This window comes from Phoenix dactylifera, chromosome 2 (assembly GCF_009389715.1).
Source record: "Phoenix dactylifera cultivar Barhee BC4 chromosome 2, palm_55x_up_171113_PBpolish2nd_filt_p, whole genome shotgun sequence".
Classification (NCBI taxonomy): Eukaryota; Viridiplantae; Streptophyta; class Magnoliopsida; order Arecales; family Arecaceae; genus Phoenix; species Phoenix dactylifera.
Window position 1 is genome coordinate 14,343,802 of NC_052393.1, and position 119,462 is coordinate 14,463,263.

At 37.8% G+C, this 119,462-nt stretch overlaps 2 protein-coding genes across 3 annotated transcripts; both read right to left on the bottom strand.

The window, feature by feature from the left end:
- Nucleotides 1-15,492: 15,492 nt before the first annotated feature.
- On the bottom strand, nucleotides 15,493-21,838 carry LOC103721290 (probable leucine-rich repeat receptor-like protein kinase At5g63930). 2 transcript variants are annotated; one of them, XM_039122939.1, is made up of 3 exons: nucleotides 20,830-21,838; nucleotides 17,563-20,671; nucleotides 15,493-16,061 (listed from the first exon to the last, which is right to left on the bottom strand). In XM_039122939.1, exons 2-3 carry the CDS (start codon nucleotides 20,513-20,515, stop codon nucleotides 15,682-15,684), a joined length of 3,333 nt encoding a protein of 1,110 aa, XP_038978867.1. In that variant the 5' UTR covers nucleotides 20,516-20,671; nucleotides 20,830-21,838; the 3' UTR covers nucleotides 15,493-15,681. The 2 variants fall into 2 exon arrangements, with proteins under 2 accessions (XP_038978867.1, XP_008809657.1); XM_008811435.4 differs by having other exon boundaries at nucleotides 17,563-20,593; nucleotides 20,830-21,836.
- Nucleotides 21,839-30,886: 9,048 nt separating this feature from the next.
- Nucleotides 30,887-116,537, bottom strand: LOC103721292 (protein PIR). The gene is made up of 30 exons (XM_008811437.4): nucleotides 116,351-116,537; nucleotides 113,070-113,142; nucleotides 100,221-100,285; nucleotides 97,551-97,628; nucleotides 89,667-89,786; nucleotides 88,859-88,929; nucleotides 87,604-87,696; nucleotides 81,384-81,453; nucleotides 81,113-81,177; nucleotides 79,807-80,002; nucleotides 79,495-79,646; nucleotides 72,297-72,390; nucleotides 71,684-71,899; nucleotides 67,951-68,162; nucleotides 66,041-66,188; nucleotides 65,319-65,487; nucleotides 58,204-58,280; nucleotides 55,669-55,839; nucleotides 52,464-52,540; nucleotides 52,267-52,369; nucleotides 46,780-46,899; nucleotides 46,564-46,707; nucleotides 40,685-40,834; nucleotides 40,445-40,588; nucleotides 38,963-39,050; nucleotides 36,258-36,385; nucleotides 35,741-35,945; nucleotides 33,991-34,163; nucleotides 31,679-31,900; nucleotides 30,887-31,284 (listed from the first exon to the last, which is right to left on the bottom strand). Exons 1-30 carry the CDS (start codon nucleotides 116,402-116,404, stop codon nucleotides 31,090-31,092), a joined length of 3,873 nt encoding a protein of 1,290 aa, XP_008809659.1. The 5' UTR covers nucleotides 116,405-116,537; the 3' UTR covers nucleotides 30,887-31,089.
- Between the last annotated feature and the right edge of the window lie 2,925 nt (nucleotides 116,538-119,462).

The window sequence follows — 119,462 nt, forward strand, 5'->3', positions numbered from 1 at the left end:
GTATGAGATATGACATGATAAGAAGCCAAGTCTTAGTTATCTCAAGATTTGGGGATGTCCGGCCCACATCAAGCGACAACAGGCGGACAAGTTAGAGGATAAGACAATTAATACTCGTTTTATTGGATATCCTAAAGAGTCATTAGGATACGATTTTTCCGTCCCAATGGATCACAAAGTGTTTGTGAGCCGACATGCAATCTACATTGAAAAATAGTTTATCCTTGATAGAGGCAGTGGGAGAAAAGTTGAGCTCGAAGAGAAAGTCTCTGAAGAGCAACGAGTCATTGTGCCTATAGAACCTATTCGTAGTGAGCCAGTACATGTTGTATCTCCTCCACCTCGTAAGTTTAGTAGGATCTTCCATCCTCCTGAAAGGTACTTAGGTATGCTTACAGAGGATGAAGAGGAAGTGTTCCATAGGAGATAGGGATCAAGGTAAGGATCCCAATACCTACAACGAGGCGATGTTAGACATCGATTCTGAGCAATGGTTGGAAGCAATGAAGTCAGAGATGGACTCCATACATTCCAACCAAGTCTGAACCTTAGTAGATCCACCAGAAGGTATAGTACCTATTGGTTGTAATTAGATTTACAAAAGGACAAAAAGGTTTGAATGGCTAGGTAGAAATCTATAAGGCAAGGCTAGTAGCAAAAGGTTATAATCGATACGAAGGCATTGATTATCAGGATACCTTTTCACCTGTAGCCATGCTGAAGTCTATTCAAATATTGCTCGCTGTTGCAGCATATCATGATATTGTGATGGTGATCACAAGGTCTGTAAACTGCAAATATCCATCTATGGACTAAAGCAAGCATCTCGGAGTTGGAAAACTCATTTCAACGATGTAATCAAATCGTTTGATTTCATCAAGAACGAAGAGGAACCATGTGTTTATAAGAAGGTTAGTGGGAGGGCTATTGTATTTCTCGTATTGTACGCGGATGATATCCTTCTTGTTGGGAATGATATTCCCATGCTAACTAAAGTCAAGGTATGGTTGTCTAAGAAATTATCTATGAAAGACCTTGGGAAAGTATCATATATTTTGGAAATTAAGGTCTATAAAGATATATCTAAGAGGATGCTTGTCCTATCACAGAATATGTACATAGAGGGAGTGCTGAAGAGGTTCGGCATGGAAACCTCTAAAAGGAGATTATTACTCCTTAGGCATGGGATAAATCACTCTAAGAAGATGTGCCCCAACACATCTGAAGAGATTTAGCGGATGAGCAAGATCCCTTATGCTTTGGCTATAGGGAGCCTCATGTATGCCATGCTATGTACATGACCTGATATAGCACATGCTGTGAGTGTCACGAGCATATATCAGTCAAATCCAGGCAACGAGCACTGGATAGCTGTGAAGAACAGTCGTAGGTACTTGAGAAGAACTAAGGACATGTTCTTGGTCTTTAGGAGAAGATCAGAGTTAAAGGTAGAAGGATACACACATTTGATGATAGAAAGTCTACATTAGAATATGTGCAATGGTGTTCGGTAATTTGGAAGAGTTCCAAACAATCGATCATTACAGATTCTACCTTAAAAACTGAATGTATCGCCACCTCTAAGGGTGCAGTGGAAACCTTCTGGATTAAGAAGTTTATTGCAGAATTAGGTGTAATGTCATCCGATGCTATAACACTATACTGCGATAACAATGGCACCATAGCACTAGCTAAGGAGCCAAGGTCTCACCAGAAGTCTAAGCACATAGAGCGGTAGTTTAACCTGATATGCGACTATCTCGAAAAGAAATAAGTAGAGGCATAGAGAGTAGACTCCACAGTCAACGTGGTAGACCCATTCACTAAGAAGCTAAGTCAGCAGAAAATTGAAGCACATCTTGAGAAGATGGGGCTTAGATTTATGGCTGATTGGCTTTAGTGCAAGTGGGAGATTGTTAGAAATATGCCCTAGAAGCCAATTTGGCTTACGCATTATTTTGTTTTGGGACATAAATTTGTACTTGACCTAATCATGAATTTATTAGGATGGGCATTCTTTTCATTCATGTTCTTATGCGTCCATGAATCGTCCAAGGAATTAATAAGATGATGACGCATGTTCTCAAGAGTTGAGAATTTGAGGCATGTGTCATTGGTGATTAATTTCCGAATTGCTCCTGATCGATGGATCCATCACGAGGGACGGTGATCGATCCGCTGAGATTAGTGCACAGATCACTTAGTCAGATGGATGAGTCTTGAGTCCACAGTGTAGGGACACTGGAGTGATTGTGTAAGTACTTGTTAGAGAACAAGGGTACTGAGCGTGACCAAAGCAAGTAGTCACTTGGATGTCTATCCACTCGTCAGTGACTTACTTGATGCTGCAGTTGTATGACTGGTCCTTTGACCTGCAATGCCTCGGCTATTCACAGTGAGGTTGCTGTAGTTTGACGAGCACATAAACATGGGCCCTATCCATTTGGGTCCTTGTGGTACAGATTGGCTGCAGTAGGTTCATTGCAGGAGTAGGGGTGCATCTAGATGGAATCTATCGACCTTGATAGATTAGGAGAGATCCTATGTGATTTATGAGACTGAGTTCGTAAATCCTTGGCCAAGGTAGTTTTTGGAAAAAGAGTTTTCCAATCTCGAACTGGAGTCGAATAAATTTTACATATGACAGATGATGGGGTTTGACGAGTTATCCATGACCTCCATCCTGTTCGGATCCACGATAGAGGGACTGTATCATACGCTAACTGCACCTAGAGGTTCATCTATTCTACTCTGCTGGGTTGCCACTACATGCTGCTAGGTGTCACTGGTGGATTGTGAGACTCAGAGGCATTCACTTGATGATCAGTGAACCCGAATGAGAAGAGTTGGAATTGTTCCAACCCATTGAAAGGAGTTTCAATGATATTGTGATAGGGATCACAACATATCTCACTACCAGACAGAATAGAATCTATGGGGTCACACACAATAGAGGATCTGATCGATCTAATGGTTGGATTGTGATTTGGAATCACAATAGTTTGTAATTGTCAATTTGATTGATAATTAGTTTAACCCACTAAGAGTTAGTGAGTTGAAGAAGGAATTAATTGTAATTGGATTGCAATTTGATTGAATCAATTGGACTTAATTAATTGGGCTCGATCTTATATGATAAGGTTCAAGAGTCCTACTTGGAGTAGGACACCTAGAGTTCTAATTAGATTAGGACTTCAAATTATTAGAGTCCTACTTGGAGTAGGATTGCTAAAGTTCTAATTGGATTAGGACTAAAATTATAAAAGTCCTAATTAGATTAGGACTAAAATTATATGAGTCCTAATTGGATTAGGATTCCTAGAGTCCTAATTAATTTTGGTCCAATAGATAAAGATGACTCCTAATTAGATTAGGATTCATGTGAATCAAATAGGGAGACTAATTGGATTCTACTTAGATTAAGATTCAATGAACCAAGGGCCACTTAATTCCTAATTTGATTAGGATTAGAAGGGAGGGGCAAGAGCCCCTCCTTTCCTCGGATGCTCCCGGGATCCGCATCCCGGATGACCGGGATGCGCGACCCGGATGGACGGGACTCGCGTCCCGGATGCCCGGGACGCGAGACCCGTTTTGGCCAAACATTGGTGCGGCTCCTCCTAACTTCTAGGAGGAGTCCACACCTAGGGCTTCAAAGAAAAAGAATAAAAAGGGGGGGCAGCCTCCTTTGGGATAATTTTTGGTGGTTCTTTTTAGGCGAGCGGCCTCCATCTCTCCCTCTCTTCCTTCTTCCATCCGCAAGGTAAAAGAGGAGCAGCAAGGATGTTTGATTCTTCCTCCTCTTCATCAGATGCATGGAAGAAAACAAAGAGAGAAAGGTGTTTCTCTCTTCCTCCTTCTTCTTCCATGGTAAAGAAAAGAAAAGAAAGCGTTTCTTCCTTCTCCTTCTTTCTCCTCTTGGAAACAATCAAGAGTTGATTGCTTAGAGAAGTTCCAACCATCAAAAGGGATCTCTGCAAGGGAGCTAGCACCCCGGTGAGATCGCAACCTCGATCAATCCAGATCTTCGTGTGGATACCCGTAGAGGCCGGACACTTGTGCGGCTTCAAGCGAATCTGATTTCCACAATCATCAAATAGCGGTGAAGATCTACCCGCTCAAAGGTAAAGATTTGATCTTTATAATTTTAATTGTAGATCTGAAAATTAATCAAGTAATTAATTTTAATCCTTTCCTTCAGATTTCATGATCTTCTGAGTTAGAGAACTCAGAATTTTTTTGAAATCTACGTTCCTCTGGACGTTCATGAGATAAACGACCCCGCACGCGTCTTTCCGCTGCGATCGTCGCAACGCGTGTGAGGGTAAACCGACAATCATGTGTACAGATATGTTCATAGGCAGTTATATTTTATTATATAGATTGTAGTATTTTTTTTAAAAAAAAAAGAAAAAAAAGAAGAGAGGAGGAGCCAACCGTTGTTTCCGTTTACTCTTCCAAAGAGACTGCTTTTTACGGTGTTATCACCAAATAGACTTCAATTTAAAATTGAAGGCTCTTTGACTTTGGAAAGGTGCAAAAGGTTCTTCGTTGAACCATTTGTTATAAAAATTCAGATTTGAACTAAAAAATCTTGTATCTATGAAAAGGTGCCTTTGCAACAATTTGGATTCTATAAATATATAGCCTTAGGATAAAAAAAGAGCAGTTCTTCCTTCTCAAAATTTTTGTTCTGTCTTTTAGCTTCTAAACAGTATTTTTGGAGAGCTCTTGAGAAATTTTTCCAAATTGCTATCTGTTGTGGGATGGGGTTCCCAGTTTAGTCCCACATCGGCTAATCAGTGGAAAGGTCTGTGCCTTATAATGAGGAGGTGCAAACCTTTCCTCCAGAGAGCCCTTTTGTGAGGCAAAACCGTGAAGGGGGGCGGCAGCCGCTGGGCCGGTTCACCCGATCCCTGGAGCGGCCCTGATGGGGACAAAACCGTGCGGGGGGCGGCAGCCGCTGGGCCGGTTCACCCGATCCCCAAAGCGGACAATACCTCTGGAAGGGACGCGGATGCTTTCCCTGCTCGGCCGATGCGCGGACAATACCTCTGATGCGGGATTTGCACCCCGACACCAGCCCGCACACCGGCCGAGCAGGGAAAGCATCTGCGTCCCTTCCAAAGGTATTGTCCGCTTTGGGGATCGGGTGAACCGGCCTAGCGGCTGCCGCCCTCCTTCACGGTTTTGCCCCACAAAAGGGCTCCGGCCACGCACAGACCTTCCCGCTGGGGGGGCTGTGTTGTGGGATGGGGTTCCCAGTTTAGTCCCACATCGGCTAATCAGTGGAAAGGTCTGTGCCTTATAATGAGGAGGTGCAAACCTTTCCTCCAAAGGGCCCTTTTGTGGGGCAAAACCATGAAGGGGGGGCGGCAGCCGCTGGGCCGGTTCACCCGATCCTTGGAGCGGGCCCTGATGGGGACAAAACCGTGCGGGAGGGCGGCAGCCGCTGGGCCGGTTCACCCGATCCCCAAAGCGGACAATACCTCTAGAAGGGACGCGGATGCTTTTCCTGCTCGGTCGGTGCGCGGGCTGGTATTGGGGTGCAAATCCCGCATGACTATCTATAGAATTCTACAGTATTTTGTGGTATCTTAAAGGTGATTTATCAAGAACATGTTAGCAAACTTATTATTAGAGAGGGGGCAAATATTACCTTAACAGATAATGATTTCTGTGCCTCAGAGTCTCGACTTATTTTATTATTTTGTCCATTCAAATCATTTTTTTTTGTTACAATAGTGGCTCACGCAATATGTGCACGGGTGCACCCATAGCGGTCATGACAAAAAAAGAAAGCGTAAGAAAAAAGATGGAGCCTCAAAACTCTGCTGAGTGCTGTGCCGCGAATGACACAACCCAGTCCGTTACACTATTTACCTTCCGAAATACATGAATGGCCTGGAAGGCCGTAGGCTCCGGCACCAGCTCATGTACACATCTTTCCACGACATATTTACCATCAATGACAGGCCAAACCACTTCCTAGATGGTGGGACTCAAATTTCGTAATCTAATTCACTATTTTGTAAGGCTGCTAAAAAGAAATAATTGTACCAGTATGAGGATCTACCGCCAGGCACACACTGGCTCGTCTATAATATGAATTTTTCCATCACACTGTGGTTTTGACACCGGACGTACCTGTCAAATTACACATTAAACTATTCAGACCTAATAGTATCTATGAATTACAAAACTCATTTTCAGCTCATGGTGGTATATACATAGAAGACATTGTACCCATAGCACAAGCATGCTCCCCAACTAATGGAAGGAATAGCCATGCTGTGCTACGGAAAAACAAAGATGAAACAAAAAATATCATAGTTTCTTGTTGAAATACTCTTATGTTATAATGACATCTTTTTATCAACTATAACAACTAACTCATACATAGTTGTTATGCACAGACCCACTTACACATATAATAAGTTCTTGTAATGTCAAAAATATCGCTTAAATTACGTGCGTATTGTAGCCATTATTTCAGTGCATGAGATTTAGATATGGATGACGTGCGTTAAGAGCTTCCCTAACCAACCTATTGCTAACGTAATTTAGATATGGATGACGTGCGTTAAGAGCTTCCCTAACCAACCTATTGCTAGATTAATTTGCTTTGCTTGTAATATTACTACTATATTAATCAAATAATGGCGATGGACCAAAACCCACCTTACCTGCACTCTGAAGATGCTAAGCATGGCAAGCAGAAACATTTATTAGAGTCTTTTTCCTAAATTAAAAAAAAAATATTGATAAAAATATTTTTTTTTTTTTAAAACAACGGCGACTCACACCAGATGTGCATCAGTACACCCAGAAAGATCAGAAAGAAGAAGTTGACGGAGAGGAAAAGGAACAGACTCGAGACTTTTCCAAAGAAACTCTTCTGAATGGTGCGCAACATAGGAAGCAACCCAATCAGCAGTACTGTTCGTCTTTCGATAGACATGAGTGACCCAGAAGGAAACAAACCCTTCCACAAGCCTACAAATGAGTATATTTGCATAACCATGCCCCTACAAGACAACTCTATTATTAAAAAGATAAATATATGATAATATTAAGCAACAATAGGACATTAGAATAGATGGATTATGTCAAATGATTGTAAAATAAGAAATTTGATCTGTTATCCCCCATTTCGCTATACAATGCTAACATACTTTTGTTCTCATGCAACAAAGTATGCAAAATGTTATTTATGAATGGAGCAAATGGACATCAATTAATGACTGGTTTTTTTCTCGAGAAAAATGTTCTGAACCTCTAAAATTAAATGGTGGTGATTGTAGTATTAATCTTGACTTAATAAAGGAGTTTGGTATCATTAAAAAATCAAAATTATATGTCGTTTAATGTTACAATGTTAAGAAAGTTGGTCATTAATTAGAAAACAAGGATTACTTTGCATTATAAATGAAAACTTATATTCTATCTGTTTTTCATACACTTCTTTCAAGTCCATGCGATTACCTTATCTCAATTGCTAATTTTTCATCTGACCTTGTTATTTACTTGCTCCCCACTGAATATCTAGCATGGCCCACTAATACATGCACGAAATAAATATTGCAAGCAAAGTGGATGGCCGAAAAAAGGTGCACCTAGGATGAAAATACTTGATACATTCACTTCTAGGAGAACCTAAACTTCTCTCCTAATAACCGAAGTGCAATTTATTGTTGCCCCCATATGAAAGCAAAGGTTTTTAAAAACCTAGATATTGGTCACCCTTTTGGATGGCCAAACTCAAGATAGACCGTCCAGTGTTTAACCCAATATTAGTTGCATTAGAAAAATATTAGATACTTATAAAAGATCAAGGACTTAAATAATAACTTCTAACTAGTCTTTGTAGATAATATTCTGAATTGTTAAAGACGGTCTCAAAGTTAATTAGGTATACGACTCGTATGGACTAGAAGGCACTATATCTTAGAACCTTCTAAAAGCTAACCATGGGCCAATCATTCTGTTTGTGGTTGGGTTTGATTTGATTTGATCGATAGAGATATATATAGGAGCTTGCAAGGAAATAAGAACTCAAGCCGAAGGTTCTCCATGAATTGGCGGTGGAAAATTTTGGTAGAACACTGGAGGCTAACACTTTCCCAACTCCATTTACCTCCAACCTTGTGAATGGAGAATTTAATCAACTGTCTCTAGCAAAATGATCAAGCTACTTAACTCACAATTGTTTTCTATTGTCTTAATGAAGAATTAGTCCCCTCAAATAAAAGGATTACTTGAAATTGTTAAAACATTTCCCAGCCCCTCTGTTGCCATTGGCCTGGCTCTGTCTCTACTCCCTCTCCTATTCTAGATTGATTCAAGATGAGATGGGTAATATTAAAAATAAAAGCTTGGGCCAAAGTTAAGAGATGATGGAGATAAAAGCACATCGGTCCATTCTCTTGAGGAGACTAAAAAAAATAAACAAAAGATTCAGAAAGAATCTGAATAATTCAAACTTAAGGGATGAAATAAAACAAAAACTGCAAAATTTAAGATAGTCGATGTAATCATACATTTACTGAACAAGTATGGAGTCAAGAATAATAAACAAGAATATAGCACCACCAGCACCAACAACAAATAGTATCATTAGTCTGTAACTCAGAAGTGATTAGTCATGAATAAACCACAATTTTTGTGAATAAATAATTTTTGATTTATTCTATTTCCCAGTAACATATCAAAGATCATTAATATGGGAAGGCTAACGGTGTCATGGACTGGGTTGTCTCCTTCGCAACTTATCACTCTAATAATTTTGTTTAGACCAATCATGGATCTGCACTGGAGCCACTACGTGATCTTTTTTTTATTTTATTTTGTCGGCTGCGCTTATTTTCGTTATCTGTAAGCCGCTGCTGTAAAAAAAAATAATAATAATAAAGGTCATTCGGCTGCAAGAAAAAAATTAAGAATAATTCAAAATTTTCAGTAATTTGGAACCACCTAAGGCCCTGTTTGGGGAGCTGTTGGCAGTAGAGCTGTTGGAAGTAGAGCTGTTGGAAGTAGAGCTGTCTGAAGTAGAGCTGTTATAAAAAGTTATTTGCTGTTTGGTAACTACATTCGTAAAGTGCTGTGGTACTTTGTTTTGTGTTTGGTAAACAAACTGAGAAAGTACTTTTATATGACAAAATTACCATAAAGGACATTGCATAGTATTATACAACATAACATAATAAAACATAACATAAATTAATACATAAATATACGATATAGTATAATATTATTGTAATATAAAATAATATTATGTTAATATAGCATAATAGTAATATAATTATTAGAGTAAATTAATATTTGGTAATATAATATAATATTAAATTATTTAACATAACATATTAATGTATTATGATATAATATAATATATATTATATTTATAGTATAATACAATAATAAAAGTATAAAATATTATAATTATTAGTATAAATTACTCATAATATAACATAATATTAAATTATTTAAAATAACATATTAATGTAATATAATGTAATGTAATATAATACAATATTTATAGTATAATACAATAATAAAGGTATAAAATATATAATTATTATTATAAATTAATTTTCCATAATATAACATAATATTAAATTATTTAAAATAACATATTAATGTATTATAATGTAATGTAATATAATATAATATTTATAGTATAATACAATAATAAAGGTATAAAATATTATAATTATTAGTATAAATTAATTTTTCATAATATAACATAATATTAAATTATTTAACATAACATATTAATGTATTATGATATAATATAATATGATATTATATTTATAGTATAATACAAAAATAAAGGTATAAAATATTATAATTATTAGTATAAAATAATTTTCCGCGGTCCAGGGGCTCTTCTTCGTGGTCCACGCTTGAGGAGGACCTCCGCGTGGGCTGCGAGGTTGATGATAAAAAAAAAAAACAATAGATTGATTTTGGAAAGTATGGAAAAGGATTAAAATTTTTTTCTTCTAAAATGTGGTTCAAGAGATGCATACAAAAATTGAAAAGAAACATACTTTTTCTTACAGAAGAGAGTCTGACGGCTTGGGTTCTTGGCTCCAGCAGATTTTTAGATTTATAAAGAGATAAGCTATGTAATTATGTTATTTTAATATGGGCATTTTTGTCAAAAATACAGCTTTCCGAAAAAGCTGAAACAGCTTCCTCCCAAAAGCTCCAAATTGGAGCTTCCTCCCAAAAGCTGTTTTCAGCTTCCCGCAAAAGCTAAAACAGCTTTTTGAAAAATTTATCAAACACAGTTTTTATCTAAAAGTACTTTTGGAGGGCCAAAAAGTGCTTTCTGGCCCTCCAAAAGCTCCCCCAAATAGGGCCTTAGGCTTTTGTAGCTAGCATTCCATCACATCATTGTGGTTAATTTGTTCGAGGTGCCAAAGCCATCTCCACTCTCAAGAAAGCCTGCCGAACTAATCGGAAATCCAGATTCGGAGGGCCTCACTGTGGTTCTTTCAGATTGACGGTTCATGACATAGCTCTTTATACCCAAACTGTGGGTTTACCGCTCCTCCGCTGCATCACAAGTCTATATTGGAGTTTTAATTTAAAAAAAAATTAATTTTAAAAAATAAATATACTAGCATTATCTTCTAATTTTTAGATTTTTAGAAATTTTAATTTTTTTTTTTTGAACGCTTCTTTCAGAAAAGTTACGACTCTTTTGAAAATAATGTTGGCTTCTGTAAGAATACGTGTATCTTCGAAAATGCCACATCTTATCGGTCACCGAAGAAAGTCTATAAATAGGCCCTGGAACTAGTATTTTGGACAACTCAATCTAAATTATTACTTCTCTATTTTCTGAAACGAAACAGAGAATTCTTTTCTTCTTTTTTTTTTTTCTCTTTTTTCAAACCTCTTTCGAGTTTTTCTTTTTCATCTAGGTATTTAAAGGAATCGGTCGGGATCGTGCTCGTTAGAAGATGATTGAGTTGAGTTGGATTGTTATATATTGGGGACGAGATCGCCGCAAACCTACATGTAGAGGACGAAACACATTCTTAGAGCAGTGTATATCACACGCCTCGATTCAGACAAACTTTTTTTTTTAATTTTTCTAATAAATTATTTTTTTATAATATCTTTATAAATAAAGATACGGTAGTTTTTAGGCAAAATATTTTCAATGCTGCATCAGACCCTTCCGAGCATGAGGCAATCAGAGTTCTGCTTTAAAGATTAATGGGACAAGTCAGAGTGACTAACAGATCAAACTTTACAAAGTTTCCGGTTGATAAAGTTCGTCGAAGAGCAACAGAAATATTCAGATCATGTACAATGAAAAGCGCTCAAGAATCCTAAAGAAACACAAAATGGAAAAGAGTGCCAAGCCATCAAGAACTGTGAACAAACATCAAGTAGGTCAAAAAGTCCCAGTGCTACAGTTGGAAATCTAAAATGACAATTGACATGTTTCTAAGTAATAAAAATTAAGAATGGACCTATGAAAGAAAGAATTGGATCAGAATAAGCAAAAGATACCTGAAAGAGGGTGAGTATTGAAAAATTTGCAGCTAGGAAAGAGGAAAATGTGCATTAGGTTTTCTGAACAAATAAATTTCACAGCTGTGAGAGACAAGATGAGACCTAAATATGTTTTTAAACACTAATCAAAATTCAAATATATTAAAAAAAACAATAATAAGAAAATTGGGGTGAGCAAAGTGCCAAAGAACAAACTCTAAGGATTCATATGGAAGAATTGAGAAGCTTAAAATCTCAAATCAACTACTGAGTGTAAGACACAAGCAAGTATGACCGGGTCCAAGAAGCTTTAAGATCAAAAAAGAAAAGGATCAAAGAGGCTGCAAAGGCTTAGCAGAAGCCAAAGATACTATATACTATCATGTGCAAATAAAAGTTTTAAAGTGGCTAGGTATTACTCAACAATGGCAAAGGAGATAACTGAAACAGCAGAGCATAAAAAAAAATGAAAGCAGTTTGTCAGAATGACAGTGATCAGAAATCTCTCATTGCATGGACATTAGCCAATTGATCATGGACTCCTACAAAAGAGATACATCTTATCATTTTCTAGAATCCTTGGACCACCAAAATCTCATGAAGCCAGTAAAAACTTTTCAGTGGCTTTAAGTGATTACTGAAGTTCTAAAGTGCACAATTGAGCAATACATGAACTGCACTATTTCAAAAGGCATGCAATATGTATAGGTTGGCACTCAGGGAAAAAAAAAATCAAATCTATAAATATGTGTAGGTAAGAAGACAATGTAGCCTTTTCTGCAACATCCTTATTCTACTTTAATAGGAACAGGTTTCAATCATTCTACTGGGGTTACCCAATAAAGTTCTGGATGGCTTGAAGCAATAACTGTTTATGCTCCTGGCCATAAGTAGGTCATTCTTGTCATCTATTCAGAGCTCCAAAACATGCCTTGTTGGCAACAGATAAAATCAGGAATGGTTTAGCTCCTCTCACTTAGCAAAGGAATGGCCCACACAACTTTCTAACTCAAATCATTTCTTCAACTTAAATGAAAATCATATTTCTACATGCATACCTAAAAGAAGTTCTACATGAAGTCATCTGGATTCTATTAAGTGATGTTTACAAAATAAACGTACACTTTATGGATTGGAAGAAGCTCTATGTGCATTTTTCCTAGACATTCACATGGCTCACTAGTCCTTTGGTGGATAATCCCCTTCTTGTCCCTTGCTTAGAAGTCTCTGTATTTTGTTTCCAGACATCTTGAAAGATATGATGAAATACTTTGGTTTGGTGGAAAGGTAGCTTGTATAAAGGCTTCTCCCACTCCATTAATCCAAGTGTGACCATGAAACTCTTAGCAACTTCATTATGGAAACACCAATCCATTAATGAGCTAGTCATATATAGAGATACAAAATCTATATGGCAAGCTCTCTGATTGCTCAAACATTCTTCCCTTACCCTTACCTTGTAAACCCTGATCATGTTGGCACCACATTGCAAACAATAGATTTCTACTCGATCAAGTGCGAATGTTGGATATCACACTCTAGCTACTACTAGAAAAAGACATGCAAATGTAGGATACATACATTTATTTGCCAAGCTTCACATCTTCACCTTCAGTAGCACTCCAATATGGCACAATCAAAATACACCCAAATGCTCAAATAAACTACTCGTGCCTATACAAAACAGCCTGAGTAACACTTTTTCATTATGAAGTAAAAAGAATTTATCATTTTTGATATGCATTATTTTGAATAAGTTGGTTGACATCTTCATCAAAATTCTCCCATGAACGGCCTATTTTGCTCCAAGTTTTTTTGTGGTTCTAAAGAACTCCTTAGGCTGAGCAAATGAAAAGTCACGTAGTCTTCTACATTGATTTAACTTAATGAATAGCCTAGGTAAGTTATTTCAGTAATATGAATCAAATATGTAAAGAGCAAAACTTAAATCTCTCTCTCTCTCTCTCTCTCTCTCTCCATATTTTCTTTTTCAATTATTTTTAGGCACAAAAGGCTTTGTTCCTGAAGGAATGTAAATGAAACCTACTTTTCAGAAGTTATCCTTAGTAGAATCGGATGCATGTATTCCCTCTAGGAGAATCATGTTCCAAAGCAGTTTCTTATGTTAAAATAACAGTTAGATATTATATAGAAACATTACCAAAGGAGTTATTCATGGAAGAACTATTTGAACTTATAACCACAGACCATCTGCAAGCCCTTAATTAACATGGAAGAACCACTTGAGGGTTATGGAGATACATTATAGTCCAGCTCAGAAAACATCAGAAAGGAGTTCAGAATGTCTTGATGCACGAGATACTCTTGACATGGTCACACTTTCAACCAGATTAATTAGTTTGGTAAATTTATGGTCCAGCTATCAAGCTAATGTAGATAGAGAGTAAACATGATCAATGATATATACCCCAACGAAAAAATACTGGAACATTTTTACAAAACTACTACTCAGAAAAAAGAAGAATTAAAATGAAATTTAATTTAATTGTTCTGAAAATGGATTGGCCTAAAAATTTCAAATTAGCCTGCGGGCGCGCTCGAGAGAGAGATTTCCCTGATCATGTTTGAGATAAAATTTTAGCATCACAAACAATGTTATGAAAGGCTCACAAAATAGAATTTCTGACTGCGCATCTTCTCTTCACCACAAAACTATAGTACTCATTGTATCCATAACATGTTCCACTCTTTTTTACCTTTTCCTGATAGGGAGGTAGGCCCAGGTGGGATTTGGCGCATAGCAGTTTCTTAGCATCTTGTCCTCCACTTATTTCCAGAATAATCAAAGTTCTTTCTTAGAGCTCTCGATATCATTTTCCTAAACTTTTATTCTTCTACCAAATTTTAAGCAGATATCCCAAAAACAATTGGTGAAATTCATGTTCCCATGAGAAGCAATTAGATAAGCTGCTGAAGCTTTTAGATGCTTGGATGCCAAGGTTAAAAAAAAAAAGTAAATTGGTTTCTCCTGCATAGAAGATACATGCAGTGGCCCAAAGTCCGTGCCCTTGTGCTCTTAAAAGCAAGATAAATCCAATTACATACACACCTCCTAACCAGGAATAGGCTGGCCATCGACCCAAAAAATGCTAAACAATTACAATAGAAAAATCCAAAGCTGAAAAACTTATATTATCCATTGGTAGGTAGCAATTCAATAAGAACTCATTGATATAAAGTACTAGATGAAAACCCAAGACCTCTCACAAAAAGGCTTGATAGAAGGTTTACTATTTAAGGTCTTTAGACCTGCCTATGGGGGTGAAAAAAAGAGACCAGATAATATATAGCTGGATCCTTTTCTGTATCCAAACAAGTATGGATACTATTTTCTATATTCAACTAATATTCATATCCATATCCATTAAAGAAAAGTGGACATAGATATGGATAGCTAGCTATCTGATTTCCATTAGAATATCTAGTTTTGTTTGCAATCCTATTTAGTCTTGTATAGCTCTCATTAACTTTAAAGGACAATAAGTGACAGTAAGAACAAGTTTTTAGCTCAATTTACCTCCTACACAGTGATATCTTTGATCCGATCATCAAAAAAGTTAACACACGCACACACACACACACATATGCATACTGTCAATATCTAATTTATATCCATATCCTTTTAAAATAAATAGAACATAAATTTTAGCATCCAAATAACATCTATATGTATATATGTACCTCTATCCATCAACAAAAAATGGATACAGTAATATTGATATCTGATATTGCAATTTTCCAAACAAAACAAGGACCGGACTTAAATCAAAATAAAGCTCGGAGGCCCTAATTCATCTAAAATTCAAATCAGTAGGTCATAGGCAGAAGATAATCACACTTCATCTAGCACAAGTGTATTATCTGATTGAAATGTGACGGCACAGGTAAAAGTGCTGTTCATTACATCTAAGTTTCATTCATGTACATAACTCAAAATCATGGGGATTAGCAAGATGGACAGCCAGTCAAAATCTCTGAAGGCATATCTTTTATTCAAATAATACCAATTATAATGTTCAGGAAACTTATCTACAGAAGATGCTAAGATTTAATGGAACATCAATTTTGTATAAAAAATGGACATTATCAAAGACCTCCCACGTAATACATGGAAAAATCAGTAAAAAATTTATCACTTCAATTAATGCATTATAAATGATTGTCCTTCGATGACAGATTGGAAACTGGTGATGATGCAAAGCTCCCAGCTCTCTCCTTAGACTCAATCAGCATCAGTACAACTTGCCGCATCGGTGGTCTATCAAATGGTGACATACTTGTACACATCAAAGCAATTTTCAGAACTGTGATCATGTGATCAACAGCGTTCTTGCCTTCTAGATCCAATTTATCATCAAGTATTCCAGGAGTCAATGAATTGTTCTTAATGTAATTCCTTGCCCATGTAACAAGGTCACCACCTTGATCTAATGGCTGAACAGGTGTCCTTCCAGTCAGCAATTCCAAAAGGACAACTCCATAACTATAAATATCACATTTTTCTGTGACCTTCATTGTATAAGCATACTCTGAAAGAAAAAATTGACTAAATTAGGGATAGATAAACATGCTAATCATAAGGTGCAAATCTAATTTATCAATGAAGATATCACACCCAACATGTCTACTGCTGATATTAGCTAATATAGAAGTAATACAATACTCATTATCATCGTCATCATTATCATTACTGCTGCTGCTGCTGCTACTAAGACGGATGCTGTTTATGGAACCACAAGCAAAAATTTCAGTAGCTTCAACTTCTTCAGGTGCTGATAATGCATCTGCTGCCAACCCAGGGGGCGAAAGAGGCTGACATGCCTTATTCGAAAAATGGGAAACATGTCTTTCTGGTGATGGCATTTAATCCTTAACTTTCTTATACTGCACAGGGTACCATCTCTTTGATCTTACTTTTCATTCCCTTTGACTTTCTTTTTTGTTTTATTCATAACTGGGAATCCTCTTATTCATTTCTTTCTCTTGTGACAGTCAAGAAAAGCAGTCTTAAGTTTGGACTGAGAAAAAGAAAAGGTAAGGAAAGGGCTGATGTCCTTAAAGAAGAATTTCTTCTTGTTGTACCACTTAAGGTAGAGCATATGGGACGACGGAAGAACGTTGCAAGCACAAGAGAGTATAATAGTATCAGCATATGCTATCATATAGAAAGAAATACAACAGTCAGTCCTGGTTATTAATGTTGAGCAAGATTTGTTGAATTCCATTTTGAAGAACAGAAAGCACAAATAAAATCCACATATGTAGCAGGATGTTGATTTTTTAAAAAGAAAAATTAAAAAAATATAACTGAACATTCACTTGGAAGTTGAACTAATCAATAATATCAGAAATAATTATGTTGCTCTCTTTTCATAATTGTTTCTTGTCCAAATCCCTAAGTCCAACTCTTTGAAGAATTAGTTTATCATGAGACCAATATTTGCATTTTCCTAGAGTAAATTTAAAAAGGAATATCTTTACAGTTTTTTCTAAAGGATAACAAGGCAAATTTGAATAAATCCCTACCAAAGTAAGAAATTCCAATTCTGCTAATTTGAGGACTTCCAGATATCATGCTAAAGTACTGTCGCATAAGAATTTTGAAACTGGATTAGAAAAAATATTGCTTTGAAACACAAAGTCAGTTGGGATGCAAAGGCATAAGGATATTGGATAAACAACTTGATGGTGACTGATGCACTTTCAGAAAATATAGCTCTATAATCTTAAATGAAGTAAAAATCATGCAAGTTAATGAACTAGGATTTCTGCATGGCACGAACTCACATCTAGCATTAAGAAGACTTGCTTTCAGTTTAGACAATCTAGCATTAGCAGTTCTGCCAACAGATATGCTGTCTTCGTTACAGTAGCATATCCAGGAGAAATTCGAGAAAGACCAATGGATCCTTCATTATAGGCAGTATGGCAGCCATTTCCTCGAAAAACAACAAGGGATCATGAAAAAAAAAACAAAACAGGAGAGAGAATGACTCCTATATCATGAGAAGTACCAAAAGGAGGACTCACCAGGTGCTATGTACCCATAAGATCCAGCAACTGCAGACATTGATTTTGAGTATGGCATATCAATTACCTTTGCTAATCCAAAATCGCCAACATGTGCTTGAAAATTTTCATCAAGTAGAATATTGTTAGACTTGATATCTCGGTGAATGATGTGGGGCTTACAATCATGGTGCAAGTATGAAAGCCCCTCAGCAGCTCCAAGGGCAATCATATAACGTGTATCCCAGTCAAGGCTGGAAGAAGATCCCCCATGAAGCAGCTCACCTAGGCTGCCTCTTGACATGTACTCATACACAAGAAAATTGGAGCCCTGGTGATAGCAGAAACCATATAGCTTCACAATGTTTCGATGCCTTATCTTTCCGAGAGTCACAATCTCTGCATGAAAGCTGTTGTCCGTATTGTTCCCCTCTCTATTCGATGCTAACTTCTTTACTGCAACTGTCTGCCCAGACTGCATAACTGCTCTGTATACTGTCCCACACGCACCTCTTCCAATTACAAAACACTCATCAAAATTATTTGTGGCAGCAGCCAGATCTTGGAATGTGACTCCTCCCTTTGGGGAAAGATACATGCTTGATGTTGTAGAACATAGCTGCTTGTCTTGCAAAGGAGTGACAGTCTCAAGTGGTCTTCTCATAAAATATAAAATCACAGCAATAAGAACAAGTGAAATACCTCCAATGGCAGCAGCAATTATAGCAATTATCTTTCCCCATGTGTTACTTATTGTTCTAATTGATGATGAAGTAGATAAAGATGGAGATCCAACACATTCACCAAGAGGTCCACCACAAAGCCCTTTATTTCCTACAAAGCTGCTCAAGGCCATGTTTCGAAACAAAGAAATAGGGGGAAGAGGACCAGTGAGATCATTGTACGAGACATTAAGCCCAAGTAAACTGGATAAGTTTGCAAATGTGGATGGGATTTCACCAGTTAAGTGATTATTATTGAGTAGAAGAAATTCCAATAAAGCAAGATTTCCAAGCTCTTGTGGTATGTATCCAGAAAGATTGTTATAGCTGAGATTCATTGCAATTTGTAAGCTTGACAGACCACCTAATTCCTCTGGTATTACACCACTAAACTGATTACCACCCATCTGCAACTCTGTCAAATGAGAAAGCTGTCCTAAAATCGGGGGTATTTTTCCAGATAGCCTATTATCAGAAAGAATCAGCAATTCCAACTGCAGGAGATTTCCAACTTCACCTGGTAATGTGCCCACAAAGAGGTTCTGGCTGATATCAAGTCTTTGGAGCTTTGTACAGCTGAAAATCTCCAAAGGTATTCTTCCCCCAAGTCTGTTAAACGAAATGTTAAAGAAAACTAGCCGTGATAGATTACCAATCTCTCCTGGCAACTCAGATGTAAAAAAGTTGTTGGGAAAGCTAAGCCTTTGCAAAGCTTTACAGTTCCCTATATCTGGAGGAATAAGACCACTGAACTTGTTCTGACCTAACTCAATGGTACTGAGGTTTACCAGTTTGCAGAGGTCAGAGGGGAAGCTGCCTGTGAGGCTGTTCCCACCCAAACGAAGCTGCACTAGAGATTTGCAATTTGTGATCCCAGTGGGGATGTTTCCTGTCAGCTTGTTTGAGCCCAGATTCAACAAAATAAGATTAGAATGTCTGCAAAGATGGCTTGGAATTTGCCCAGCGAGGTTGTTGTCTGAAAAATCAACCACCCAAAGTGGACTATACACCCCAAGCCTCTGAGGAATGCTACCAGACAGCATATTATCAAAGAGTTGTAACTGGATCAGCTCAGTCAGATACTGCAATCCATTAGGGATGGGTCCAGTGAGGTAGTTGATTGAGAGATCAAGCTTAGTCAAATTCTTTAGTCCACACAGCTCAGTTGGGATAAAACCTGTAAGCTGGTTCTGGAAGAGGTAGAGCAGGCGCAAGCCCTTTATGTTACCCAACTCTGTAGGTATTTGTCCAGTCAACAAGTTCTCTGAGAAGTCTACTTCCGTTGCGAGAGTAAGATTCCCAATCTCCTTCGGGATCGTCCCATTCAATTCATTCCTATACAGATATAACTTCTCTAAAGTCTTCAGGTTTCCAATATCTGCAGGAATATGGCCCACTAGATTATTCTGGTACAACGCAAGGGTCTGAAGGCTCGAACAGTTTCCAAGCTCCTTGGGGATAACTCCAGACAGTTGATTGGCCCAAAGAACCAGTTCAGTCAAGTACCTCAGCTTCCCGAGCTCCTCAGGGATCTCACCTCCTAGCTGGTTTTGGGCAAGACCAAGCAGTTTCAAGTTCTGGCATTCACCTATCTCGACAGGAAGGCTTCCAGAGATCATATTCTGCCCTGCTCGAAAGGTGGTCAAGTTCTTGAGTTTGCCGATGGAAGGAGGCAACGGACCTGTGAGGTTGTTGGTATACAATACTAATGCCAAAAGTGAGGACAGGTTTCCAATCTCCTCAGGAAGAGAACCAGAAAGCTTGTTATTACACAAATTGCAGTTTTTCAAGGACGAGAGCTTGCCCAATTCTGGAGGGATTTCGCCTTCTAAGGTATTATTGTTCAGGTTTAGAGTCTCCAGTTTTGAGCAATTTCCGATCTCTGCAGGGATTCTCCCTGAGAAGCAATTGAAGGAAAGGTCAAGATATGTTAGGTGTACTAAGCCACCAATGCTTGGAGAGATGGTTCCAGAAAGATTCATGGACTTCAGATCGAGAGAGAAAACCAGTGGATCATAGTCGAATGTGCAATTGACACCCTTCCATCCACAAGGTGTCTGATCTTCGGGGTTCCAACTATCAAGGTGGTGGAGGTCATCCCTCAGTTGACTCTTGAGTTCCAAGAGGTACTGTCCTTCCATGCTAAGACCTTGGGAACCACATAGTAATAGAAAGAATAGCAGCAGTACAAATTCGAGAACCGCAGGAGATAAAACCCTTACAGATTTTGAAAACTCTGGCATTCTAATCATCAGATATACCAACACCAAGAACTAATTTAACTCATCTTCTACTTAAATTTCCATTTAAGAGAAGCCTCAGATGCCTAACTGCAATCATCAAAGAAAGAACCCATCATTGCCCTTGTCACCGTCTGCACTACAGTGATTCTTGTGCATACTCAAATCCTAAATTGAGTTCAACAAAATATACAAGAAAGGAAAGAGAAAACAAAGTTTGCTTGACATACGAAGTGAAGAAGAAGAAGAAGAACATGAACAATGACTCAAGAATTAAAAGAAATGGAAATTTCAGAAACTTCAAGGAATTCAGAGCATTCACATACCTCCACGGCTATGAAACCTCGAGAAGTCCAATGCTGAAGGATCCAATACCTTAGCAACAAAAGAGTCAAGTCCACTCTTGTTTCTTCTGTAAAAAGGCAACTTTTGGATTCCAAGAAAACTCACGAGCACAATCTTTTTCCTTAGACAAGTAGGAAAACTAGAATTCGACCACTGCCACTTGCTCCAGCTGTTGAATCCAAAATTCTCATACCTAACACTGAAAGCGCCTTCCACTCTGCATCCAGCCCACCCAAGTTGTTGATATTTTTCTAGCAGGCAAACCAAAACCTAGAGAAATCCAGAGTTGGTCCAAGGAATTAAGAAAACCAACTTCAAGCCCACCCCCTATATTCCAAAAATCAATCAAAAATACACCGACTTCTTCATTTCTCATCCCAAACTTATCACCTCCCAACATCCACTCCGCCAGGTATGAATCGAAATGGACACAAAGGAAGACATTATTCGACTTTTCACCACACTCTGAGCATCAAAATCTGTCCTTTTTCACCCTGGAATCCACCATTCCCACAGAACCCATCACCCCCTGGACCTACACGGATAGACCCCAAAATTCCCCACGAAAGATACCCCGCCGGAGCTCAAAAACCCTTGAGACCACCACTCCAGCCCGCCTTTTCCGATAGAGGTCCCCAAAAAAGCGAGCTTTCCGGATTTTTCCCCGCTCAAAAAGCCACCTTTTTTCCTCTCCACCCCTTCTCCGTCTCGCTCATGCACCGAATCCACCTCGGCTTTCCTCCTTTTGTTTTATTTTTTCCTAGATTTTCCGCCGACTCCTCCACCGGATCTGCCCTCCTTTTGGCCTCATCCAACACTCTCCATCGATCCCAAAAATAAAAAATAAAAAATTGTCCCAAAATAGGAGAAAAAAAGAACTCAGCGAGAGAGAGAGAGAGAGAGAGAGAGAGAGAGAGAGAGAGAGCGGGCACAATGGCCGGCAAGCACGCTTTCAAGTCTCAACTTTCCATCTCTTTCCCTCTCTGTCCTAATCGAAAGGCCCCCCACTCCCACCTTTTCCTCCTCCCCTGTCTCCATTTTATTTTGTTTTGCCAAGGTTTTCAGTATATGATACTATCTCCAGTTGAATAGCTAATAAGATTAAGCCTTTGGTGTGGCTTTTTGGGCTTTGAACACGAATCGAGGTGATTTGGGTCAGGATGAAAAAGAGTGTATTGATGTGTGTGCAAGTCTGAGGATGAATTGTCTCAAAGTCTTACTTTGGGCACTTAAATCATTGCTTAGGTTGATACTTTATCTTTTGTTATTTTAGTGTTGTTCATTCCTAGGTGGATTCTTTTGTATTCCAAAGTTTTGGTGAGTATATATGGACAGAGTCAACAAGCTTCTTTTTCAAATCTCACCCAGGAATAGAAGTTGTTTCATATTTCTCTTGATAAAGATTCCTCCATAATTTTCCAAAAAGAGTGGGTATAAAATAATTATTGTTTCGTAGGTATTGATTTATACTTATAATGCCACCACGAGAGCTTGTGTTCATAGGCATCTAGATGACTTTAGTGCCAAATCTATTTGCTAACTTTCACGATGCACTCTAATTGTTTCGGTTTCTCTATAAAAGAGAAAATACGCAACTATGACACAAATATGATCAAAAGAAAGAGTAGCTACCTACTTCCAAGTAATATTGTTATCAAAGAAAACTTCTACAGGCCGTGTATCTGATCTTGCTTATTCATACACTAAGTCCAGTACCATTTGCGTCCAAGTTTCTTCCTTGCAAGTCATAGTGGCTTGTTTTTAGCAAGAATTACTTGAAATTGTTTGGTTATATTGATACAATAAATCTAACAACACCTTCCACACCATGTACAAATAGAATATTAAAGAGTGCTAGCCCATGAATATGTGTGTGTGTGTGTGTGTGTGTGTGTGTGTGTGTGTGTGTTTGTAGGAGTATATTAAGATAGGTCTAAAGGGAAGTAAAAAAAAAAAAAAACTTTTGATCGAAGAATATGTTGGAGATTTCTCCAAAAAGAAAAATACATATTGAAGGCAAATATAATCAAGGGAGATCTTATTGAGTAAATCTTCAATCTCTTGGATTTTCAATGAATCCTCTTGCTTGGTGCATCTAGATAATTAATCTATCATGAGAGCTTGTTGAATTCATTAAATCCTCAGACAAGAACAGAGAATTCATCTCTTATATAAACAAAGAGCTCCTTGAACCTCTTCTTCTTACTTGTTTCTAGGCTACGAAAACTCAAGCTACTTCATCAATGCTTCAAGTGGTAATCTTAATCGTCTCACAACTAGACGCACATGTTGTTTGTGATTATTGTTTTTATACCATCTAGGTCCAAATCCGAGCGACATCACTATGGTATATTCAATGGTCAATTTTCCAAATGCAATGTCTCAAAATTCCATATATTATCCCCTTTCCACAAGGATAAGATCCATGGCTAATCTGCCATAGAAAAATAGATGGGGTCCCTGTTCCCATAATCCTTTAGTCAAAAAGGAAATCAAATCCCACATCCATAGCATCAAGTTCAATCTTTCTTTTTGGCAGGCCTACTAGACATGAGAGTGACTTGTAAGTATCTTCTCCTTTTCAACTAGAGCCTAGGCATCCTCTATTCTACCTTCTGCCAAACCTCCATCAATCCCACTTTCTTCATAAGTTCTTCGCATATAGGTATCCCAAAAGAAAATTAAAAACACCTTGTGTCACTCATGGAGAGAAGTGATCAAACTCTTATTTGTATGTCACTTTGTGTGCTGTGAGCTCATTGGCTGAGTCATAGGCTTTTTCCAACCCGGTTGGTAAAGCTCAGCTACTCTGTCTTGAACCACATTCAAAGTTCCTCATCCACAGAAGGACAATGTTCAAAGTTGTCCAATTACACCTCCAATGTCTGTACTCGCACAACTTTCAACTTTGTAAGCTAGTGAGGGAGGAACTTCTCTCGGTAGAAACTGTGGTGCCTATAATCTACATCAAGCCATGCTGAATGAGTTATGTTGTGATAAGAAATGAAAGCACATCCCCACACGCAAACATGCTTATTTCTTAGTTATGTAAACCGGACTGTGGTTTTGCAAATTAAGAGAGTAGCCACGCCTATAAGCTCATCGTATTTAGCCGTTCAACAAAATTAAGATGAAATCAAGGTTTCAATAGCATAGGCTATGATATCCAATGGATTTTGCTAAAAAATCTTTATTTACCATATACTAGAATTAAACCTTCTATTTTATTAGTTCAGAAGAAGACAAAATAACTCTATGTCTTCATCCAGGGCCTATAATCTTCCATCAATCCATGCTGAATAAGTTATATTAGCAAAAAAAAATATATATTAATGATAATTATGATGAGAAATAATAAATTTATTTGTTATAAAAAAATGATAGTAAGGATAACAATTTTTTTTTTGGTACAACGATTGCTCATGTCAATCTAGCATGAGTGTAACCAACAAAGTCAAGAAAAACAAAGTAGCATAAAGGTGGGGGCGATATCAGACTATGTCCACAAGACCTTTCTTGAATGATAAGCAACAAAGGAGGCGACCCAATATGCCACCCTATTCGCCTCTCTGTACATATGAGCTGGCTGAAAAGAGTAGTAGTCTCTCACCAACCTCTGGATATCCTAAGCAGTAGGTAGTCGTTGCCTTATCTCTCTACATCCCGAATCCACTCGATCATCATAGCAGAGTCTCCTTCCAGGAATATGTTATCAACCCCTAGAATACTCCTCGCATAGGTGATACCTTCTCATGCTGCCCTAAGCTCTGCTCCTATAGAAGTCATGTCACAAGTGCGCCGCCCACCTACAGCAATCAACATGGAGTTGTGATCCTGGACCACAAAATCCATCCCTTCTCTGTCGCCTCCTACCGAGATACTACCATCGAAGTTCACATTGAGGTGACCAAGGGTAGGAGCTCCCAAATGACAAGAGCAACTCTGGGCGCTGTGATAGTAGTGTGGAAACCCCAGATGTCTCTAACCCTCCCAGGTGAGTCGACCTAATAGTGGTGATGATCTCGACCACTTGATGATGGCTCTGTCCACCACAGCCCTCAAGGATGCCCTCCTACCTTTAAAGGTACGAGCATTCCTGTACAACAATATGTGATACACCAAGTAGGCACAGGTGATGCCCCAATCTACAATCCCCGACCTCCCCACAAAATCCCTCAGATGGTGTAGCATATCCTCCATCGACCCCACACCTCGTAGCAAGGGAAATGGCGCTCTCCTCCAAACCTGCACTGCTCGAGGGCAACCAAGAAGAATATGGCTAATAGACTCCTTTGTGTTGGGGCACTCTTCACACATCAGAGTGGTCCTAACGCCCCTTCTTGCCAGCTTACTGTCGGTCGGTAAACAGCCCTAAGCTACCTTCCAAATGAATTAATAAAACTACTTGGGAGTGAATGCACAACCTCCAAATCCACCCACCCTCGATCTGTCGGGTAGTCTCTCTCCCCATCAATGCTTGCAGATCCCTAACACACACCCTCGCCCGGAGTCCACAACAATCTGTCCATCACCTCCTCAATAGAAATCGGAAGAGCTAGGACCCTCTCAGCCAACTGCTCTCCAAAAGCATCCTAGATCAGCGCCTCGTTCCATTTGCCTGCACCTCCAGAACATCAATGGACCACCCATCGCCGATAGCCCACCTGATCGCAAGGAGCACCATCGGAGCATGGGCACAGATCTCTTTCTAGATGAAGAAGTTATGGTGCCCAACCTGAAAGTTAGCCACCGCCGAGCATACTCCGTATTTGCCCCAAAGAAGGGCACACAACAGGCTGTCTAACTCTAGGATATACCTAGCTACATGTCTCGCTGCCAAAACCTCTCACCTCATTGCCAATGAGTGCACCCCCAAGCCACCTAACCTAACCAACTAGCATATCACCACCCACGCCACCAAGTGATGTCACCTCTGTCCTCCCTCTTGCCTCAGATGAAGTTCCTGAACAGCTACTCCAGGAACCTTATCAGTGCCATCGGCACAATAGTGTTCGATAGCGAATATATCAGCATTGAGCTGAGAACCGACCGCGCCAATGTCACTCTACCCATTACGAAGAGAGTATCCATCTGCCAACCTTCAAGCTTATGTCTGATACTATGCTCGATGTCATAACAGTCCCTACGGCGAAGATGACGACCAGTGATAGGGACCCCAAGTACTTTAATGTTCCCTCCTGCTCCCCCACTCCCAGGATCTACTTGATGGATGTCTTCGCTGTGGCTTGATTTTTGGGCTGAAACAAATTGTTGACATAGCCAAGTTGACCCATTGGCTTGAAGTGGCACAGTACTCCTCCAAAATCCTTCGGATAACTAGTGTCACTTACCATGTTGCCCGAGCTAGGATCACACAATCCTCTACAAATAAAAGGTGCAATACCTAAATGGACTCCAACCCCGGTCTGTAGGCCTCCAGCACCTGGGTCTCAGCAGCACGACGAAATGTTTTGGGCAGAGCATGTGCACACATAATGAATAGTAGTGGAGACAGTGGGCATCCCTGCTAAAGTCCTATCAATGAGGTGAAGAATTGCATGGGCGTTAGAATGGAGGAGGGGGACCTGATACACTCCATAACCCAGTTGATCCACCTTATGAAATCCAAAGCTCACCAAAGAACTCCTCAGAAAGGTCCAGCTCATCCTATCATTTGCCCTCTCCATGTCTAGCTTGATACCCATCAAGCTCCTCCAAGTTGGGGCTCTCCGGAGGTCACACATAAACTCCTGTGTAATGAGCACATTGTTGAGATGCTCCGACCTCCCACAAAGGCTTCCTACTTCGGACTGATGATCCTCGACAGTATGCTCCTTAATCTAGCTACTAGAACCTTCTTTGTGGCCTTGTACAGAGTGGTACATAGACTAATCGGATGGTAGTGGCTCTCCTCTGTAGCATCCGCTTTTTTTGGGATCAAGGCAACAAAGGTCTTCTTCCAATCCTCTGATATCACTATTGTGCTAAAGAAGTGTTGAATGGCTTCTACAACATCCTGTCTGACCATGGCCCAATAACTCTTGAAGAATACAAGGGAAAAGTTATCCGGTCTTGGGGCCTTGTTCTCAGCTATGGACTGAAAAGCCTCATAGATCTCTTCAATAGAAACCAGCTTGATTAGGGCTGCATTGTCCTCCTTCGACACAATGGCCGATGGCGTCAGCATGGCGGGAGGCCTCTCATTGTTAGTCTGCTTCATCCACTTGAATCCGAAGAACTGCTCCAACACCTATCTGATGGTATTTAAGTCCTCCATCAACTGTCCATCGGTCCCCCTGATAGTTCTGATCTTGTTTCTCTACTTCCTGATGATCGCCGTCTGGTGGAAAAGTCTGGTATTTCAATTCTCCTCCATAATCTACTGAACTCGCGAATTCTACCTGTATAGGATTTCCTACTGTCGAAGAAGTGAGTCATGATGACTAGCTGAGATCTGAGCTCCCCAACTTCTCTACCGTCAGGCCTTCATTTTGTTCCTCCTGAGGTTATAGATCCACAATAGCTGCTTCGACCTCCTCTAGCTTCCTAGTTATTTTCTCCACCTCTTCTAGATTTATTTGCTTGTATCTTTGGTCATAGAACATTTCTTTTATTATTATTATTATTATTATTTTCCATATTTAATTAACTTGAAAATTTGAATAATAATTATCACTTAAATCCACATTGCATAAAGGATCCTCCAAAATCATTATAAAAGCCGTTATAATATTATAATAACCATCACTTTGGACCTAGGATTAAACACCAATGGAACATTCCCATATTAGAGGAACAGTGGGCCTATGGCTAAATGCTGCCACACCTAAGCCTATAAAGATATCAGCACCCATTTCTAAAATGTCGGCAGAAGGGGACCAAAAAAAAAAAAAAATTATGGGGACCACCGAAACCGAACACAGATATAGTGGGCCGGGCCCCACCATTCCCCGACGAAGTACAAACGCCAGATCGGACGGACGTGATGGCTCCATCACCAACAATGACCGTTGTGATAGGATGGATTAGATTTCAGGTATCCCCCGCGACGTCGCCCTTCCGGGTAGCGACAGAGAGCCCCGCTCTCCCCGTGATATTCCCACCCACCGTGGGCGATCTTTCCACGTCGGCAGAGAATCCCGGCCGTCCAACCCCCGAGCCTTGCGGCGGACCGAAGCGATTCGAATCGTAAGGATTCGCCTCCCGGGGCCCACCCAGCTGTTGATAGCTACCTCACGAGCACGCGCCAAGCCATTAAGGGGAGTAAAGGTATCAGTAGCCAAGACGTAACTTGCCCACTATGTAACCCTTAATGCCCCCCTTTTCTTTTTCTCTTTATTTTATTGATATATCCATATATCTTACAAATTTTAAAGAAGAGTGACGGAATGGCTCTCCAATTTGGCACGTGATAATTGATGGGGATTTGGTGGTGTCACACGTCAGCTAGGGTGTGGCGACAGCCTAGGGTTGATGGTGTTTTTATTTATTTATTTTTTTGGTACATGACATATTAGCATCCATATATAAATTAAGATTCTAAAGTTTGATATGTGAAATTATTAGTTGGACCGGATCTAATATTCTGATCAACCCAACCACAAAAAGATATGAAAAAAAAATAGAAGAGAAAGAGGACAATACAGACGTGTCCCTTTGGGATTGAATCGGTCCATCACTGTATCTGATCTGATTAATAATTTTATGGCAATGATACTTCTATATAGCTTGATTATTTTTAAGATAAATATATTTAATATTTATCATGACTCTCTGCCCACGATGCTCTCTGTGGTCCTCCGACGTGGAATGCTTTTATTGTGTTAATCAAGTTAGTAGCTTTAGCTACTGCTTGTCGCTTTCATGACCCATTGATAGTTGTTGAAAAAACTATAGGTAGGTGTAACGTACACTCCTTTAGAAAATGGATAAAGTGATTTAAGTTGAAGACGCATGCCATCATAATTCTGCGTTTGAAGACACATTGCAGATCTTATGGTATTGCATGTTATCTTCCTGTGGTGCATGGGCATCATGGGCCAAATGGTCAAGCACATAATTATCTATACCTGTCTGGCGTAAAGATAGATGGTAAGGAGAACAAAAGGAAAAAGAAGAAGAAAAAAAAACATGATATTAAGATGCGTATTCTGTTTGACAACTTCAACTACATTGTGGATTCTAAATCTTTGATACAATTAGAGTATATTAAATTAGCAGTGAAGGGGTTTTTGGATGTATCAACTTTCGTGTCTGAAATCTGAATAGAGTTTTGATCAGTTCTCGTAAAACAATTTTATCATAACTGCAAACATAGGTAGTTCCGGAGATAAAACTATGCTGAATATAATTACATACCTATCTCTCAATCTATCTCAAACTGATCTTATCTCTTTTCAAATTCTCTCCAAATTCATTCTAAATTTTGATTCGACAAGTTTACATTTTCTTAACTAGGCATTTGCACGTCCATGTATACTAGTATCTCAAAATAAGTAATCAATTTTACTAATTCTTTTATTATCCAACCTAGTTATATGTTCTTTTGGATTCTTCTTGCGACAATGATGACTTCCTTTGATTTGAAACGGGTGTCATTTCCCCAGAGCCTTTGTCCGTTGCAATGAATTCCCCGATTTAAAAGGCTTGAGTATCGGAGTGAGAATTTGCAACTTCAAAAGGAAAACTCAGGAATCATTTAGAGATTCTGGCGTGCCAAGCCACTACAATGGCGAGTCGTTTTGTGCTTTTTAAAGGATGGTCACCATGAGGTGCAGGTAATCACATATTAGCTGGGTTGTTTTTTTTTTTTTTTTTGCAAGTCTTGAGCGACTCATGTCTTTTGCGCTACATATCACCAGATCGGAAGGAATCTCGGTCTGGTTGAATGAAATCTCTTACATCAACCTTGCAAACAAGTCAAAAGTTAAATCTTTTGATCTTTATAATAGTTCTTGCTAACTAAACCTTCTCTCAAGCTATCTTTGCTTACAGTTATTATAACCTTAAAATTGGTTATTTTCAATATTAGCTTGGCAGGATCCATATTTCAAATATAATCATTTTGTTCCAATATTGTGCCACCAACCTCTCTATGCTAAGATTTCATATTTGCATAGCTTGTTTGATTCAATCACGTTGCTTTCCCTTTCATCGATTTTTGTGCCCTTTTGAGTCCACCTGCAGGCGCTACCACCACTCGGAATCAACTCGGAGAATATGTGCTAGTTTTGACTTCTTGGGCGTGCAAAGAAAGGAGCTCAAAGCAGTCAATTCGTCGAGCACATTTTTGTCCAGCGTCCACTATCAGCTTCAGAGACTTGATCCTATAAAAGAATCACTTATCCCATTCTCCAGCGAATGATCCTATACAGTTCGTATATCTATTTCGTCATTCGATCACAAAAACAGTGATTCTTGAACGAGAAAGAATCCTTGCGATGAAGGAGAAGAAAGAACTCATTCCCTTGTGGAAAAAAAAAGAATTTGCTGAGATGGAAATACAGATATAAGATTCCTACCCCTAGCATTCTCGCATCCACTATCAGCTTCAGAGACTTGACAACTAGCATTCTCTAGAGGTGACAAAGACTAAGTTTGACCTGGCCCAATCTGCCCTAGGTCTAGAAATTTTTGCTTAGATGCTTCTTGATTTGGGTCAGCTATGTGGCAAAATTTTAAGCTGACTGTCAATCGTTTTCTCCTTTTTGTTGGTGGTGGTGGGGAAGCTATTTGGGTCAATTGAGAAACCTACATAAACTCCGTCATTAGTTGTGCAGTTCTTCCTCAAAACACTGCAGATTAAGTATTGGTTGAAACAAGGTAGAATGACTCCGATTTAGTCAGGTAGAGTAGGGTAAGCTCAGTGAGTTGCTATAACATGTGATGAAGAAATAATTGAAAAAAAAGCAGCACTCACTAGTATTTACCACACCATAGAAATTTGTTGGAAACTCTGGGTAGCCAGGGTTTAGGAGGTGCAGTTAATAAGACATACCTGATTTGGATATATGGTTACACTACGAGAACAAATTGAGATAAAATTGAACCACAGGCCCAAAAGGTGCAGCCAATCCTCCAAACAATCAAAGAAATTATTGACATAATAAAGAAATTATCAAATATAAAGCATAGATAAAACTTGAGTAGACAACTAGAGTGAGTCACAAAAACATAATTTGTCCGCACAACTAACATTGTCTAAAGATGCTCACACAGAAGAGAAAAAGAAGAAGAACCTTTCAGGCAGCTTTCTGTGGCAATGTTTCAAAGGCAGATACAGTATTGGCGAATTTCACCCGATGCAGTGGAGCGCCACTCTGCTTGATAGCACAAGCTACCTTCTCCTCGAGGGGGCAACGAGCCCTCAGCATGGAGAACACATGGTTGTTTAGCCTTCTTGCTTTCTTCATAGCTTCTAATAGGTTCTCATACCCCTTCTCGTAAAGTAGAAAGTACAGTTAGAGATCTAGCTAAGTTGTGATTGACACACATTTTGTTAAATAGAACAAAAGCAATGGTGCAAATCATTCAACATCTACATCTTTATCAGGTTCCACAGCCATTTATAAATGTTAATTTGCACCTCGCTATTTCTCATAGGAAAAAAAAAAGATACCATTTCTTCAGCAAAAGTTGTTTTTCATGTTGTTTATTATCAACAGTCATGTAACTACGAGGTTCCAAAAGATAAAAAATTGAAAAAAATTGCAACCATTGAATTAAGAGAACCGAAGAAGCTAACTTTCAAAATTGAATTACTCTATCATGGCATCATAACATGAAAAGTTTATATGAAGCCGAAGTCACATTAGGATGCAATGTTCCTACCTGCAAGTAATTAGCACTCCTAGCCCGTTCAGAAGATAGGGACTGAGGGACTGTCCCGCTTTCTACTTCTGCAACATTAAGGAATTGGTAAGAGAAGTCAAAAAGCTCAAAATGCTGTTGTTGACCTAGTAAGTAGATAATGGTACAGCCAGCCCAAGCTACTGAGTCACCCAAAAGCTCATGTTTCTTTGATGGATCAAGAATGGTCTCCTCCAAGTATCCCTGAAAGTACAAATATTTCTCTCGATTAATCAAGGAAAAAAAATCAAGAGAGAGAACACCAAGAAAAGTGTTCATGCTCAACCAGTACAAGAAACCTTAATCATCCTTTTGCTAGAAGAAGTTTGAAAATAATGCATCCTGTCCTTATACCGCCAATATAACAAGAATGTCAATGGGTAAAAGAATGATCATTCTAAGATGTCACAGAGGCGCTCCTGATTTGCTTAACATTCTCACCATGTCCTGGTTTGAGGCATCATGAAATGCAACTTTTGCAATAACGATGTCTCTTGAACTTAAATTTTCAAACGATTTGGAAATTCTTTTTAACATAGCAAAAGAAGAACTTATATTCATATTTTCTTATAATATTATGTTAAATGCCCGTGCCTGTTTCCAAAAAGATTTCCTACATAAGCTAGTTTGAAACCTACCATATAAGACAAAGTAGAGTTCCCTTTCCCCAATATGTGCCCCTTCATTACCTTTATTGTGCAGCATGTCTAACCAACTATTTAATAACCAGAACTCAACTGCCTTTTCCAAGAATGAATTGACAGGAGATTTTATTCTTCTTCTTCAGAAACCAAGCTTTTTTTTTTCTTGGTAACGTATCCTTCATCATTTTGTGAGGAGCTGAAGGTGCCACCATATCAGATTGCAAAATTGTATTTTCCTAGTAACAGTCTAATAACTTGATGAAGAATCCTCAAGAAACTATACTCTTTCTAATATCAAAATTTTGAAGTAGGGCACTCATTCTCTTGAAATTGGTTAAGAATGACTATAGGAGGATCACCTAAAGGGTTACCCAAATAACTTCAACAGGCATGGCAACAGGATTCATCTCTTTTCAACAATGGTGACGAATTGTACTCTTTATTTACGAGCATAAGGTGCCACTAAATTTGATCACTGAATGATATTTGGCTAGACGATATTATTGATTAATTCAATCTCTGATTGATCATAGTTAAGTATCAAAACTTTGAGGGAAATCAAGCCTTCTCTTGAGATTGGTTAAGTCTGCTAACCAGTGCAGGTGGGTTTACACCCACAGTGCAAATCAAACAATTTGAAGAGGTGCAAGAAACAAAATGGACCACCTTCATTTGTCATAGCTGACAAATTGCATCCTTTGAAGTTTATCTCCGCCAGGGGTTTAAATCTCAGTACTAAGCCCCATTTTGATTTGCCCCTAGGATGTTATGGAATTGGAACCGGACAGTATGGTTTGGATGGAGTGAAAGAGTCATTAACAACAAGAATTTTATAAGGGGAAAAAAATCCCTGATCTGTCCTGACCATCCCAGTGCATCCCCAGTGTGTACGCAACTGGGATGGTTGAGATGAACTGGGATGTCAAGATGTCCTGATTCAAGAGAGAACCGGTGTCCTGCACCAGTCACAGGTATTTTCTTCCTAGAACAGTATGGTACGGGCATCTCACCAGTTCCAATGGGACACAAATCCTTGATCTCAGCTTTGTTGCATTGACATTGATATCAAATTATAGTGACAAAATTTGATAATGGATGTCGAGTTCTCACAATTCCAAAAACCATGCAGCCATAAAACTAAATTTGTAGTTGAACGTTACATACTTACATCATACCCGTAACTTCATAGTTCAACTATAAATTAATAACCAACAAAATATAATGCTAATATGCTTCTTACAAAATATTATAGAACGTGATGCAAGTAGCTTATGATTTATGAAATTATACTCTTTAATTATGCCAACCACATCTGCAAAGAATCATGCTTTACGGACACCCCTACAGAAATGTAAATCCACAAAGGCAATAGATGTTAAAGTTGTCTATGCATCTACCATTTCATAAAATGTTTTAATAGCTGGTGGAATAAAGGAAATTTTCTGAGATTTGTTTCAAGGTTTTTGGTTCTTTCCTGTAATATCATGACACAGCTACATGGAAGAGTCATGGTGGAAAGTTATCACTGAGGTAATTTAAATGGTGTCAAGTGTCAAAATACGCATGCATTGGTATGGATAATTGCATCCATCAAGGGATAGCTCACACAACCAAGATACAATTTAACATGTCTAACAGGGTGATACTTACAAATTGAAGGCCACTAAAAATGCGATAGAAATCCTTTGAAGTTGTAATATCAATGAACCCTGTCTTTGGTGCTGCACTCCATTTATTATAATGTCTATCCAATGCAGCACTTGTAAAAGCAAGAGTATATTCTAGCACACTTCCAACATTTGTGACTGTTTTATACAAGATATCTGCAGGCAAGAAAGGCAGTTAGCTTCTTATCTAGAAACTAAGACACAAAATCATCAATGAAAGAATTGAGCAGCCCAGAACCCATCAAGCTGGGTCTAAAACAGGCCAGGACTGCCAAGTAAAGTAGTTCAGGACCAGGCTTGACTCATATTTTCAGGCCTAAGGACCAATCTCAGCTCAGCCCAAAGTCCAACATGAAGCCTGAAAGTGTTAATATTTCATGAAATATAATATGACTATGGGGATGGCTTTTTAATTCCCAGGGAAAAAGCCAGGCTACTTGTTCCCACTGACATGCAATTTTATCCCCATGTATTGCAATAGATAGTTGTGCATGCATGGGGAGATTTCTGTCATTTGATGCAATTAATGCACCAATAAGTAAAATAATCAATGCCAAAAAGTGCATTCATTGCATCTTCCAAAATACCAAAAGACCCCCATGCATGTAAAACAATCTAGTAAAATAGATGGGAGTAGGATGCAAATGAGCGGAACAACTCGCAAGCTGCTCGAGCTCAACTCGACTCAACTATTACCAAGCTCAAGTAGCTCGAATAGTTTTTCAAGTAAAGTTCGAGTAACAGAATACTCGATTGGAAGGCACACGAGCCTAGTCGAGTATATATATATATGTATAAAATAATAATATATTATATTTATAATATATTATTAATTTAATATTTTAAAAATATAATATTATGTTATATTTTATCTTAACCATATCTTTTAATTATGATTAAGGCTCAAATTCGAGCTCAAGCTCCAGTATGGCTTGGTTGATATTCGAGTCGAGTCAAGTCGAGTCAATCTCAAGTACTGTTTTTCTTTTTTGTGATCAGGTCAAATTTGAGCTTAGATATTAAGACTCGATTGATCTTGAGTTGAGTTTCGAGTCCGAGTATTTTGAATCGAGTCGAGCTCGAGCTCTAGCTACTCGACTTGGTTCAATTGCACCCCTAGATGGGAGTAAAACTATCATCTGCCAATGGGAACAACTAAGATAGTTATTCCCCAGGGTTGTCCTCTATTGTTGTATCATGTAAATCTTAACCTTACCTCGCTCCTCTTTAGTCATTGAACCTCGTCCCTCCTCCCTTCTCCACTATCAGCATAGCAAGTGCAACTGCCCCAACCCAAACCACAATGCCAAAGGCCCACAGCAACACCATTACCCCCAATCATTATGGACATGTAGGTCCTGTACTCCTGTATAGTATTGTCTTACCACACTCTGCAGCAACCACAAGACACCTCTTCTACTTGTAGTAGCCTAATCCCCCAATTAAACCCAATCTTTGGAGTTCATCCTTGAGAGGTTTATTTCAAGCTGGGCACAAGACCAACCTATGATTTTCAATTGAGGCTTGGGCTGGGCTTTTGGGATATCTTGAGCAATTGACATCATGATACATTCAAAATCTCGTCAGATAATCAAATTTATTGAAGATCAAGGAGTGTTTTAAATCTTTGAACTGAAACTATTGCATATCCGTCATATTAAAACTTGGCATTTAGGTATAACATCTAATAAAATATACAAAAAAAGTTCAGGCCTGTGAATGACAAGAATTACCAGCAGCTTCTGCTTGTTTTGACATGATTAGGAAAGATGATGGATTTGGACATGTTGGATTTGATAGGACTGCATTTGTGGCAGATTTGAATAACTTGATGATGGGACTATTGCCATTATCCGCCTGCTTTAATTCTCCATCAGTTCCAGGAACCAGTCCTAACCATGGGGCTACTTGCATGAATTGTGTCATGTCAACTTGTCTCTGTTGCAGGTGTCAGATTACAGATATGATGGTCAGTAACAATATGAACTAAACAATCAAAAACAGCATTATGGGAAATGACAAAGATTATCATGATTAAATTTAAGCTAAAACTAAAAATTAGCTGGTGAAAAATTAGAAAGACATCTGAATTCTGAACTGTATGCAAAAGCTAAATTTTGTCACTTCAAGTCATGTTAATTAGAATTATAATAAGAAACAAAAAGGATCAGTATCAGTATGTTGCAGAACACCTTAGTTTCCATAAAGCCAGAGGGTATATTTTCTAATTGAGCATGCTAATGTTCTCACCAGTACAATGTCTAGAAGGCTCATCCAATACAATGCACTACCAATTTCCTTCAAACCATGAACAACTTCTGCTTTGAGATCTGATTTTGCTCCCCAGGTTAGCTGTTCATGAATAATCTTTTGGCAGCCTGTAGTTAGTCAAAAATCGTAACATAAATTTTGTCAAAAATCAATGGATAAAATTGATGTGGAGAGGAAAAAAGACAACTTCAAATTCAAATGCAGTGAGATTTGAAGTAATCAACATGTAATAAGTGCTATCCTATTGTACTTCTCAAGCTTTAGTTCAGATCAGTTGCAAGTTTTGTATACTTCCAAAGAGGTGATATAATAGTGTAATCAAAATTGAAACCCACATTTGAACTAGCAAAGTGGCTGTTTCTTAATTTTAAGTACCAAATCCTAGTAACTGCAAAACATACATGATAACAACAATAGTAGCAATGAAACAAATTAACATAAGAGAATTTTTGAAGATTAAGATCCACATAGTTGAATATTCTTAGACCTTCATCATTGTGAATAATGTTGTTTGGCATACTTGAAGAGATTATAATATATTCTTGTAGACAGATGCAAGAATTGGTAGACTAACATCACTGGAATGTGACGATGAAAAAAGCAATATGTGCGCATGCTCGGATCACTGATGAGACCATCATATCTAGTTGGAACAATATAAAATCTGAATGCATGTGATGCTTAGATTAACAGATGGTCATGCTAATCTGAATTCCGTATGCTTGTATGCATGTAAAAAGATACAGGCAATTAATTTGGAACTTAGGTACAAGAAGTTTGCATACTTAGCCAAGCCAATCTTAGTGATTTCATTATATGATAAAGCCACTCAATCTGGCATTTAATACAAAATTATTATTATCATTTTTAACATACGAATGGAATTTTGTGAATTTTAATAACCAGAACGCCTGCGCAACTCCCATGATTAAAATACTATTATGGATGCCTCTTATTTGTAATTCTATTTAAAAAGTTCACTACCTTTATGATCCAACAAGATCATTATACCTAATATGGACTACTTTGGTCACCATGGGTTGGTCTGGATACGATTCGGGAGAAAGATTCGTCACATTACAAGACAAATTACACATCAAAACATTTGAAGGACATAACTTGCCCATACAAAGTTCGATTGAGGTGCTCTTTTTTTGATTTTGGGTAATTTTTGAGATCTATGATGCTGCGTCCACCCTTAAAGGTTTGGCATACGTAGTGATTGGGGGATAGTTCCTTTATTTGGGCCTCAAAGCGGGCCGATTAAGGTAACATTCCCTTGGTGGAAAACCTTTGATAGAAAATCTCTCAATCTGTAAAGAAGTAGGCGAATTAGCTATGACAAAGTTGATGTAGCAATAAAGATCTAGCTCCAGGAGGAATTTAGTGTTTTCATGATTATCTCCACTAACCTTGTCCATTTTGAAAAACTTGTAACCTCTTTTATCTAGAAGAGGAATCCGACATGGATTAGGCAAGGGTACAGATCGCTAGTATAAATAGAGGCTTTTTAACTTAATTTTATTAATCCTTAATGAAAGAAAAGGAAGCCAAGACCCTACCTTTCACCATTCATCATATTCTCTGTTATTCTATTCTATACAGATTTGAGTTGTCCAGGTTGAAGGAACTTCTTCCTTCTCCCCAATCGGATCACTTCAATATGCTGCCACAAGATACTTAAGGACAAATATTTGTTGAAATTACCATGTTGACACTAAAATGCCACACTTGCATTGCATAAGTTCGATTCTTGCTGGCTCAGAATGACTAATAGTGGCACCTTGTTGAGAGAAGATATGGTGTCATGGATAAGAAAAGTCTATATTGCCCATTTAAAATGTAGGCAATCAAGTACCTTCTTGCATTGAGTAAGATAGATTTAAGAAAGAGAAAGACTGCAAGGTTTATCTTTTATGGGGTGCTAAACATGGGGTAAAAAATAGGCCATAAATAGAGATTGAACCATCAGCTGGCGTGTTGGTTTTACCCCCAACAATTGCTTATACTTTGAATAGTCAGGTTAGATATATTTTGGGGAGGGATGGAGAATAAGTAGCGAAAGGGGTTGAAGCTTGGTGATTACCATTCCAGTTTGGCACTTACGGGATGAAACAAATGGGCTGTTATTCAAAAATATCTCTATTATACATGCACCACATTTGGTGGAAAGGAAGTTAAAGTGGTGCTAAGCATAGTGTTAGTTACATAGTTTCCAATGAAAAATATGGTGGGTAGGAGGAAGGAATTGGAGTTCATTTAAGATTTTCATTTTTTTAAGCTGATGAATTTGTGTCCCCTGAGCAGTCTCAAAGTGTGGAGGGAATACGAGTTGTGCTTTGGTTTTCCTTTAAGCACACATTCTTTGGATTTATAAAGAGAAAAATTAGTGATACATCATACAAGGAACACATAAGATTCAGTGATATAATGAACACATTTTCCAACTACTCAATATTTTTTTCTCAAACTTGGTTCCACTAGAAGTTAGTTTCGTTGGTAATCTTATAACTCAATTCTATGAATAATATCACAAGAAAAAACTTTATGAAAATATATCAGTGACAAAAACATGGTTAGCCTTCAGAAGATGGAACAATCTATGATATATAACAAACATGAGGCAAAGAACTATATAAATTTCAAGTGCATTATCATAGTTATGAGTTATGCACTAAGTTCACCTGCTACACCAGCATCAAAAGGCAGTAGTCCAATAGATTTAGGCAATGCTTCTTGTAATCCAGTAATTTGAGGCACAATTGCTGTTATCTAAGATGGTAAGTTTAAGCAGCTGTAAGTATTTATGCCGAAAACTTTTTGATAATTAAACTTTAAAACAGATTTTTGCAGATCTGAAGCATTTAGACTGAGTAAAAGAAGTATATTATGAACTTGGTAAGAGTAACAGATGAAGAGTAATATAAGTCTCTTAAATAGTATTTCTAGGGTCCCATAGGAAAATCCAAGAAAACACAGAATTCTTGTACATGGGAATCAAGACACTCACCAAATGGAATAAACAACAAAAGTTCAATTGTTCAAGCACCCATAGCAGATGGCAAACTAAAAGACTTTGGTCAGAAGCAGGGTACGCCGCACCGGTACTAGTGGACGTACCAGTCGCCTACCAGACTGGTACAGTTCCGGTTATCGGTACCGCGTATCGGTCACCTACCGGATCGATACGGTTCCGGTTCGGACCGGTTTAAACCGGTACCGAACCGGAAGAGAGGTAAAAGCGTGCGCGGATTTTTTTCGTACGCACACGGGGGCGCACACGAATGCCACTCTGTGGCATTAAATATCCTCCCGCGCGGGGCAGCGCGTGGGCGCGCTAACCCGCGCGCACCCGGAGCTGCCCGCGGGAGCTGGGAAATGCGCGGGGGGAACCTCGCGGGCGCCCTGCCCCACGCCCGTGCGGGTGCTCTTCCCCGTGCGCGGCGGCGCGGGCATGCAGCCCCGCATGTGGGCCGGTGCGAACCAGTCCGGTTTGCAGAGGAAACCGCTTAGTTCCTGCCCCATAGGGGCCGGAACCATTTTCCACAGCTGAATCGGACTGGTCAGGAACCGGACCAGTCCAGTACGGGCTGAACCGACCGATACGGGCCGGTTCAGCATACCATGGTCAGAAGCATAACATAGTTAACCTCATATAAATATCCACGAAAGCATCATAATTTTTAATGCAAATAAAGCATGCTTACAGCAAGGTTTTAAAAATTGGTGCTGGTGGGAATGCTCTGACATACAGTGCCTAATCGGCACCATGCAAAGCCATGCTGAAACCAAAAAAAGAGATTTTAAAAGTATTTTTCATTGAAAATAATTGAAAAAATGTTAAATAAGTGCCATGTTGGATACTAGTACTAGCCTGGCATGGTGTGAGCAGAACAGCATGGCCAGCACCTAAATCCTTGGTTATGGTTTGCATATATTATGAAGATAATAAAATGGCAGGCGAGGTAGCTGAAGAGACAAAGAAGTTGCCTAATGATTATAATTGGAACACAAAACAGTTGATGACACAAAAATGGTGCAGAACATCAGGATAAAAGAAAAAAAAATTAAACTACATTATTGCAAAAAGAAAAGATGATTACAAATATCTGCCCTACAATAAATGACCAACAATGTCCATAATTTTTTGTCTCTACATAGCTCACCTTACTTGATATATAATCTAGTAAAGCTCGAATAATCCAAGGTAAAGATCTGGATCCTAAAAGTCGGACAATTGCAAACATGTGAGGAATCCCAAAGAACTCAGAGTACAGTTCGGCAAGACTTTGATATGCCAAGTTCAAATCCTGCAATAAATGGCATCACATCAAATATCTAGCAAAGGGCTCAACATTTATTTGAATAGTAATAAGAACAAGTCTAGATTTCAAAAAGCAACTTACTTGAGAACCACAATAGAAGTAAGGCTTTCTGCTCAAAATAATTGTCTTTTGTGGAGCATGGCGAGCTCCCTTTGAAGAGCGGATGAAACGTTGAGTAGTATTGCAGAGGATAAAGTTGGGCAAGAAGTCATTTTGCATTGCATTCCAAATCTGGAAGTACAACAAAAAACTAACTGGAAGGAGCCATAAAAGGAAAACAGGAACCACAAATTTGTAGCTATATCAACAGGATCATCTAGTTGTGTTATCTTAGTTTCAAACAAAAGGAAAACAGAAACCACAAATTTGTAGCCATATCAACAGGAACATCTAGTTGTGTTATCTTAGTTTCAAACAGCAAATCAGTAATTGGCTGCATGAAAATACATAATGCCTGAGCAACATCACTAAGCTACATGCTTTAGATCCTTTAAAGAAAAACTAAAATAGCCACTGCTGCATATGTGATCTTACAATCACTCTATTTTGTCTACAGTACATTATATATCTCGTATATGGTTATATTTTTGTATGTACTTATGCATGTAATTAATCATGGACTTTTTTACATATATAACTAGACACAAACATACACAAACACATACACTCACTTATGAATGTTTATGTATGTATATGAATGCTTAAATGTCTATATGCACAAATCAATAACAGAAAGAAACAATTTATTGCCATCTGGTTTGGGGTCCTACCTCATTATGGGTTCATATCCAAGGCCAAATCCACCAATACGAATTGTCAAAAATCCCTTTCCAGTACGCCTATTCAAGATACCCATTGCAAATTCCCCACTTTCCAAATTTTCAATCTATTCTGACATTCCTGCATTATTTTACCTAGTTAGTCAGGGGACCAAATTGTTCTCCCTAATTTTATCCTTTATTGGTGCAAAACTAGTAATTTCTATACTGTAATCTCTCATAAGATAACCAATATAAACCTCAACAGCCATCATAACCTATGATCATCTCATGTGCATGTGCACTCTTCACTGCCTAACATTCTCATTAAGAAAGCTGTTCCCCGCTATTTTTGTATTTAAATAAAACCAATTAACTTAATCCTTTTTACCTAAGGTCCTATGTACAATGCTTCTTGACTCAAGTTCTCAAAGGTCATGAGAATACCACACACAAACTCACAAAAATTATTTAACATTCAGGTAAGCAGACATTAGTGAACAAATGCCATTAAGCAACTAATAACAATATAGAAGGGCAGTTACCATATAAAATATGCTAAGGAATGAAAGAAATAAGTGATCAGCTGCAAAAATAAATAAAGTGAAAGCTACCACTGTTGTTTAGAATTTCGCATAGATACATTTTACATTTTTAAAAATAACTAATATGACAAAGTGCATTTGGATAAGTAACATTTGCCAAATCAGACACTACAACAGGTGCCAGAATCCAAATCCTGCTAAATGTCCAAGTAGTGAAGCTTCAAAATTGGTACATATTAAAGGCTTATCTATGCCTTCTTCCTGAACCAAAAGTCTATGAAGCATGAATATGTAATAGAGGATATGAGTACAGCACCTCTTGGTTTATGGACACACACCAAAATGACAACTTCTGCAATAACCAGGTTTAGATATGCAACAAATAAATATATTGCTTGTGGTTTACATATATTGAAAGTTTCTAGTTCTCTCTCTCTCCCCCCCCCTCTCTCTCTCTCTCAGAAAGACACACATATGACATCTAAAGCAAGGTTCGTCGAACCGGTACCGAGACCCATACCGGTCGATGATCGATACAGTTCGGTACCGGTTCAAACCGAACCGAACCAATACCGAACCGGAAGTGCTGATTCATGGATCGGCACGCCCTAATTTATATTTTTTTTGGTAGTTCTATCTCTTTTCGAACTTTTTCTATAAATTTAAGCCTAATTTGATTTTTTTTATTGTTTTCTTGATGTCTTTTTGATGTTTTTTGATATATCTATAATTCCGGTATAAGCTAGATGATGCATCTTATGATTTCAAAATGATACAAGTCATAAAATGAACAACATAAAATATCCTCAAATCAAGGTACAATCAATTACATATTTTTAAAGTCCACAACGGGGCCCCGGATCCAGTGTGAACCGATCGGTTCCGGCCACATCCAATCAAGTTCTGGTCTCTAGGGACCGGAACGCATCTTCCATTGGAGACCGGGTCTGCTCGGTCCAGGCTGAACGGTCAGTTCAGCTTGGTTCAGCAATCCTTGATCTAAAGACCTTAATAGATTGTGGAATCGAGTGTTCTAAAACCAGAACCATTTCACCCGCGACCCCCAAGAAAATATAGGATGTGCCCAAAAGTATTCAATTGGCGTATCTCCATATATATATTTTTTAAAAAATACTTACAACAAGTGTTTGACACATATTCAATTATCTCAAAGGCGTATCGGTATTTGAGACAATTGGACACAACCACAGCTAGAACAAAAAAAAAGCTCCATGCTTCACCTTATCAAGCCATGAATGGCTAATGTTGCAACCAAAGTTCTATGCACAAATATCAAACTCCATGCTAGCCACGTTCCGAGTTAGCACGGTACCAATACCATACCGAGTCACCAACAATGTATGTTGTAATGTTGCACCATGTTGGTCAGCACAACGTACATCAAAATAAATTTATTTTTTGACTTTTTTGTTTCTTTTTTTGTTTATACGTTTCTATTGTTGTTTTCACTTGCTTTAATAGAATTTTAGGGTTCCAAGCCCTTGAACAAATCAAAAACCTTGAATTACAACATATTTTTTTTCTCTCGAGTCTAATGAAAGCATGGTATGCCATACCATATTGTATATGTTTGGTACCAATATATGGTACGGGAGGTGTATTAACACTCAATATGCCCAATCGGCCCCATACTATACTGACACAGTGATAAGGTGGCACTAGTTCGGGGGCCGTTACAGGGAAGCGTACCTTGATTGAAAGTATGAACTTGCATAAAATAACAAGCCCTATTGCATAATCCTAACGCACTTATACATTTAAACCACCCCTATGATATACCCGAACCAGTCGTGGTCAGCTAAATGGTGGCCTAGTGCATGAGGCTTGCATCATAGTGGGGTCTGAGGAGGGTCAGTTGTATGTAGCCTTACCCTCACGTACAGAGAGTCTGTTTCCATGTTTCAAATCTATGACACCCATGTCAAAAATGAAGCAACCTTATCTTTATGCTAAGGCTCACCCTCAGTCATGGAAATCTTTCTGATGGATAAATGAAAGATTAGTTTGCTTCATCTAGAGACTTAGACAAAGCTAATCATCTAATAGATAGATGAACTAGATTAGTTCATCTATTTAATCAACAAAACAGATAATCCAATGGCTGAAAAAGTTACACTGACTAATAGATGGGTCAGATTGTATCACCTTATCTACTTACAAAGACAACTATCAAATGGCTATATAAGAAGTAGAAAAAAAAATCAAATAATCTAATGGACCTCATTGTCCAACTAGTCTATTTTAGAATTAATGAAAGAAACTTATCATTATATGGCCAAAGACGTCACACTTATAATGCAGCAAATCCTATTATATCCATTTTTAATAGAATTATGGAAAATTGATGAATATATCATATTAAATCTACAAAAAGCTCTACTTATAACCTATTGGTTGCATTGGACTATAAGTAGGTTAAGTTGCTAAAGTTTCTTGGAGTTATTACCAATGACCAAGTTAAGAGTCCTGCCTGGACTATCAGTAAATTTATTACCTCAATAAATTAGATGGGGCTAAAAATCCCCCCCTATAATCTCAAAAGAAAAAATATGGATTGCATCTGGGTTCGACATCCTCAATGAAAAGAATATGTTCAATAAATGGTAATTTTAATCCTACGGCCATAGAGGACCATATTTATCCGAACTTCTTATTCAATCAAACATCATTTTTTAAAAGGAGACCATTTTAAATGGATGAAAACTACCATCTTGTGGTTTTAGAAGGCCGCACTTATTATCGTCAATCTTGGTTTAATCTAGTCCAAAGGTAACCATCAGAACGGGCTTTCTAGAACCAGTTACGATCAAGAAAACCCCTAACTGCTCCTCAATTACAAGAGAAACCAACCATCTGAATTTGGAAACTAAGTGCTATAAAAGGAATAGGAAGATCATTTCTTTCAATCAAACAGATAAAAAGGATTCCTCTAAAAATTAGGTTGTGGCCAAGTAGTCATACTTTGGATGCCTATAAATATCTTTCAATAGAACACTCAATTGGTGAACTCTTGATTACCTGTTCCTTTCAATGAAAGATATAGGTTCTCTGGCAATGCTTAACCTGTGTAACTCATTTAACTTGATTCAACTTGTTGTAGCTTGGGTTGGGCTAAAATAGTTAGGTTTGGATCTAGATTTTTGACTCATTTAATAAATAGGTTGGTTTGAAGTTGATAGATTTTTGACCTAACATGCATTTGACCCGTATCTAGCTCCACCTGACCCGATTGGCACCCCTACTACCATGTGCTCCATCATCTCCGTTTTACTTTTTCTTCTCACTCACAAAAGATGTCTCTATCAAAAAGTAGGGCCTTGACCCTTCTACTAATGGACTCTTAGGTGTCCATCTAAAAGAGGTCATGGAGCCATTAACACAAAGTAAGCCTTCAACTATACTTCAATTAGAAGTCAATATAATTCACTGAAATGAAATTTTTTGTCTCATATTAAAATAGGGTATCGACCTTGTTGTACGAGGAGTTTTAGACTTTGCTAGTATAGGTTAACTACCTCTTAAAAACAAGAGGCTTCTCGATATACTTCAACTAAAAGTCCATCATTCAATGTCATGGAGTACTTGACTTCAAATGGGTAGAATGATCTTCCATTAAAAAGGAATAGTGCCTGACTACAAATACATATGAATTATGAGAACATATGAACTTGGAAGAACGAAAGCAAATTATGCTTGATTAAACCAAGTGGATATAAACCTTAGGGAGACAACTCTCATGTTAACAAATTTCTTACTATGCAAAACCTTCAATTTGTGAGAATTAACAAAAAACATTTTTGCACGATAGACCTAACCAAAAAGTATCAAGACACAAAGCTCTTAAAATTGAAAGAATCCATTAAAACTAAAAGAGCAGTTATTCTAAGAATTTTATGCTAAAAGATAGCATTTAATAAAACCAGTTAATAAGAAGTTCATTTGTCTAAAAAGCAAAAATCAGAAATAGTCTCTAAAGCAAAGCATGCCGAACCAGGCCAAACCACCTGGTTCACCCCGTACCGAACCAAGCCGGTGGGGAACCGGGTTGGTTAGGCCCTAAGTTTCGAAATCCCCCCCCCCTCCCCCCGCACCGCTCGGAACCGCCCTAAACCGGGCGGTTCGGAGCGGAACCGGTGCGAACCGCTCAATTCGCACCGATTTGAACCGGTTCGACCCCCCACCTCTTTACAAAGCTTGATTCGTGGTCTATTGAATCGGAATGAACCACTCAATTTACCCTGTACTGAACCAGCAGCCGACCGACACAGGTACCGGTTCAATGAACCTTGCTCTAAAGTCTTTTGGAAGTCATAAACCCTACTAAAATAATAAAGCACCATTCTATGTTGTTAATTTGAAGGGATTATACTCTAATTTATCTCTGCATCAAATGTCTCTCCTAAGGTTAAATCCCCAGGGGCAAATTTGTGGTCCCTCAGATGGGTCAAATGGCAGTGAGCAATTTTTAGGGGCCATTTTAGTAACAGTGCATTTGTACAGTTTATTGTGAACTAAAGAGCCCAGGTACCAAGCACACCAACCGCTACTAGTGCAACAAAATCCTTCAAATTTTACCAATGCAATCCACAAATTAAAATATAAGCAACATTGGAAAAAATAAGATAGAAAGCCAAACCTGATAAGAAACACGACTAGAAAATGAAACAAGAGAAAGGTTCTCTTGCATCTCATTCAACATCAAAGTAAATGAGTCAAGTTCAAGATCTTTGGAAAGTAACCGATGTGTGAGCTTCAAGACATCCAAGAGCTGTTCTAGTTCCTTCAGAAGTTAAGTGACCAAGTTAGATTAAGTGTCCGGATAACAAAATTTCATATTGATAAAGTAACTTACCACAATGGCACATAGATCCTGATTCTCAAAATGGTCCAATAGAAAATCAATGTTCTCTCGGAATAACTTGTTCATTCTTTGAGTAATTAAGTTTCTCAGATCAATACTCCTACCCAACACCTAAATATCAGAAAGATGCTCCACCATTAATTAGAGAAATTCCGAAAGAAATAATCAGCTACATGAGAATAGAACTAAATATGGAACAGGGAGAGAAATATACAGCAAGTAGAAACTGTAGACAACAAGGGTCATAAAATCATAAACCGAATCAGAAAATAATATCTGCTCTGGTAGCTGATATTTCAGAAACAGACTCATTACATGCATGTAGACATGATTATGATCATACCTTGATCAATCTAATTACCAATGCAGTTAAATATTCTCAAATACTTCTAGTGTTTAAATAATAAAAATATATAGAGATTGCTGGATAAAACTTATATAACATGGTAGGTGCAGTAAAAAGGAGCACCTCAACATGAGTAATAACACACTTCTCAATTAACAAAACCTATGTTGCATGGTTTCTGGTATGGGTGTCAGGTTCGGGTGCCAGCTTTGTCTCATCTCCAAGGATAATGGGCTTAGCTACAAAGGATCCAAAAATTGGCTGCAGGTACAGGAACACACCTAACTATTATCTGACAGGTAGGACCTAGCCATGTTTTGTCCAACTTCTTACTCCTAAGAGGTATCTTATATTTGTATTAGATATAATTATATTTTTTATATGGGAATTTATGCATGTTTTACACACTTGTATGTTGTATCTTATTTTATACACAAGTCAGGGACTAAATATTAAATTGTATCTAAATAAAGGACGGGACATAAAAAAAACTTTTGGACCAACAGACGCTAGTAATTAAATCGAAAACAGTTTAGGAACAGCTATTTAATTTTCCAATATAGCAGTTTACCGAGGGTTCACAGCCACTCATCAAACGTTTTCGTGTAGCTGTTTATTGATGATATCACAGCCACCCATCAAATGGTACCGCAGTTAAGAAGGCACATGCTACAAAAAAATGCAAAAGAAAAGGAAGAAAAAGGAAGATGTGCCTCGTGCATTTCAGCAGCCCGAAACTGAACCCTCATCTTTCTCCACATAAGCTGAAGCAAATGTAACCATTGCAAGCTCTATTAACCTCTGCCAGATTACCCCGAGTTTCGACGACCACTGCGGACTTTGTTAGCTAGATCCACGTGATCCACTCCATTGGTGGCTCGCCTATATCCAGGTAGGTGCTCTGGTTCCTTCCATTGCTACCCCCTTTATCTCTCCCTCTCCTCTCTCCCTCTAATTTCTATGAGATTTAGTCTCTTTCCTTTTCTGCCTCTACCTTCTAATCAGATCTCATGCCCCTCTAGGTTCTCAAAATTGACATGAACTGCCGGTTTGAGGCGTAATGTACTGAATTAGTGCGACATTGGGTCAATATGAGGGGTCAGTGCAGGATTCAGCAAGAATTAGTCCTATCTGGTTCGAACCAAGTGGAACAACCTCAACTCGGCTCAGTTCAAACTAGCACCAGCTGGTTCGATCCAAGCCAATCCCCTTAAAACCCACAACCTTGCTTTGTCATACTGCTCTATACTGTCTGGTAAGGGCGTACCATATTGTACCGGGTGGGAACCGGTGTGAAACTTGTGTTCGGATCGATACAAGCCCTGTACCAAGGTGTGTAATGACTCATACCAAGGTGTACCGAGATAGAGAGAAAAATAATTAGAGGGATATTTTGATGATAGAGTCCGTACCGCACCATATCGACCATACCATACCGATAATACTGTACTGATAACGTACTGGTACGATACTCGGTACTGAGATTGCAAACCTTATCCACAACCCTCAATTACTCCCTATCTTTTGATCTCTTGCTCTCTCTCAATCGCTCGCTCACACCACCCATGCTCTTCACCCTCCACCATGGAGTTCCTCCAGCCGACCAACGCCCTTCTCAGCCTGGGCCACCAATAGGATGCTGACCTTCTCCACCACCACCTTTCTTATCACTCCGCTAGATGGCCTAGTCCTTATTAGGCCTATCTAAGACGATACCCTTCTCAATACAGGCGCTGCACTCATTTGTTTTCTCCACTACCTCATCCCACCTCGAACTCATGCACCTCCTCCTCCCAGCTGAGCTCCCACTATGCCATCGCCATCAATGACCCCTCGCAAGCCTCTTCCCTGCTTTCCTCTCTCACTTCCCTTCTTTTCTTATTCTCCCCTCCTCTTCCTAGCCGAGCCCCACCACTGGTACTTCTCATCATGCCACCACCATTTGGTGAACCTTTGTTGGCCTCTCCCTCCTCTTAATCTCTCTCCCTCTTTTTCTTTGTGGAGGAAGTGGGAGGGCTCCAGGCCCTCTTTTCCACCACATCATCCTACCTCCCTCTCCCTCTCACTCAATTCTCTCATATTCTCTCTCCTTCCCTTTTCCCTTCTCTCTTCCCCCCTCTCCCCCTCTCTCCCTCTCTATGGAAGGCAACAATGAGGGATTGAGCTTCCCCACCATCTCTCTCACACTCTGCCTCTTTCCTACCTCTTTCTCACTCTCACTCCCTCTTACTCTCTCTCTCTCCCCATTTTATTCTCTCTCTTTCTCTAGGCTAATCTAGAGGGGACCCTTGCCATACCTCCTATCTCTCGCTGTGGTGGGAAATAGGGCAAGGTTATTAGGGTTCGAGGGATCCCTGTGAAGTAGTTAATCTACTTATTTGTTGATGGTTGCAAGGTAAGTAATCTCAATCTAATCTGAGTATTTATATCTTAAGATATATATTTATGATATTATTGCAAGATGTTTGAAAATGGTATAGTTTACTTTATATACTTGTAAATTGGATCAAGCAAGAGATTATTATGTCACCGAAACTCTTAAATATCTTGAAATTCATGTGCCTCCATAATTATGAATTATTTCATGTTTACAAGAAATATTTGAATCATTAGAAACCCTTGCATGAAACTTTGAATTGTGTCTTTTTGAAAGTGTTAGATGCACTTCTTTGAAAACCATAAATATATGTCAAATATTTGAAATTCTTTTGATGCTCATGAATAAAATAAGCATTTTATGAACTGTATGAGCTATCTTTGTAAATTTGAAACTAGAATGAATGCTATTGGTAAAAACAATTGAATTTTGTGTACTTGCTTTGGACTCTCAGTCTATTAACATAGTGGACCCTGCCAATGGGGGGGTTATATATTGGTACTTCAATCGTTCTAGAAATGGTTTACTATGGACCTACCTAGGAGGGGTTAAACACAATACAATGGACCTACTCCACATGATTTAAATGCAGAACAGTGAACCTACTATGCAGGGGTTAAATGCAGCATGCTAAGCCCTCCCACAGGGATAATGAGGCTGGAGTCTTATAGATTGATGAGTTGTCAAATACTGGCTTTGGGAAATAGTTAATAAATTTTTATTGGAATTACATGTGAAATATTGATGTGGAAAATTGTTTTTGTTTGTTATAAATATTTGTATGTGATATGTTGGTTTTAAAATCCAGCTTATAAATTGCCTTTGGAATTGTATATGGGACATTAGTTTTGGAAAATATTTTTTATATTTGTATTTGGAAATATTTGTATATGAAATATCAATTATGCAAATCCTAACATTTTCAATCGCATTATTTTGTCTTATTTGATAAATAATTTTAGAAAATGGTCATAAATTGCTTATTGGAAACCTCTGCATCAGTAATTTTGGTTTTGGTAATCGATTATAAAAAACTCTCTGGAATTGCATTTGGATGCTGATTTGAAAAATAAATAAATACAGCTCTTTGGAATTCAATTTATAATTTTGATTATAGAAACCCTATATTTGTTTTGTTAAATAAGCTATTGTATATTGTGGAACCATAAATTGTTAAAAGTTCATTTTGTCATACTTGCTTGATCCATTTGGTCATAGTGTTGGTTGCTTACCAGGCTTTTCAGTTCACTCTTCTTTCTCTTTTCTCAGAGCCCGAGGGTTAGGAGGTGATGGGTTGTGAGTGGAATGTGAGCATAGAGTGAGAACCTAAAGCTAGTTGGACAGACCTTGCCACTATAGTTTTACCACTATAGTCGGTACGGGCCGGTACACGTCGGTACCGGTCGGTACGGGCCGGTACACATCGGTACCGGTCGCTACGGGCCGGTACGGTTCGGTACCGAAATATGTAGCTGTACCGTACCGGTAGGATCCAGTACCGGTATGTACCGGCCCATACCGACCGGTACGGCAAACCATGTGTATGTATATATATATATATATATATATATATATATATATATATATATATGTTGTGTTTAGTTATTCTTTTGTTATTCTAGTAAATTCTTAAGGATTAAAGAAAATTATGATTCAATAGTAAGACCATTAGTTGTTGTATGAAACAAAGTATTGGGGTTCAAAATGCAGAGAAAGACAAATTACAATAATTGATACTAAGGATTGGAGAAAATTGGGGAAATGGAGGGCATAAATATGTAAGATTAAGATTTGGAGTTTTAAGGTGAAAGAAAATGAGGTGAATTTAGATCTTTGAAATGCAGCGTATATGGATATTCTTGGACAAGGATGAGTGGATGACTTTATGAAGGAAGTATCTAGTATTTGGTAGAATGAATGAATCAAAGTGGCACATTGAAAATGTAAAGGAACTAAAATAGTTTGACTTAAGCAAGACTTATTTAAGGATATTTAGATGAATGAATCCAGTACCATGTCTTGTACCATGTGTCGGTACAGTATGGTATCGTACCGTACCAATCTAGTACCTAATTGGTATGATTATCGGCATCGGTTTCGCAAACCGTCATACCTCTGTTCTCTAATTTCTTTGCAACATCCTAGGGTTTTGGTGATGGGTCCTACACTGATCCCATAGCAGTACCTAGGCCATGTCATGTTGACATGGGTACGTTGGGTTAGATGAAGAGTTGGGGTCCCAAACCAGCATCTATTTCAGGTAACTAAGGTATAAATGTTTAATCATCCTTGAGAATGACGTAACCAAGGAGGTCGACATACAACTGCCATCTGGAGATATACCCCATCCCAGCAATGTGGCTTGTGTCTTATAAACAGAGTCATAGATATAGTTGACATGAATTTAAATAATTAATCAAAATATCAGCATGTCGATTTAGAAATCATCATTCATACAAAGCAGGGTCAACAAATTGCATGTGCAAGGACAAAAAAGCTTCTGCACCCATGAAATTGTCGACTTCAAGTAATAATATGAGAGAGTAATCCAGATGATACTCATATGAACAATCACTCTTTCTAAGATCTGAAAATTGATAAAACCAAGATGTAAACAATTTTTTCTAGCCAAATTATAGAAAGCATCTGCAAAAATATTGAAATACTTAAGGGGGCAGTCAGCTGCTTATCTAACACTATTTTATAATCAATAACAAACTTCTTCTGGAAAGTGGTTAAAAATATATATCCATACTTTTACTCTCCTCAACTTGAAAATCTCATCGAATCGGATAGGTTTAACAGAATATTTGTCCCCATCATCACATGCTGCGAGGAATGACTGATCAAGTAACGCACTGCAGACAGTTTTGAAGAGTTCAAAAATAAGATAATGCTAAAATGACAAAGTTTAGATAATATTAGAATAAAACAAGGAGGAAAAGTATATACCTTGCTGCACAGCTTTTATAGTATGAAAAAATAATCTCATTGAGCTTATAAACAAGCTGATCAAAACAAAGATCAACCTGCAAAACAAAATGGAAATTTTGTAAGGAAGAAGATGTTTCATGTGCACAAATCTCAAACAAAGGTGATGGAAGTCCAGGTGGTACATCCAAACAGTGCACCAGAATTTACATTTATTAGAAGATGGACAGCTTTTAACATAATTACAATTTAAAATATGGAGCTTACTACTACAAGAAATATTTAAAACATCATGACTCACAATTTTGAATGAATCAAATTACTTGAAATTCTCTTTAGTTCAGGTGGGCATAATAAGGAATAAAATATGTCATAAGCATGGGTTGAAATCTTACGCATACCGGCCTCATACCGGCCATAAGCCAGTATGATAGAGGCCAGTGTGCATTGGTATTGGGTGAACGAGATCTTTGTCATGCTGTACTGAGTCATCCTCATGGTGCTTGATACATCTTTTAAGCCATATCAAGGCAACAATTCAAATCCTATGGGACAGGGCCATCCCTGTTTAGTCATGGAACAGGATGTAGTGATGCACCATGCCCCACCTCATCTTGACACCTGGGAGAGGGATGTCCCGGGATGCACCAGAAGATGCAGGGACCATAGTGGGATGGTCCCATCCTGACACTTGGCACAGTGCCCCATCCCAACATCTCGCCGGATGTCCTTGTAGCAAGGCATACTTCCCCCTGACCAAAATCATATCATACTAGCCAGCAATCATTATTATATTGATCCTTGAGATGTGAATCTTTAGTCGCACATGAATAACAAATAACACTGGTAGTGTACTTCAATTAAGGAAGCCACATAATGGACATAATCATTATATATAACAGAAGCAATTTTTTTTCTTTGTTGTTGCAATGATCTCAGTGTATGCGATGTGGACATCTTTGTCTTTTTCCTCTATAACCAAATCAAATTAATTACTAGAAACTCTGTATATAAGACTCCTAATAAGGCTCAAGCTGTCCTTGAACCTTAATTATAGCAGATCAAGAGAAGAAGTTTCACTAATTGGTCACTTTACTAATTCCTTTGTCATGAATATTATTGAAGTCCACTAGATTCTAGAATTTAAATTTATAACTACCCATGGTATTCTCACAAAAGAATAAACATATTTACTATGAGATACCTCTGATCATAGTCATCCATCAAAGCCCCTTTTCTCAAGTAGAATCACTACCTCTGGATCCATGAAAAAGCAGTGCATTCTCCTTTCTGAGCAAGGTCAATCCTCAACAAAACACACATCCAAACTCAAGTCTCATATTGAAAATTATAGTTTGCAACACTAAGGCGCGCATACTGCACTTCTGACTATTCTTCTGAAAAAATTGAGCCACCACAATACATAAATTCTTCTACACATGTTGAACACCTTGGGTCAAGACCCGCCCAAGTTTATAGCAGGCCAAAGCTGAGAAAAATGCATATTTCCTCCACAGCCGGTCAGACTGGAAAACCAGCAAACCGGCCTATTCATTCTGGTTTCATAATCAGACTGGAAATGCATATGACCCGTTGTAAACTAGGTTAAAGCACAATTTTCATAAAAAACTCGAGACCAGGGGGTGGAAAACCAAGTGAAGAGGGCTTTAAGAAATTGAAAATTAATGCTCGAACAGAGATTCAAACACACGATCACTTGCATACTTACAAATCTCTTGGCCACTAAGACACCATTTAATGTTGTAACATTATGATAATTTATTGTACTTACAGGATATTCTGTGTCATTAGACAAAGCTAGGTATTTTGATGATTAATTCTTTCCAAGGTTCACTATACTAGTACCAAGTACTGTATTGGTACGTATTGTAGGCTAGGTATGGTATAGTACAGCCCTTGTACTGATGCTAGGCTAATATGAGACCCTTCGCACACCAAGCCAAGGTATTACAGGAAACTTGGCAATGTGGGTTCATTCCAACGATCGCCGAACCAGTACCGGATGCCGTATCGGTCAGCGTCTGGTACGGTTCAGTACCGGTTCGGACTGAACCAGTATCGAACAGGTTGGGTGTGTGGCATTATTGTCATAGCGGGCCACTAGCCCCCGACTCGCGAGTCCGAGTCGAACCGGACAGAACCACTCGGTTTCGTCCGATTCCATTCAATACCGGATGGTTTCGGCCGATAACGGTAACAATTGCCAATTCCAGCTAGTATTATTGAGGTTCCGGCCCTTACAGGGTCAAAACCATTTTTCTATAGCGAACCGACCCGGTCTGAGACCGGGTCGGCTTGGTTCGGGCTGAACTTGGTTCGGCAATCCTTGGTTCATGCAACTTGCAATCAGACGGAATTGGTTAGTTCCACCTGGTGCAAGCTGGTTTGGCGTTTGTACTATACCAAACCTTAGTACCATACCAATATGTTACTGGTGTGATACACCTGATATGGGCAGGTACAGCAAACCATGATTTTTTCCAAAAAAAATAATCAATTCTTTTTTTCCTTTGGTAGAAGTAAGAAAATGAATAAAATTCATTTTACTTTCAAATATTTTCAAATCTTTATTATTTATACTAAATAAAAATAATAATAAGTTCTACATAATTTCCTGCATAATATATTTTTTACAAATTTTTTAAATATTTAGAATATTCATAACAATTTTCTAATTATGCTATCATAAAAGGGTACTTTAGGATGTAGATCCATGTGATTTAAGTAGTATCTAGAAAACTTATCAATAGTAATGCATATTTTTTTTACATTACAACTAATTTTTCTGTAACTTTTGAATTTTTAATACATTTTAATGTAAACCTGGTCTAACCAATTAACCTTGTGAATGGATCAATGACCCAAACCCTTGGCTGGGTTGATCTCCGGTTTAATAACTACATAAACTATTGTGTACATCTAATCAACTCTAATTTTTCTATAGTGGTTTAAGAGCAACTTATACCATTTTGTTTTATTTGTCAGCGCCAAAGCCCTATATTTCAAAGCTCTCTCCAATGGTAGATAATAAATACCTAACCCATGAAGGACATGGATTGCAACCCAAAAAGTAAAACATTGAAATAACATATGTTTTTTAAAACTACCAATTTCATGGCATAACAAAGTAAAATCAGTATTACTATAAGTTGAATAATTACCAATTTAAATAGACTAAAAGAAGTGCATTTTTAACTTCACATACCTCAGCTTCAATTTCATCATAAAGGAAACGCTGTTTCAGCACACTCAATGCATGCTGAGCAGAATCATTGTAGATATCAAATGGCATCAAAATACTTTCAAGAAGTCCAGCATCTTGGGACTCAATCACATGATCCACCAGCATCCAAGGAAGAGAGCATTCAATTGGAAACTATACACAAATTTCACACGATAGTCACTTCGAACTATCTATCAATTTGTGAAGAGATTAAAATCAAGTAAGCACCAGGAAATATACAAGTATAAACTAGAATAGGAGATAGAAATTATAACCCAAAAGACTATAAAATTACAAAGAAAAGAACATACAACATTAAATTCCACGATCAATAAAACATGATTAAAGACCTGACTAGATGACATGGACTTAGATATCGAGGTACAGACCCATAACAATTGCTGGCCTAGCCTGTTAAGGCACAATAAAAGTTATGGTATGCCCTGCACCAGTCGGTTAGGCACGATTCAGCAATCCTTGAGTATAGGCATAATTTACAAGGCTATTGAGTTGAATTATGATATGTTGGACTTGTTCTTATGAATATGAATATGATTAATTGAACAGACATGAAAATCCTTGACTATAAAATTTATTTTATTTAAATAAATGATTTCGCTTATATGCTTAGTATTAGCAAGAATACTTATTTAATTTATTACTTGAATTGTTTAGTTAAGATATTCAAGCTCATTAATTCGTCTCTTCTTTCTCTACATATCCAGAGAACTAGTTGCTGACAAGATGCTATTATTGACTAGATGTGACAGTGGAATGTTTGGCATTGCCTAGAATCAGTATCGTTTCCTTAACATAAATATTGGAAGCAATTTTATAGGTTTCCTTCTTTGATTTAATATTTGGAGAACATTTGATGTCAGATTCTTGTGAACAAAATTCTTGGAGTTTCTTATTAGTTTTCATTATAAATTGTGAAATTTTAGTTGCTCTAATTTTATTCCATTGCCTTATTTATTCTGTAATGATATCATGGTGGATGACTTGCATGCTTGTGAGGTAACATCCTATAAGTATGTGGAGGTTGCCATGCCTCTGACTTGTGATTTTGGGTTGGGGGTGTGACAATATGCCTAAAGATTGAAAATGAGCAAAGTTGTCCAAATGGACCTTTTGGCCGTGGTCGGACAGAGAGGTGAAAAGGGAGAACAAAAGGAAAGGTGGATAGAGGAATTGCACACCAATCTGATGAGGCATTCTTCAATTCTACTTGCTTTAGCAAAACATTGACAATCAATGGGTATGGATTAACCACTGCTTAAGAGGAACTATAGCTTCTAGTTTGGAGGTTTAGATCCCTTAGCAGTTGGCTAGTGGTGAAACTCTAGAAACTGGTAATGATCCAGTTTGACATAGCAAAGGCAATGGCATTCAGATAAAATTATGAGATAATCATCAAAAGGTGGTATTAAAGCAACATATGGTTGGAGCCTGCATATTGTCTCTGTAGCCTTATCAGCTGGTACACAGAATACATGTTCAGTATTGTGAATACGTATGAAAAACAACATTATACACTGGATATAAATTGCAAATAAGCTATGTTACTATTATTCACCAAGCATTTATCGGTCCAGGGGCCCTCGGCCCCCGCGTCCCTATCCCAAGTGTGGCCGGCCATAGTTGCCGCCCCCGATGCAACGATGTCCGGCCTGCCCCTGTGTCCTCCCTCCGCAGGACGGGGGGATGGCAGGGGCAGGGTCCCGGCGTCACTGGAGGATGTGTGCTACCTGGTTGATCCTGCCAGTAGTCATATGCTTGTCTCATAGAACTATATGTTCATAACTAGAATCAGCCAGCATACTATAGCCACAATGCTTTAATGACCTTCAAGCAATGCCAGATGTACACATGCCACATTGATTTGTGCATTACAATATCATCAAAGAAAACTACCATATAAGACCTCATTCTTATCTTTTATGTTGGGAATATAGCAACAAATAAATCAGTCCCAAGGATATGCATTAGCTTCACTCCTATAATTATTTACTACATAGTATAAGTTAAACAACATCCAGCCTAGCAAGAGACAGAACCATTCTGTGGCTTGCGCCAATAAAATGATTGTGAGTCGCAACACACCCACAAATAATCTAGGTCTTCAAGTCCCCAGGTCCTCTTAACTTATGACAAGTTTGGCACCTGCGTATCACTCTATGCATGCATTTATGCTCCAACTTATCACATGTGAAAAGGAGCAGATTTATCAACATAAACAATTTTCATAACACATTATATAAATGAAGATTCTTTAAAAATGGCTCTCATTAATGCAGATAATACTTCAAAATATTCACAAAAAAGGTAATACACCAAATAGTTAATAACTACTGTTGTATGAAGCAGCTTCAACCCATCAAATTGTTAATACTGTTGTGCAAATGTTATGCGTGGAGAAATATAGACCAAATAGCCAACAAATACTGAACAGACAGCAGTATAGGTATACCAGCTTAAAAAACTATTATAGGTACCTCTGTGTTTTTTCAGTCTCACCTGAATGACACGAGAAGATTCCAAATAGAATTCTCTAAACCAAAGGAATCCAACATCTGTTAATGTACCGATGGTCGCTGCAAGCACAAAAAAACATATTAGGTGAATAATTTCCAAAAGTTAAATGCAGTTTGTTATGCTTTCAATTTTTACCAGATATTGGAACGGACTGCTGATACATACTAAGGGTAAATTTTCTAATGGTAGTTATCAGTATCAGGCTTATAAGGCAAAATTTAGAGTGAAAGTTGCTAGGGAATAAAAAAAAAGTACATTAGCTCAACAACTTTATCAATTATGCATATTTCTTCAATGCTGAAAGGCGGAAAGTTTAAAAACCAACTAATGCATCTACCTAGGAAAAAAGTATGTATATACCAGTCTATCTTCCATGTGAACATCCTAAGATGTGTACCTTCCTTTCACTCAACTGCATGAAATTTAACTAAGTTCTCACATCATAAGATGTCTACAACAGAACAGCAATACCAGTCTCACCTGCATCCAGTGGTACCTGTGCAAAATGCAAGCAAGTTTGAAGCAAGTAATGCATTGTCCACATTGGACACAATGTCACTACTTTATTTTCTAAGCTTGTGGATCATTTATCTGATGTTATATTGCAGATGCCAACATTTTTATTGCTGACAGTGAGAATATGCAGGCATCAACATTTATATTGCTGGACAGTTGTATTTCTCAAATAGTTTGTGACAAGGCTTGAAAGATAGAGGATCAATACCATATCCACAATGGGTGGATATGCACACGCCTTGTCAAGGATAACACCAACAAAGGGTATTGATAGGTAGATATAGATCTACTCCAAACACCATGTTATTGCCTTTTTGGCATCCAAACATTGGTTTTGGGTTTTCTGATCATGTTTTCTCAGGAAAATGGCATGCTTTTGTGAGAAATAACTAAAAATATCGAGTTAAATGACCTAGTCAAAGTTCTACATTTGCACTAAAGTCATTTACAAGCATAAATATCATATAACATCAAAAAACATGCAATCTAGAATACATTTAGAAGATACATGTGTTGTAATTAGCAATTGGAATGAAAGAAGATAAAGAAAGAACGTACTCATGACATCATTGAACAATAATGGCACCTGTAGCCAAGGTTTGCAAAACCAACCCAAACGGCCTAGTTCAGCGCTTGCCAAACTGAACTAAAGCAGAACTAGGTTGGTCTGATGTTCAATTCGGGGCTTGGTGGCAGTCCCGCTCAGTACAACTTGGTTCGAGTTGGTTCCTAGCCCTCCCCATGAGTAAAAAAGGAAGAGAAAGCATCACAATGCCTTTATCCTCTCTTTTAAAGTGAAGGGAAGGGTGGGAAGATGAGAAAAATCAGGGGAGAAGGGATTTTCTTTTTTTGCAGTTTTCAAACCAAATCCAAGCCAAGATCAGGTATAATCCCCTCCCTCTTCATTCTTTTTTTTTTTTTTGCTAAAGAAAAGGGGAGGGGGGGAGGAAGAGACAAGCCCACCCCCGCATAGCAGCCCCCATTGGGGCCTCGCCCCGCCAGGAGAATGTTCGATGCGGGTAGAAATGGCCGTATGTTGGGCATCCCGACCGGTTTTACTCATACCCTCCCCACCCGTGGGCCCAGCTCAGCTACTCCGGCTCGAGTCCCACATGTGAGTACGTCACACCTAGCTCCACCCCGACTACTAGAGGTCCAAGAAGCGTTCCTATGCCTCATGTCCAAGCAGTGGCCGAAGCCACATTTTAATCAACGCCGCAGCGACTCGAACTTGGGACCATGAGGATAGAAATTACGCCCAGTACCACTAGGCTACATTTTAATAGTGTAATTTTTTGATTAAAATTATATTTTTAATTTAAAATAATTTAAGAAAGCTTGAAAATTGAAAAATAGCAGCCTGTTTAGGGGTGGTGGCAAGTTACTTGCTGTCCTCTTTTGGCAGCAATTTGTTTAGATTTGGGTATGATTATGGCTACTTGAAACTAAATCCAAAATCAAATTTTAAAAATAAGTGGCAATCAAGGCGTACCTATGGGCTAAAAATATATACATGGTTCCCCTAGTAGCAAGGTCAGCGGAACTGGGCACCGTACCGATTTTCGGTGGCATGAGTTGGTACGGGCCGTGTCGGGCCTATACCAACAGAGGAGAGCGCATGGTACCATGGGATAGAAGAAAAGAGAGAGAGAGAGAGGGAGGAGAGAGGGAGGAAGGCCGGCGGAGGGCCAACGAAGGCCGCGGGAGGTGAGGTCGCGGCCGGTTCTCCTGTTTTGAACGAAATAGGAGTCCCGACATGACTTAAAAAATTTCGCAATTTACCGACTTCACTTAAAAATTGTAAAAAATTTTAAATCGCAGCCAGATCCCTATTTCGTTCAAAACAGAAAAACCGGCCGTGGCCCCCGTCCCGCGGCCTCCGCCGGCCCTCTGCCGGCGTCCCACCCTCTCCCTCCCTCCCCCGCTCGCTCTTTCTTTTCTTCTCCTTCTCCGACTCCGATAACATGTTTTATTTTCGTTGCCAGAATCATACCGGTGAGCCACCGGTATAGCTCGGAACCACCAAAACCATCCGATTCGGAACGGTTCTGCTAGCCCTGCCTAGTAGGGTTTTGCGTTAATCCAAATTAAAATTAATCTTTTCAGTATTTTATAAATATTATTTTTAACTAAAATATATAAATCAAAGATATTAGAAATCAGTATTATGTATAGATGATTTAGAAGTATTTTCTAAAGCAATTCACCCATTTTTCATTATCTAATTATAAATTTTTAGGTATTAAATAACTTAAAAATTATTAATTTAATTAAAAGTCATGAAAATTATGGCAATATGTATTGGTATTTGGGAAATTTTTTAGGACAACATGCATAATATTTACATTATTTTATGAACTAATACATCTATTAACTGAAACTACATTATAAAAATCACAAATATGTCTACAAGCATCTAATATTTTTAAATTTTTAAAAAAGTATAGAATCTATAGATCCACTTTATGTAATTTATGGGAATGAATGAGATGGTTTATAACGTGTGGTTGTCATGTAATAATATGGTCTCTGAGACCAATACAAAATAAAATAACATTAAAATCACATTTTCAAGATCTTTAAACTTAAAAATTAAAAAATGAAAGAAGAACTAGTACCATTCTTGTCTACTTGTATATACCAAGTGTCAGTACAGTACAGTACTATGTACCAAGATTGAGAACTTTACCTGTAACCCAATTCAAATGACCACTAATCAATGATCATGTATTAGGCATTAGCTTACTTATCCACATTTCTATACTATTCTTTTAATTTTTCCAAATTTTTATAGCAAGTCTTGAAGTGCAAGTTCATTGCATGCACTTTTTAGGGCATTCACCGAATTTTTGTTGGTGAATAAATTTACATTCTTTTTCTAGTGATTTAGCACAACCTTTTTTAAGCATATGTACATTTCTTAATTAATTAAAAAAATATTTGAAATTTATGATAGTTTCAGGTTTTGGCTTGGGTGGAACCTGAGCATGCCCAAATAACACCAATTGTAAATCAAATTTTGGTAGCATGTGCATATAACGAGTGCAAAATGGATGCAGATTGATCAATCTAGTGCAAGACCCATATAGCAGCTCATTATCTTCATCTCATTCCAACCAAATATCGGAAAGCAAGCAAAAGTTACCCTTTAACCCACTTCTTGAGTGGTATCCTAGCATACCTCTTGTTTCAAGACCAATCCAGGGTCAATCCCACTAAACCTACCTCAATCTGCCCGCAAACTACTAGATCAATCCTCAGTTCAGGCAATTCAGAATATTTTGGTCCAAATATACCGAACCAAGCATCCCTATATTGAGAAGGCCTCAGTAGAGTATGTCCTGAGTGGGATACACTGAATCACTTATTATTTCAAATCTTGATTTGCATTAATCTGGACTAATCATCTTTAATAGGTCCATTATTTATGTCAGGTGCGAGAGTATATCTAAAGTTTTGAATATTTTACAACTAAAATCCCAAATATACCTTGTAATTATGGATGCAAAACATGATCTCTTTAGGTGTATGGTCCTATTTGTTCTCTTTGAAGATATATGTGGTAGAAATGTTATGCTCGCAGTTTATATTTGGGCAACCAAGACAAACACCCTAGACTTACAAACATGCAGGCAAAGATAGAACATGTAGAAACTGAAGCATCTAAACAAAGGATGCTGTGGTTTTCTGTTTATCAGATAGATGATCCTTATAGCAATGCTGACAATAGGTAAGGGTTTAAGATGTACTGCTATTTTATATCAAGAATCAATCATTGCCATTATAAATCTGAATCTTAATTCTTCAATGATGCTGACCAAACAATACCTTTTTGATGAATTTGACATATATACTAGTATCTACCATATGCTATGCATACGCATTTCCAAGGAAGGAAAGAGAGTGAGGCGGATGCCCAAGAAAAGGGAAAGTCATAGAAAAAAAGGTGGGGTTCTCCCTTTCTCCCATAGCACGTGAGTTTTTATCTGCATGGAGAACATGAAAAATGCAACACATATTTATTAAGTTGACAGCTTCACTTTATAGATTCCATCTTCACGTGCCCCAACTCTAGAGTTCCTACCAAGGTTTTAAAGATTAGTGGGATTGTAGGGCAGCCCACCATCTTGAGTGTCAGGATGGGATGAGTTGGGAAATGGATCGAGACAAGACTGGATATCCACTGTCCAAAGTTTCAGGACATGAGATGCCCTATTCCATGGAAGAAAAAAAAAGAGGCCCCATCCCATGATATTTAAAACCTTGGTTCTCAATATATAAGAAGATATATAACAGCCAGCTTATATTTTGTGGTCATGGCTAGATGAACCTCCAAGAATTTGAGTATTCATTTAGAGAAGATAGTTGATTCTTGAGTCACAAGTTACAATTTTTTCAGTACAAAGGCAAAAGGCCATCATTCTGCCTAATTACATAAAGTAGCTTCTCACTCCATGGTCCTCCATAAATGGAGTCTATTTGTTATGGCACCAGTTCCTAGCATGGATTTTTCAAAGTCCACTTGCAGAACACTTCAATGCAGGTAACAACACTTCGACTCCTAATCTTTTCCAAGTGCTAAATATTTTTAATCTGTAGTATCTGGAAACATCTAGTCAATTGTCACACATTTTCTTTAGCAACATATGGAGCTGGATAACAGAATTGTTCACTTCACCACCAAATGATATACCTATAAAGATATTTATGCATTTATAAACCACTGGAGAAACTCTGTGGAGAAACAACCTTTACAACAGCTAGTTAGGAATACGAATACTCAGAAAAATAATAGATTGTGTAATCTACTATGCCACTAAATTTAGTCAATTTCACCTGAAAATGTGTTGATGTAGCACTCAAATGTGTCATAAGAACACCAGATTAATTTAACCAGTCCATCAGTTCTTATTTCAAGAAGTTACAAATTATAACAATGCTAAACTTGCGAGCTGTATTTTGTGAGAGTGTCGGCAATAGACAGGTGACCTCAGGCTTGCCTAGCAGCTATACAGGTTGCCAATCAATGCAGCTGAGAAATAACATATTAAAAGGCTAATATATATATATACACACACACACATATTAAAGGAGAAACATAAAACCAATATTTATAATCCAAAAAATGAAATGTAAGATAACAAATAAACGTCCAAAACTAACTGAAATCAGTCTCACCCTCCGCGCTCAAGCATTATGCAAAACACTTAGGCAGTGCCTAGGCAGCTCTCTTTTATATTGCTGGCCAATGCCATCGAGTACTAATGGCTCGTATTATTTTCCATATCTTAAAATTTGACTTTCTAACCAATTTCGTCATAACAAATGTTAAAGAAACCATCATCTTCTTTATTCCCATGATCATGCTCCACATGAATGACAAGGTCATCAAACTGCCACAACACAATAATTGTAACTACAATCATTCTATGGTGATAGACTATCATCCAGAGCATAGGCAACCTGGTTTATTGAAGTAGACAAAGCATTTTAAATTATTAACAGTCTAGGCTCTAGCCATACCAACCTATTTTGCAACATCAAACTTCTCCCACAATGTTTTCCCAGATTATACACTTAATCCTGAATGCACAGCAAATCCTTAGCATAAATTTTCTTATTAGTACAATTCACAATGAACATCAAAAGAAATGTGGAAGCCCTGACACCCTTGTCATCCAGAAGGGTGAAGATCCAATGACAGGAACAAGAAGTTCCCTACTGTATGTCTGATCCTATTTACCTGTCACCAATTAGTTCCTATTCAATAATCTAGATCTAGGGTACTCAGGCAGCAAGTTTTCAATTTCTCCTCAACCACATTCAACTTCCATGAGTCCCCTAATCCACAAATATTCCATAAAATTGGTTTCATGATGAGAGCGCCATCCTTATCCATTCAATTTTAGTGACAAAACTTATCCATCCTTTTGTTACATCTTGTTTTCCTGTGTAACTAAATCTATGATCCCTTTATGCTTGGTCTCTTGTACAACATCCCTATGGTGAACCTTGACTTTTTCTGTGCACTGCTCATAGAAAAGTGGCACTCTACTACTCTAATCATCCTCATATTTTTCTGACCTTTCTGGGCTGACAAAAAGAAGCTATGATGTTTACTCCTTGGGATTCTAAAGTTGGATTCTCATTTCACTAAGTTTTATTGTAGCATGTTTTATGCAGATGGTACATGGGTTAAAGATCCTACATGTTATATGGATAACCCACAAAAGAAACAAATGTCATTACCTAAGGGATTATTCATAAGAATCAGTATCATTCACAATTCTGACAATAAAGACATTAAAACAAATGCTTGAAGTTCCTAGATAAGCCATGAAAGCTGTTGCACATAAACTATTTTAGGAACACTTCAGTAACAAGCTTCTATCAGCCCATTAAACAATGTCATTTCCTAAAAGCCATGCAAGCAGAGTACTTCACAATAAAAGTAAAAAAATTTGGATCATCATTTTCAAATCAAAGTAAATAAATAAATAAAATCAATATATGATACTTCAATAAAATTTACTAACTCAGATTTACAACTATAGCATTTGGTTTACAGAACAAATTGGTACCTGTGAAATCCAAAATATGCAGAAAAAAGCTAAGCTTGTAAAAGAAGGTCTCCAATTGCTTGAGATCTTCAACCAAAATTCCTGAGCCACTATTTCCAAAAAGCCCTCCAGGTTTTCTTAGATTTCCACCAGATACGAGCTCACAGATGAGAAATTGCAAGCAATGAACCTAAAGATTATTCACAGTTTTATATGTCAATTAGAACTGAAAAAATGAAATACATAGAATACTGACACAATTGGACCATCAAAATGTCTATGAAACACAGAATGAATACTTTTAACATTCAAGTCACCTACAGAGTGCAAGAAACTCACTCCTTCATAACATTTAGTTCGTCAAGAAAGGATTGTGATGTGTCCTACCAAAAATGCTCATAGACAATCATTTAGATATTTGTTTTGTTACAAAAAAAGAGAATATTTTAAAGTTCAAATCATGGTATGTTGTACCGGTCAGTACCGGCTGGTACCGGAGCGTACCGTATCCGTACCGATGGGTACCGGTATCGGTACGCCTGGCATACCGCATACCGTACCGTACCGACATTTGGTACGCCTATACTAGTACGACACCGGTACGGGATTCGGTATCGGTACGGCGAACCTTGGTTCAAATATGCTAAAAATATAAATTTTGTAAGATCCAGTTTAAGAAAATGATTGCTCAAACAGAAATTGTCACTAAACAAATATAATAAGGGAAAAAAGGTTAATAAAACCTGAGCAGCGGTTGGGGCAACTGGCCTAGGATAAAATGTATTCTGTTTGGTTTCCTCACTTCCTTGATTCAACGAATGTAATTCCAGTTCAGTTTTGCTCGTGTTTGCCATCCAATCTGCTGAGAGGGTTCGCATATCGGACAGAATCCTGAAATTAAGGATACAAAATATGAAATCACACATTAAGGCAATGCAACTTCTGAAATCTGAATGTACAAAAATCTAATTAAAACGGAAGATATTACTAAGAAAATGCATAATGTTCACTTAAGGCATATGAACCTTTTGATTGAAGATACATAATAAATCAAGGTAAGCAAATATCACAGGATGTAGCAGAACTAATGTAGATATTACCAACACAAATAAAAGATATGATAGTATGCTATAGTGACAAAAATGTACTGACAAACATAGTATCTGGAAATTAGGTAAGTTTGAATTTTAAGCCAGATCAGTAAGAAGACAAAGACTCATCAGAGATAGTAAATAACTTTCGATATTTGACACAATATATTAACAAAAAAAGGAAACAAGTTCGAGATAACTGGCTTAACAATATATATATATATATATATATATATATATATATATATATATATATATATATATATATATATATATATATAATGTTTATTCAACAAGAAAAGGCATGCTTATAAAAATCTGCTCCCTTATATGCATGAGTGGTGCGAATCTTCCGCAGTACATGCTATCAAGGATTAAAACCACAATCACCACACAGTCAAAATCCTGTCTCAGAACTACAATCAAGGCTCCCATATATAATAACACGCACGTCCTTATATTTAATGTCAACTTTTAATTGTTCAATATGTACAAATGCTATGTCTATGTGTTTATGTTGTACTTTATTAGGCTATGAGAAATTAGTGGCATTAAATTAGAGTTTAAGGCATAGTGAAACATTAAGCAAAAATGACCCATTGGTCTTAATTTGGCAATATCTGGAGAACCACTACAAATGTCCAAGTCAAACCAATTCCATGAGACCCTATAATTCCAGGCTATGAAACAAGCACAAAATAGACCTATTTTGCATTTAAAATGAGAGAGAGATATGGCCATCTCAAGTCAGGTCTGCTGCACGGTCCTGATTTGATAGGATTAGCAGTTAATATTAAGCCTGGCCCAATTTTTGATCCCACTGATGCACTTCTTCTTGGTGAGGTATTGGCTTGGTACATATCATGCCAACAGGCATGTTAATACTATGTGCAGTATCGTATTGTAATAACGTTAATTGAATATTTCACACAGCTTTTTTAGTGAACATACTAAAATGCCTGAAACAACTAGGGAAAAGGAATCCTGAAAAACAAAAGCAGTATGTCATAGAACTCGGATAACAAAATCATAAGTGTGCTTGCAAATTTAACCAGCAGTCATGGAAGGGTTTCATAATCCTTGAACACTAAAATTGAGATAGCATATAAAAGAACTAACATGGTGACTGTCAACATTTTAAGCAACAGTAGCAGTATCCATATCAGTACCTTATTGGTACAGTAGCACACTGATATGATATGCCTCCGAGTGCTAGCACAATAAATAGGAGGTGATGAACCATATATCAGTGCCAAAGGAAGTACTGGTACTGGTACCTTACAGGCATGGTACAGCATTTCTGCTGCAGACTGGTGTGCACTAGCATGCACCCATACTTAATTATTGCCTAGATTGCATATGCTGCTGCTAAATATATACAAGTCAAAGGCAAAATTATGAAATTGCTACAGTAGAACTACTTAGGAGTCCCAACTGAAACATTCCTTCACAAGTTATTTCCGAGTAACAGGAAAAATCCATTCATTGCAGACCATAAAAGTATAAATGAAGTAGTTTCTAAGAAATTTCATGTATGATGATATCACATATGTAAAATTCACCTGGATAGGTCTTTCTTTTTACGGAACGTAGTCCGTAACATTGTATCTAACTTATCCTGCACAAAATCCTGAACCTCTGCATGGATTGTTTCCCACAAAGCATCTGCTACCAGTGTGTCACAACGTTGCATCATCAAACCAACACTCTTTATGTAACTAACAAGCTCTAACAGAGCTTTTCTTTCTTCTGTTGTATAATTCCATCGAACCACCTGTATACAAGTTGTATTTTGCAAAATCCATTAGCAAAACATTGAAGATAGAAATAGGCGATGACAATCAACAACCTTTACCATAATGATGATGATAATGACGACGACGATGATCGGTTAGAGGTAATAATAGATTAATAATAACAAACTAATAATAATAACTTAATAACAATATGATAACAACCACATATATTCCGTATCTTAGAGCATTAGATGAATCATGAATGTACATGAATAAAGAGAACTAAGGATCCCATTTGTTGCTTGAAAGGAGTTTATGCTGCACTTGTAGAAATGCAATCTACAATGCACTGCAGCCGGGATTTCGTAAATGCTTGCAAGGCACTTCAGAGAAATCCTTGAATTATATATAATTTTTAAAAATTAAAAATATATTTTAGGATTAAAAAATTAAAAAAAAATGAAAAAAAAGTAAAATCAGAAACGTATTTAAGGGCATGCAAGCTACTCCCCATAAAAATTTAGTGTCCATTCATTCAAGTTTTGATACGATCATATGCATAGTGGCCTAGGCCTAAATTTAAAAAAAAAAATTGAAAAATAAATAGCCTTTTATGCATACCTGAGGGCCTAGAAAAATATACGTAGCATCCATTGTTAGGTTTTATATTGATTTAAGCTGAAATTATTTTTTTTAAATATTAACATTTAAAAATTATTTTTAAATTCGAAAAATAATTTCAAATATATAAATAAGATCAAAAATTATGAAAAATTACTAGTGCATATTACATAATTTAGAAATAATTTCTGAGGTAGAAATCATACTTTTTCGAATTTATGATATTAAAGCATATTTTTAAATTTAAAAATTATCAAAAAATATAAATAAATAAAAAAAGAAAATTAAGATTATGTATTAGATAAATCCGACGTATTTTTTAAGATAAAAAAATTATCTTTGTCGTAAATTAATTTGACTATTTTTAAATAATTGATAAACTAACGTACTTGATAAATCTGCAAGAATGGAGCCATAAAGAAAAAAGGACCTAGAGTGACATTGGTTGGGATCATGGACAAATGTCCTCGGGCTGGCACCATTGGAAGTGCAACCGACGCAACACAGATTTTAAAGGAGGACGGATAACCCGTTTGAAGCAACTCTTAGCTGGTGGTTACTCCGACATTCTATATGCCGAAAATGCCCACAGGAGGTTCAGTAGCTGATAAAGACGCACTTTGCTGATTTCGGAGCAGTGAAGGAGAGAGTTGCCAAGAAGGTGGAGATGGACCGTCGAGCAGCAGAGCCATCTTCCTATCACTCCAGAGAGTCAGAGGGGGTGTCCACTCTAGATGACAAGGCACGGATCTAGGCTGTCATGCAGGCGAGCCCAGATGATCAGTGGTAGCAAGATGAGGTAGCTATGCATAAGGCTCGATTTGGGCCCTCATACTACGAGTCGAGTTTCGGTTCTGCGAGCAACAGGCCAGATCTAGAGTTCAGGAGGACCACCTCAGTCAGAAAGGCCGTCAGCAGAGACGATGGCCGGATTGCATCTATGATGGAGGCTTTTGGTAGCAGAAAGTAGTCATCTAGAGAGATTCCACCAGCAGCAGCAATCCATGATTTAATTCTACATGCCTTCCCCACCAGAGAATTGATTTAATGCTGAAGAAGGATAAGAAGAAGAATATGTGGCGAGCTATTAGAATCTAATTCCACTTCAGCTACATCCAAACGAATGTAGCAGACAATACGTACTATAGATTTGTCATTTCCGCCATACAGGCTATCGGTCTTGGTGTAGATCCTCCAGGCCTGAAGAATATCTACAGTAAACTTCTTGACAGTAATAAAGAGCTAGAGAAATTGATTGCCTCCTACAAGAACAAGTGGCCTACATATGGATTGACTGATGTGTGATGGTTGGACCGGGCCTACTAGACGAAGCATCATCAACTTTCTAACATATTGTGATATGAAGACTTTCTTCCACAAGTCGGTTAATGCTTCTAATCAAGTGCTCGACGCCGCGTACATCCTCAAACTGATGGAGGAGGTGATTGATCAAGTAGGAGAGAAGAATATCGTGCAGGTCATCACTGATAATGGGGCGCAATATAAAACTGTCAAAAAGATCTTGATGGAGCAGCGGTCATATATTTTCTGGACCCCATGTGCTACACATTGTATCGGCCTCATGTTGATAGACATTGTGACGATTCGTGGGTGCAGCGGATAATGGAGACAGCCCAAACCATCACCAGGTTTGCTACGTGATCCTTTCACTGATGACATAGGCTATCAAGTGCAATGTAGTTGGTAGCAAATCGTGCGACTCATGGTCTCAAGATCTCTCTATGCCAGATGTTTGTCAGTCCCAAGTGGCAGAAAAGTAGATATGCAAGGGTCGGCACTGAAGGAAGTAATGTCGAGGACTTGGTGACGAGGCGGACATTCTGGCAATGGGCCACTGCGATAGTGAAGGCTATCATACCATTGTATAAAGTGCTTTGGACCATAGACAGTGAGAGGTACACCTAGATGGAATTTCTATACCACATGATGGAGGGGGAAAAGACTCAGACAATTGAGGCAGATCTAGATATCTACAAGAGACATCGCCACTCGATCTGATTTTAGATATCGGTACGTATGAACTTTAAATGTATGTAATTGATTGTATTATTTTTTAATTTTTATGTCACTACTTGATTTGAGGATTTTTATGTCGTTCATTTTATATTTTGTATCATTTTAAAGCAATAAAATGCATCATCTAGGTTAAATCAAGATCATAGAAATATCAAAAAACATCAAATTAGACTTAAATTCAGTGAAAAAGTTCAAAAAGTGTGATTACCAATTAATTTTTTTTGAAAACTCCAAAAAAAATTGACCGTGCCGGTCCGTGCCGTACTGGTTCGGTACGGTACCGAACCGTACCAGGCGCCAACCAGTATGGGAAGCGATACGGGTTCGGCGGGCCTTGGAACTAATGCATAGATTTGACAAAAAGTATGACAGTCTCACCCAAATGGAAAAGAAAAACAACTCATGTAAATCTAGTAGACCGATGCAACAACTAATTCAGTGACAAAATGCAAATTGCTTGTCCCCAGTTCAACAAGCAAAAATTATCATAAGCAAGAATATAATGTCAATCATGCCAACAACTTAAGTATAACTTAACAATTAGTAAGGTATACCATTAGAAATTTCAGTCATTCAACAATGCAATGGATGGAAAACATGGGAAAAGGAATTAGACATGGAGAATTCATGCATAAATATGCATAGATGGTGTTTAAAAGACCCTCTTTTATGAAAACTAAACACCACCCACCAACTAAAAATTTTAAAAAAAAAAGTTTTATCACCGTATCAAGAATCTGGACAGTAAACAGCTATTACCATAGAAAACACAGTGATGGCATAACAAGATAATATGAAGAATCTATGTAATAAAGAAATCAGTATAGGACCAAAGGGTCATCAGGTAACCAATGGCATATTATATTTGGTAAACAAATTGACAGGGTGAAGTAAAGGAAACCTTTTCGTAATCAAAAAATGTTGTAGAATTGTCGTGGGAATCCAAAGAAGCTGGTTCTTTACATGGACGCGAAAATTTCCAAGCACATTGTTCCCAAACCCGGCCTGTCCATCTACTAAGAAGCTGAAAACCTTCAACAACCATGTCATACATGTTTCCTTTGGCTTCCCTAGACCACTCACTATCTGCACCATCTGTTGACTTCAGTATTACAATCTGGCAGGAAGAAATCAATGAAAAGGCATGACAGCAATTAGATATAGCTAAAGCAATTTATTAGAGCACTGCATATAAAACTTTGTAAATTAGTAATATTGGATATTGTCACCAGAGTTACACAAATAATCCATGTTTACCATCATCAAACAAGATATTAACAGCAAATGCTTTTATGCAGATCTATCATAAGTTAATGGAATTAGTAGCACACGCCTAAGCTAGATTTTGCAAAATATGTACCAATGTAGATAACCAAGTAATGCCAAGTAAGCATCTCACTACACATTTTATGTTTAGAAGAATGAAACAACAGAAGCATAAAAAATTAATAGGCATTCAAGCTTGTGTGGGAAAGCAGCACTTCTTAGTGGGTTGAAAAGATAAAAACGAGCACCTGATTCATGGCCGAAGCAAAGCGAATAGAGAAGTCATCATGCTCCACACGAATACTTCCAATATGATTCACAATCAAATAATGCCTCTGATAAGTGGATTAGTTAAGGCATTTAGTGCAAGGAAAGCCATTGGAGGTAAACATTCTCGTACCACAAAAGTGATGATTTCAAATATTGCATTAAAGTAACTAGTGACAAATTAAATTAAGGATATCAAATGAGGATTGTTAATAAGCCACTGAGCAGATAAGCCACAATTGATCATTTAGACACGAAGATATATAAAGGCGGTTCTTCAAATTCAAAGAGTGACTTCAAGCGAAAAACTAAGAAATACAAATGTAGAAACCTGACCTGAAATCAAACCTAATATATCTTGAGTGACATATGCACACTTAGATACAAACATAGACAAATACATATACTCTTATAAAATTACACATGCATTCACAAACATAGAGAATACACTCCCTCATCTTTCTGGTAACATTAAAGCCTTCTTCCTATCAATGCAAGATCAAAAATGAGCTTTCAAATTCAAAGTTGATGATCCATAGTTCCATACAATTGATGATGATCTACAATACCTAAAATGTCCAAGGTCTACAGAACTATACCAAGGCATAGGATACTATACTAGTGTGGAACCAGGATAATTCCTAGATTCAATTTAGTATATGAGTTGAACCAATCTGAATCGGGTGGAACTAGCCCATACCGCCCAATTTTAGGTGGTACTATGCTGGAAGTGAGAAAAAAGTGTCGTGAACCAAAGTCAATACAGGGGTCACGCCGTACTATACTAACTAAACGGTAAGGTACCGGTATGGTACCCAATATAGGTTTTGTGAACCTTGAAAATACCCATAAACCAAAAATCATATGTTTTGGAGACCATTTACCTATGCATCAAGTGGAAACAAAATGAAAAGTATCAATAGGCTATTATATTAAATTGGATGACGTTGCATATGAATTTTAGATTCACAGCATAGAGTATGATTAAGGATTAACGAAGTGATGCCAATGCCTTGACCCATCACCTACCAACATGGTATATACCAAGGTTCACCGAACTGAAACTGGAGGATATATCGGCTGGTGGCCAATTCAGCATGGTACAAGTTTGTACCGTGCCATTCCAAGACATACCAACATAGGGAGAGCCAAAGAGAGGGGGAGATGGAGAAAAGGAGACCGAACGAAAAAGAGGGAGGGAGAGGGAGGAGTGAGGAAAGGGAAGGACCAAGGGAAGCTCTAACCCTAACACGAGAGAGAGAGAGGGGGAAGGGGAGGGAGAGGGAGAGGGAAAGGGAGAGGGAGAGAGGGCAAGGTAAACCCTAACCCTAACCCAAGCGAGAGAGAGAGAGAGAGAGAGAGGGAGGAGAGGGTGGGAGGAGGGACTTAGCGGAATGCAGACATCGAGTATCCCAAGCCAACAAGTGGAGGAAACCAATCGCAAGTGGGCGACAAACAATTTAATAGCCGAGGAAGGGGAGAGGTTTAAGCGAACTGGTCATGTCCCATTTTAATAGCCTGAGCTGTGTTGGTCCCCGGCCGGTCTAGTTTGATACGCTCCGAACTGGTTGGTTCGGCAAACCATGACTATATGCCATTGCATCGTGCACGGCTGACATATGAAATTGGATGGCATGGCACTAGCACAATATAGCATAGCCATCATGAACCAGCAAAGCTAGCACCTCTATCCAAATTAGGACCACTTGATGCATAGGTAAATGATCTGTAAAATATATATATCTAGTTTCTAGGTAACTTATATGTTGCAGATCATAATCAATGGTGTAGATCCTTAAAATAAAAGTTCTAACATTGATTTTTGTACTATTAGAGACTAAAACCTCAATCCCACCAAAAGGAGAGTAAATGCTCCCTCTTTCACTCTCTCTGCATAAATTCATGTGCATGGACGCATGCATACACATGTATACAGTATGTGTATATGATTTATACTGTAATACAAAATGCATTGTCTCTCAAATGTAGTATTAAATTAAATTCCAAAAATTTCATCATGAGTTAAATAGTATCATAGCATCATTGTAAAAATAGTATAATAGAACCATTATAAATGCACTTTTTTTGGTGCAAACTTAATATCTTTCCAGCAATATAGCAAGGCTATCTTATATATGAGGATATATTGTCAAATATTATAGCTTAGAATGGAGATTTGCCATCTAAATCTTGTGATCCAAGGATATAAGTCCCGCCGGAGAGCTATCGATACCATATCATTTCAACAAGAGCCTAGGCATGGAGCACCACCAAGACACTTGTTGTCTCTTCAATTGGGCTCACTAGAATGGGATGGTACTATCGATACCATATAATTTTGATAGAAAACAAGGACTAAGACACTTGCGGGATGTTGATTCCCACTTAAACTGGGAAAGGGCCTAAACCATTCTTGGGCATCCAAACTCTCCAGATAAATCGGGATGGAATCTTCTTTTTTCATGTTGCCTATTGGATGTTTTAGTATGACCCTACTGAATTATCCTATCCCAGTACGGTACCATCCTAGAAGCAAACTAGGAAAGGGCCTAGCATTTAAACCCGTCTTTCAAACTATGATCTTGTTTGGATGCTAGAAGATCTTACCGCTCCAATAAGATCTTTTAGCATAGCTCTCCTGCTTAAAGTATGGCAGAAGCTAGGTGGTGGAAAGAGATTATGGTTGTTGGAGGAGCAAGTTATCCCTGGTTTCAGGGATATAGTAAATCACCTTGGAAAATATGTTTATCATCCCTAAAAACTAGTATTAGTTGCTCCTCTAGCCGCTCAATCTCTCTTAATCATTCCTAGCTTTCACCATACCTTCTGAAGAGGGTCCCGCCAAAAGATCTTATCGGTCCGATAAGATCCTCTGACATCCAAATAAACAATGCACAAGCAACTTGGCCTTTACCATATCAAAGTTATACTATCAGCCATGGTCTGCCAAATTGCCCAGTTCACCCCATACCAGGGTACGCCGTACCGGTACCAGTAGGCATACCAGTCGCCTACCGGACCAGTATGGTTCTGGTTCGGACTGATTTAAACCGGTACTAAACCGAAAGAGAGGTAAAAGTGCACACGGATATTTTCTACGAGTGCACGCAAAGGCGCGCGCGTCTTAAACCGGTACCAAACTGGAAGAGAGTTAAAAGCACGCATGGATATTTTCCGTGAGCGCGCGCGGACGCGCACGCTCCGCGTGAAATGTCACTCTATGGCATTAAATATCCTCTCGCGCGGGGCAGCGCACGGGCGCGGTTCCTAGCGCAGGAAACAGCGTGGGCGCTCTTCCCCGCTTGCAAGCGCGCTACCCCACACGCAGGCCAGTGTGAACCGATCTGGTACGGGCTGAATCGGCCGGTATGGGCCGGTTCAGCATACCATGCCTATACCGAACCGAGCCGATGTGAAACCGACATGGTTCGACTTTTTTTTGGGAAAATAGCTTGAACCGCTCTGAACCAGGCAGTTTGGAGCAGAACTAGCGCAAACTGCTTGGCTCGGTTCGCACTAATTAGAACTGGTTCGAACCGATTCCCCCCCCTCCCTCTTTTGATATCGCAAAAGGCTTGAAAATGGCCTGTTGAACCAACGTGAACCGGGCTCTGTTGAACTAGGGTGAATCGCCTAGTTCACCCTGTATTGAACAGGTACCATGCCGAATTGATAGCCGACCAGCATAAGCCACAATACTGGTTTAACTAACCTTATTATCAATATTCTATGCCAATATCTAAATATCAACAATAGCTACTAAATTCAAAACAATATAGTCAAGGAATGCATAGAAGAATGAGAAATGTCAAATGAGATCAAAGGTAGGATTTAACCTATTAGGCTTGGGTGCCATGTAAATCCTTGTGAATACTATAGAAAATAAGAAATATCAAAAAATATTGCAGAGGAGCCTTGCATAAGTTAGTATAGCAAATATTATATTTATTAACCTTGATCCTTCACTTAGAGCATGCTCTCATAGTTTGATTTAATTATGGTTCTGATCCAACAGATATTTTGGTGGTTTTGAACGATCCAAGATTTAATCCAACTCATATGAATAATTTTATTTTGAAAATAAATTAGAGAATAATAAATGATGGAAAAAGAGAATGGTTGACAAAAGGTAATAAATAGTAAAAGATAGAATAAATAATAGATATCATTTTTAGTACAACATATTTTTGAAGTATAATATAATCCATATGCTAATAGAGGTATCTAAATGTAGACTCCATTAATTATGACATCAATTCAAGAAACGACTAGGAAAGTAGAAAAATATTGACTACAAGTTGTAACAGGTAAGAATGACCATAAGATAGGACCATTGATCTAACAAGTATCATATCTAGCATCAGCTCTAACCTTATAATGTCATGATCATGGTATGCTAAACCGGCCCGTACTGGCCGGTTCAGCACATACCGTACCGGTCCGACCCCTGACCGGTATGGTATGGCGGTGGAAAACGGTTTCGTCCCTAGGGTTGGACCGGTACGGTATGGCGGTGAAAAATGGTTCCGGCTTATACCGGTGCGAACCGGACCGGTACGCGCTGGGCAGCGCCGCCGCACGCGAGAGGCACCGTGCCCGCGCGCGTTGTGGGCAGCGCAAACCGATTCGGACCGGTTCGTGTGCTGAACCTGTCCGGTAGGCCACCGGTACGCCTACCAGTACCAGTTCGGCAAACCATGGTCATGATCCCAGAAGAGTCAACTGCTAACAGGAATAAAAATAAAAATTATTCAATCGAATAATAGTTCCAACTTGTTTCTAAACAAAATAAATGTTTGTAATCAAGTTAAAATTTAAGAAACTTCCATTTTTCCCCTAAAAAGAAATTAAATTTAAAAGTGAAATTTCTTAATTGCATAGAAACTTGTTTACCAAAGTTGGAGATTTCATGTTGTGTGCATGTGGAAACATAAAAATTCATATTATTCGCAACATTTTAAAGGGAATTAAAATACCAAAGTTTTATTCTATTATTTCAACAATAAAGTAATTCACTAAGTTGTAGATTCATAAATTGCTTATACAAGTTAAAAAATAATGCTTCCAACTACTTCCAAAATCCTGCAATATCTGAGTTTCATATTATGAAAATTCATTCTAATAGCCTGATCTAGAAATTTCTTTCTAAAATCTTGATCTATCATGCATGGCCCCCACCTCAATTTCAAAGAAGAAAAAACACATAGCAAGGCAATGAACCTTTAATACAGCTATTTTGACAAAAAATGAATTATTCCACCCAAAACACAACCAAATTCCTGTAATTCATACTGTTTCAGTCTTTCAGATCAGCTAACTACTCCATTTGGGATGGAACATTTTGATTTGCACCAAAAGTTAAAATTTCAATATAAAAGTGCACTTAACATACAAACACAAAAAAATAATAGTATAACTATATTAAGAGTTTGTATAGCAAGTATATCTATTTTTCTAAAAGTTTACTTTTCAGCCCATTACCTAATTCCTATTTTCCTGCTTGAAGGATCTCCGGACCAACCCAATTTTAAGACGTCCCACTCCATCTCACTTCACCGCAATACAACTGATTTAACGGCATACAATTTTTATTTAGCAGGTTTTTATCTCCAAAAAGGAGAAAATCTAGACATATACAAAATTTATATCTGCCACATGAAATTAGACCTAAGAGTATGTGCAACGCTTGAATTTGTTACAATTTTTGATTGATCTCAGTGTCATCAGAATACCATTGTTTCCCAACTTAAAGATAACAGTTGTTCTTTCAGCATTTCATCCTCTGCATTATTCTTAGTTCAGTTCTTAAAAAATCTCTCAATAGCTTTTTTTGTCTCCAATCTGATGAAGAAAGTTTCATACCTTTACCATTTTATGCAAGAAAAGCCCCTAGACCAACCAAACTTTATTTCCTGCATCAGCCTCCAATGTTATATACTGTTGACTGTATTAGTTGTGTGCCCAATTGCACCAATGCTTTCAGAACATGCTTCATCAAACCAGCTTCAAAGCTGGAAATTCATATACCATACAAGCTTTCAAGGAAACCAACGAAGCAGTTCTTCGATCTTTATTATTGTTATGTTATACAATAAAATAAAATTCACATGCCACATATTCCTACTGTATAACTCATTATGTGTTTGTTAACTCAGCGATGAAAAGAATCAATGAAAAATCTTTACAAATCAGAATGTATAAAGCGAATCTGATTGCAAGCCTTCCTAGATATCATAAAGATTAGATGTGCATCATCCGATGAAATAAGAAAAGTAATTGGCTCTGCTTCACCGTCTCACAACCTTGGGAGGACCCATACGGGTGTATCCACATTGGATGTGCACTAGATAGATCTTGGAAACCTATTAAGATCAAGGAACCCAAATAACAACTCCCTGCTAGCCTTTATAGGTGAGGTCCTAGGTCGTTACAAATGGTATTAGAGCAAACTCAACCCATGGCCTATGCAGACTAGGAGACACAGCAACACGGGCCTTTTTCAAATTGGCCATGTGCCAATCCTGGAATTTGTGATTAGACTTGTTTGTAATTAAATTTGATTGGATTTAGACCCTTGGCCTAGCGAGGATGCTAAATCTTAAATGGGAGGAGCATGTGAGGACCCATGCGGACATGTGTTTAGACCCACATCTACTGCACACTGGGTCAATCTTAGATACTTACACAAGACCAAGGAACCGAAATAACCCTCACTAGTCACTAGCCTTCTTGGGTCAAGTCCTAGGTAATTACATTCCTCCAATTCAAAAAACTGTCTAGTTTGATTAGCAAAGAAGACAGCAACACCACAATTTAATAGAAAATTTGACACCAAATACATTATTCATCTATCTGACTATAGTCATATGTAATCACTTTCCTAACAAGGATCAGTACTTAGTCAAACAAGACCTTCCAAATACTCTCAAAACATTCATGAAATTTCCCATCTTCAGAAATCAGAACCTTATCTACAAACTGAAGGCCCCTCATATAGATTGGCCCTAGTTTTCATTACACATGACCACATCTGACTTTACAAATTGAACTTTTCAGCTGGTATTAGCCAGATGAAGACAAAATTGTCTGCATCAATAAATGGACTACATTTTGAGATCACCAACAAAATTTAGATAAAAAGCATAATTTAAATAATATAATTCAGAACAAGTAGGATATTCTTGTAGCTCACGAGAGGGAATTTCATGTGGTGCAGGAAGAGTAAGAAGACGAGTTTGACTAGAAAAACTTGGAAAGTACATTGACAGTTCCTTTAACATTGCAGCAGGTGAAAGATGAAGATCTGGAAATGCAGGAATAACAATATCATTCTGCAAAAACAGATCAACGAGCAGTGCATAGATTAGAATACAATAAATATGTACTATGCATGCCGCAAGTTAATTAAGCACTCATCTACCATGAATCATATAATGTGTACTGTAGAAGATAAATATATTAATCAGCAGAAAGAAATACATAATATCAAACCTTAAATATATTAAGAAGGCGGTTGATTTTCACCCTCTTATACAGTGATTCGCTATCTTTCTCTGACGAAGTCGCCAAAACAACAAGAACAGGCAAGACGCGAAGTAGAGTGTGGCGCTCTGGAAATAGGAGTGCAAAGTCTAGTTCCAAAGATTCAACACAAAAGACAATGAGGACTTGCAGAATGTCTTCTACACTATACTTGAATCAAGGACCTCAAATTTAACATGAAGAACGTCAGAAATGTTACATTCACTCGACACGAAAATGCTGACCAAAATATATCTAAGCAGTTCTGTTAGTAAAGCTAACAAACTATGCACATGCCCATATACTAACTTAATATGATTAAAGAAAGACTCCCAGTATGTGTTCCAGACTCAGTTTAAATAGGATAAAGCAACATAATACCATGGTATAGTCTCCATAAAAAGATACAGACATTTTGGTATAATCTCTATTTTTGGCCATTCTTTTGCACTTGAAAATGCAATTTAGTGCACTTTCTAGAAATAGAATCATAAACTAAAAGCATATATAAGAGTAGATGTGTGTCCTGGAGATTGATAATAGGAGCTGCAAATGAGTCAGGCTGCATCTGGGTCAAACTTGACCCATCTATAAAACTCAAACTGGGTTTGAGACCATGATTCAGGCCCAGATCAAACCCATAACTTGCTGGATCTGGATCTCGGTTGCTTCATTTTTTTCAGTCCATCTCAGGTGAAGTCTTACTTTTGAGGGCTTAATATTTGGAAAAAAAAATCAGATCCACTCAGATTAGACCAAGTAGAGTGACTCTTATCTCATGATTGGGTCAGACGAAGATCATGTATGGATGCTATACAAATCTATTTGACCCAATTTCACCCTTATTGATAGTAAATTGAATATTTGTAAGAACACGTGTACTTATCACATATGATGAAAAAGTAAAACTCCAACTTGCAGAAAACACATTATGTTAAGCAGCTTTTACAAGTGATGCTTATCAACTACTTGCCCTGAAATAGCATACCCTTCTCAAATGCCAAAAGATAACATGACGGATTTCTCAAGAAATGTCACAAGAATTCTAGGTTGTTCTGCATGCTTTTCTTTATCAGCTCGAATGATTTCAACTTGAAGTTTAAATTTGAAAACCATTATATTCCTTTCAGCTTCCTATGTTACATATTTTACATCGTTAGTGTAGCAATATTATTTTGAAGCAGAATAGAATAAAGCTAAAAACCATTGCAAGCCACTTGAGCTTCCATTAACAGTTGTCAGCGCTGCAACTGAAGATTTTTAAGAGGTAGGATACGTGTTCGTGCGGAACATCTCTGCATGTAAGTTCAGTAAAATAGCCCACCTTGTGCTTAAGAAAATCTGCAAATCACAAGAGCATGAACAATGAGTTCCATAGTTGTAATAACAATGGTGATGCTGTAGTCTAAAGGAACAATGAAAATCATCCAATTAAAATGAGTGGCGCAACTGTAAAAGTTATGAGCTCTACTGACAAAAAAGATGCTACAACATTAAGATCAGAAACATTGGGAAAAAAGGAAATGTCAAATGTAGAACTGAGTAACCTGCAGATCATCCAACTCCTCTCTCATTGAATCAGTGTCCTGCCACTGAGCACTTACTTGTGTGAATGTTCTGCAAATTAGTATACCAGATTTATTATTTTTTTGTAAAAAATCATGTTTAGATTCTGCAGAATAGGCTGAAACTATAAAATAGGTAGTGAATTAAGCTATTACATATGAACAGATAATTCGGAAAATATGCAATAGTGGATTAGACAGTAGGTATGCTAAACCAAAATTCATGAAGCATGAAACCCAAACGTAACTACCAACTGAATATAATCTACAGAAGGAAACTAATCAAATATTGGCCCTCCAGGTGAAAGCAATAACTGTAGACAGCAGAATCATTATCGTTGCTGCAGATTGTTTTTTGTATTATACTATTGCATTATGAAATACGAGTATGCAGATATTATTTTAGTCATCTAATACTCACATGTTACACAAGTACACCATAAAATATTGCATGTAGAAGTTTTACCGCTCATCCCATCATGAAAATGACTGCAATTTGGTGCTCACATGTACCAACCTTGACAAAATTGGACTCAGGCTTCTCAACCAAGGATTCAAATACAGAGGTAGGGGATTAAACCTATCCTTGGTTATTGTATATAGCATACCAACACATGTACCAGCGGACACAGCTGTAATCCTATGTAGGCTCATTTTTGGCCAACTTTTTTTATTTATTTTAGGATTATAATCATCATACATGATGAAACTATGAAAGTTCAAGACACATCGAGATAGAATACATTAAGTTTTAGGAGCATCGACATATAGATTCTAATATTAAAGAAGATTTTCCAAGGTATATGATATTTGCACTAGTGTTGATTGATGAGAAAACAACATTAAATGATAAATTGCATTTTTGAAAGCAAGCTTTCAAGAATAAGAGTTTAAATCAATGAAGTAAAGACAAATATGTGGAATGCAGATTTAGTGAAAATGAAAATCAAGACAAGGTCCCAATTAAGATGAAGAACAAGAGATGCCAAAAAGTGAGTGATTTCGATATTGGGATCTGTTAGACCCAAAAGAGAAAATGGTTGGTTAGTTGAACACTTATGTAATAAAATTATGTCAGATGAAATTTGGATGACTAAGAATGTTAGGCAATAAAGAGAGTTTAGAAAAAGAAGTTGACTGTAATGGAAATAAGAATATTAAAATGAATATGTAGTAAAACTATAAAGGAAAGGTTTAGAAATTACACTAGAAAGGCAGTAGAAGTTGTCGACATTTAGAGCAAAGAGTTGGAGGATCAATTGAAATAGTATGAGCATCTATAACGAAGCCTTGAAGAGACTATAGTATCGAGAGATACTTTAATTTGTATTGAACGATCCAAGAAAAGGAGGGGAAGATCTAAGATAACAAGGATGGATGTTGTGAGAAAAGATATAAAAAAACTGAAAATAACATTAGAGGTAGCCCTATAGAAGAAAACGTGACAAACAAGGATCCATGGTTATGTTAACTAAACTGATTTGGTTCTTACCTTTGTTATTTGTTCCTTTTTATCATAATAAAGGGTTTATCCAGGCAAACATCTTTCTTTCGAGTCATAACGCATAAGTCATTACTTAAGTTATTCAAATAGCTCCCCAGTCTCTCCCCCTCCCCCTCCCACCATCACCTGATGAAAAACCAAAAATAAATGGGAGTTTATAAAAATCCCACACAATATCAAGCAATATCGAGCGGTTCATAATGTGCCCTAGTCTGGTAGAGATAGGAGATTTTGTCATAGTTCGCAAATACCAAAGTGTACCAACTACCAAGGCCCCTATACCACTTTAAGGCTGGTAAGGGACTAGTATGCTCAGTACTTCAACATTGTTTTCAACAATTGACAAAGGTTCGCCGTCTCAATATTGGATACCATACCAGTACCATCCTATTACAGTATCGGTACGCGATACAATATAGTAAAGTTCAGAGCTAGCATTGCCATATCAGTTGGTATTGTACCATACCAGTACCAAACCAATATGCAACTCGTACTATACCAACACTCGGTATGCCTCGCTGCCTCATACCGTACCATATACTGATACTATAATAGGATGGTACATGTATAGGATCCGGTACTGAAATGGTATCAACATACCAAGTGTCGATACGGTATGGTACTATATACTGGTTCGGTACCGGTACAGCACGATACATCCGATATGGCGAACGTTAATTGACATCAAAAGTCATTGTTCTTATCATCTGCTTAACCAATTTTGTTATGTCCATGATCTGAACCACATATAAGTTTCCTTTAGTAATCTTATGGTTAAGTCAATTAGTTGTCTTCATATTCCAGATCAACTAGACTCCAATATATTTTGAACATTCCCATAACTTTACATGAACTTGGTTTTATCTCTATTAGGTTATCATTTTTTATTCCACTATCCCATCTTCTTTGCTTTATTGCCTAATTGGAGATCCTTGCATAACATGCTTCGAAAACTTCTCCAATAGAAGATGATTAAGAATTTTTTTTCAAAAGAATGCTCTAGTTCAATGAGGCTCTCACCTCAATGCATCTTTTTCTGGCCTAGCAAGATGATGCCTTACAAAAGACACTTCACTAGGATAGCTTTCTAAAAATGCTTTGGCGCCACTTAGCCTAACTCAACTGTCGCGCTCGTAGTGCCTTTGACAGCAAGAGCAAATATAGTATTTAGAATCATCAACCATGGTTCCTTGTACCATTTTTAATCGCCCGATTTGGAGTGTACCAAGCCGAACCAATGGTAAACTGGGATGGCTCGCCCTGTCGGATTGGAACAAAGGTCAAACCGCTTCAAACTGGGCAATTCAGAGCGATACTGGGGTGAACCATGCAATTCACACAGCCTCGACTTGCCAATCACCCTCCCCCCTCCCCCACGCTTCAATAATAGAGGAGGGAAGCTGCCCCATGCCCTCTCAGCCCTCTCATTTTTCAAAAAAATCTTGAAAACAAGGAGAAAGCTCCAAATTTCACAAGTTCAAGCCAAATCCAAGTAAAAATAGGTGATGACCCTTTTCCCTTGCTCATCTTTTTTTATTTAGAGGCTGAAAATCGGCAATAAAATGGAAAATAGGGGGGCATGCCAAAACTTTTAATTTTGGCACGATTTCATAATATGTTGTAGATCTATGGATGATCTACACAATGCCAACAAAATGCTTATTTTTCATTAACTCTATTTTTAAATTAAAAATATATTTACAAAAAATTATAAAATTAGTAGCATGATTAGGGGCATGCATGCTGCTCTCTATCCAAATTTGGTGCAATTTATTTAAGTTTGGGCAATGATCATGTGCATCATGGCATAGGCCAAAGTTTGATTAAATGTTAAAAATAAGTAGCGTTTTGTGCATGCCAACAAGCTGAGAAAAATATATACAGCATCTTTGGTAGAGTGCTACACCGATCCAAAATCAAATTAATTTTTTGAATATTTTATATTTAAATACTACTTCTAAATAAAATTAATAAAAAATATTTGTTTAATAAAAAGTAAAAAATAAAAAATAGTATTATGCATGGATAATTCAGAAGTATTTTCTAAGTAGAAAACTAATTTTTGCATTATAGTCTTAAAAAATTAATTAAATAATGATATTTTGAGATAAAAATATATGTAGCATCCCCATTAGGATTCTACATTATTCTAAATTAAAATATATATTATAATTAAATATTAATTTATTACATAAAAATAATTAAAATTATTTAAGTGTAAAAACGATAAAAAATCGTATTACATGTGGATAATGTATAATTCTTTTTTTGGACTAATTTGGTAAGTTTTAATCATAATGTAATTTCACTAATTTTTATATAATTATCTAAATATCTGTTGATGTAAAAATGTTTGATATGTGCTAGAAAAACTTACAAGAATGGATCCGTCCAGAAAGAAGAATCCAAAGTGTGACATTGGCTGGGAGCACAAATAAATGCTCTCAGGCCGACACCACTAGAGATGCGGGTGGTGCAGCACAAAGTCTAAGAAAAAAGGGATAACTAGGTTGAAGCAGCATATAGCCAATGGTTACCCTGACGTGTCCTAATGCTAGAAATGTCCACAGGAGGTCTGGTAGCTTAGGAAGCAGCATCTAACCAGCATGTATTTTATGATTTAAATACATTAAAATCAATTCAATTTGTTGTATTGTATGTGTTTTAACTTATATGTACATTGGTTAGTCTATTCCAATTCTATTTCATGATAAAAAGGCATCAAAACAAGGTTAAAATTGCAAATTACAAAACAACCCGAATCAAATTTCTAAGTAGAAATAAAAAAAATGAGAAAAGAAAATAATGAAAAAAAACAAAATAGTGCACCAATCAAATGCCCGATACAGCAATCCAAATAGTGTCTGCACGATACCGAACTAGGTATCGTATCATACTGGTGGCCGACCAGCACAGGTTCCAGTACCAATTCACTGAACTGGTGAACCTTGTCATCAACCATAAAAGGTGGATTTCTCTATTGGAAATAGCTCGAGGATTACAAGCAACTCCTTGTTCTAAAAGCATACAGCTAAGGGGGCAGTAGGCAACTCACCTGTACGACTACTATTTTTTTTATTGAACACACAAACACTAATTTCATGAGAATAACCTAGAGAAAATTACATAAGTAGCAAACAAATTTCCAATTATACACATTTTTCTTGGAAATATGATATTGTTGGTCACTAAAAGTGAGGTTCTTTTGCTATCCATACAAGTTTCTAGCTAGATGATTCTTGGACAGTTGGACCTAACAAGGATGTGCCTTAAGACAACCTAATAGCTACAAAGATTTGCCATAAGATGACTTTTTGACACGATAAGGGACTCAAATGAGGCAAATTTGTAGCTGCCAGCATTGTAACAACCGTCTAACTCAAGCAGAAAGGATAGCATTATCCCTATCATTCTAACATCATAGTTACAACCACTGGATTTAGCAATATGCTTAATTCAACTAGAATTTTCTCGTCGGAGCTCCAATTGAGATGATTCAAGATGTCTTGGAAACTAACTCAATACCTAAAACAATGGAAGAGCCTTGACAATATAACTCTATATGTGCTCATCAGAATGGGGCAATCTTTAGGACTGATGTGCACTAGACCATGGTACACCTTACTGGTCCATACCAGCATGTAAAGGGCAACCATATCATACCTGTATCAAACCGGAATATGATACAGAGGATGTACCAAGTATTGATACATTGAATCGGCCGCATACTAGGCATACCAAGATAGTACAGGTACAACATCCAGTACCGAGATTGCGAACCTTGCACTAGACTATCTTCTAGAAGACGACCAGCTAAAAACTTCTGCCATCTACTAGAAAAGTTGAGCTCCTAGACACTTGTGAATCAGAAGTCTAGCATGTGACTCAATGAATTAGGTGTCAAGTGTGCCAGGACCCTTGATGGCATGTGGGGTGAAGGAATGTCGTACCAGTTGGTATCGCCGACCGTACCGCTACCAAACCAAATACATGGTACAGGAGGTGTACCGAATGTCAGTACACCCAACTAACCTCTGTATCAGGCATACCAATATAGTAAGATAGGGTCTGGTACCAATACGGCATACCTTGGGTGAATCTATTCCATTCACCACTATTTCACCTCTAAGCCTTAATCCAAGTTTGTCATGCAATGATCAGTTAGTCACTACTTTTTCCAACTCTAACCGATTTTCCATAAGAATCCAACCACTGCAGGAGAGATAAATTTGGAGAGGAGTCATGGAGAAGTAAAAGATGGATCTTGCTAGATGCATGTATGCAAGTTCAAGGACAATTTAACTATTATTCTCATTTGCAAAAAGCAATATGAAAATCTTCTACTATAAAATATACTTATTCCAATCCAGGATTAAATAGAGAAAAGATAATATAAGAGCATAATCGTGCACAGGTATTTCCGAAAAATGATAATCAATAGAATCTTCTCTAAAATACGATGTTTCATCTTACAAATCATGTCTAACTTAAGCTTTTAGGTTGTTCCAAATATATAATTTGCATGTTCTTCATAATAAAATACACAACCCATGAGAAGCACCACCTAATAAGGCTTTCAATAAAGTACAACAGCTAATTTGACATAATCATGATCGTGTTCAACTCTGTGATGCGGGTTACCACATTAAAAAAAAACTACGTTCTATAAAAGTATTATATAGATAGTCAATTGCATACCTCTTATACCATGAAAAATCATTAGGTATGCTTGCCTTAGCATTTTTAAGATGATCGAGTTGCAATAAAACATCAAGCAACTTTAACATAGACCTGAGATACAAAAGCAAAATGGTCCAACAGTTGCTCAAAGAGAAGTATCTGCAATATGTAACATTATTTGCAACACAAATACAAAAATAGAAATAAGAATAAAGTTTATTCAATAAACAATAAACCAAACAAAAACAGAATAGTTATGTCATCAACTTTTCCACACGGATATGTAACCCTTTACCCCTTTGTAACCCAACGAAAGAAAATAGCAATGTAAACTTAAAAAGGATGATTTGTGAAATTAGGCTTACTCCTCGCAAATTACAAGATTCGCATCATGAAATGCTATAACCTTCAGAGTTCAGAGCATAATAGAAGGCCAAAAAATCTCATATGGAAACCATGCATCGCTACAAAATAAGTATGTGATTACCATAAAAAGGGTTTAGGACCTTTAAGTCACAATTATTTACACGTGCAAGTAGTTGGATAACGGCATATTATGTTGCAGGATGAGATATGATGTTCCCTGTGAGTCTAACTTTTTCTGCATGTGAATCACAAAATTGGCATGATTGGTGGGTGCACATTTGTCTCGTTCATCTCCTACATCCAGCATCTTGCAATAAGTAGTTGCAACCTAAACCCAGGTGTCCATAGGATCTCAATCAGTGTCCACTTCAATCTAAACATTTGGATCTTGTCTGTATATTGTCTAGGTCTTCTGATGTAAGCAGACACCATAACAACAAAGTGTATCAATGTGCAAAGAACAGCAACTGAGCATTATTTACATCTTCGGCTCAAAGATGTTTGCCAAAGAAAGGAAAATAAGTTTTGAGAGAAGGACATAATGAGACTTCTAAGGTATGTCACAATAGTGCAAAATATATAAATATATATGTATATATTTGAACAATATTACTTCCAAATATTTAGTATATTAATGAATAAGAAGCAAAATTCCAAAAATTTTAGGTGAATAGCAGCAGCATTAGATATTACCCTGTGTTCCAAGGATGAAGGTTTTAAAGTATATAGAGAGAATTAAAAATTTTCCTGGTCTATAAGCATTGGCTGCTAGTTGTATGAATTTTCATTACAAAATTTTCCTCCTGGCTAAGAAAATTTCAGAAAAAAATGATTAACTCAGGAACACAATCTAAACCTCTAACAGAGGTTTAAAAGCAAGTGATTGTTATATAGAGAGAAGACAAACCAAAAATGAGTTGTTGTGGGTCCATTTATCAGCCGTTCAGGCCTAGAAAATCTCTGCATGTCAGCTGCCAGCTGTATCAGATAGCCCAATAGAGAGTCAAATGTTATGATAAGCTCAAGTGGCATTACAGAAAACTATGCAATAATGTAACTAATGTATCATGTAGTAAAGAAAATATTTAAATTTCTAGGTTATGTCTGCTGAAAACCAAGCAAAGCTAACATGTGGCATTTGACTACGAGGAATTGCACCTTTGGGCTTTTGTCTGGGCAAGGCTGGGCCCAAACCCCAGCTGGAATTTGACGGGGGCTCAAATCAAGTCCGGTTTATTGTAATAGGGTTCAGGCCAGCTTCAGACTTCAGATCTAAACAATGCTATCCAAATATTTGCATCTCAACCTAACACATATCAACCCCACTGGTTGCCAACCTAGTACCATTTCAGGAGCAAAATTCTCATTTTTCTTAACTTTTATTCTTCTTCTTATGTTAAGCAATGGACAAAATGCGTGCCCTGTTGTGTACCCACAGGTAATACAACCCACACCACGCAAGCATTGCCACGCGATATGCTTTTTGGAGGGAAAATGGGCTCTCCAAACACAAGCACCAAAGCCACTGGTGGTGGATGAAAAGCAAACCTCCACCTCTCCCTCCGAGGGCATTCACCTTCTATAGATATCATGATATATAGCACTTTGGTCAAGTCTAATATATAGAAGAGATATAGTTCTTTCATGATCACATGCAGACAAAAGAAAAAAATAACAACGTAAAACTAAATAAGAAAAGACAGGATAATGCTTACTTTAGAAGCAGCAGATGCTTGCCATCTCTGAATTTCACGTAAGCGACTCATCTCCAAGTCAAGAACTTGATAAGTCTCAAGGTACAGGTCAGCTTGGCTGTGCCTCATAGAATCAGGCAACTGCATCGACACTAGTTAGTTCTTTGTCACACATATTTTAAAATATATGCATAAAGATATGCATTTTTCAGATCTTGTGGAGTAGAGCTAGGACATAGTGCTTCACATAAACTTTATTAAGTCTAAAGAAGGTAAAAGCAAGGTTTATCGTACCAGTCGGTATCATAACATACTAATTGTACCATATTATACCGGGTGTACCGTACCAGTACCAAATCAATATGCAGTCTCGTACCATATCGACACTCAGTATGCATCGCCGTCTCATACCGTGTTGCATAGCAACACTGTAATAGGATGGTACCGGCATAGGATCCAGTACCAAGACGACGAACCTTGGGTGAAATATTTGCTTTCAACCAATATTTGTTGCCAAAATCATGCTAAAACTATCAGGCAAGCAAACTCAACATTCAGCTATGTGTAACTTGAAAATTCTTCAACGTTATGACATTGCATCATTTGGAACCTTGAGCACTACCCTTGAGAGTTGAGGCCATGTGGGATGAAATATTGCAAGCAGTTTGGATAGGTAGAGATGTTTGATTAGCATCCAGGCATATATAGAACACCAACCAATCATAGATGAAACCCAAGGATGTTCCATCTTTATAGAGACTATTGTATTGCATCAAAATTTGGCCAAAGGCCCTTGAGATAAAATAAAGCAAAATCCATCCAATATACCAACTTCCTTGTTTCATTATTTTTCTTTTTTTTTGTAGACCAACAAAACAAATCTTTTCCTCTAACTTATATATGATAACATGAAAATTGAAGCTCGATAGAAAGGAATTGACCATTTTATGTAATAAGTCTAATGAATAAAAGCTATTCTGAAGCAGAGTGCATCCAATAATCAATAAGAAGAATGCACATAAATATTAGTAAACAAAGAAAAAAAGAATCTAATGTTATGTTGCACAACTTACACTTGCAATCGAATTTGTTGCAGGTGTTTCTGATTGTATGACACAATGGTTCCAATTTCCGAATTCAGAGCTGCATGGGAGAGTTTGATTTATGCCATTTTTGTCCTACGGGTGAAAAACATAATCTGGGGACTCCAAAACAGTTATCTCATGGATCAGCACTGGGACAAAATATCAGGACGAGTCATCCCTGTTGGTGGATGGTTAGAGACTCACATCGAATATCACCTCTAGAGGGAGGCAAATAGCACCACTGACTGGGTGGCTATGTGTGTGGCTTACCATAGTGGCACTGTTTTATGGGAGGCTAGTTCAGTTCTACCTGGATGCCTCAGGGACATTGTAGGGGCTAATGCGAGAGGACTGTGTATATACAAGGGCTTTGTAAAGTCGCCATTACACCAAAAAAAAAGATAATTCTATCCTATAGAGTTTTCTACTTTAAGCCCCATTTGAATAAATAGATAAATAATAAAAGAAACTGATGATGACACCAGTGCTTTTATTAATCTCACATGCATCCAAGGATCACACAATGTGCCAAAGATGAGATATTACACAGATGATAGATGTGAAATCATCTTCCAACATGGATGCTACAATCAAATTCAAACTCTTAATGCCTTGGAATTTGCAGCCAATAAGATTATTATGATTTATATAACTTCATCATCGTTATAGCATGTATCAGTATTTCATTTATGCATTAATTACCAATTCTGCTTATACAGATAGCATCATTTGCTCAAATTTATTTGTGTATAACCTTATTTTATGTCATATGTTTATCAACCAAACAATAGAACCCAAAAGTGTAGCTGTTAGGGAACAAGCCAACAGCATATCGGGCATAACATCACCCTTGGTGCAGACCACATCTGTGGGAGACTGAAACAGGGGAAGGATACCAACCAGGTTAATTACATAGATAATTGGCTCAGAGGGGATTTGAACTCAATCACTAGCAAACTTGGCTTTGGTACCACGTTAACTAGCCAATACAGCCCGAAAAACTTACGACTGTTATAGGATGAGCCAAAAATGTACATCAGGCTTAACATATTTCAGATTAACAAGCATCAAGCAACTTCACTCGATCCAAGTCATGCTCCTGCTCCTAAACCCACTTCCTGGTGCTTTTCCAAGCAACAATTTACTCGAGTACCTTCAACTGCTTTTACAGTTTATCCCATCAATCCAAGGCCCATTGTAGTATTTGTTTTATTGGTTTTGAATCTCTGCATGATGCATTATTATGCAACAACCAAATGAATAGTATCTTTTTTATTGTCTGAGAATTTCTATATTCTTGATGATCCATATCTTAATTTTTCAGAGAACGTCACCTCCCCACTCCCATACTCTTTACAAAGTCAGGCAAATAACAATTTCAGACTGTGAGATCTTTGCTACATGGTTCCTGTGAACCTTGCTTTTGTATCAGAATTGCAATCCCTTTGTCAATGCGTCTACGTAAATTATTGTTGACAATTTGACATTTTCTATGACCATACTTTGGATATGTGATTCTATGTACTGACTGTGTGTTTCTTGTATTTGTCTGGTGCTTGAATGAATTAGTAATGCTTAAATCTCTTAGCCACATAAGATCTTAGGTTGTATCTGGAATGCATTGGGCAACTTTGCTGGGTATAGCAAAATAGCCCTGCCCAACTGGGAGAAATAGAGAGAAATTATTGTCAAGACACCTATGGGATGGCTAACATTATTTCCAATTTTCTACCATTTTCCACTGAATGAGACTTCCAAAGAAGCGACATAACTAGCTTCATTTCACCTTAGCTTCATTTCACCTTACCCACATTTACAAAAGAACGAGAAAAGGGAGTTCACAGGTAAACCAAGGTCTAAAAATCTTGCATATCAATGCTGTACTATTCACATAGTACAACAAGACACCGTATGTCTGCTTGTATCCGCTCACAGTTTGCCAAACTGGATGATAAACCTGTGTCAATATAGGTTGATATGCCAAGCAGTATAGGGTTGATGCAGGATCAAGACGATATGGTATAGTCATAGGCAGACCCCTGGGGCAAGAGAGGGCAATTCAAAATGATGGAACTTCTTTAGGGGTTAGTTTTTGCATCTGTGTTTCCCCTCCTGAAATTTATCAATTTTCTCCAAGTCTATATACTGTCATTGGAGAACTAAGTTAGAAACTTTAAATAAGATTCCAAGTAAACGATTTCCTCAGAAAACAATTCCAAATAAAGGATATGTGAGCTAATTTCCGCTGGACTTCTATTAAGAAGAGTAAATTGGCACCTACCACGCACATAACTTGCCAGGATTTTAGCTTCTTGGTCGCTGAAATTTTAGTATTTAAATCTGGTTGGTATTATCTAGAAATATAGGTTAACTAACAAATAATTATGGCGCATTTCCAACCCCCAAAGTGAGAAATAACTGAAAAGGAAAAGAAAATGAAGGAAAGGGTTTGTCTTGTTCAACTTTGCTATATCATTGCTTATTTCTGTTAAAAAAGATGAAGAATGATCGGATATATTTTTCATACTTATTTTCTAATTTTACTTAGAATCTGCATTTTTTCATTTCTATTAAACACTTCCTTCTATTTAGAACAATTAGTTTTATTCCTATAATCCTGTTTGCCTTTTCAATCTGATCAAATTCCTCTATTCCTGTTAATTGATGCATTCCTAATCCCTTCAAGTTAATTAATTAATAAGTAGTTCATTATCAGTAATGCTGAATCAATCTTTTATTGCCAAGGCATGACTTTTTCTAATAGAATCCAATAAGAAGAACATTGGCAGAAAAATAGTTTGAAATCTTAACTGTACCCTGCGACAGAGCTTGGATCTTCCTCGGGGGGTAGGGGGTTGCGGTTGGACCAACGAATGTTGAACCGGTACCGGCTCTGACCGGCCCGGTTTGGTGTTAGCCCATACCGGTTCCAAATTTTTTTTGGAGCTTTTGGATGCATGAACCAAGCCGAACCAGTGGTACCGGCGCCTACTGGTACGTCGGTACGGTGGACTGTTGGACAAGTGATCCTTTAGTAGATTTTAAACATGATACATTTTATCATTGTTATTTTCTAATTAACTAATCAATAGATCAATATCAGTAATGTTACTCAATTTTTTATTACCAAGGCACAACTTCTAGGAAGAAAGTAAAATAATTCCAAGATGAGATGAATATGTGCAGAAAATACGATAATTTTAGACATTCTGAAAAAAAGGAAGTAATTTTGCATGTATACCCCTCAAAATTTCAATCCCTTTTTTTCAGCATGTCTAAAATTATCGTATTTTCTGCACATGTTCATCTCATCTTGGAATTATTTTACTTTCTTCCTAGAAGTTGTGCCTTGGTAATAAAAAATTGAGTAACATTACTGATATTGATCTATTGATTAGTTAATTAGAAAATAACAATGATAAAATGTATCATGTTTAAAATCTACTAAAGGATCACTTGTCCAACAGTCCACCGTACCGACGTACCAGTAGGCGCCGGTACCACTGGTTCGGCTTGGTTTATGCATCCAAAAGCTCCAAAAAAAATTTGGAACCGGTACGGGCTAACACCAAACCGGGCCGGTCAGAGCCGGTACCGGTTCAACATTCGTTGGTCCAACCGCAACCCCCTACCCCCCAAGGAAGATCCAGGCTCTGTCGCAGGGTACAGTTAAGATTTCAAACTATTTTTCTGCCAATGTTCTTCTTATTGGATTCTATTAGAAAAAGTCATGCCTTGGCAATAAAAGATTGATTCAGCATTACTGATAATGAACTACTTATTAATTAATTAACTATGGATCTAATATATTTCAAGTTTAGAATATATTTAACCCCTAGAAAAAGATCCTGGTTCTAGAAAAAGATCCTGGTTCCACCACTAGGCACAGTCACGATTCCAATCCTTGATCTAATCACTGGCATTTATGCCAAAAGAATATTTTTTTCTCACTAACAGGAATGAGACGTCTAAAGAATCAACATAAGTATTGGGCCTTCTTACCACAGTTTTATGAAATGAATAGGAAAAGGGACTTCATGGGAGTATCTAAAGTCCAAGCACCAACATATATGCCAAAAGAAATTTTATTCTTTTAGACAGGATATACCAAGGCCAAGAAGGAGGCAGCCATCAAGGGATCCAAGTAGAATCGCTAGCTTTTTTATATATAGACAATATTTGTTTATCATGATAGACTTCTGAAAAATCCATTGCTACCAAGACATAAACCTATTTCCGAATAAGAGTTTTGTTCCATTTTCCCTATTGTTTCTAGTCTTGAACCTCCATGCTTTTAAATCAAGATTTTAACCTTAGCCACTAACCTATGATGGCCAGAAATATTTTTCAACAGCCTTAAACTTCTCCTCGTGCAAGAAGGAACATGGATGATTACAGTAATCAAGAGACATATTCAACAGCATGCATGTTGAGAATGATAAGACCTCCCAAATAGTGAGTTTCCTATGCTAAACCCATAAATTTTTCTTGAAATTTTCTAAAACAAGAGTTAGGAGACTAAAAATATTGTTTTTATCGTAAACAATTATAATAATGAATGGAAAATTTAAGACGCCATTAGATCGGCATGCTCAAAGGTACGTACTAGTACACCACTGCTTTTAGGAGATAATAAGTTCTGTCAGCACCAAGATAAAAAGAGAATTCTTATGGCCCAGATCATTAGCTAAGTAAACATTCTACTCACCATTTCATCATAAAGCAAGAAGAGGAGAGATAATATTGGTTACCATGGCATGGATGCCAACTGGCATACAGGCTACTTTGAACAGGCCCAATTATCAGTAGAAACACTTCATTAAGCAAAAAACAGGGTATCATACTTCCCATGCTCTGGAAAGCTAAAGTTCATAGACACTTAAAAATAAAAGGCTAAAGGAGTCAATCTGAAGCTTCTTAACATCCAATTGCAAACATTTCCACGCATTTTTTCTGTCTAAAAGTTCATGGGCAACTAAAACTCCACCAAAATGTCAAATATCAATATCAGTATCAATAGTATAATTCACTCTTTCTAACCAATACTATTAATAATTTAAACATCCAAAAGCCAGCTAATTCAAATCAGGCCTCTAATTTTTTGATGAAAGGTTACTTTTTTAATACCAAATCCATTGTAAGATTAAGTTATAATATCATTCTGCAGTGTGCAAGCAATTTGATGCCTACCACTCCTCCAAAATCCTCACCCCTTCTATCTACCAATGTGTTTTTTTTTATTGCTTAACATGCATTTGAGAGTATTTAGGATCTTCAACACGAACACTAGATAAAAAGAATTTATTCCATTGCTTCATCTTTAGATTAAAAAAACTGAGTTCAAAACACTGCCAAATTTTCAATACATAATGTGGTTAATATACTTAAAACAGAAATGCCCATCCAAGTTTACATGGTTTTACCCCAATTAACCTGATCAAACACAGTGCTGGAATCAATTCTGAGAAAAAAATCCCCAAGTTGAGAAATAAAATGATCATGTCTACAAGAATGAGATGGAGAAGGCTTGTCACACGACCTAGTAAATGACAAGTTCCAGACCCCCCCCCCCAAAATAATAATAATAATAATAATAATAATAATAATAATAATAAATAAATAAATAAGAAAAAATCAATCTTTCTTGCAAAGAGAATAAACAATGATACCATCATGTACCAAAGCCTATGAAAACTTATATCAACTATCAAGAAACCATTATCTGATCCCAACAAGGTTTAAAGACCTGGTCCTAATGATGTTATCAGTTGGGGACTGAGTCAAACATTGTAAGCAGACATCCGCATATTGACATATGGTAAATTGTGGCATCCCATTACCATCCCAAGACCCTTTTCTTCTTCTTTCTTTTTTTATTTTTCCTTATTTTGTGATTGTTTAGGTTTGTTAAGCCTCGTTTTAGGTTTCTCTAGGTCATATATTAAAATTCATGACAAAAAACTTGGACATGGTTTTGCCTTAATTTGTGAATGTTAACCATTTTTAGTGGAGCAAAACAAAGGTGGGAAAAAAGATACCTAGATATATACATGATTTGGGCTTCCAAGGAGCAGGATCTAAGCTTTCCTATCAAAATCTGAGCTCTCTCCTCTTCTTCGACCCTTTCACACTTCCTCTTTCCTCCTCACCATGTTCAACATCAGCAGCAAAAACATAGAAATGTCATGAGGCTAATTGACCAATTCCCAGCTGGCATTGGGCAAGATGGAGCGGTTCCGGTCCTTGTCCTGCTTAGTGCCAGTTAGTACCAAGCCAAACCAGCCAAGATGCCACTGTTCTACATGGATCGGGGTCTTGGACCTGGTCATCCAATCTGGGATGCCCAGTACAAACAAAGACCAGCTAGGTCCTTAATCCATGAATTCCAATGTAACAGAGATATCAATACTTCTTGTTAGTTTTTCAAAATATCCAACTTTTCTTTTACAAAATATATAGCATGCTGTAGTACTTAATGAATATCAAGCAAATTAATGAAACATCTGCTAGACTACATGAAGCGTTTATAAATTGCAGATGATGTGCAAAGAAATACTTAGATAGCCTACTTTGACAAGATTTACAGGTGTGGGTATATAATTTGCAATTGTTCTTGACATTCAGGTAAATACGTACCCAAAAATGTTTAAGAAGATCATCTATGGCAATACTTAAAACTAACTAATTAACAACAAATTTACAATATCATTTACAACAAATATAGTCATGCTAAGAAGTACTGCAACTATATGCCAAGTATCAAATTTATAATAAGCTGCGAAAGGAAATATTAACAGAGAAAGCAGATGTGAAGTACAACCTGAGGAAGAGCTTTGACGCAGCTGCGATATGTATACAACAAAGATGCCATCTCTTTGCCTTCTTGAATCAGGGTATTCTGGATAATTTTCCAGCATGAATCATTACATATAAGTAGCAAAGACACCTTTGAAGCTAAACTACATGTAACAGTAGAATAGAAAGTATAATTTAAGTTATTCCAGTGCAGTGAGAGCAAAAGCATTAAAGGAGAAATATAGCGAACGATATATACTTAATTCTTTCAGATTGGTTTAGGAAGCAAATAAAATATCATCTGAAACCAAATCCAGCACTTCATGTTGACTTGGGTGCCAAATGAACAATATAGAGCCTGCTGCAGTTATGCTGTAAGAAACAATACTGCCTCAGTGTGTGATGCTAGAAATATTCAAATTACTTTTGACCTAGAAGGGGCATCACATCAAACATCAAAAGAGACCTCCATTGAATCTATCATGATGTCACATATTAACTATTTGTGGACTATGTATTTGACCCAAATCAAGGTCCGCCGTACCGGTACTGGTCGGCGTACCGGTGGCCGGCCGGACCGGTACGGTACCAGTCCGGTCCGGTACGTACCGGTCGGTACGCGGTGGTTTCAAAAATCACAGCGGGCCCGTACCGGCCGGTTCGGATAAAAAACCGGGAAATACCCGTTTTTTTGTCGTTCCGGTACCGGTCTAGGACCGGACCGCCCGTACCGGCCGGTTCGGATAAAAAACCGGGAAATACCGGTTTTTTTGTCGTTCCGGTACCGGTCTAGGACCGGACCGGTACGGCATTCCATGACCCAAATAATTCTCCACTGCAATATCCTTGGTTAGTTATATCAACCCTATGCTGGAAGTGAAAAGCCTGATCAGGAACAAAGTCAAACATCAAAAGTGATCTCAATTGAATCTATCATGATGTCATATATTAACTATTTGTGACCTATGTATTTGACCCGAATAATTCTCCACTGAAATTTCCTTAGTAGTTATATCAACCCTATGCTGGAAGTGAAAAGCCTGATCAGGAACAAAGTTCAAGACCCGGACATTATTTTAATTTGATGTGCTGAGCTTCCACTTCAAACATATGCTACATTGAAAGAAAGTACAGTAACCTAAGACTCCAAATGAGGTTAGCAGATAGGATTTGTTGCAGCTTCATTTCCTTTTCGGGCAACTTCATATAGCCAAACAAGGTGAGGGAGGAAAACTTGGTTATTGTGATTTGAATGCATTGAAGCATTTCCATCAGGCTAATTTCATACACTCAGGGAATCAGAAGACTTAGCTTCTCATATAAACTTGCTTTCAATTGTTTGTTTTGCAGAGAAACTTCAAAATTAAACAAATTGTTTAGCACAGAGTTTGAAAGTTTGCATTTCCTGTTCTGCTAATAAAAGAAACTTCAATTATTCTAGATTGTGGAGGTACAGTCTTTCCTTTATTTTTCTTCATGTCACCTGTCACCAGTTCTCAAGCAAACTAACCAGCATTATCCAATCCATTCACCCCTTTCCATAGTTACAATGTTCTGATATCAGTTAAAAAAGTCTTCTCTGCAAGCTATGAGTGATATTTATCCAAAGCATTCACCCTTTCCATAGTTAAAATGTTCTGATATCAGTTAAAAAAAGTCTTCTCTGCAAGCTCTGAATGATATTCATTTTACTTCAGGACTCAAAAGCAACATCAATTCCATGCAGATTCTTCTTCTAGTTTTTTTTTTTGGTAATAGATCACTACACACAAGGTCATCACTGAAAAGCTGATGTGGAACAAAAGCCCTCTATCAAGAGAAAGCTACGATATGATAGATTTATATCCATCATTTTTGTTCTTGCAAGGCTGTTGCAGTCAGGAGTCCTAAAAAACTAGCAAGCTAACCATAAAGAGAAACACGAGACAGAAATATGCCATAAAATGGTCATGAAATGGCAACTTTGCTGTCAAATGGCAAAGACACAAAAGGAATAGAAATGAGCTGATTAGATCATTTAGAATGTTGGTGATGGTTATGGAATGACTAATGGACAATCTATAGAATTTCAGTTTAGGTGTTCAAATTTGTCGGACATACCATGCCAGTGCCTTACTGGCTTCATGCCAGCTTTTGACATGCTATGCACCAGCACCAGAACGGCATGCCATGGCATATATCAGGCCAATGCCAGGCCAACACACAAGCAGCATATGATCTTCAAACCTTGGTTCATCTTCTGTTTGGACTGTTGAAATTTAAAACGCTGTGTGTACGAGTGTTTGTCTAAGTGTATGTGTCAAAGTAGACAGAAACATGCACACTTGAATGCACAAAAACATGAACCACATGGACTAGTGCATATGAATTCATTCATATATCAAAGTAGGCAAATTGAGAACCTGGAGGAAACTAAGTCAGTTAATACTGAAAACTCCAGTTTATCATAAGGATGAAACCAATGTCAATGCCAAGTTGCCAACCATGCTATACAAACTGAAATGATAACTTAAAGTGGGAAACAAGGTACAACTGAGAAAGCCAAAGCAAACTTAGCAAGGGGAAGGGAAATAAAGTAATTAACTTTTTAAGGTAACAGGATAGCAAGATAAAAGCAAAAATGAGCGAAAATTGATGGGGAGTATCATTATGAAAGATGGGGAAAAAAATAAAAGATCATAGAGATGCATTGTACCAATTGGTTGATGGCTTTCGTATCTTCTGCTAAAGATAGACGGTAAGCAGCAACATCACCATACTCTACATGGTGTGGACAAAAAATTCTCAGAAACAAGCAATCAATTAAGCATAACATTATTATTCTTAAAACAAAACATAGAATAAAACCATATTAGTTTTAAAAAAATCTTAATAAAGCATAATGAATCTACAGCCCATAAATATTATGACATAAGGGCACTATAATCAAACATTTATTAATGAATCAGAGAGCATCTATAGAAAATACTAGAGCATGTTTATCAGCATAAGCAACATGAACCAAATAGCATAATATACTTAATAAATTATTAAGAAAAACATATATGCAACAAATAATACTACTTAGATGAAGCATATGGCGAGCACATTAATCATCTTCAGTTTTCAGATTTTGCATAAGGACATGAATGAGACTCAATTCACTGAGAGAGACAGAAGTACAGGACGTCTGCAGTAAGATTCCTCATACCAAAAGTAGGCTGAAAACTTGTTTACATATTTATTACCATTGCTATTTCTGAGAATCTAAGCAATAAAGTGGAACCCCTTCACAGTTTCTTGATGAAAAATCTTAAATATTATAGAAGTTTCATCTCCACTTTTCATAAGATAAAGCCATGTCCTCTAGGAAAAGTCGACAATAAGTGTTTAAAAAAATATTTACAAATTACAACCAGCAAGAAATGGAATACAAGTGCAATTGGATCCTCTCTATGTGAGGAGGAAGCACTACTCTATGTTGTTTAGCAAAGAAAAAACACATAAAGTCCCAGACATATCAGGACTATTGAAAGAGAAAATACGGAGCAAGGTTTTAAATACCATGGGGCAGGGCCATCCCAATTTTCCATGGAACATGACACCACGCATACTGACACTCAGAACAATGGATGTCCTATCCCATCCTAGTCCATTGCCAGACTGATCCTGGCCCGAAACTCAAGGATAGTATCGTGTGCCAACAGTCGTAGTGGTAGGACACCTTGCAACCCCATTGATATTTAAAACCTTGATACAAAGTGCAAAAAAGATAATGTCTAGGCTATAATGTCATCTATTTATGCATTCTTTATGACCAAACTAAAGAAAAATTCCAGCAACATAAAGAAGATACAGGCCTTGCTCCTCATGTCTTTCACCAATCATGTTCTTCGTATGAAAATCCTAAGTTCAAAACGAGTTGGATAATGCCATATTGCAATTTAGTGAATTAGTTGACTGACTCACAAACAGCAGGTTATATGGGAATTTAAGAACATATAGAACAAAGGTAAAGAAGAGGAGGATGAAACACGGACTTCTCCCCAACCTGGGATGCATGATAAATTATCATCTACTATGTGACATGTCAGAAAAAAGGCACCAAGAGGCAGAGAGAGAGAGAGAGAAAAAAGTTCGGAATACATGATGATGCACATGGATCAATGTTTCAAGAAGAAGAATGACATGCATGATATACAAATAGAGTATCTAAAGTGGCTACAACAGCCTTGAGAGCAGATTTCTGAATAAGAAGCAATGAGATCTTTCTTGAAAATTGAAATGGAAACCATATGACCTAAGGTACAGAACGCCCCAGCAATGATCCATCATGTGATCACTCTGCCTGCACTTTATACACTTATGCCATAGTTTGATTAACTATTATATATGATATTATTATGATGATGGCTGAATTATCTAATAAATTTTATATATGTTATATGTTACATATTATAGGTTATATATTATATGTTATACGTTATATGTTATATGTTATATGTTATATATTATAGGTTATAGGTTACATGTTATATGTTATATATTATATGTTATAGGTTATATGTCATATGTTATATGTTATATGTTATTATTATATGTTATACATTATATAATATATGTTATATATTATATATTATATTATCATATACTTATCTAATTAAATGTAATGTATATTTGTAAGACCATCAAAGCCAGTCCCAAGCCAAACAAGAAAGGTGGAGGTGAATGTTAGGTTGACTATCAGTCATAAAAATTATGTCAAACTATGAAAAAGATCCAAAGTCAATATGTGTGGATGCTAGGGTGAAGTTGACCCCATATAGTTGGAAAAGAATTTATGTTTACAGTTATTGTTAATTGATGAGAGCACAAAAGTGCAATCATCGTACCACCTTAATTAGTATTATAGTTAATTTTTAATGATGAAATTAATGAATTAACATTGTATTTGTGTTTGAGTGCAAGGAATCCAAGAGACCCAATAACATTGGGTTTGAGTCCAATGCTCGGCAGCCCGAGCTCAATAAATTTTCCAGCTGCCATGCAAGCATGAAATCCCGCGCCGTCCATCAGATCACCTTCCAAATCAGTCCCACATCAAGGCCCCGCGATCATTTCCTTCTCAGCCATCCAGCCAATCATTAACATCCCAAATAAATCAATTCCGTCCGCATCTCCAACGAGTCCTCCTAAGCATCCCACGGATCACGCCATCATCGCAGCCGTTCGTCCGTGGGCCAAAGAAGAAATCTTCTTCTTCCTCCTGCAATGTTCCAACCGGATCAGCCTTTCCGTGATCCACCTCCTCCGCATCACCCAATCCCAGCCGCAGCCATTCCGGGCATTCCATTCCCAACAATCAAGCCGCGAAGCATGCCTCCCGCTTCCATTCCGGTTGTCCGCGTGCGAGAGCCTCCTCCTCCGGCAAAGATTTTGCAATCAATCCTTGCCATCTTTCAAAGCTCCCTTCCGATTTCATTCCGTGATCCAAGCTTCCACCGATTGCCGTGATCGGCTCCTCCTCTCAGCCCGCGCCTCTTTCATTCCGTGATCCGGCGATCCCGCACCGCGTCTCAGCGCCCGGATCCAAGCCGTGAACGCCTCCTCCCGTCTTCAAAGCCATCATCCCGCGGCTAGCCCCCTCTCCCATGGAATCCAAGCCTCCCGTGATGCTAGCAGTGGTCCCACGGCAGCCTCCGCCTCAGCCCGCCAGCTCCTCCTTCCCGTCGGCATTCATTTCAACGCATCCCCGTGATAGCAGCATCCGGCGTCCGCTCCGCGATTCCTCCCAGCTCCATGGATCGTGCCTCCAAGTCCGCCCTTCCGGAATCCCAAGCATCCTCGCCTATAAATAGGAGGGTGGCCGGCGGACCAGAGGAGGGGGGAGTGGTGGTGTGCTCGGTTGGGCCAAAGAACCGGGAAGAAGAAGAGAGGCCAAGAAACAGGGGAAGGCCCTGTTTGTGAGAAAAAGAAAAAAAGAAACAGAGCATGGCTCTGTTTCGGGTTGAAAAGAAAGAATAAAAAAATTAGGGAAGGAAGGAAGGAGAGTTTTCTTATTTTTCTTTCTTGGTTTTTATGTTTTATTTTGTAGAAGGAGGAAGCACTAGGCTTCCAAACTTCATTTTATTTCTTTTGTAATTATCCTTTTTATGCAATCAGTACATTTATTTTCATACAATCCTTGTTCTAGGTTCAAGTTAATTTCTGCTTTTTTTTATGCAACTTTTAATTCTTCTTTGATGCAATACATTAAATTTTCTTTTATGCAATTTATGTTCCAGGCTTCAATCTTTCTTAGCACTTGTCTTCATCCATTTTAATTTATGCAAAAATTTTCCTTTGAATAGTTAAACATTTCATGAATTCATAAATACTCTTTGATTTCTAAGTACTTATCTTTTTATTATTTTTAAATAAAAAAATATTCTCCGGTAGACTAGAGAATACATCAACATCCTCAAAATAATGTTTTTCTTTAATCATTCAAAAATCGATTTCAAATCCAAGTGAACGTTCTGATTTTTATGCAACTCCAATCGCCTCCCTGTGGATCGACCTCTTACAACCGCTATTCTTCGAGTAGGAAAGGTAAGAGTAAAATTTAAATTAACTTTTGTTCGTCGGTTCTAACAACGATCTGTCTAGCATACTTTTAGGTAGACAGAAAAGGACGAACAGAATTTTGGCGCCGTTGCCGGGGAGGCAAATCGAGAAGCAAGAACGATCACGAAGATCAAATTGGATTTTGGATGCCCGAAGTGAACGCACTCCGGTAGTAAGTTTTTATTTTTATTATTTTGATTATTTTCAGTTATAATTTCGTAGTTATTAAATTCTGAAATTTGAAATTTTAAAAAAAAAATTCAAAAAAAAAATAAAATATAAAAAAATATTTCAAAATTCAAAAAATTCAAAAATTTAAATTCAAAGTTTGAATTCTGAAATTCGAAATTTGAAATTTAAAATTAAATTTTAAAAAAAATTATAAAAAAAAATTCAAAAAAAAAATCTATATTATTTTTGCTAGTAATTGATAAGGCGCAATTTTCCGAGGTTATCATACCTCTATTGGGACTCCTCATGGAGTAATCTCCAGAGCTTATTCAACGGGCATTCGGAGATTGACTGACGCATAAGAATTGTGTTTAGTTTAAATTCAAATTATTGCTATAAAAAAATAATAAATAAAAAAAAAAGTAAAAAAAAAATTGCTTGCTCATTTAATCAATACAACATAATGACATTGCATAAACTTTAAAAAAAATATTGATTATTTGCTGCATTTAGTATTAAGCATTTGCATAAAGTAATTAAGGGCAAAACCATTAAAAAGATAAGGTCGGAAAGTCATTACCTGTCCTTAGCCCAAAAATTACCACCTTGCATACTTATCCTAAGCCAAATTAAATTAAAATCAAATTAGACGTTGGCCTTAGGGTTTTCGAGCTCAATTAGGCTCTTGGAAAGAAGCGGCTGAAAGCCACTCCAGTGAGAATTTAGTAATTGGTGATGTCTAGGAAAGTTTTACGACAGTGAGAACTGTTACGGGTATTGTGGTATCGGTGTATCCCTTCTGGCACCACTACACACCCCGGGACTTTTCTGGTCACTGATTACTGGATTGCTTAACTAGTAAGCTCAAGCTTAATCTGAAAGGGAGATTAGAGGCTGTCTAATCTAGGAGAGAATTTCAGGAACTTTTTAACCTGATACATCTCTGTGCAACTAGATTTAAGAAGCTACTAAACCTCACTTAGTTCTAAGACTAATAGGGTCAAATTGTTGTGTGGTGTTGGTTGTGGTCATCTATGTCTAGCCCTTCTCTTCTTTTAGGATTTCATTCATTGTAGGAGTCGAGTCTAATTAAGTTGTGGAAAATGTATGCATGGTAGAAGGTCATTAAGGGATAAGTTAACCCCATTTGATCCTGAGATTGACAGAACTTTTCATCACAACCTGCGAACTGTAAACCAATCGTCGATCTCTACAATAGGTGAACATATTAGAACCCTAAATGAATTGTTTGCACCCGCATCCGCTAGCCCCCCTACTTGCATAGTATTACCAATTAATAATGCAGCCCAATTCGAGATTCGGGCTGCAACAATAAACATGTTACCCAAGTTTCATGGGTTCGAGAGTGAACAACCCTATATTCATCTAAACAAATTTTTGACAATATGTCAAACGTTTAGAAATCAAAACTTAGATGAAGAGGGTATTAAATTAAGATTATTTCCCATGACTTTAGAGGATCGTGCTGCTGCATGGCTGTATTCCCTAGCTTCAAATTCCATCACATCATGGGAACAACTATCTAGGAAGTTCATGGCTAAGTTCTATCCTATGGTAAAGACTGAAAAAATTAAGGATGCCATCAGAACTTTTAGAGGAAAATCTGAGGAGGAATTTTCCCAAACTTGGGAACGGTTCCATGACTTGTTGGTCAAATGCCCACACCATGGGCTTGATAAGGCTGATCTAGTACATTTCTTTTACAAAGGACTACCTCCGGCACATAGAAACATGATTGAGTCCATGCACAAGGGTAGGTTCATGGACCAAACCCCGGATCAAGCCTATGAATTTCTTGTTGACTTAGCCGAGAACGCCCAAAATTGGAGTAGCTATGGTGAGGAAGTAAATAGAGATGAGTTCGGGTCTAGAAAACTAAGTAATTATGAAATGAAAGCAGACCCAGAACTCAAAAATGTCATGTCCAATCTGGTGACTGGAATGAACAACTTAAGCAAAAAGTTTGATGCTTTCACTGTTTCCACTAGCTCAAGTTCATATAAAGAGTTAAATCCCATCATGAAAGTGGATCATGAGTTACAAAGTTTATGTATCTTGTGTAACAGTTCTGAGCATCTAGTGGAGTGTTGTCCTAATCTGCCCACCATAAAGGCCGAGCAAGCAAATGCTCTAAATTCGTATAGTGCCTTTAAAAAGCCCACTCCCAACTCGTTCAGCCCAGTTTACCACCCTGATAATAGGTTCCACCCAAATTTTTCATACAAGCAGAACGAACCTATTCAGCATCAAGGTGGTCCACCAGGTTTTCAGAACAACTACTCCAGGATAGGTCCATCACAAATGAACCAACCTTTGGTTCCATCTGTACCTCCTTATAATGCCCCTATCCCACAGCAACCTTCACCATTAGAAACCATGATGGCCAATATGATGAAACAACAACAAGATTTTATCAAGCAACAACAACAGACCAATACAGCCCAAGCGCAGACTAACCAATTCCATACGCAAGCGATTGCAAAACTTGAGATTAGTCTGAGCCAAATAGCTAACTCTCTAGGGGATAGGAAGAGAGGTGAATTGCCAAGTCAGCCAGTACCTAATCCTAGTAGGCAACAGAATCAAGGGCCGAGAGGCCAGTTTCAGATTGATTCTAATGGAAACCCTAACCATGAAGTCCAGGCAATTACCACTTTACGGTCTGGCAAGCAAGTGGACAATAAGGTCCAACTTCCTGTACAAGAAAAAGAAGAAAAGCATGAACCGAATCCCACTCAGAAAAAGGCACAAGAACAGGGAACACAAGGAATAGAGGAGAAACCAATAGAGACATATACACCCAAGGCTCCCTTTCCTAGCAGACTACAAGACTCAAAGAAAAAATCTCAGTATGATGAAATCATGGAAGTCTTTAAAAATGTTCAAATAAATTTACCCTTCCTAGATGCCATCAGACAGATCCCCTCCTATACAAAATTCTTAAAAGACCTGACCACGGTCAAAAGAAAAACCAGTATTCCTAGGCAAGCTGTTATGGCTGCACAAGCCTCATCTCTCATTCAACAACAGATTGCCCCGAAATTCAAAGACCCTGGTTGCCCCACCATTGAAATAAAAATAGGAGAGACGATCATCCAGAGAGCTCTATTAGATTTAGGAGCCAGTGTGAACCTACTTCCCTACTATGTGTACCAAAAGTTAGATTTGGAGGAATTAAAGCCTACAAATATTACCCTTTCCTTAGCAGATAGAACAGTGAAGTACCCCAAGGGGATTGTAGAGGATGTAATAGTGAAAGTAAACGAGTTTTACTATCCTGTGGACTTCGTTATCCTTGAGACTGAACCTGCAATACATCCAGACAGTCACACACCTATAATTTTAGGTAGACCTTTCTTAGCCACAGCAAATGCTGTGATCAACTGTCGAAATGGGATGCTGAAGTTATCTTTTGGCAACATGAAAGTCAAACTTAATGTCTTTAACATAAGTAAACAACCACCAGATGACAAAGAAATCAATGAAGTTGACATGATTGAAAGTCTGATTCAGGAGACTTTCTTACAAACCTATAATAAGGATCCTGTAGAGGCCTACCTTGCCCATTCCGAGGAAGGGGTCGAGCATGCGCCCCTTAGTTCTGTTCCCCTTATGAGCATAGATCGTTATCAGCCGACTGTTCTTCATCGGACTCTTCCAAAACCATTCTTAGATAATGGTTGAAAAAAAAAGGGATTTACATTTTGTCTGGCTGAAGACATAAAACTTAGCGCTCTTGGGAGGCAACCCAACATATAAATATTATAAAAAAAATAATAAATAATAATAAAAAAATCAAAAAAAAATGCAGGTTTGTCCCTGTTGTCACTTTACCCATCCATATCAGGTAACTTTTCCTCTATCCTATTACTGCTTTAAATTTTCTTTAACATTGAGGACAATGTTAGATTTAGGTATGGGGGTGAGAATATTTTTGATTCTTTGTGCAGTCTAAAAAAAAAAAAGGGGAGTTCAAATTTTTAACTCAAACTCTAATCTTTTTGGCTGTACAAACTAGAAATTGCTTTGACAATAGCTTTGAGTTAAGGAATATGATAGCAGTTCTAGCTTGAGTTTTCGTCCCACCTATCTTCTGCTAACATGTTACAAGATGATTTAGCACCAACACGTAAGCACATGAATAGTGGGGTATGTATACTTGCAACTAATATGAATACTTTTAATCTTCGGGATAATTTAAAGTTATATGTGTGATGAACATCCTAAAAAAAAAAAAGAAGAAAGAAGAAAGATAAAATAAAAATAATGAGTTTATTTTAAGTCTTCTCACTGAGTAACCGGGCCTCTTGCCTGGCAAGCAGCGAGTGTTCGCGTAAAAAGGTGAGGATGATTGAGATTAAACTCTGAGTGACTACTTTGGCCTTGAAGCCTAGTTAACTTGAGTTATTAAGCCTGTTAGGGTGTCTCTACACCTAGTGCCCTGAGCCATCTGGATCGGGAGTCATTGGCCTAACACTCGCTACATGGGTCAGCTAGAAAGCTTAATAAGGCTAGATATTGCACAAGTCATTCTTCTTAGCATTCAGTCTGAAAAAAAAAATAAAATAAAATAAATATATATATATATATATAAATAAATTTGGGGTGTTCATTACCATTTAACTCTAGAAAGTCTTGAAAATTAGAGTGATCATGTTGGAAGTAAGTGAAAGCCACTCATTTATATAATACTATCTTGCACCTCACTACATTCTTGACTTGTTAGCAGATAGATGGGGAGTAATGGAACTTGAGTTAGAGTCTGCTTAAATATGATAGCAATAAGTCTTTATTGTCCTTGCAATTCTAAGTTCATACAGTAATACTTGTTCAAATTTCGAGTTAAAAATTGGAAATCCCTGATTGATGAAGTTTGTGGGTAACTTCACTGCAAACCCTCACGAGACAACACTCGTCCACTAGGATAACCTAGGGGTTTAAAGGCTTGTTGCACGTGCTAAGTACAATCGTAATTCCCTACGAAAATGGGTACATATCTTAGTTTGTGTATTTAGTTTTAAAAAAAAAAAGAAAAAGACAAAAAAGAGAGTCATAAGTTAGACTACATCTTTTTGTGCCCTCATTTTATCGTTTGCTTGTTAATTACTATAGACTAGCAATAAGCTAGTTGGGGGGTGTGATGAGAGCACAAAAGTGCAATCATCGTACCACCTTAATTAGTATTATAGTTAATTTTTAATGATGAAATTAATGAATTAACATTGTATTTGTGTTTGAGTGCAAGGAATCCAAGAGACCCAATAACATTGGGTTTGAGTCCAATGCCCGGCAGCCCGAGCTCAACAAATTTTCCAGCTGCCATGCAAGCATGAAATCCCGCGCCGTCCATCAGATCACCTTCCAAATCAGTCCCACATCAAGGCCCCGCGATCATTTCCTTCTCAGCCATCCAGCCAATCATTAACATCCCAAACAAATCAATTCCGTCCGCATCTCCAACGAGTCCTCCTAAGCATCCCACGGATCACGCCATCATCGCAGCCGTTCGTCCGTGGGCCAAAGAAGAAATCTTCTTCTTCCTCCTGCAATGTTCCAACCGGATCAGCCTTTCCGTGATCCACCTCCTCCGCATCACCCAATCCCAGCCGCAGCCATTCCGGGCATTCCATTCCCAACAATCAAGCCGTGAAGCATGCCTCCCGCTTCCATTCCGGTTGTCCGCGTGCGAGAGCCTCCTCCTCCGGCAAAGATTTTGCAATCAATCCTTGCCATCTTTCAAAGCTCCCTTCTGATTTCATTCCGTGATCCAAGCTTCCACCGATTGCCGTGATCGGCTCCTCCTCTCAGCCCGCGCCTCTTTCATTCCGTGATCCGGCGATCCCGCACCGCGTCTCAGCGCCCGGATCCAAGCCGTGAACGCCTCCTCCCGTCTTCAACGCCATCATCCCGCGGCTAGCCCCCTCTTCCATGGAATTCAAGCCTCCCGTGATGCTAGCAGTGGTCCCACGGCAGCCTCCGCCTCCGCCTCAGCCCGCCAGCTCCTCCTTCCCGTCGGCATTCATTTCAACGCGTCCCCGTGATAGCAGCATCCGGCGTCCGCTCCGTGATTCCTCCCAGCTCCATGGATCGTGCCTCCAAGTCCGCCCTTCCGGAATCCCAAGCATCCTCGCCTATAAATAGGAGGGTGGCCGGCGGACCAGAGGAGGGGGGAGTGGTGGTGTGCTCGGTTGGGCCAAAGAACCGGGAAGAAGAAGAGAGGCCAAGAAACAGGGGAAGGCCCTGTTTGTGAGAAAAAGAAAAAAAGAAACAGAGCATGGCTCTGTTTCGGGTTGAAAAGAAAGAATAAAAAAATTAGGGAAGGAAGGAAGGAGAGTTTTCTTATTTTTCTTTCTTGGTTTTTATGTTTTATTTTGTAGAAGGAGGAAGCACTAGGCTTCCAAACTTCATTTTATTTCTTTTGTAATTATCCTTTTTATGCAATCAGTACATTTATTTTCATGCAATCCTTGTTCTAGGTTCAAGTTAATTTCTGCTTTTTTTTATGCAACTTTTAATTCTTCTTTGATGCAATACATTAAATTTTCTTTTATGCAATTTATGTTCCAGGCTTCAATCTTTCTTAGCACTTGTCTTCATCCATTTTAATTTATGCAAAAATTTTCCTTTGAATAGTTAAACATTTCATGAATTCATAAATACTCTTTGATTTCTAAGTACTTATCTTTTTATTATTTTTAAATAAAAAAATATTCTCCGGTAGACTAGAGAATACATCAACATCCTCAAAATAATATTTTTCTTTAATCATTCAAAAATCGATTTCAAATCCGAGTGAACGTTCTGATTTTTATGCAACTCCAATCGCCTCCCTGTGGATCGACCTCTTACAACCGCTATTCTTCGAGTAGGAAAGGTAAGAGTAAAATTTAAATTAACTTTTGTTCGTCGGTTCTAACAACGATCTGTCTAGCATATTTTTAGGTAGACAGGAAAGGACGAACATTAATTTTTCATTTGTTCGAGCAAACCGTGCTTGGTCTAAATGAAGAGCAGTCCATAACCCATGCTGAAACTATCTGGGCCTTCAAAAAATTGGGTTCGAGACAGCCACATTAGTTCAAAAGCAAACTCAAGTATGGCATGCTTTAAATATGCTCCCCCCCCCCAAAAGAAAAACAGGCTCCATTAATAAAAAAGCAAGATACAGACATGTGAAAGCACCCACATGCCACAAATGTTAATCTACCTCACCTCTTGGCTATTTATTCCCTTGTCCGTGCAGATACAAAGCCCACATAGAAAGGTTCTTTGCTTCTTAGTAAAATCACAAACAAAGCTTATGACAACCAGTCCATCTAGTTCCCAGGGTCCTATCAAGTCATCTCCAGACTCTCAAGCTCTGCCTCTTTGCATCCAACATATTTTCAAAAAGGCTTCTAGCCAATCTCTTCTAATCTACACCTTCCAAACTTTTATTACTCAATATCATAGACATAATTCCATAGACACGTCTCCTAAGGAAACATAGTAACATACAAAAAGTACCACTACATCCTGAATATTTGTAAGTCTTGTACAAGCCTAATGTTTCCTTGGTATCTTCCATGTCGCCAAATGTCGCGTTTCTCATGTAGCGCAATGTTCATAAATAAACATGTCTGACCCCCCATTTCTTATAATTGATTGCCTTCTTATCTCTTTCCAGCTTTTGCTTCCTGTTATTTCATTTTGTCTTCATTCACCCAACGTTCAGGGGAAACCATCATGCAATATTTTTAATGTCTAGCCATGCTGAGGTTTGCAATTTACAGTTTTTAACATGTTCAAAAATGTTGGAATTTTAAAATTGCTAAAGGAATGTAGTATTGGAAAAAGATTATCTTAGTGACGGTTACTTTGAAATCCATTTTCTACTTGATGTGAAGATTCATTAGTTGTTAATTTGTCAACCACTAGATTCATTTATGGATTTTAATTTACCGTTGACTTAGATACAAGTAACCCAGTACTTGATATACCATTGAGTCTAAACTCTAGATAGTTTAAATGTCTTTGCACAGAAAGGTAAATACTAAAAAATGCAGGATAAGTTAATCATATAAGCTACCAGCATGTAGATCCTTTACTAACAGTTTAACAGAACAGCCATGCACATTCAACAAAACAACCACGCATGTTCAACAGAACAGCCATTGCATGACCACACTCAATAAATTTATATTACTGTAGAAAATAGAAATTTAGTTTGTTTGTGTGTGATATATTCCAGCATTCATCCAAAAAATCTCACTCCCAAAACCATCACCTTGGAAATCCACATTCAAAACAAAGGTATCACATGCCTAGGTGGAGGGTATCATGTGCTATGCCAAGGAGATTTTTCAATTTCTATGTTCTAAAAGCATTGCTCGCATATTTTTCATTCAATATAAAAATATTTGCAAGCTCATTTTTTTCGGTGACTATAATTACAATCACCATCCCTTATTCAATTACTCTAGTATTTGGAACCAGCACTGCGAAATGAATTCTTGTTGCCACCAACTATGGGCAAGTATTTTAATCTTTTAACAAAAATATCATTGGCTTGAAACATACTAGACTTGGCAACCTGACTTTTATGAATGACAAAATAGATAGTGCACTGCCTGCATATGTCTTGGAACCTTGCCTCTCACATAGTATTTGAGTCCGGAGTTCTATCATACTATTGCAAAATAGTATAAAGTACCAAGAAAGAGGGGGAGGACAATTCTAAAGACAAACTTGACAGTAATCTATTATATATCATTCAGATAATACATACCTATAGGGCTATTAGTTGCGTATCTCTCACTAGACAGCAAAACAGATAGTCCCTGCACATCCGGCTGCTCATCCTGAAAGCTCAGCAGATTCATATATTATTCATAAGGTGAAACATAATATAAATTTATATAGTCAGGGCAAGTGTTCAAGATAACAAACCCTACTTTATTTTCTAAAGGCAAAATAACATTGAAGCAGGTTTCTAAGTCAACAATGATGAGTCAGAGAACCAGCTAGGAAGCTCAGATGCATTTTAAAGACAGTTTTCAAACCAAATGAAATATATGATGACACAACTGGTCCTCAGCTTGAAATATCAGGAATACGGCAAAACTAACATACACATTCCTCCTATGTATAATGCAAAGTCCCTCCTATATATAATGCTCTCCCCTTTAATAATTACACCCTTCTTGAGCACATCACAAGAGTATGAGGGAGAGAGAGAGAGAGAAGTATCTGAAAAAAAAGTTGATTTTTAAAAGTAAATGTAAACTAAATTTGTATATTTATCTGAAAGAATTTGTATTGGCCATGTTTCTAGGAGTCAGATAAAAATTGGAAGCTTGAAATACTTATCAAATTCTTTGATTGCCAGTTTTACAGAAACGTGGAAGGTGGATTTTCCAACAATGTGCCCAACACACCAAGCCGTCAAAATTTGACTATGTTGGTCTATTTTTCTCACTGCTCTCTATTAGGAAAAGCTTTTAGTGAAGCCAAAGGTCCTATTAGGCTTAAAAAGATATTTTACTATTTTATTTAGTTTTTTTAGCACTTCTAAGTCTTACATGAATTGTGTAAGAGTCATAAGTCTGTACGAAGCCCTTTATCTATAAATATCTGTTAACTCTTCTCTTTTACCCACAGAATTGAGTTTAATAAAATTTGGGAGTTTTCTCTACTGCATCCATCCTAGAGACCCATGGTGAAACACTACAATCTGCAGGAAGAACATTGCGAGAGGCACGGCAACTTCAATGAGTTCCAGGGAAGATTGTGGTGCAAGGCTTGGGCTCTAGTACTAAAGCCTTGGGAAGCCGAAGGTACAAGACCAAAGGTCTGGCAGGAGGAGAAAGTGTGAGGCCTTCTCGTTATCCACAAAACCTACTATCCCTTTGCTTATTTTATCATATTCACTTCTGCAATCCATATTTATATGCTCTTCTATATATTTTATATTGCTTCCACTTAGTTTCATATTTTCCTATGTGGCTACTCTTAATAAACATAGCAAGGAAGAGGTGGATCTACAACCCTACCCGCATCAACCAAGCAACTTTAGCAATCAACCAAATAGCATAGTAGTCGATGACACTCACAATACGACAAGTAAAAACCAATGATAAACACGACCAGGAGGCTAACTTTGCTGTCAACATTCAACTTCTCGACATTTAACAATCCAATGGGCCTTGCATATATTTTGGAACTCATCATAATTTGTCAAAATACCTCTTTCTTCATCACCATTAGTACACCCAGCATACTGCAAGTTGCAACTGCCATCTCCTTTATTCTTCCATTTTAGACCCACCTATTTCTTGAGACCCAAAGAGACACACCAGCATAGTGTCAAATCGCTAGTAGACCAAGAAAATCATATTTGATAAAAAAGAAACGGCAAGTGAGCACTATTTTTTTTTTCAATTAATTGCGTCTTACATCCATTTTCCATCCCCTTGTTTTCTAAATAGTGCTTGCTTTGTTTGACCTGAAATCAGCAATTTTGCATCAATATCCATGACAATTTAGATAAGTTGGTGTGCTCATGACTTTGATGCTTCAATAAACTTAACATATCTCATCTCAAAACTCTAAGTTCTCATTTATTTTGTTAAAAATATATACCTTTCCATCATCTCAAAATTTAGTAGTCCTCTTCTAGTGTGCTTAATTGATATTGTTGTTTATCTAGCATTTTTTGCCTCAAGATAATTAATAAAATACTCACTTCATCCTCTAGTTCTTAAAGTCGGCATACCATTTGTCCTATGTTTAAGCTCCAAAAGTTCTGGTTAATTCTTTTATAGGTACCTTGGTTAAAAGCTTGCCTTCAAGAATGACCTTGTGGTTATTCAAGATGTTGCTCCCCTTGGTTACCACTTCCCATGTTTGGCACAGGACAAGAATGAGAATGTCCAACCCCCTATTTTGGCATAGCCCATCTTGGCATAGTCCTCCTTAAACTCTAGAAATGTAGTCAATTCCAACTCTCAAGTCTTAATTACTAGTAAGTTAAGTAAAAATAACAGATAGACCTCAGGAAAAAAAGAAAGTGTTATAACATAAACAAAAGTGTAACTCGCTAGGCAAATCTTTAATCTAATTAAGTAGCTCGCATTGACAAACAAAGAATGATTCGATTCATGAACTCTAATAAACCAACCACATTTTATTATGTGCAAGGAAAAGGAAGCATACATGGCCGCTCTGGATGTGCTGCAACGCAATCCCCTCCTTCTATCCTTCTCAAAATTTCCACACTCATCACTCGACAACACCAACACATGATCAAAGATATTCAAGGTTACAGGCACATCCAAGAGAAGTCAAGCCCTACATACTCATTACTATGAAACTACCCAAGAAAGACATCCACCGCATCACCAGCCCTTCCAGCAACCAACCCAAAAAGCTCCTTCCAGCATATGAGACTAATCCAGCCAATTCCCATTCCAAGCCACTGATTTCCTGGTCACCCAAGCACTTTTAGACCAAGCAAGCCAACCCTATCTCCGAAATAAAAGGACTCAAGAAACTTCATCATCCTTCCAAGACCCCAGCAACCAAAATTCTAAAGATTTTTTTTTTTGAAAAAAAAAAGCAACTATCTTTTTTGTGATTTAAAAGCGAAAAAAAACCCTAATTTCAGCCAAAAAGAATTCCATCATCATTTCCAAAACCCGCCAACTTCTTGGCCCCTTGAGAAATATTGGACCAAGCAAAAACACCCCTTCCTCTGAAAAAAAGGATTCACGGAACTCCATCATCCTTCCAGAACCACCAATTTATAATCCTTTTCAAGATTTAAAGGCAGATAAAACCCTACTTTCGAGCTAGAAAACTTCCAGCATTCCTTCTAAAAGATCCTGGACTAACTCAGAAAATTAAACAGCAATTCGTGCTATCAATTCTAGTCCTCGATCTCCTTCAAACCGAACAAGAAAAGATCGAGAAAAACAAGAACGGCATTGGAGATAGAGATACTGTAGAGAGAGAAAACAAAAAATTTCAGAGAAAAGGAGATCGAAGAAGCGGCATCGGATCTTGACATACCTCCAGTGAGAAGGTCGAGAGAGCGGCAATGGCTTCTTCGACAGGAATCGCCATGGACTTGGCCTCTTCCTGAGAGAGAAACGCCGGCCGACGCTCTCCTAAGCGAACGGAGGATCCCGCGATCGGGCCGTAGTGGGAGCGGAAAGAAACCGGGCGCGCTCCCGTTTTTATTCGAGAGGAGAGGTTTAGTAGCCTTGAAGGAAAAGGGTCATCATATAAGCAGTAAGCTTCTCCGGACGGATTTTTATCCGTTGGTATTTTACCGTTTCACCAAGAACTCGTGTCCGGTGGCTGTCTCCAGTTGTTATGTATGTAAGCCAGGGCTCTTTTTTTATCTTAATTCGGAGGCTTTCGGGTGTAATCGTTTCCGGTTTCCTTAGTTACTGTTGGATTGTATCTTTTTTTTTATTCCGGTTTGGCTGTATCTTTAGCCAGTTTACAAAAAAATTAAAAAGATTAGGCTAATGTTGAAGATATCCTTAAAATTAGATCTATCAAATTTTTGAACTGTTCTGTTCATTTGGTGTCACGTGACCATCAAATAGTACTATAGAATTATATCACAATCAAACTGCCTAATCATCACCCGCTTTGAGATCTATGCAGACAGAATGACATTTGAATCAACCCATCAATGGTTTCAGAACTTGTTTGTACCTCCGCGGGCCCAAATAATTTTACAGATTTGGGTCGGATCGGGTCGAATCAGGACGGGGCAGGTCGTAGGATTGAAAATCCAAAATTATCCAAATTTCAAATGGGTCGAATCAATTTGGATCTGAATTCAGTAAACCCGCATCCCATATAGCCCCAAATAATTTTACAGATTCGAGTCGGGTCGGAGCGAGGCAAGTCGTAGGATTAAAAATCCTAAATTACCCAAATTTCAAATGAGTCGGATCAAGTCGGATCTGAATTCAATAAACCTAGATCCAATCAAAAAATGGAACGGATCTAATTTAAGAATCTGACCCGACTCCACGGGTTCTCTGAAATAGGTTGGGTTGGGTCATGGGTCAAACCCGGCCCATCTGCAGCCGTAAGACTAACACCATTTGATGGTCGAAGAGTTAAGGGACCGCTTTAGAATAAGGGACCCAAAGCTGTAGAGGTGTTTCTGTATTTTTTCTAAAATACCCAAGAGAGAAGGTATAACCTGTCTCGAGCCCAATTTCAAAATACATATAACTAACTCTCCACGAACCTTCTCTCGTGACACCAAAAAATATGATTTATATATTAAGAAATAATTTTTATAGTTTTATCCAAACGGACCAAACCAATTCATCTAATATGTCATGTCTGATTTTATCACTCTGTTCTGACTCTACCCGCCCAACGACATCCCAAGACATTGTACGTGGCAGACGAGGGTAATCTTTTTTTTTTTTCCTGCTGTTAACATGGGTACTATCCGAATCCGAATATACCCAACAAAATTAAAAATAGGATATCACAGAATCTCCTAAGTAAATTCTCTCTTCGGATCTATAGGTTGCCACCAGAGTGATTGGCCGTATAAGCAGCCACCCAGTCTGCCAGCACTATTGGCCTCTCAGAATACGTGCTTAGCCTGAAAGGTCATTCCATCCCTGCTCATTGATCAAATATTCCGAAGTAGGGGTGGTCCCCACTCCGACCACTCGAACCTTTTTGGATCCAATCTATCACTTTGACTGAGTCACCTTCCACAATGATGGATCTGGCCTGCAAAATCCGGCGAGCATAGCGAATGCCCGCTCAAGCCGCATGTAGCTCAACTCCAGAAATCATGGTATCCGACAGCTGACAACTGCCATGCGCCACCATCCTCGAGCGCGAGTCCCTAATCACAAAGTCTACGACCCTTTTGTACCCTTCATTTAGTACTGACCTATTAAAGTTGACCTTAAAAAAGCTCACGGATGGGAGCTTTCATATGAAGAACACCATCCGTGGCCCTGGAGGATAATGACTTAGCACGCACGCACATACGCATACTTATTTGCCAATTAGTTGCTGAGCGGCAAATCAGGACAGCCGCCGTTTACCCAGTTCACATAGCCGTCAGCAAGTAGCTTGCAGCCTAATAGCTTTAAAATTTTATTTTTAAAAAGCATATTTAGTTTATTTCTTCCTTTCTTTTCCTTTTTCCTTTTTTCTATTTTTTTTAATTGCAGTATGGGGTTAGCCCAAGCCAGCTTCTGACTACCGAAAGATGTTGGGTGGTCTCCACAGCTAGTGGTAGCAGTGCGGACTAAAGGCTATGCATTGCCACACACCAAAAAATAAAAATTAAAAGAAAGGGGAAGATAGGTAGCAATTTCTGCTGGCTTCTGCAAGAAGTTGGGGACTGTGTGATGGTTTGTAAGTATTCTTCTGCATAGTTGTGGGGTGTGGAGACTGCCTTGTGCGAATTTGCTGCTGCTGCTTCTGCTTCTGATATCCTTATTCAGAACAGATAGTTGGACTCATTTGAACTTCCTAAGAATGATTCAATAATTAAAAACTATGCCATTAATATTGCTGATTTCTCTTCCTTGGTTGTGGTAGCACTAAAGGTCAGTTTTAACCAAGAATCGCTGGATTGGTACCAGTAGGCATACCAATTGGCTACCGGACCAGTTCAAACCGGATCGAAGCATCCAACAATCTAAAATGGGCCTATATAGACCGGTACGGAGGCCGGCACGACATTCTTTGGTTCTAACTGGCCAGCATCTAAATGCTTGGGACCTTTAAAATTTCAGTAATTGGCAACTAGTAAAGATTCCTTGCCTCTACCATTCATCCAAAGAATCATCAGTGTTGGGGATGATCCGCAGTTGCTAAAACTTCGAGTGAAGCAGATGTAAAAGCTTCCCAATGGTGTTTGGGCCACTCCTTAAACGATCCAGGGCTGCCATTTGGAGTCTGAGTGGCTCTATCATGCTCCAAGGCTGGTCTTGGATGCTCTAGTCTCACCTAGACCAGAAAAAGCGACATTGGTTTTATTCTTCTTCACGATCATGTTGCACTTGGCCTATTACTTTTCTGAGGACTCCAAGAGCCATCAATACCCCATGCTTTGGGCATGACAAGTAGATGTAGTTCAGGCCATGGACTATTCTATTACCCTGAGGGACACAGTAAG

Coding starts and splice junctions, on each gene's coding strand:
- LOC103721290 (XM_039122939.1), bottom strand. CDS start 20,515: ATGATTAGAATGCCAGAGTTTTCAAAATCTGTAAGGGTTTTATCTCCT. Junction 16,062..17,562: donor TTATGGGTACATAGCACCTG/GTGAGTCCTCCT, acceptor TTTTTCTTTCAG/AGTATGCTTATACAATGAAG.
- LOC103721292 (XM_008811437.4), bottom strand. CDS start 116,404: ATGGCGATTCCTGTCGAAGAAGCCATTGCCGCTCTCTCGACCTTCTCA. Junction 100,286..113,069: donor CGCAACTAATAGCCCTATAG/GTATGTATTATC, acceptor CACACCATGTAG/AGTATGGTGATGTTGCTGCT. Junction 89,787..97,550: donor GCGTCAAAGCTCTTCCTCAG/GTTGTACTTCAC, acceptor GTGTCGATGCAG/TTGCCTGATTCTATGAGGCA.